At 31.3% G+C, this 122,555-nt stretch overlaps 5 protein-coding genes across 5 annotated transcripts in view; 4 read left to right on the plus strand and 1 right to left on the minus strand.

The window, feature by feature from the left end:
* Window positions 1-20,821, plus strand: part of LOC119831144 (transmembrane protease serine 12) — a 24,409-nt gene extending 3,588 nt beyond the window's left edge. Inside the window, exons 2-13 of the mRNA XM_038354406.1 lie at window positions 5,010-5,104; window positions 5,949-6,061; window positions 6,294-6,354; window positions 6,468-6,597; window positions 7,162-7,237; window positions 8,536-8,645; window positions 9,005-9,123; window positions 10,648-10,871; window positions 11,237-11,439; window positions 14,836-14,992; window positions 18,280-18,438; window positions 19,949-20,821. Coding sequence (XP_038210334.1) covers window positions 5,993-6,061; window positions 6,294-6,354; window positions 6,468-6,597; window positions 7,162-7,237; window positions 8,536-8,645; window positions 9,005-9,123; window positions 10,648-10,871; window positions 11,237-11,439; window positions 14,836-14,992; window positions 18,280-18,438; window positions 19,949-20,068 — 1,428 coding nt within the window. The 5' untranslated portion in view covers window positions 5,010-5,104; window positions 5,949-5,992 and the 3' untranslated portion in view covers window positions 20,069-20,821. The remainder of the gene's footprint in view (window positions 1-5,009; window positions 5,105-5,948; window positions 6,062-6,293; window positions 6,355-6,467; window positions 6,598-7,161; window positions 7,238-8,535; window positions 8,646-9,004; window positions 9,124-10,647; window positions 10,872-11,236; window positions 11,440-14,835; window positions 14,993-18,279; window positions 18,439-19,948) is intronic.
* An 8,263-nt stretch (window positions 20,822-29,084) lies between these two features.
* LOC119831417 (glutamine synthetase 2 cytoplasmic-like) lies at window positions 29,085-36,517 on the plus strand. The gene is made up of 7 exons (XM_038354748.1): window positions 29,085-29,250; window positions 30,112-30,273; window positions 31,897-32,110; window positions 33,365-33,437; window positions 34,164-34,348; window positions 34,738-34,877; window positions 36,369-36,517. The coding sequence occupies exons 1-7, from the start codon at window positions 29,085-29,087 to the stop codon at window positions 36,515-36,517; spliced, it is 1,089 nt and encodes a 362-aa protein (XP_038210676.1).
* Window positions 36,518-39,650: 3,133 nt separating this feature from the next.
* LOC119831387 (RYamide receptor-like) lies at window positions 39,651-70,761 on the minus strand. Its single transcript, XM_038354705.1, has 11 exons — window positions 70,322-70,761; window positions 55,520-55,614; window positions 50,402-50,604; window positions 49,738-49,886; window positions 45,212-45,333; window positions 44,594-44,688; window positions 44,011-44,136; window positions 43,240-43,340; window positions 42,610-42,700; window positions 40,569-40,646; window positions 39,651-40,028 (listed from the first exon to the last, which is right to left on the minus strand). The coding sequence occupies exons 1-11, from the start codon at window positions 70,330-70,332 to the stop codon at window positions 39,651-39,653; spliced, it is 1,449 nt and encodes a 482-aa protein (XP_038210633.1). The 5' UTR covers window positions 70,333-70,761.
* An 8,098-nt stretch (window positions 70,762-78,859) lies between these two features.
* On the plus strand, window positions 78,860-88,418 carry LOC119831294 (carboxypeptidase N subunit 2-like). The gene is made up of 8 exons (XM_038354595.1): window positions 78,860-78,970; window positions 81,519-81,674; window positions 83,811-83,961; window positions 85,315-85,458; window positions 85,697-86,153; window positions 87,097-87,356; window positions 87,641-87,766; window positions 88,175-88,418. Exons 1-8 carry the CDS (start codon window positions 78,922-78,924, stop codon window positions 88,416-88,418), a joined length of 1,587 nt encoding a protein of 528 aa, XP_038210523.1. The 5' UTR covers window positions 78,860-78,921.
* Window positions 88,419-90,951: 2,533 nt separating this feature from the next.
* On the plus strand, window positions 90,952-115,806 carry LOC119831295. The gene is made up of 17 exons (XM_038354596.1): window positions 90,952-91,033; window positions 93,694-93,798; window positions 94,274-94,461; window positions 94,963-95,271; window positions 95,629-95,836; window positions 97,012-97,182; window positions 98,204-98,329; window positions 99,415-99,567; window positions 99,641-99,766; window positions 100,110-100,262; window positions 101,507-101,650; window positions 108,003-108,133; window positions 109,330-109,869; window positions 112,995-113,183; window positions 114,454-114,758; window positions 114,863-115,069; window positions 115,215-115,806. Exons 1-17 carry the CDS (start codon window positions 90,952-90,954, stop codon window positions 115,786-115,788), a joined length of 3,711 nt encoding a protein of 1,236 aa, XP_038210524.1. The 3' UTR covers window positions 115,789-115,806.
* The last annotated feature ends 6,749 nt before the right edge of the window (window positions 115,807-122,555 follow it).

Consider the following 122,555-nt stretch of genomic DNA (forward strand, 5'->3'; position numbering starts at 1 on the left):
CAACTGGAATAACATATAGGCAACTTTTTATCCCGATATTCCTACGGGATACGGACTTACGCGAGTGAAACCGCGAGGCGCAGCTAGTCCCTTCTAATACTGAACGGGAATTATAATCAAATAAACAGTTAACACTGAAATATTTGTAGCTAACAACTCACTATATTATAATGGATATATATTACTATATTATAAGATGTTGCGTCATTACAAACTGAAACAGACAGCCATTTTAATAAGCAAACAATTATGATATTCAATTACCGATGACACTGGAAATAATTTTCATATAAAATTACGTATACCTACGTCAAAAAGTGTTAAATCATCATTATGGTGATAAAGCTTTTGCGTTCAGCGAATTCTTACATTTAATGTCAATTAAATTAATGTATGAGTAATTTATGCACGGATCCACGACAAGTCGTTTATACAAGGCCTCTAGTCGCTGGGTAGGGCGGCGATGGGAAAATTTATGGATGTCTATCGGCCCGAAACGTTGGCTAATATTTTTAAGGACATACAATAGCTTCCGCAACGAAACAATATTATATCGAAGATATGCTATTACGAATAGATAACATAATATTAGTAGTAATTCGTATGCAAAATAGACGCTCATTTTCTTTCTTTTATTTGTATAGGAAATGACGTTTTTTGTTTGGCTAAAATAGTAGTATATATGGTGTATTTGTTTTTTTATGATGGATCGGCAACTCATTTACAGAGGTAGAGCCTAAGCAAATGTGTAACCCGGTTTTAACGGAAAAAGCTTATCCTTTATCCGTCAAAAGTATTGAAGCCGGTAATGAAAGAATGGGCTAAGAAGGGTGAAGAAAAGGAAACGGGGTTCGGGCTACCCCTCTCATCATAATTTACGAATCACAGTAGTATTTGCATGCTACTGTTTTACGGCTTTCTGTGCCGAACTCAATTCATGCCGAAGGGTACGCAACTGCCACATGATAAAATGAATTTATTTGCAATATATAATCTGTTATGACTCCTAATATAGGTAGTTTTATATTTATAGTATTATAAATATTTCCTTCTACATTTTTAAATTTAAAAGTGATGTAGACTATTGACTTTTACCATTTTAATAATAATTTTATAAAAATGAAAGGGTTATCAACCATAGAGTGAACTTTTTTATCCGGGTACAGTACAGATAATTTCTTATTATTCGTCTGAATATATTACGAATATTTTTATAAATTAATGGAGCTTCCTACTTGTATACAGCTGCATTGGTTTACCAACTAAATACGGATTATCTTCTGTGAAAAACATGTCAGTGCGCACGGTGATGTGAACGTTGAGGTCAATGTTACAATAATCGTCGCATGTCGAATTTACATATAAGATAAATGAAATTTGTCAAGGGCTTTAAATTGTAATCACAGGTGCCGAGATGAAAGGAATCAACGGTATTCGGTAATCATTACGATATAATCATAGACACGTACGTCTTTTGTTTGTGTATTTAACGTGGAAATATTTAGGCTTTTGAGTAATAACATATCGTTTGAACGTTTTTATCTTATGACTCAGTGCTTTGAGTATAAATAAAACGGTTTATAACATTTGTTTGTTTAAAATTATTGTCTTATTTCTACATGTTATATTTTTTCGAGGCAGTGATGAGAATGAGATTTTTACATGTATTTTAATGTATCTAAATAAATGAAGTATGAAATTACACATAAGAGGACTACACCACTTAAAAGTGTGTTTTACAATACATTAAATATATATTTATTTACTGCATAAAAAAACAGAAAAATGTATATGCTTCAAGTGTGCTAAAAATTAATCCTACAAATTTAATGCAATAGAGAAAAATCTAAATGATACCTATAAATCTCTAATTCCGTTCACATTTCTTAAGTATCATGACATAAATAATCCAATATGCTCCTGAACCTTGACAACGTTTTATTTTTTTTAGTTGCGTAAAAAGCGTCATAGTGTTATTATATCAAATTAGTTGGACTACCGAAAAGATTTTGAATAGAATTTTCATGTTTTTAGTTAGATGGGCAGAATGTATGGTAGAACGATGTTGTTTCCTATTTTAAATAACAACAAGCTACGCCCCACAGTTTCACCCGCGTAGGTCCGTATCCCTAAAAAAGTGACCTATATGTTATTCCAGTTGTCCAGCTGTCTACGTTCCAAATTTCATTACAATCGGTTCAGTATTCTTTGCGTAAAAAACCAACAAACACACACATCCTTACAAACTTTCGCATTTACAATATTAGTAGGATAGGATGTTTTATGTAGTTATTAACTTTATACAACTAACATTCTTTAAACTATTTTTCTTTACCCAAGTTACTTAAATGACATAATTATTATAGTGTCAATCTAGATATTGTCAAACAACATTTAAATATGCATATTTGATTATTAATTTCCAATAGTTAACGTGTAAATTGATTTGATTCCTGTTCAAAATAATCTTTGTACTACTAACATTAATTAAGCTATGTTTTTATACCCAAATTACTTATGTAGTTTTTATAATGGCGTAGTTTTTATAGTGTAAAGCTAGATAATAGCATGGCTTACTCAAAAACAACATTTAAACATGCATCCTAAGTCGTTAGCTAACACGTTTTCTTAGAATGCGTAAGAATAATAAAGATTCACAGCTCCTCCCCCGAAGGTGATAGCATCATAATATGTATATACTATTATCACCCGACCTCTCAGTAATATTCATGCAAAATTTGAAGTAAATCCATGCAGTACTTTCTGAGATTATCCCGAAGTAATAAATCGAATGATGAATTTAATTAAATATTTGATATGGCAAATTCACGAAGAAATTTGTCGATACGAAATTTAGCTTAAGCATGTGGTGTCACTGAAGAGTACTTGGAAATGTGAACTATTACTTCATTATTCTGTAATGAGGACACAAACATTCTTTAAAATGTTCTCATTTCTATTATTTATATGAAGTCTTCGTAATCACTTCAAAAGTAGAATAATTCCTAATGACTTTAACATGTGCCTCAAGTCTATGATTCACATCACTACTAAGCAATTAGGCATTTAGAAATTTGAGATTTAGCACAGATTTATAAGGCGCTTGCTTCATTTATAATCGATGCTAATAATATCTATCTTTATTGCTAAATAAATACATTTTAATACAAATTGGACTGATTGTGCATATTTGGAAAATTGTTTCATAAAACCGGATTAGACCTCGACCTCTTCAACAAAATCCAATAAAACGCTAGAATGAAACTCATGACTTATAGTTTTATTACAGGTTCCTCAAACACTGAAGTCTTATTTATAAGTTCCCTTTAGTCAACATCTTCCTTTGCTCTATTTCATTCGAACTAAATTGAAGTTGTGAAATTATTTAACTTCTTACCTCCACACTCCACTAACTTTATTAGAACGCACTTTGTAACTTCTCTATTGTACACAATATACTTTTTTTATGTTCAAACGTGTAATATATAAATTACGGTTATATTTCTTCTTTCAATTCCTTGCCTTGTATAGAGTAGATGCTATTTGCAGAGGATTTAGTCAACAAGTGAGGTAAATAAGTGAAATAGATCCTTTGGAAATTGAAATTCATGTCTTCAATTCTGTTTCAATTCAAATTGATACGCTGCAGTTTGAAGTTTTATCTGACATGACTAACATAATATATATTAGTATTTTTATTGGATAGGTAAGGAGTTGTGAAACTTAGATTTGCATGGTAAACATGTAACTTTCAAATAAGTATTATATTAATATAATATTAATTCAAAATCATAAAAAATTAGATACATAGGTACTAAGTATGCACTCCATACACGAGTATAGTATTAATAATCTATATATACATATATAATGATAAATAAATAAATCCCTATTTCCCTTGGTCACGCCATCACGCGTAAACGGCTGGACCGCTTTCAAAAATTCTTTCACCATTAGAAAGCTGCAATTACACTGAGTGACATAGGCTATATATGTACCACGGGTGAAACCGGGGCGAACAGCTATTAATTATTATTACGTTATAGTAGTATTTAACAACTGAACTCTAATTACGTTCTTTATGTGTATATGTATAATATAAAAAATAATAATTATAAAACAGAACGCATTTGCTTTTCTAATCTAAGAAGAGATTTAAATGCCTTTGTGGTAGGTATATTTTAATATAATCAAAATTGTTCTAGTAAAACAATTTTGTATTTCTTATAGACATTCCAGTTTAAAGCAAAATAAACGTTTGAATAATTTAAATGTATACTTTAATTATCGAGAGGAGTGCGTGGGTATAGTTGTAGTGTAGTTGCAATATGGCCATTCACTCGTAAATTTTAACTTTAATATTATTTATCGCATTTTCCCGCGATTACGTTCTTGTATATTTAAAACACTGTTCACCTAAATACAATATCAGATATAGACTGATGACAACAGACTTTAGTCCTTCCAAATTTTTCTATTTTCTTATAAATACCTAATTTGCCGTTTATATTAAACATGAACGACAGAAAATATATGACGTAGGATCACTAATAACGATTCATTTTTACTTATCTTTAACAAATTCAATAGAAGTATACTCGTAACGCTGAATTAATATAAAGATCGAGAAATTTTTATTCATAATAACAATTGAAGCAAAAATTCGTATAGTGTATATGTCATATTTATGCACGTCTTGAAGATGTGCATAATATTACTTACTTATTAAAAGTATACAGTTAAAAGACGCATTACCTACTATAATTATAATAATCACTTTTTGGATACAAAGAAAAGTTGTAATTTCTAAACTTCTTAAATATATTCATAGCCAAATATAGAAAGCTAGGAGCAAGCTCATAGCAAGGATCGACTCGAACTCTATTAAGCCACATTAAAAAGTTTTTATCTTGTATTCTCCGAATACAGCAATAAAAGACGAATATAAAAGTCTTTTTGTAAATCCTTCTTGAAACAAGCAACAAGATTTATCTTTCAATTCTTTTCAGGTCTCTCCAGATAAGCTTTTAATGATGGACAATATTAGAAGACATAAATTGTTACACTAAGAAATATTCATGTGGACAATCATAGAGCATTTATGGTGAGTATAATTTTAGTCGCTGTTATATTCTTGACCTAAATAACCATATTCGTTGGTGGGTTGTCTATGTGTAATGGTTTTCTTAAAACCAAGACTAGTGTTGCATTCGTCATAAAAGGCGGTGGTTGAGGTGTCAAACAAATGACTAGCGGGTACTAATTGCATTGTTCTTGATCTACTGTTTATTTATCATTTCAATTTTAGAATAAGTTATATATAGTCATATGTTTATGTATGTGACGTACACATGTTAAATATTGCTAAACAATTGGTGTTAGCTTTAAAGAAAGCGTTCATTTACATATGAGGTACAAATATACAAGACAACGGTACATGTAACATTATATAAATTGTCTAGAGTCTAGACACTTGATTGTATAAAATTTCCATTTAAGTATTTCTATTTATATTTTTACGTAATGTTACGTATACTATAATGTTGTTCAATATAAGTTTCGTAGAACAACTTGTAGTCAAAATATTTTTATTTAACATATTAAATGAAAATATGTTTTATTTATTAATAATTTAAGTTAGTATAAGAACTCAAATATATACCTAATACCAGAGCCCATGAACATTTGTTGAAGTAAGCCTGCAAATTACAAAATTAATAAAAATTATTAGATTGCTAATGGTTATTAATCAATCAAAAATATGAGGTTTCACAACATTTTACAAATACTTGAAACGGATACTTTAATAAAACAGCACGAACCACCTGCATTCGATTACTAACATATGTAACATTTACTTTTATTTCATACAACATTCGATAATAATTAAGTAATGATGGTGTATTGGCGCTCAGTAACATCTCAATATAACTATATTTTTTCAATAGATGCCAGTTCCTGGGGAATACTTTCGAAACTGGGTCGTGCAAAAATGACGCAGTTTTACCGTTTATCATTAATTTTGTTCATAATAGACCTAGAAATGTTTCAAGGACACACCGTAAGTATGAAAATAATAACATGTTCGATATATTCAAACTGCATCCGCAAATGCAACTTTATTACATTTCAATGATCTATTGAACTGTTTAGTTAAATAAAATTGGGTGCAACTATTTTATGATCACCGGAGTTTTTGAAAAGATTTGACCTAGATATTTGAACATTCAATTTATCAGTGCTATTGTATTTCATTGGTTATTATTTGTCTAGGCATATGATTTGGCTTTCAGACTAACCAGTCGGAGTTCAGTGGCATAGAAGAATATAAGAATAAGCGAATCAATTTATATGGTAAGCTATATTAGCTGATACTCTCATATGCTTCATAGTCGTCTTCAATTTCAATTCTAATGACATTTTACGTTTTAGTTTTAATTTAATACATTCGTTTTAATTCGCTTTAGGTGATAAAAAGACACCCTCATATTCCGAATGGGAAAGGTGGAGTGCATGCCAAGACGGTCGTAAAACTAGGCGGCGACATTGCTTACGTCGGCAAGTGTGCGGGGACTCCTTGCGAATTGAAGTAGCTCGGTAGGTATGCTTTTCTTATTTTCTTCAAGACATTTCAACTGGCTTAGTAATTTTCAATTCATGAGTCTAAAGTGCACGAGAATACAATTTATTTGCTGACGTTTTTATTGATCATGCTACCTATTTAACGCGATTCCTACGGTGCAGCGATGTGAAAATTTAGACTACACATTAAAATAGGTCAATATTTATTGACTTGTGACCCGGTATTTTTTTAAATAAACTCGTATCCAATATTTGCGCAAACCCATACAATATTTTTATTGTTAAAATAAGTATTGTGTTAACGTGCAAGTTTTCAGCCGTAGGTAGTGGTTGAAAATTCAATATTGAGTTTCCGAATGCATGGGCGTAGCTGTTTGAGGGGTATAACCTCCCATTCCCCCGAAAAATTAAAATTATAAAATTTTATGCAACCGGCCTGTCTCATATAATATGTTTCGTATAATATCGGTTGGTTTTGGGCATTAATTGCTAGAATTAATAAAATAGACATGAGCACGGCATTCGGCGTTTGTTTATAAATTCGTACGCGGAAACATTAGTTGTTGAATTTGTTTACAGTTGCAGTGCGACTAAACGGCGGGAGCAGAGCACAGACTCTGAAGGACATCGTTATAATTATATACCGATAAATTTGGTAATTACTTATATATATTATTTTAAATCTTTGCTAAAAGCATAGAAGGTGGCTTTTGCTGTGTTCCGTTCGGTAAGTCGAGGAGCCGAAGGCCCATATCCTTTTCCTTACCCTTTCAGTCCTTTCCTTCATTTATCTCGTCAATCCTTTCCTAAGCTTTTTCCAATCAGGCGACCCACCAGCTCCTTTGCCGATGATGACTTAAAAAAATGGGGTAATACGCATTCGCCGAGGCACTACCTCTCCGAATGTTCATGGGCGGTAGTGATCGTTTACCATTAGGCGAATCACAAGCTCGAATGTCCGTTATGGTATAAAAAAAGTAGAAAACGATAATTAAAACAGATGAAGGATAAAATATGGCATGTCTAATTTATTGCATACTAGTTTTTTTTTGTATTTCGTAATGTGTGTGAATGTGGTAGATTTTTTTGTAATAATTTTAAGAAAGGTATCCTTGTAAATACCCTTGTAAGGGAATAGTGAGAAAACTAAATAATTATAATGGCTTCGTTTTAAGTTTTATAAAACTTTTGTCTCTCACAATGATTTTGTAATACAATCTGAGAATAAAATATAAATTCATTAGTCGAACTATGTCTTTGCGAAACTTTAATTGAAAATCGCTTTGGTATTTCGAAATAGAATTTACTTCGTAGCTGCTAAGAACAACTAATATTTTGTAAGTAAAAGTTAATTAAATTATCTTCAACTTAATGTTTCCAATTATCAATAACACGAAACTAGATATTTTACTCGAAATACAATTAAAAACTGTTCTTTTGTAGACAATAGAAAAAGCAATACCTGTATATTGTTATAGGGTAAATCGACCTATTCCCGTTTTTCTGGGAAAGCGCTTGACCACGATACTCTTACTGGTAGAATCGTAAATGTTTTTTTAGAAATAACACTTTTAGGAGCTTGCTTCCAGTACGAAGCACTTATAGGCGTACCTAAGTATCAAATGAAATTCATAGCTGTCGCATAAAAAATTACATTAAAAAGGTCAGATTAACATAATCGTATAAGTTCATTAATATACTTGAGGTAGTTCCTATGAAAATATTACAGGGTAGGAAAAAAACGTATTTTTTTAAAGTGATCAGCGCGACACACGTTTTGTTTTAAATAATATATCCGACGGTTAGTAATTTAGTCGACTGGTAACTATCACTAAATCCGTGATATAAACAGTACGAATTAGATACAAGTACGAATTAAGTGGGTTTATCTTAGTATTACCTCTTTATCTTATTTATTGTGTTTGGGCTAATATAAACATTATAAAATTTTAGGTGGGTCTGAAGCAATTAGATGACAGTGACGTACAGAAAAGATTTACAGGATTTTCACCGTGGAGCAGTTGGACTACTTGTTCAAAAAAATGTATGACTGTTAGAAAAAGGTGAGTTTAACGTATTTATCTACCATCATAAGAACATTTTAATATATTTGATCTGTTAAAACGAGAACGTTTAACTCTTTAAGCACTTTTATAGATATAATAATTTTTACTGCACAATACAGATGTGTTATGTTTTAAAATGTTTATGTTATATTTAGTCTATTTAAATGTATTCACAACAAGCATATTAGAATGCAACTGACATTAAAATAAAACGTAACCTTCGAGTGTTTTGTTCAACTGGAAGGGAAATTATTTCTGTATCTATCTCCCTATCAACATCAAACAGAATATAAACTATTTAAACTCCTTCAATGCTTCAAATGTCATACAATGATCCTATGATAAAACTCCCACAGGCACTGCCAAAAATGGACAATTTGTGGCCGAAAAGTCATAAAGCAATCAGCTTATTGCTATCTCGAAGGTAGCTACTGCCACCTCTGGATTCGAGGTAAAATGCACCGAAAGGACCAAGGTAATTAGTTTTGTAATCTTTAAAAAATATATTGTTTTTTTTTTTTATATCCCGCTGAACTTATAGATACAACTTACGGTTTTTTTTTAAATATAATGTTTAATTATAAATGTAGATAACTCTATCAAGTTGGAATAACTATCATGGTAGGGTGTATTACATGTGTTAAAAGAAATAAATTAAATTAAATTCGACCTTGAAATTAATAAAGTTGCAGAAAAAGTTTACGACTTGCTATCATTTACAACGACATTCGGCCGTGTAATTGCTAGGGGAATAGCTGATTAGTGACAACATCTCCTATATTTTTTGCGCGTTAACAATAAATCACATGAATTGTAGCAAGCAGTTGTTTGGAATTAATGAATAGCGAGTAGAAATGAACAGTCAAGGCCGTAGACAGGAATTAATTTGGTATGGGCAAAATTAGAAAATGCCTGGAATAATACTCTAGCTCCGGATATAATTCGAGAAGGTTCTAGAGCTTCCTCTAAAAGACATCGTATAGCTACAAGTAGACACTTTTTGTTCCGTTAATCTTTCCATACTCTCTCATCACTACCATAGTATTCAACAATGCCTTTAACGTTTTGAATCTATATCATCATTTTTATTTATTTAATTTAAAAAAAATGCGGTTTTGCATGTGTCGCATGTCGTCGATCTTTTAATTCTTTGCCATGCCAGTTTCTTCACGATGTATATCTAATACAGAAAAGAAATAACAAAATTAATAAGAGCAAATACAGTTTATACATGTTAGCAAATTTTATCAACCTATACTTGTCTTAATTGTCTTATTGCCCATATATATCAATCGCTAAATCAAAACTGAATTTCACAGAAATTATAGGTAACTTTTATTTAGTTCGATTTATAAAATGTACATTGAAATTGTTAGAAGATTGTTCGAAGAAATATTTTGTTATAATATACTCATATCTTGAGCTTAGGCATATTGATAAATAATAAGGTGTTTATGAAAATCGTGTACCGTAATTTCAAACCCTTAAATTAAAAACGCTTTATATTAATGATTCAATGACAAGTTGACAATCGAAAATGATTACCTAACACCAAATTGAATTAGGAGTTGGCTAAACTTCTTTGATTAAAGCAGCAAAGACCTTGCGAACTCTTTAACTTTAAAATTGAGATTTTACGCAAACAACTGAAGTTTTGCAATCTAAAAATTTATGGGGATGTTAATTTTTAGCTTTAGGTACAGCATTATAATGCTTATGCATATTCAAAAAAATTAACGATAAAAATACCTACTATGAGGTGGGATTCGAATCTGCGTATTTCGCTTTCCTTGGCTACTCCCACTTGGCTACCTATTATCTCACCTCTGATTTCGAATTTCTTCTAACACCACCACACTTTCTTTTTAAAATAGTGAAAAGGCAACAAAAGGATTCCTCCCGGTTTCAATGCCACCTGAAGAGGGCATTCTTTCTATTCTTCAAAATCTTTTGATTGTGTCAAATTCTGCGCGATTAATTAATAGTAATATATTTGTAGGGTATACCGTAGTGGAATCGTTACCGGCTCCAGTTCCCGCTTTACATCCAGAAGATTCTAGGTCTTCTTCTACAAGTGTGCTGCTGTGTGGAAGACTAGGGAGGTACCGTGGTCCCGGGGGAAGACTACGATCTCGAATGCAAGACATGGTCCGTATCATTGGCGGTAGGCCAGCACCGCCTGGTAAATGGATTTGGCAAGTCGCTGTTCTCAATCGCTATAAGGTAATTAGATTGGAAAAGTCAATAGAGCTAAGATTTCTTTATATTTGATCCACATTTATAATTTTAATCAAATACTCCGATAATAAATTTCTACTATTTCTTAACCAAAGACATAAGAATTTTAATAATTCAGAAATAAATAATAAAATATCTAATATAATATTAAAATTAAGTTTCATTGACGTTAACAATATTTATCTTACTTTCAATAAATAAAAACGTTTTACACAATATTAAATTCGAATCGAGTACTAAATATTATTCGATTGTGTTGAACAACTTAAGATATTACATCTTTTACACCTCTTGCATGTTTAGGTATTATAAATTGTTCACATAATTAAGACGCCGTTTATTCTTCTCAGGAAGCGTTCTGCGGTGGAACATTAATATCGCTTCGATGGGTCGTAACCGCGGCGCACTGTGTCAGGAAACGCCTTTACGTGCGGTTGGGTGAACATGACCTGCTAATCCGGAGCTATGGCGAAGTTGAGATGAGGGTCACCGAAGCTGTCATTCATCCGCAGTACGATCCCGATACGGTCGTCAATGACGTTGCCATGTTGCGGTAAGAGTACGTACACGAGCCGCTAACATAAACAGAGAGGAGAATTTGTTATTATTAATAATACTCATCAGCTCATATATGTTCCCACTGCTGCGACACAGGCTCCCAAATAGGGTAAATATGGCCTATTAATAAAACATTATACCTATATTGTAAACACTTAATGTAACAAGATAAAAAAGCTTTAGCGCTAAGAAGTTAACATAACAGTAGGTACTAGCGTACATAACCTCACGGAAATTGGAATGACACCACGTTGGTAGCAAATTTACTATACACTGTCATCCTTACTATTCTGTCTTTCTCATTTTTCTATTAAGGCTGTGACTTATTCACCCATACGGACTTCGTCTTACACTAATTAAATCTTGATGTCTCAAAACACACTGATTGAATATCCACATGATAAGTACACTTGTTAGCTTCGGGGTTGAGATTGGAACGAAGCCCAAGTGCATCTTCAATAGTTCTTTTAATTATAGCAGCAGCAGAATTCATTCATTTTTAACTGTATGAATTCATTCTGGACTTCTTTATATATTGCTCCAAAACGAAAAAGGTTTGTTTTTATGTTTAGGAAAACTATTTGTTTATTTGATTCCTAAAGATTTAAAAGCATTTATTTCTTATTTAATTTCATAAAGAGAATATCGCGCCCGAAAACTGCATAGAGGAGGATTTTTTTTTTTTGCAAATTAATTAAAAATGTGATTGTTTACCATTTAATCGTTACTCATTATATTTTACTGTATCACATATTATAGATTTTATGAACCACTGCATGAGTAATTTATTGCTAAATTAATTCAGAGTTTCAGATATGTGGTACAAGGAATTATGCATGTTTGAATATTGCATAATGCAACGTAGCAAGTTTGAATCAGTAGGCAAACCTGTGTTACCTTGGCCTTATCCCCTTAGGTAACCTGCAGCTCCCAGACCACCCGACTTTAGTTTATTGAATTTAACTAAAGCAAAGCGGCGCTTCTAAAACATTAAGAAAAATGGAAAAGGTTTTATTTAACATCTATTAATGAAAAATGGTAGTAATAAAGTGAAAACAAATATTTCTCCAAAAACCTATCTTGTTTTCACCTTTCAGTGCCATCATTTTTGTTAATATAAGTAGGGGCTTATTACTGGAAAACGTTAACGTCCTTACGATTTATAGTGACATATTTTTTGGGTTTCATTACTATACCCAAACCGTACAAATGTCACACCAATGTTGTATTTTGAGGTTATGATACATTTTATGCACTTCCGACAATTTTTTATAACGTATTTTTCTAGAAGGTTCATTCTTATTGACATTGGTATTACAAATTTTACATGCGAACTTGTTGCTTGACTCTTATCTACACCGAAATATGAATGATAAAATGATGGTGTATTGAAATGAACGACTAATGTCCTCTTATAATTAATAGAAGATATTTTTAACGTAAGTTGCCGAAATCGAAGGCGGTTGGTTCTTAATTCGACTCTTATTAATGTTTTTTCTTCATGTATTTGATAGGAATAATTTCCTATTATTATTGCTATATTTCCTGTTATTTGGTCCCATTTTAGAACTTGTGCCCCCGTCGAGGAAATTTTTTTTTGAAAAAGAAACTCAATTTGAAAATTAATTCATAAATGTTTCTCTTTATTGTGCAGATCTTTTACAGTAGGTACAAAATATATTTGCACCAACTTTATCAAGGCCGAAGAAAGGTATTACTTACAGATGTATTAAACTGGAAAATTGCCCAATATCCTGTAATATATTTTAGCTTTCTCGGGACCTAAAGCTAGGTATAAATTTGGCCAATCTATTTTCCCCACGATCGCACATTCCTAAACGCCTCTTTAGGAAATAAATACATCACGTAGTATTCAAAATGAATACTTTGATTTGTTTCATAGTCACAATCAGATTCCTTACAAAGTGAACAAAATGTGTTGGGATGTAATTGGCAACTCGAAATCTATCTTATTACGTATAATCTATCTTATGACTTTGCAGAGGGTAATCCCTGGATCTACTACTTAAAAATTATTTCACCAATGGAAAGTCAGACTATCTGTCAGTGTCATAGATTATTTTTCATTTTGTGTATATCCCGGCTCGATCCTATATAGCGAGAGCAGCACTATTCATAGAGCTTACATACAGGTGTCTTTGTTTCTAATATCCCCATGTTAAGAACTTTTACTTCGCTTTTCCCACACTAACCCGATTTTACTTTTCCTTGGAGGTTTGTATGGAATAATAAAAGATTACGATTTACGACGACAATAAATGTAATTACGTTGAATGTGGGTGCGAAAGGCCCCTTTCCTTTTTAGCTAAGTAGTTGTTACTTCTCTTTTATGATAACCATAACAATTCAGTTACTCACAAAGTACTATTAATACGTAATCATTAAAATTAAATTCCAGACTTGATATTATTTTTAAGTACCAGTAGTTCCTGAGATTAGTGCGTTCAAACAAACAAACAAACTCTTCAGCTTTATAGTATTACTATAGATAAGTAGATTGAACTCTCATTACTCTTACGAATCCGAAAATGTTCTTACAGTTCTGTGCCTGGACATAGACAGACTAAAGTAACGGCTAGTTTACCGCCATGAAGAGTCTCATTCCATTCCATTCGTCATAAGAATTTCGTTTAATCGCACGTCCAAAACCGCGGGCAGAAAGCTAGTAATAAATAAACCTTACTCAATATCTAGTTCACGATGTAATGTACCTATTTTTGGTGAAGTTATAATTTATTTGTTATATTATTGTACTACTATAACTACTTAGAACATACTCCAAGTTACGGTCTTCAAAGATTTGGAGGCTAGTTAACCAGTAAGTAGTAAGTGAAAGTACCCTAATACCTATATTAGTATGTAATACTACTATAATAAATAAGGTACCCTATATCTCTACCGTGAAGATTTGATCGGTATTAAGCACTCACAATAATTAACGCTCGGAGAGTTTCATTGATCTTTAACTCTTGAGACAAGTGGGCATTCTACGTCCTATTAATGAACATTTCTGGTGAAATTCCTCTCTTGTTTAACTAACTAAAAGATCAAGATCGTCGATTGTCAATGAGAAAGTGGTTTTCAATTGAAAATAGTTAATAGTGGACATTTATGTTCACAATGAAGATAAAATTCCAAGTTAACATCTTATCATTTTATTCCATCCTTATACCACGGTACAAGTAAATCATGCAATGTAAACTATTTTTTATCTTAGGAATTAAAAAAATAGGTATGTTCTTTTATAATTATTTAATTTTCAATACAGCCTGGTACAACATGATAAATATAAAATGTTCGTTTTCTCGATATGTATTGTAAAATATAAAAGCCCGAGGTGTGATCTTATAATGACAGTTTTTTATTACAGGCTTCCTGCACCAGCGAGGCCGGATTTAGGCCACGGAATAGCATGTCTGCCTAATCCTCACCAAATTCTGGCTCCCCACACATCTTGTGTAATTTTGGGGTGGGGAAAAAGACGACCAAGTGACGTCCATGGTACAAGGATCCTTCATGAAGCACAGGTATTATTTTCTATACACATGTGAAAAATGTACTGTAAAGTGTCTGTCTTAGGAATGGTTGAAGAGGGATATTTGTATATTGTGTATAAAGACCACAAATCTCGGCTTTAACTGTTATTTGAATTAAGAGGGTTCCTTACGGTTGAGTGACAATCGGGACAACCTACATTTAAGTTAGTTCTAGTTCTCTACAAACAAACAACAAATAAAAACAAAAGTCATTGTAGTGCGTGCCGGGCTCAGAATTGGAAATGAAGCCAGTTAGTTATATGAACTTATCAAGTACTGCAATTGATAAGTTCCTTTTTGTTCAACCTAAACCTATTTCAATGAAAATATTTAACTCAATTAACTAGTTCACTAGTTAATATACAAATTTAAATGGAGACTAAGAATGTATTAACAAAAAATGTAATGTATAAAGTAGGTTTTGAAATTTTACTTTACTGAAGATACTCCAGTGTGCCACGCTCGCTGAAAAGTGGATAATTTGAAAATCTTCTTTACCGAAGAAAATCATTTTAAAACTATCATGTTTAAAATGGAATACTTTATCGTCTCCATAATCTCTCGTTTGCCCAATTCGAGTAAAGTTAACAATAACAATTGATATCATTTTTATAATGTGATTCCTTAATGTAATTTTCTTGATTGCTTCGGAATTTTCGAGGCGTTTACCAAATTGAATTTCATTGAATTTTTTATTGGCCTATTAACATAAACCTAGATATTTTATATTTTACGCAGGGGAGTGTGTATGCAGTATAGATAATGTAAATAATGATGGAACTTACATTATCAATAAAAATATAATAATATTATCGTATACTTTGTATATTATGTCTTTTAATCAAGGCTTTTAACTTCGAAATTCGCCAAAGCTCGTGCTTTGATTCGTACAAACCTAAGCAATTATAAAAATGTTCTCTTACGCAAAATACGTAGGAAATTTTAATATGATTATATTCATAAAAACAATTTTTCATGAACGCAAAAAAGTCAAGAAAATGTGAGAAATGCGAGAAAATCTCGACGCTATTATACTGAAAGTGGTCTTTATCATCTCCTCAGGGTTCGATGAACAACTGAAAGCCATCCTTGTCACCTTAAAATGCTACATAGTTGACAAAAATTTATCACTTTAGGTTTCTCTATTACCGTCATACATAAGTACATAGTAATATGTAAGGGAATCTTAGTCTATCTAAATTGCTGTTAGAAATTACCTTTACCATCATTAGTGCAACCTAAAACAAATTTGAATAGGTATATTAAATGGATTTAAATACAAAATATTGAAACTGGGAAAAGTGTGTGTAAAAAGTTTACGATGTCATAAATTTGAGGAATCGTTAAACGGATTTCAACAAATGCGGATAATAATTGAATCTACGAATGTTGTACTTCTTGTACAATAGATGTCATTTATTGATTTTAGCAAATAACATAGGAAATTTAAAACTCTACTTTATTTTAAAAGCGAATGACACGTCATTTAAAGTTATTTTTACTAAACATTGTTTTGGGGTTTATTTCACATATATAATGAATGAAAGAAAAAGTGTCATTTTAAGATTAAATTATATAAATATTGCAGAGCAATCACCCTTTAAAGAAATTTTTAATGTAAAGAAATGGTCTAGTCACTGTTTCATTGTATTTTTATTATATTAAGTATAGATTTAAAACCAACCCATGTGGATTTTTATACACAATATTTTCCTTACAATGTATCTCAAAGCATGTGAACGTGAGGATTAATGTTTGAATAAAGTAATCCGTTGACAGAGACTATGTTTTTTTTTGTTTGTGGTTTAGATTTAGATGGGCTCTGCACACGCGAATAATCTACTAAGGCATCATTGCTTAAGCTCGAGGAACGACTGGCTTGTACAAATTTATCGAAATTGTACACGTAACCCTGTGGTTTCGTCGAGCAATTCGCAATTGCTTTTAAGTCTACCTCAAAATATATATATAAAAGTAATTACCAGGAATCTAATACAATCTTTAGGATGCTAAGACCGTCCAAAGGCAAAATAATTAAAATAATGTTAAAATAATTAATAAATTTAGGCATATTTAAAATTATGCGAGAACTGTAACGTGATCAATGTTTCTATACCCTGGTACATAAACAGATAAAACCTCTATTATAAGTCTGTTAGTATTATGCAGAGCCAAAAAAATCGTTACCTATTTTCAGAATGGTGATGAATAATAGTTATTTTATGAGTAAAATAATAGAAAATATTAAAAAATTTATCAATATAATATATTATAATAAAAGTGTCATTCCTTTATATATTTAGTTAATAAGAAAACATGGCTTATCTTACGATCACTTGCTTATGCGAGAGGGTCGTTTTGGAGTGCCTTTATCTGTGCTGTATTTTTATAATTTAATAACACGTGTAAAGTGATTTATATTGTATGTTTAATTTCAAGCGAACGCATTTATTTAAGAAACACCGTATTTAATGACAACTGTATTAATTTTATCTATAACGATAAAAGTCTAACTTCTATTTACATTCCTGCCCATGTCACAGAGTAACAAAAAAATAAATAGTGGTAAAGCTTCACACAACCACGAATATCGATCGATCAATATGTACATATAGCTAAAACAACATCAATGATGGTGAATTTTCTATTTTTTAATATTACAAATTTTCTATTGAGTGAAATTAATAGTAAATCGTAAAGTATTACGTAAAGTATTCTACGGTATCACTTATTTTGAGCGCATTTGAAATTAGTATTCTTAGAAATAACGCAAGATGTAATTTTTCTTAAATATAAGTTTATTTAAACAATCTCAAAGTATGATCCTGTAACTTTAGGTCATGTGTGTCGTTGAAATATGATATAAATATCTGAAGTTGTCGTTTCAAGTACATTTTTGCGAGATATAAGTTAAAGAATAATAATAGGATTTCTTTTCCACTCTTGGGAGTCATTATGGTTTGAATTATGACGAAAGTAAGCTCAAAAGTCCATCAAAAGAATTTCACTGACAAAAGAACGTGAAGTTAAAGTTTTAAATATTATCCATTATTGGTAAGCGCTAGAGAGTTTTCATTGAATATGATAGATTCGTTTACACAAGTTTTATCTATTCCTTTATCTATCGTCTGTAATTCTATAATTCTCTGTACAAATTCTTAAGCTACTTAAATATATTTATACGTTTTATGTTAGACAGTATTGCCCTTTGATATACATTGCACATGGTACAATGAATTTGTGTAAGGAAATTTGTTTAATAAGTTTGTTTATTATAGGTATCTACTATACAGCAAGGCGTCTGCCGTCGCTCCTATTGGCAGTACGCCATAACAGATAATATGGTGTGTGCAGGACGCGGCCGACGCGACTCATGCGCAGGCGATTCCGGAGGCCCTCTACTGTGTAGAGATCGATCAATGCGTTATTATTTACAGGTTTGTTTTTGTCAAATGCCTAGTTAATGCTTGAGGTTTTGAAATTAATACCAGATTGAGCAATATTATATTGTAAGTAATTTTAATTTTAAATCTCCAGTAGACACTAGTCTGATGTTTAGAAAGCTTGTAGCAATTGGTTTAAACAAAAAGTGATGATATAAAAGTTACAATTATATAAAATGCTTTTAAGAGTCACAATATCATGAATTATTAATAAACTGTTAAAGCAGGGTTCTTAACCATGCGCCGTATACATTTGTGGCCGTATGCGATTGTAATAATTTATGTAACAGCTTCTGTGTGGCTTGGTATGCATCGAAATACCTAGTTAAATATAAAAGCTTGTCTCATTCGCACGGCTAAGGTCCAAAATTCCAAGCAGCTTTAGACGGCAAAATACTAAGCTCTCAAATTTATTACTAAATGCAAGGCAGGAGTTGTAAGTTTGAGAATGTTATGAGGAGATTATTCCCACGATTTATATAAGAATAGGTAAACGTGAAAAGCGAGCCTAATGATAAAAAGTACACATTTCAAGGGAACGTTTCTCTCTTATCGAACACAACAGAACCATAATATTACTAGTTAATGCTGTTTGTACTTTCGGTTGACTTTTCGAGGAAATGAAATACTCCGTAGCGTTGCTTACTACATTGGCTGGCACAGCGGAAATTTAATGCGCAATTGTTTCAGATTGATAATATTAAATTACTCGGCAATAAATATGCCACAATACAAATTTTATTTCAGTTGTTGGTTTGTGAAAATAAAAGGAAAAGATTAATCTATTCTTCTAAAATGGTGAATAAAAACACATTTCACTTAGTTTATTTAGTTATTTTACTTAATCTGCGAAAAGAATAATCCGATATTTTAGATTAGATAGTTGTATACTCGTATTTATATTTGTAATTTGTGATAAGCGATTTTAGTTAATTATATTTTTGAGTCATGTGACCAGGTACTTCGCCTTCCACTAAGATAATTAAATATACACATTAAAATCCGAGATAATTTTACGGTATAGTGTTATATGTTTAACACTAAACCGTTGATTTTATTTAAATGTAATATATAAAATTCTCGTGTCACAGTTTTCGTTGCTTTTCCGATTTTGATGAAATTTTTTGTGCTTATACGGTATCTATGAGAATCGGCCCACATCTATTTTTCATACTCCTAAATTATAAAAGTAAAGTTTAAATATATACGCTATGTCCTAGATACACATTTATTTATAGTAGATATCCCATATAATATTGCAGGCGAAAATAAAAGTAACAGCTTTTAATCAAAGCACTATTTGTATAAAAAAATATCAAACAACTCTCGAATCCCTAATAATCTTTGCATTGTATGTATAATATATTAAGCTATTATAGTATAAGTAATAATGTTTTGTTAATGTTTAAAAAAAATACCAAACAACCCTCGAATCCCTTATAATCTTTGCATTGTATGTATAACATAAGTGGCTATTATAGTATTCATGTAATGTTTCTTCTAGGGAATAACCAGCTTTGGCGATGGGTGTGGCAAGCGTGGAAAATATGGCATCTACACAAGAACGGCAGGCTACGTCCCGTGGATGCGTGCTATTATGAACAACAAATACTTCGATGATTAACAAATAATTTCTGGAAATTTAAGGCAGGCCCAGTCTTGCTTTATGACAAAGATTTGAAGGAAATCTGGTCTCCATTGCATGCATGTTAGACAATGTATCATGCACTATTATAGTCCAGTCTAGCATAATAGTGCAGTTAAATTCGAATAATTAGGAGGTCGATTTATACATATACCTAATGTATTAGATATCTCTCATTTCTATAGAGTTAGAATTTGAGGCTATGATAACATTAATCGTATAATTGGTTTTTAGGCAATTTAATTTTTACGAAACAAATTTATTCTAACATCCCAAATTTTGATAATACCTTGTACTCATTGGAGGATAGCTATCACCTATAAAGAAATTTATATATTTAAATTGGCAAAAAATATAAATATAAAAGTCGTATCTCTATGAGTTTTGGGCGTCAGTCGGTTTCACACGGACTCCAGAGCATTTTTTGATTTGCTTTCTTTACTACGAACACAAATAATGTTATTCGCTTTTAAGTATTACGAAATAGTCACTTGCATTCTGATATTAATACGCTACTAAGATTATTTGAAATAAGGATTGACTCTCTAATTATTATTGTTATATGTACAGTATTATATAATTATATAACTTGCCCACATTCCAAGGAATTTTTCGTTGGCAGAGAAATCATGGTTGTAATGTTTTCGATCATTTTTAATTCAATCTAATTTAGGCAAATTTGCTATCGGCTGAAAATGTATAAAATATTCAATAAATTTATAATAAAGTTTTCAGAACTGCATTCTGACTTTATTTGTGTATTTGATTACGGATAGGCCTAATATAGTTGAGGTTTAAAAAAACGCATTTATTTTTTTCAGCATTTATACATATATTTTAAAATACTTATATTTCAAAAACTAAAAAAATAAAAATCGATCACAAGGTCGACACACGAAAATAACAGCAACATAACTATGCATTGACTCAAACAACAAATACAATTAAAAGTAACAACTTAAAGTTTTTAACCAATAATTTATAGTATGAAACAAACCTCTCAGCACATACTTTCACAGTGGATTGAATTGAAGAAAATTGCAAAAAACCTTTTATTGATTCCAATTTTCACTTTATCAAAAGTCTAGAGAAAATGTAACAAATTCCTCGGGTTCCCTCGCTATATCCAGTAACCATGGAATGTGACGCCACACTCCAGTGTAGTGCGCTGATTGCTCTCCCGAGGGACGACGTTCCTCCTTTATAGTGAAAGAAAAACGCGATACAATCCTTTGCCCCGACGGATAACACTTGTCAAGTACATTAAGCGTGAAAATATAATCGTAGCCGAGGTCGATGCATAGTGTATAGTGAAATACCAAATTGTAATAGTATTAAGAAAATGGTGTTGTATTTTATAGACAATTTTACAATTTTACAATTGCTTGATTTAATAGTAGCAAAGATATGAAAGGAATTATGTATTTATTTATATATTATACTTTATTGCGCAAGCTTAGACAGAAACAAAACAAAGAAGGCATCGTTTTTACAAACTATTTGTTGCTAAACAGCTATCTCTGCCAGACAACCTGGTAGGAAAGGAAATGTACGAAGTTCTGTAATAGTACAGAAACAAAAGAAAAATTATTATTGCGAATTCAATATTTGGCAGTTGGTATATAAGAGCTGCGTATGTAGACTCTACGCACATTGAGCCTATAAAATAAACCAGAGCGTGTCGAGAGCATAATATTATACAGTCCGTTAAATTGAAGGAAAATTAGAAGTTGTCCTAGCAACTTCATATTTCCTTCACTGGGTTGAAGTGAACTGCTCCAACAGAAGTATAATGAATTCATTCAATATTCATAACTCTGTAGATTTTTATTAAGAAATCCTACGGAGTTATTCAAAAGCATAAAATTCATCCGTTATAATAATGTATCTTTTTATTTGTTTGTTTTTTATGCCGTCCAGAAAACAAACAAAAGAAAAGATACATTAAACGAACAACAAACAAACGTTATATCAATTATTAAAACATTTCTTAAAAAATAAAATGTCGGAGACGTTTATTCTAACACAGAACGTCTGATATTCTTACATCTGTTACAATAAATAATCAAAAGGATCACTTCAACGCCCGACTGGTAAATGTTTACATTACACCTACAAGTATTTATTAAACATCGGTATACAATCTCCGGTATTTCGAGCATCAAACGTTCCGTTTATACCATACCTGTAAATACAGTGCAATTAGCTTCCCACCAATCAACAGCAGTGCGCCGTGAACTTTATCATCATTTTCCCGAGAGTAATTGGGTAATGACAGACAATACAGGTCGTTAATTTTATTGGAACCTTGCATTTGACTGAAAAAAAAAATTAATTAACAATGTCACTGAATAAATTGAAAGCATTCATGAAATGAGTTTAAAGTTAAATTTCTTGAGATGCATATATTGCAACACCTTTAATACCTCAATATTTATTTTTAAATAACAGCTGAAAATTAGTCATTATTTGTCACATGTCTTTCTTTTTTTCGTTACAAGGCAAACAGAATTCTATATTAGATTAATTAAAGACTAATCTTGAATTGTATTTCAACAAAATAAATGATGCATTTATTTAAAACACGCGCTGAAAATGAAAGACGTCGGTTTATATTTCTATTTCACGGGTCAGCTCTGCTCTTATACGTCAGTCTAGACTTAAGAAAATAAGTCGTATTGTGATTGCCGCTTGTTCTGTTGCGTCCGTGTATATTATTTTCGAAAAATTCCTTGCTCTAGTGAATATATAATATTATTGCAGTGACTCTGATCCAGATCTCTTACAACAACATACATATATTGATTACTTCTGCTGCAATAATGCATTTTAAAAACTCTCAAATAACTACATACATTGTAAAATAATCTTGTTTGTAAAACACCCAGAGTATAGAATGGAAATTCGGACAGATGATTAAAAATTGTAATTGTGTTAAAACATCAACTGAAATATGCAATTACAAATATTATATTATGTAGAATGATACCTGATATAATTATCACCAGGGCAGGATTCCGAATACACTAAATTTTCATACAGCATCAGTGGATGTTTAACGTTGATAGGCTGGCTGGCATGATATCTACAATATGAGATCTTAGTTACACTTAGCACGTGACAACAGTACTTAGATAAGGTTATAATTACATACATTATGCTAGACAAGACATATTAATGCTGCTTTAGGGTTTCGAGACAGTGGTAAGCTGGTTTATATTGGAATATGAATTCACATATTTGTAGATAACAATAACGATTTAACTTTAATAATAAAGGAGCATGTATCCTCGACATGGTTTGTTGAATGTCATGAAACACTCATGCCTTTAAGAAGTGTTTCATGACATTCAAAACCCATTTTAAGTAGTATATTGACAAGTAATATAATATAGGTTCGTGAAAAGATCGTATTCGTTTAGATGTCTTTTTAACCACGTTAAAAGAAATAAGGAGGTTATCAAATCGACTGGTTTTTATGTTTATTACGTAATATTTTGTTTACTGGGTGAACTGATTTTAATTATTATTATTATAGTCAAGAGTTGTTACTTGTCATGTGGTCCTATTTACATTTGGTCTAGTTCTGACAATTTGAGGGCGTTTTTGTTTTTTATGTAAAAAATAATAACTTACCTATCTAATCCCCAACCAATAGCTACACCAAGCGACCCAGGAGTTGCATCAAATTGATGGGATATCAGAGTTATCGGAGCCCACCCATTGCACGTTTCAGCCATGGAATTGACTATTTGGAGAACTCCTAGCGTATCATATAAAAGTTAATGTCATCGATTTGTTTGGTTATTGTGATTGAAATTTTAAAAGTAGTGTTAATATTTAAAAAAAAGTCAGCGGCATCATATAATATTATGTGATCCCGAAATGGTTAAAGCATTTATAAATTGTGCGGTTACATATTGCTTTTGGCGCTTTGTTTGTTTGTTTTTATATACTTTAACAATTCATTTACGTAATAGGTTTGGTTTCTCAATCACACTAATATTATAAATGTGAAAGTTTGTTTGTTTTGATGTTTATCCGTCAATCACGGTGAACTTCTGAACGGATTTTGATGAAATTTGGTATACAGACGGGGTGTGCGCTCCCTTGCGATAAAACAGGAATAAATGATCAGTGCGGAGTCGGGGCCTAGCGTCTAGTACTACATAACAATGGTGATTAAATTATATACAAAGTCGATGTCTAGTTCAATATTACCATAAAATACAACACGACTTCAGCAATGAATCATATTAATATAAAATACCTATATTGTAAAGGTGCCGTCTTGCGAAATCTCTGTCGTCAAATCTTGGATGAATAAAGCTCCGCTTAACGTACGAGATCCTTTCAGGATTCCTCCAGTTGTCAGTGCAATAAGCTACGTACGCCGACTGACCGTCTACGTAATATGTGTCTTTGTTTCGTCTAGATAAACACGAGGCAGCTGCCAGCAACCAATGTGGACTTATTGCTGCCGCATCACAACGCACCTTAAATAGAAATAGTTCATCACATTACATTCAGTGAATACTATATACTTTGCACTCAATGAATAGTTGCCGTTTTTTGAGGTTTGACGAAACGCAAAACATACTTAACCAGCTTTTGCTTGCGGCTTTGTATGCGTTAAATTCCGTGTGGTCTAATAGATGTTATTATACCCATAAATCTTTCTCTTGAATCACTATAGATATAGTATATAGATGGGATATTTTTAAATATCTACTTACTAAATAGATATTTAAAAATATCCCATCAAATCCGTTGTGTAGTTTTAAAGATATAAGCATACATCGGTACAGACGCGGGAAGCAACTTTACTTTATACTTTGTAGTAAATAGCGATATTTGCTTTACTAGTATATTTGATTTATACTTAGCTATTACTTTAGGAAAATGAGAAGAATGAAGAAAATGCATATCATTCATAACATTAATCGAATTATACTTATAAGGGCTATCCGTACAACCCGAGTCAGCGCTTTACACGATCATTATTTCATTACAGCAAAAATCCATCGTTACAACGTTAGTTTCATCAGCAGATAGTGTTATGTGTAAGCCGTTTTGGGTGTATAACAATTGTCTTTATTACATACATCATTGTCGATTAGTTTCAACAATAATATAATTTATATTGATCAATTTAGGTATCCATCACTAATCGTTTTTCCTAAATTAATAAAGTATTTATAAAGTACTACTTTATGAATACTTTATTAATTTCTCCTCTGATTCGTTTAAAGCATCTATCATCACTTTAAAAATACCATAAACAGAGTCTACGAGTAACTGTATCAGCGAACCATGCAATACTAAGATTTAAATTTTAAAGCCTTTATGAAATGTGTGATTTGAATTTCTCAAAACCTTTCATAGAGCATTACGGAAAAGCTTTTTACACAGACTATTGCGAAATTGCGTTCTCTTTTTTAATGATTTGTGTAACATAGATCAGTAATGAAACTTATTTTGTGTATAAACAAGAAATACAATATTTTCAATAAGAAAGTTAAAATTTACCTAAATTACCTTTTGTACCTACACCTTTTGTAAAATTGAAGCATTAAATAACCTTCGCAAATGATATTAAATAACCCAAGATCGAAGATGATGGCGGCGCACTGTGGACGTCCTCTGCCCCACATAGCGGCCATATGACATTAAGTTTAGTAAGTCAAATGATATTAAAACTGCTTTTTCGTTCAGTAGACCGATGTAAATTTATATGAAAATATATCTTGAGTACTAGCGTCTATATGTCATATACATTTTGAATTTGAAACCTATATATAATAATATCTTTATAGCTCTTTTCTTTTTTTGGTGATGCTCAAAAAAAAAAAGTTACAGATTTGAAATTTGAGTCCTGTCTCTCTCTTATATACTGGACATTGACGGAGTTCCTATTTACTGGGTGGAGCAATTAATTAAAAGAAGAAAAAGAAGAAGATAATTAAATTTTCATTATAGTCGTCCTACGTACTCTGTGGTTTTATTCAGTGCTGCCATGACAATTAATTGAATAATTATTGTATTACAAAAAAAACCATAAATCGTAATCTGTAGATTTTTATGTCTAAAATTGAATCCAGCCGTAAAGAAGCCTTAGAAATAGAATTAATATTATAGTATATTGGCTACACTTGAATAATGCCAACTGATCATAAAAGCCATTTGATATTTGCAAAGACTTAAAGCTTTATTCTGTGGCTTTAATTGAAATACATTTTCATTTCATTCAAAAAATGTTCATGGACGTTGATAATTAATCGGTTACCATCAGGCGAACCACCATCTCAGTCCGCAATGACTTTAAAAAAAAAACTTATTCTGCCATTGTTTTTAGGCCATTACATTATTTTTTTTAAATACCCTATAAGAACGTACCTGCAATGGTTCATAAACATAGACAGCAACAAAAGGAAAGTCAGACCAGGCTGCTGGTCGGCTTATATAGGAATCTGTATCATCATCTATCTGTGTAGTTGTTTTTACCGCTTCTGAAGATAACTGCTTCGACGATTGCTTGTTAAATTCGTTTATGTATTCAGCAGAAATAATTGTATCGATATGCTTTTTAACAAATCTTGTTTTGTTGAATTGCATACTCGTTTTAATATCAACGTCATCGAAGAATCCTTTTTGATCGTAATATAGATTTTGTGAGTGTGATATTTGAGGGGTATCACTGTCATATATTTCGAAGAACTTTATTTTGTCGTATACAGTTGTAGCTTTTGAGTCAATTTCATTGTTATTTTTATAGCCTTTCACAGAATTATCTGAACTATTCACAGTATTAGTCGGCAAAGTTGTTAATGGGCAAGTTTCCATGTCAATGTTGTTTGCCGTATTATCTTTCGCATTTTGTACATTGCTGGGAAAGGTTGTTAAATAAGCGAGAAATAAATTTCTTAAAGTAGTGTTCATTTGGAAAGTTGGAGTTTGTGTAGACTTGCATGTTTCATATTGAAGGTGAAATACAAAAAATGGTGAATTCACTACTACTTGATTTTCATTGTACTTAGGAGTATTATCGCTTCCGTTTATTGTATGTTTCTTTTCTTCGTTGCTAAGATCCAAATATTGAAATTCTATAAAACTTGGTGTTGACGATGATCTTCTTAAATAAGGTAAAGCAAAGTTTAGTTTTTGCGTTTCTTGAGTTGTCGAATATCCGTGGTCTCGCTTTCTTTTAGGGACATTCTTTACATTAGGATTATGTGTAACGCTTTGAACGTCACCAAATATCTTCGTCTTTCTCCATAGCAGGTTGACTATTTCGTATCGTTTGTGAGTCAATCGGCTTACTTGCCATTTCTTTCCGGGAGTTACTCTTAAAGCGTTTAACGTTTGATCGATACTCGTGATATTTTTAACTTTGTTGTCCTTTCGTTTTTCAGAAGTGCTCGGCATACAGGCTATGTTTAAAACAAGCGCAAAAATTATGAACATGATGTCACTGAATATTAACATTATGAATTTCCTTTAAAAAATACACTTATATAAAAAAATTGTCCAACACATTACTGCAAATTTAACATTGCATGATTGTACATTATTTTTGTACTTAAATATGACAATGTCACAAATCTTTATTAATCTGTCCCCTACTTATGCAGGCAAATAAATTTATTGAATTCACATTACTTTGGTTGGGTATATCATGAAATATTTGCAAAAAATTTAATCTATATATTATTAGAAAAAATTAAGAAATATTTTACAAATGCTGTAATATACATGCTGCTCCAAAATAATTAAAAATATATATAAGTGACAAAGATTGTCCATGATCTTGTCAAAATATTCAGTGACGTTTTATTTTATTCGGAATATTTGTAATTTCCAAAATACATAAATAAGGGAAAATTATTTAATTGCGCTTACAAATTCCTGTAAAGGTAAGATGATTAATTAATATTAATAATCAGAAAAGATAATAGATAAAATTAATTTATGCATATACGGTGAGACATGGATGGATTACTCATGAATATAAGGCGCAACTCAATCACTGAAAATGAAATTTCGTCATAAAACACGTCGTAATACGTCATAATAAAGTTGAGTATTCTTCAAAATCGTACAATACCCAAGTTCTATTCGTCATGCGTCATTCATATTTCTTGTGTGAAAAGAAAATACATAATGTATCGACCTCCTATTTAGTTAACTAATGTTTAAGTTTTCCGATTACTGCGTGCGATGATTGCGTGGAGCATTTCTGCTCTAATTATTTCTATTTTTATGGCTATTTATCTAGTTTTGTCAGAACTATCCACACCACATTGTCTCAAGAATAGTTCAAATAATTTCAGATTAATATCAGACGGTAATTTTATGACATAATTAAATATCATAAAACTTTCGTCCACATATTACAATATAAACAATTATAAAAGTAATAAATTTTTACACAGGTTTTTATGTATTCAACTGTAATTAAAACGCTTTATAACTAATACTTGTAAAATAAAATACAACTTAAATTAAACAATAAAAAAAAATAATTTTATACATATTATATCTGAAAACATATTGCAGTAAGTATAAATAAATTAGTACAGTGCAAATGGGATTTTTAGATCTTTTATATGAAAATTTAAAACCTGTATGAATAGAGAAGCTATTTTTCATTGCTTTTAGTTTCTAAAGCATATGTTTATCATTGAACTGAAATCTTGTGTAACGTTCAGAGAAAAAAGGGTTTATTTCTGAATTCATAATTTCCTTTTTACACTCGCAAATTTCCTGATTCAAGGCAATAATAAAATATCCGTTATTTCGAGCTCATTGTTGGAACCTTCACAATTCTATCAGTCTAATACATCAAAGCTCGATATGTTTCAATGTGATATAGGCTCTATTATATGAAGAATTCACTACAATGATATGCATATTTTAAATAATAATATATTTTAAATGTTAATACAAGGAAATTGCATCTAAATTATATCTTATAGATTGCAACAAGAACTCCAAGATGAATTCTGTTCCGATTGCATTGAACAAAGCCGCTATGCGAAAGTACGAGGACTTGGAAGTGCCGTGCGAAGACATTCTCGCTGCATACGTGTGGGTCGACGGCACAGGGATAAATTTGCGATCAAAAGACAGAACGTTAAATTTCGTCCCCAAGACACATAAAGGTACTAATGGACCGTTCCAAATGTATAAAAGATAAAATATTAGTGCCGATTGCCAATTTGCTGGCACGAGAGACCTTTAACCGTTTTGTGGGTTATTTAAAGCATATTTGATTGTTTTTTTAGCTAATACAAAGGTTACATAGTCAATTGATTGTAGTACAAAACAATTCAATTAAATGACATTTTCTTTATTTTAAGTGACAATCTTTATATATCAACGTGTAAAATAATGATTTCTCTCATATTGCTGCTAATAACGTTTGCCTGATAAAAAAACCGATATATTAAAAAAAACGCCGCAGTTAAAATGTCGCTTCAAACTTTAAATCAACTTTACAACGCAAATTGAGCCTCCGCTTATAATGGTGTAACTTGAGTGCTTAGAACTAATTGATGCCATGTTGTGACTTCCTAACAACCAATTTAATTGGTAACCAAGTCAGTAGGTGTCACGTCGGGTAATATGAGCTATATGACTTGCGTAATAGAAAGGTTTTCTAAGGGTTTGGTAAATAAATTGGACAAGCTTTTATACGACCAAAATGAATAAAGAGACTCATTGTTCGTGCCTATGTGATCTTAAAATAAATGTAATACATGTATTTGTACGACGTTTCAGTGTTGTGTATTGTGTTCGAAAACTAAAAGGATAAGTTGATATTATATAATTTATACAATGCTTATTTAAGTTTCAGGTGTGTTTAACAATATTTCCATGACACTAATTACTCAATAAAAAAATAAGACAATAGTAAATTAGAAATTAAATATAATAAAGCTATAAAATGTTACAAAACCAACTCCAACTTTCCACAACGCATTTGCATTATCTACCCGATAAAATTTCTACAATTATTTCAGACCTACCCATTTGGTATTTCGATGGAAGCAACACGGCACAAGCAAGCGCCGATAACTCGGACACGTTTATCTTCCCCGAAGTTATTTACCACGATCCGTTTCGCCGAGGAAGCCATATACTGGTCTTAGCGGATACTTACCAGCATAATTATCAGCCGACTGGTAAGTAAGTCTCGGGTTATTTAACGTCTTATTAAGACCCTCGTAGTAATAGGTACGTTTTAACCGCAAATTATGTGCCAGAATAAGGAAAGTAAGAAACCTAATTATCATTATGAACGTTTTTATTTTAAATAGAATGATATTTTACGTGTCGTGTTACGCTATATGAAAACCAGGGCTATTCATAAACATTGTAGGTACATAATATATCAAATCCTGTCTCATTCGTTGCGATATAAAAATAAGTAATAAGAGTTATTCGAAATAGGCTGCATCGATTTCCCATTAGCGACTGTTCTCGACATTGGCACGTACTTGGTATAGCTTGATAACTCTTACTTCTTGTTATTTCCGAACCGTCGCTCATGGGTGGCGTATGAATATGAATAATTAACTTTCATTGTAGTATACAGGAGACACGAGAACTTTTGCCGCTTCTCTGAACACACACCGCTGTATTAAATATAATTCAGTTTTCCACATATTTGCAGCGCAATAGAAGCATTTTACATTTGGTTGGTCAGGAATTCTTTATGATAAGAATATAGGTACATTTTATTGCATCGATATTGGTAAATTTACTCAATATTAAGCTAGGAAATGTTATTTCCATTAGGTTAGATCGTTAATCCGGGTTTAGCACCTAATACGTAATTTTGGAGTTAATTGAGTGCCATTAATTCAAGAGCAGATTAACAGAGAATGTATCGAATTAGCAATGATTTATATTATTTTATTATCGCGTTTATTGATTTCGTAAGTGATTTTGCGTACGGTATTTATTTAGAAGCGATTTTCAAAAGAGGAGGAAACTGTATGTTCATTAGTATGTTTCTATGTATATATAGATTCATAAGCAGCAAAACAGATGTGAAAGCGAAAGTCTGATGAACTCATTAGCTCAACATGACTTTTCATATGTTTCAAACAACTTCGTTTACTGAGTAAGGCGACCTTTTTAATCTTTTGTATATGGCAACCATTTAAGGCTGACTCGTTAAACTAAACAAAGGCAGCGTCGGCCGGACAACATACCTACTCGACGAACGTCCTCTTATTCGGACCAGAGAGTATTATTAATCAAAAGATGTTATATTCTACGTTCATAAATAACTCATTAATTTTATGAATATGAAATATACGTACATTCATTATTATAACTAAGTAAAAGCTCGTCCCGGCTCCGCACGTATAACAAGATTCCTGTTTTATCCAAAGGCAGTATTTAATCGGGATTAAAAGTATCCTATATAATTTTTCTTTGTTTAAGTTACTTATTTTGTAATTGTCGTGTATTTAATGTTTTTTAATAATTTGTTCAACTTTCAATCTATCTATATATTTATCTATCTATCTATCACTCAAGTTAACTCCTACTAAAATCCGTTCAGTAGGTTGAGTGTGATTGACGGATAAACATACAAACAAACAAAACTTTCACATTTATAATATTAGTGTGATATCTATCATATATATCACACTAATATTATAAATTTCAGTTTCATGTTACAAGACTTATTTTTGCACATAGCAAGTACGAAATCTAATATTATTTAATATATATAATAGTTATAATAATAATTTGTTATTAATAGTAATAATTTGGGAATAATTTGTTTACAGCAACAAACTTTCGTAAAGGCTGTGTGATATTGACTGAAAAAGCGGACGTCGAAGAGCCTTGGTTCGGTTTTAATCAAGAGTTTTTCCTTACTACTACGGATGGTCGGCCTCTGGGCTGGCCGCCCGGTGGCTTCCCGGCCCCTCCTGGTCCATATTATTGTGCTATAGGTGCTAATAAAATTGTGGCCAGGGATCTTATGGAAGCATTTTATAGGTAAATGCACAAATAAAAACAAATTAATGTATGTACACGGTGGTTGTTTCGATTCAAACTGCTGCAGCTGAAAAAATGTTGAAGCATTAGCATTGTTTATCTGGTGTCTAGGTGTCGCATGCAGGAAATAACAAAAACTTTATAAGTATGTTTATCATATGAAGTAAATTAGATTTTTGTTCTGTATCATATTTGCATTCCTTACATGTGGATTACCATTAAAATGTTATCTTAAAGTATTTACATTAAAATATCATAACATATCTTTTTTGGTTCAGAGTTCTTTTGCACCTAATAATATCCCGGTCATAAACGTTTCGGTAGCTTAACGTATGCAAAAGCTTTCAACAAGGAAATAAATGACGTTATTATACGTCAAACCTTCGGTGTTTCAGTCCCCACGGACACCCGAGGCCAAGACAGCACAGTGTGGAGATAATAGCGGACATTTTGTTTTTATAGCCTATTTTTCTAACAGAGCATAATCTTATGTAGATCCATAAATTAAATGGAAATTCGCTGTTTTGTTTCGATTTATTCCAAGGGATCGTACAATAAATGTAGCAATATATTGCTTTTCCCTTACAAAGACAGAATAACAAGTGTAATAAGATAGATGAATATATATAGGCAGTTGTATATCGTAACGCTTGTAATTTATTATCAATACTAGATGTAATAAATCTTAGTTAGCTCGTTTAAAGTTTGATAATTTGTTGATTATGGATGGATGGAAATCTCGGTTGGTGCGAGGTGCTCAAAAATTCTCGTGAGATTTGATACGGGCTCAACTTATGAATATTTATAATTATACACATTTTTAAGTCACGTAAAATACGACTTTCAGAAAGGAAGTTTAGTATCAATAAATTCTTAAAATCAATGATAGCCAACTTTCACATTGTTAGTAATTAGTTTTTCGTGGCCGAAAATATATCATGCTATCCTGTCCTATTATCCTACTTCCTATTAATATTATAATTACCTATTATATTACCTACTAATATTATTGAACCGATTGCAATTAAATTTGGCACGCAGATAGCTGGACAAGTGGAATAACATATAGGCAACTTTTTATCCCGATATTCCTACGGGTTACGGACTTACGCGGGTGAAACCGCGGGGCGCAGCTAGTAAATTATAAAAACGAAATTTGAAATGCTATAGTCACTCCGTATATTAGTCTTTTCTTAGTCTGATTTCGTTGTTTATCTCGAAAGAGGCGAGCAATAAAATGTTTTATTTCACCAGATGTTGTCTCTACGCCGGAGTGCATATAAACGGTATAAACCCTGGCACTACGCCATCACAATGGAATTTTCAGGTAATTATTAAATATTAAATTTAAAAATATTTGCCTTGTATTATATATAATTTAAGATATTTGTGAAGATTTTTCTAACGTACAGAAAAAAGAAATATAAGAAAGTATGCAAACAACTTTTCTGAAACATTATCTTATTTGATTAAAATAATTTAATGAATTTATATCGGTAGTCATTCGCTGTTTTTACACTGATTAACAAATATTTCATAATGCAGAAGATAAACAACGCTGTAGTTCAAAAGAAAAAATATCAGAAAAATAAGATCCAATCCGAATAAACGAAATTATTAAGCTTGAAAACTGATATAATAAACTAAATATAATAACCTAAAATATTAATAATCGAAGAGTGTCAAAATATATTGCCGTGTTCTGAAAAAGCGTATTTCTTGTTTTGTTTTTTAAATTGTAATTGTTTGTCTCGCTGCCTTAAGACTTATGTGCCCTTTGGGACAAAAGCCTCAACAATAAATGGATTACAACGTAACAATAATGTGTCAAAGATTTGTCTAAAGCGAAATAACAATTTGTATTTTCGATTTGTACGGTAATTTAATAACTTTTTACTTGTGTTTAGACATCATGAGAAACCTACAAATGCTTTTCGAATGTTTAATATCGGAAAAGTCGGATTATTACCTCATTTCTGTACCAAGATTCTGTACTTTGTTTAAGATTTTCTCGGCATATCTCACAATAGACTTCAATAAATATTATCATTAGGTCGGACCTAGTCCCGGATTAAGAGCTGCCGATGACCTTTGGATGGCTAGATATATACTCGCTCGGCTTGCGGAGGAATATGGCACCGTCGCCACATTCGAGCCCCAGCCCATTGAAGATTGGCCTGGCAATGGCACTTTCGTATATTTCTCATCCAAGGATATGAGAGAAGAGGACGGGATTTTGTAAATAAAGCACTACGTATTCAGATTTAGTAGTGTTGTATAACCTCGTATCTCTGTCAATTTATTTAGCTTTTGTGTTCAAGAATGTTGATATTAGATCGTAATTCATGATATTATGTTAATACAAATAGTAGTTGTGTAAATATCTTGGTTTATAGGTGAAAGTGAGACAGAGTATCAGTTGCAGTTGTAGGCAAAAACGTTAAATCTACTCCATTTCTACAGATTATTATTAGGTACAATGGTTATTGAAGTCACGTTCTCAAATAAGAAAATTTTCTTATTCACATAGCCCTTGATTAAAAAGCCTCATTTCCGCAGAGTTAATTTGCTCACCTCACCACAGTGAAAGCATTAAGATATTAATTTTATGTAATGGCTCCCTGTAGGGTTATAGAGAGGGCGATTGACAAGCTGGCTCGGCGTCACGGTGCCCACATCAATGAGTATGACGCTAGCAATGGGGCCGACAACGCGAGGCGTCTCACCGGAAAGAATGGCATGCCTAATATTCGAGACTTTACAGCAGGTTAGTGTAATAACGGGTCATTGAGATATTTATGAAATAGCAAACATAAGTAATGAACATTCCCTGTTCATTTACGTGATCTAGACAAATAAATGACGGGAGGAAGAAAATAAATATGGGGTATGTAATAGGGTATAAGGTCTGTGTAATAATAATGGCATAGCTTTGTATTCTGCTTTTTTGTGAAACTTTAAGCGCTGTAAAATATTGTTGCTTTAATAAATAATGTTTCAAGCAAGCGGTTTCTTTCAGCATTAGGGTAAGCGTAACGAACGGCAACTGCAATTTTGTTTGCGCTACAAAGTGAAAGTTCTTGTAATGAGTTCTTTTAGGAATTATTTCCAAGGAACTTTTGTGATTTTAGTTCAGTTCAGTTTCTGGTTGTTCGTTGTCGTAGCTATCCGTCATATAGTTACTATAATTTTAACGATTTAAGATGCACATACAACAGATAAATAAAAAAAGTCTTACCATTGTTTTGGGGTCTATAAAGATCCATATTGGATAACAATTACCTACTCCTACAAAAAAATATAAATGTACTTTAATGATCTGGTTTTCGATACAAAGAATACATTTGTATTATTTAAAACTAAATCTTTTAAAAAGGAAATACGGCGTTCTCGAATTGTTGTGTGGGAAAATTAATAACAATTGAACGGGTGGTTTATGTGGTTTTTATTATCCTTTCACCTCATAATGTAAAGGAGTGGTAAGGAAATGACGCATTTAATGCTCTGACCGTATAGGTCTCTTTAAAGTTACTCACTTTTTCATTCATCATCAGCCCCACTGCTGGGACACAGGTATGAAGGTTCGGGCCATAAACCACCACGCTTGCCAAGTGCGGGTTGGGAGATATCACCCGCTGTCGAATTTTTGATTATTGGATTCGCACTTTTTTCTTTACTGTTCTGATCAGTAGTGATTCATATGTGCAAATAAGTTGAAAAAGTCTATTTCTTGCACGCTCGCCTGGTTTCGATTTTAAGTCCGAGGTCCACGGCTACTGATTACTAAGCTACCCACTGCATTTTTACAAATTTTCAATACGTTTCTACTTGAACAAAATTGAAAATTAACAAGAGGTTTTTCATTTTCCTTTACCTTTAAACGAAGCCCCATCTTATATATTGTATATTTTTATATAAAGAATTAAAAATCTAAAGTGCCTAAATTCTTACTGTCACTCATTATTTTTTATTTATAACATAATTGTGGCAGGCATCTGGCGCAAGGGTAGTCATAAAATTAAAGAACTCGAGCTCATAAAAAATATTAAAAATAAAAAGCTTTATTACCCGAAAACGAAAACCAAGTATAAATTTAATAAACTTCAATTATTCAGTGAAAACATTTAATACTTGTCGTATCCCTCAAATCCATTTTAATTGTATTTTTTGTTTTTCGAAGAGAAAATGAACTCAAATTTACCTAAAATCTTTCTCTTCAATAAAAAATAAATGTAAATATATATTCCTCTATACAAAGGTGTAGCAAATCGTAGTTGCTGCGTAAGGATTCCTCGCCAAGTGTCTGAAGATAAGAGGGGCTACTTGGAGGATCGTCGTCCCGCAGCTAATGCTGACCCCTACCGTATCATCTCTATTATGCTCCGTACGTGTATATTTGATGAATAAATATTGTTCCGGTCATCTTTTTATTGCTTTGTGTTTTTGATACTTGTGTATTAAATAAATTTGTTACGAAAACACGTATTGTTTTTATTCTACTTATGAGCATTGTGAAAATATAAAGCAATTAATTGAAGAATCTTAGACGTTCATCAATTCAAAAGACTAAGCAATGAATTATAGATTACAGATTAGAGAAACAACCAGTTATAAACGATAATAGTGAGTAATTGGAGATCTATTGTCCCGTTTCAACTCTTGTTTGTCCGTCATGAAATAATTGTACGAGTTCTAATGACAAATTCAAGTTGTAAGGGAAATTCTTCATTGACATCTTATCTGAAGAAAAGATAGAATTTCCCAAATTCATTAAATACCTTTTTCAATAAAAATAATAATTTAACACGAAGATCGGATTATGCTTTGGTATAATATATTGGTTAAATAAACTATTTCTGACATCAAGACAGTTGTTTAACAGTATATTCCCACAGAGCATGATTATACATATTCTAAAGACGTTATTTTTGTCATATTTCATACTGAATAGTTTATGAATTCATGTGAAATTTCAAACTTCTATAAAACTAATCGAAGTGTATATTCAGAGCAGCGTTCAGTTTAAAACTTCGTACTGTGGCCTTTAACCACATGTGACTCGAAACGTGAACTTGTACAAACAACTGCAGTTCAGACCCACGTGTGAGTGCCAGTTTACACAATAAATGGTATGAAACTTTTCTGAATCACATTTATTGTTTTGGGTACTCTACAGATTTAGCAAACCCACTTTTCAACAAAAAGAAACGAACTTTCATTTCGCCTTTTGTGTGCTTTGGAATTGTTCGGATAGCTGATAGAATAAGGTTGGTTATTTTCAAGGAAATTTAATTTGTTATATTGCAATATAAATAAGCACCTAATCTATTGACTTTATTTAATGTTTGATGACTATAATTATTTAGGAATTGAAGACTTTTCAACTATTTTAAAACGCGATTTATTCATTATATTATTAACCCGACGGACTCACACGACGGACAGTCTCCCCGTGATCACGCTCTCTGTAAAGTGTTCGAAACGTCGGTTTAATAATATAATGAATAAATCGTGTTTAAAATCCGTTAAAAAATCTTTAATTCCTAAATGTATAATAGTCGCGTAAAATCAAACACAAAAAATACGACTATAACTGTTATATATAAATTCTGCTTTTTTTTTTCTGTCTACAACAGTCTGATTATTACTTCACGATATATTAGCCTAAATGAAAACTATTGCCGAGAATATTTACCTTTTTCCAATATACACCATGGTAAATATCTGTTTATAAGCACTAGCGTGTGAGTCCTCCAGTCAACATGTATCGCTTTATAATCATTAAAAAGAAATGAAAAACATTTGTTATAACATCCAGAAAACATAGACACCTTAAAGTCAGCAAACTCCAGTTCAGTCCATTAGCGTCTATCACATTATGACAACCTCTACTTTTATTTAGCACGCTAGAATATTATAAGTTACTTTCATCCGATTTTGATGGTTCGAATGCTGGTGCCTCCTGCGTGGTTCCATTTTAATTTGGTAATATTTGAGACCCGTTTATCCTTTGAACATGTATATATTTGTTAATTAATAAGCAAATTTAAATTGATTCTGTAGAAATGACATCTTAGAAGCGTTTTAAAACAATTATAAAATGCTTTTTAAACACATACTTGAGTATTAAGTATTTATAACAAATGAGGGAACGCTGAAATCTAATGAAACAATTTAAGATTTGCTAATGAAATTGAATTGTTTTTCAGAGGTCTTTTGACTTTAGCTTTCTTTAAGATTCTTAAGGCTCAATTTGATGATTGTTTCTGGCTCGCATAATCTGTTTTGGTTTACGATCAAGACACCGCTCACTTTTTTGATGTGATTACAGATAATTTTTATGACGCAAAATTTGTAGACTGGAAAAGCGAAATGGTAAATCATAATCTTTGGTATCGTTGTTTACTTTTAAAACGTAGATTTGATTTATGCTTAGTAGTCCTTCATCCAGTCGCTAAGGAGCGATATTATGGCATGATTTGTATCGATGGACGATAAAATAATAAACGTTTTCGCAAAATTTATTGTTAGTGAAACCCAACATACGTTGGGTTACTTATTAAAAACGTGATAGGGACCATGCCTGGGGCGAAGAATCGTTATGCCGTTCATTTTGTATGTTTGTAAGATTTTTATGTACCAAAAAAACTGTTTGAACGGAAACATAATATTATCAGAATGAATTAAATTTTAGGTGTATTAATCTCTTATTTTGTCATAGATGCTTGTCTATAAAAATTATAACATTATTTATTTTTCGTGTATAAATCTAATTAACAAGTTTTCACTTGGATTTGTATTTATTTAAGCATTTTAAGTGTTTTATCTCTTTTGTGAACATCAAATACATAAAAAAAAATTTTTAAGGAAACCATATATATGGTTTCAGTAATGACTGTAAATCAGTGCTACCCTGTGTTCTTGTTCACATGGGTTGAGCCCATCTTGTTATAGATATTATTAATTCATATTCTGTTTAGTATATGTGACTTTGTGTATATGGAGCTTTAAAATTAACCAGCTCCATACTCTATGTAAATAAACAAATTTATGCCACACGAGCGTATGCTAATTTTCATATCCACGTGGTAAACTATATGTTTCTTAGATAAATCTATATATTCAAGTCCTCTTTACCCATTCTCTTTGTCTTGATCATATAATCTAAAACGAAACGGTCACTGATTTAACTTTATCAATCATATTTAATAATTCAGAGGTAGGTAGAATTAATTTTTAAAAACCTCGAACTTTTTTATATAAATAATTACTCGTTTAATGGATAGATTAATATTATAGTGAATTAGTCTTACAATATTATTAGTATTCGTATATAAATACATCATTAAATATCACAGAATCCTACAAGTGAGAATTATGCGTCGTTTTCTCAGTTATGTTTAAAATAACTCAAATATGAAAGGTTAAAAATAAAACACGACATTCGTCAATATTTTATATTTAAATCTAGAGCATCCTACATTCTCTTTATAATCTATATTTTTAAATATATGTACATTTTGTTATATTTACTATGCATCTAAACTTTATTATCACATACAATGTCTGTAAACTCAACAATATTACTATTAGGAAATATGTACAATTCACTGACTCTTTCATCACCGATTGGTATTTCGTCATCACTGGAAATCCTTTTCGAAGTTTTTCTTTTAGGCGTTGGGGATATATTATATCTGTTGCCGTTTCTATACGATTCAAACTCGGAGTTAGCTTTCAGTCGAAAGTTGTTTTCGATATTCGCCTGTTTATTTTGATTCCGTGAGCAGTTACAAGAGTTTCTTGAAACTTTCATGGAGTCAATCGGTGTTACATTAATAGACTTACGCATCGAATAAACACTTCTCTCATTTGATGAACGGATTGATAACACTCGAGTTCTATACGATTGTCCATCCTAAAAATAATAATTCATTTAATTCTGTTCTCAGCCGTGTATATTAAAACATAGTTGAATATTATTATAAATAAGGGATAGATTAATGCATTGAAGATTGAAATATTGCTTATGTGACGTTCCGTGTCCTCCTTTGGGGCATGGGCAGATGCATTATATCTTCATTTCACTAATAGATTTTCTTTAGATAAAAGTAGGCTCCTGTCCTCCCAGGGAATTGTACCGACGATTCTATTTTTATGGTTACAAAATGTTTCCACATTTTTATAAATCTTTATAATAAAAACTTAAACCTTAATTTGAACACGTAATACTTGATGAAAACATTTGTAGTGCAAATGTGATAGTAATATAAATTGTATCGTGACCTCATTGGTGTGACATTCATTCGTGGTGTATAAAATTGACCCCAATATGGACCGTAAAAATGGTACTTTCCCGGCCCCACCTGCTGCGGACTTATCGAAAGTAGTATCGCAAAAGCACTACAAGAATTTTATTAAAGATAGAACACGACTTCATAAAGGAATAAAGATATACCTCGTAGCTGTCGTTATTGAATCTGTTCCGTTTCTGTCCAAATGTGAAGCGCTGCTTAAATTCCTTTTTGAATTTTTCCTAAAACATAAAAAACGATAATTATACAAGCATTGTCTGGTTCCAATTATAATAAATTCTGTCTCGTATCAACACGCCTGAATTTTTATTGTTTTTAGGTCGTATTTAAAGTTGATTGGTAAATAATTGTGAATTAGTGCTAGGACAGTAAATAGATATATATTTACAAACAATTTCCTAGCCATTACGCTCATATATTTTCCATTACAGATGTCAATTGTTATAAAATGAGACAAAATGTTTATGCTCGTATTCTAAAGCTCCATTTCATCAAAGTTTAATTACTTACGAGCCGAACCCAGAGCAATTTTTCCACTACTCTAAACAATCACATTAGAACGCTTTTATTTAACATCTCATCTCAACAGTTTACGTATCGTTCAGGGAATGCCTTCATATAAGTATCAATTCTCTAATCGAACTACTATTTATTTTAAATCTTTACTTGTTATCATCAGTTTTGCGTTTTAATATAATATGTGTCGTAAGAAAATTATGGGATTTTCTCGTTTACAAACGACGTCGTATGTTTACAAACACTCGCAGTTGTGTATAATAATACATTATATTAAACTAGTTGACCCCTCTGTTCCTCCTTACTCATATAGGGCCATGAAAAATACGCATAAAAAATTTCATAAGAATGGATCCAGCCGTTTCAGAGGAGTATGGTAACTGTGTTAGTACTATAGTATAAAACTTAACATGCGTCATACAAGCCTCCATACATATAACTACTAACGGAACCTAATTGAAGGCAAAAAATGTATATAGTTATCCTACCAAACAATTGTATTGAAGTCCCGTGTGCGATACCTCGGTACTACGGTCACGCTTTAACCACTGTACCAAGTAGGCGATCCTACCAAATAATGGTAAACTTAAAATCTTAAATATTTCATATTGTAGCAATACTGCATTTCCAATACCTATGCAAGCTTTAGTTAAATATCAGTGATGCCATGATATTGTATTCCAAAAAGTTTTCTATCTAATTTCCCAAGAGACTTTTACAATAAGTTAAGTTTCTGATATGGTTCCTGAATACTTGCGTTTTATATAACATAGTTTTCGATGGCGATAATTTATTATGAATTATCTACATTAATTTGTTAATTTAATGTAAGATTTTACCATTCTTTATTAATTTACAGAGAAGTACACATAACATTACGTCTTTTAGACTCTGAAATCTAGGTCTATACAGGAGACGGAGTGTTGGTACATTTTTTATACTGAGTTAATAGGGCAGAATCCTTGTACCTTCGATTACGAAAACATAATACTCAATCAAAACCATAAGCCATTAAAATTATGTAATGTATTAAACTTAGTTGTTTCATTGTACCTTTGAATACATTTCTACATTTTTGAAAGTGTAGATACAGTATAGCAAAAACAATAGACACCTATTACCTATATAAAAACAATACACTGCAATAAATTTAAACAATCTGAACATAATGTACACTACTATTAAAATTTCTGGGCTTATTATTTATTATAGGCTTGGTCGATACATCATATCAGATAACTAGTAAATTTCTAATCCATTAATTTTACTCTGTCTGGTTTCTCTGAAGTGTCTGGACATACAGATAAGAATATTCCAATCGGATTTAAATCCTCGTATGTCATTCTGGGTCGCCATAAAATTCAATCAAGATATCGTCCTCGTCAGCTCCAGTAGGCAGAAAAATTGTATTAGTTATTGCAAATTCGTTGATTTAATAAATCTGCTTTACATTTACCCATTTACTTATTTAAACTAAAAATAAATTTTTCCTTAAGGTTATTTTCACGTTTGAATCAGGGTCACAAAATGAACAGAACAAAAAATGTTTACGTTTATAATATTTTATCATATGAGTAAATAGAAATATTAAATAATTTTGTATAATATAGTACAATTTATAGACTAATCATTTCTTTATATATTGTGATTTTCCTAAGCGATACTTACATTGTATATAGCGTAGATAAATGGATTGTAACATGAATTACTCATTGCGAGCCAGTCAAAGCAGAAGAAAATTACATTTATATATCTGTACCTAAAAACAAAAAAGTAATTAATTAGTTAGGATTTCAAGCGCGTTTTCTTTATCAAATTATTAGGCGTTTTATGCCAACTATGGTCAAAGTGTGTTTTATCGGATTAAAAATTTGAAATCCAAAACGATATAATAGTCACTTAAAATTTTTCGTTTGTAATATAAAAAAAAAATGTTTGTAATGAAAATCTTCGGTTACATAATATATGTGTATTATGAAACTGGCCTGTTTATTAAAATGATTACAGGGAAATCTTTATTTTCACGTTATTTTAATGATTGATTAATGCTGTCGTATCGTGTTGCGCACTACACGACTTTCATTTATTCGGCTTAAGTACTTCTAAGACAAGGGTGTGACATAATACAAATTTGTACATTATTTTCTTGGAATTGGAAAAAAATTGAGAAGTTTTTTATCCATTCGTCTTATTTTTATTCATCATTAATTTATTTGATTTGATTTTGCAATACAGTACTATATTAAGTAGTCGAAAATTATTAAACGAAACGATATTTATCTCATACAAATAACTTACTCGTTAATGGATGGAAAAAATGTTTGCAGTAATAAGTAACTTTGTAAAGGGAGCCAACAGATCGCAAACAATGCCACCACTAAAACCAACATTTTTATAACCTAAAACGAAAATGAATGTTAATAAAATATGCAAAGACGAACAAACAAACAGAGCTGTTTATTTTAAGTAAAATGTTTTTTGAACTTAAATTGTGTTTTAATTCAAAGTTATGTTTTTTATAAATGGTATTAAAACTGCATAAAACAGTGAAGGAAAACATCGTGAGGAAACCGGCATGACTGAGAATCGAAAGTTCGACGACAAGGGCTGATGATGATGATTACTATAGCTATTAATATTACAAATGCAAAAATAGAGTTACATTGTAACTGTAGTACTGAGTCTGCCTCCGGTTTTTTATCCCTGGATACCTATCCCAAGTACCCTGCAAGTACCTTGGGTCTGTCTTTTCCTTTGACTACGAGTACGAAGAAGCCGTGGATGGAAAGCTAGTCAAGCATGTGATAGGATTTATTTTATTGCTTTAATATGCATAATGTAGATTTAATAAAGCTCTCGAAATGGTCAAATCTATCAAAACGTTTCAGTAGACTGCCGAAAGAGAAGTATAACTTTTCGTCTTTGAAGTTATTGTTAGTGTTATCTTACTCTGTAATTAATGTTATAATTTATGAATGTTTACTTTAGAGATAGAATTTTCTAATAATAGCTTATTGGAAAGATAAACAAACATACTCCAAACATACTCTGTTTATAAATGATACGCACCCTTTTCTTATTTTTCATATGATTGGCATCTCTCGTCTCTTGAGCGTTTCCAGGCGCCCTAGCACCCCATAATTTCATAGCCATATGTGCGTATGCGAATGTAATAACGCATAGGGGTATGACGTACTAAACGGGCAAAAAATAAGTTAAATAATAGACGTAGCTCTGTTCTTACCACATTCAATGTAACCATATTAATAGAGCAGAAATACATCTAAATGTTTAAATATTAAACATCGATTTGTTAAATCGGGAGTATTAATTAAAATTCATAGTGAAAAGTTAGAAGCTATAAAAATCGGATTACCCTAAAAGAAGGAAGGCGCCATGGTCTCATTATTTTTTTAAGAATTTATGTGATAAGGAAATGAATGTCGAAATTTCAATAGATTCTAGCCAAGTCATAAGACATCGATAAAAGCTTTTAATGTTGTAGACATAGCTTTTTTTGCAATGAAAACGAAAGCACCCCTTGTATTTGTGAAATAAATCTAAATAATGTGTTTTAAAAAACAGTAATATAAAAAATGACAATATTTTTAACTTCATATATGTATAGACAAAAATTAAAACTCATACTTACTTGAAATACATACAGTAAAAGGCGATATATCGCCAATGAATTGGAGCCAAATTCGCTAGCAGTACAAAACGGCTTTTCATAAAAAACTTTTGAAACTGTAATTAAAAATTGGGTGAAGATAAATGTTGACTGACATCTTAAACTAAGATCAATGGTTTTCACTAACTTCGAACAAATTAAAAAACTTTTTCTCAGAAGGCGAAAATGGGCATTGTGGAATTTATTAAAATTCAACGATCAAAACTTTTTAACCAAAATGGACATGGATTTCCTTTTGCAAATATATTTAAAGTATTGTTATTTTCCTCGTTTACCATTTACTTACTACAGAAAATCGAGTATTTGCTGTTTTAAAATTTGATCGAACTATGTTTCTAACATTTGGTGCGCTTGATATTCCGAATTTACGTCCGTGTACATGCTTTTGTATGTTAAAATGTAACACCAATAGTCTTTGATTTAAAAATAAGATCGTAACAAAACATCGAACGTGATGTTAAAGCGTGATTCAATTAAAATTAAAAACGACAAGTACCAATAGCACTCTTAGAAATATAAACATTGGGTACATGCGATCGTTTATATCGAAGCTTAATTAAATAAAGGCTGATATATCACCTGGGTCCTGTTCCTCCTCCATCACGACTTCCCAAGACATCGCCATGGGTGCAGCGAGCGATAGCGCCAGGATCCAAATAAACACAACTATCACTTTAGCTATTCGCTTTGAGGTGTGTGCACTAGAAGAGAACAATTCTTATTTTGTTTATTCTGTGGAATGAAATTTTAAAACAATTTATGAAGTATTGCTGTAACTTTTTTATAACTATGCGTAGGGTGAGTGAGTGATTAGATTAAATGCATTCTTAAATAAGACGTTAGTTTTATTATTTCATATTTATACCTACTGTATTTGCGAATATTAATTATAGATAATTTATATTAAGTTTTTTGATCTTTTGTTACGCCTTAAAAGTGAAATCCCGTGTCCCCTAGTGGGGTATGGGGCAGATGATGTACATCTGTTACACTGATCGATTTTCTTTACGGACAAGTAGGTATTATATCAATAGATCAGCCTTCTGTGTCCGGCCAGACCGAGACATTTTTTTTTTTTGTGCGTCCCCACCGGGAATTGAACCCTCGGTTCTACGCTCACGCGTTAACCACTGTACCAAGGCGGCGGTCAACGTTTGTTATGCCTTACAGTTATATAATTATGATTTTTTTATACCACAAATAATACTGAGATAATTGTTTAAATACAAAAACGCCTATATGTACCGCCATTTTATTGTTGATACTTTATGTCGAAAATTGTGGCTTCTGCACGTTTTTTTACGACGAAAATCCTCTTAAATTTGTTGTATTACAGGGTTTTGTTTTTCAAACTCGAGCTTAAATCGAATTTGTTATTCAATTACAGAAAATTTTCTTGTTCGAGAAACGATACCGAAATAAGTTGATTTTTAAGAGATAAGTGTATAGGAATACGTTTTCGTTTCAAGTAAATGGCACTCGGAAATTGATTGGAGATTTAAAAAAATCTTTGAAAATAACAGTCTAAGCTTTAAAGTCAGCCAATCTACAGTTAAATTCGGCGTATATTTTTATCAAATAGATGGACAAGAACATTAAAATAAGGAAAGAGGAATGAGAAATTTTGAAAGAATAGAAAAAATTTGATCACGAGGCAGGATATGAACCTGCGTATCTTGCTAACCGTAGCAAAGCCTAGCCTCTCGACCACCCGTGATCCTGCCACTAATCGAATTTCTTCTACTCTTTCGGTTTCATGTGCCTAATGGTGCTCAAATTTTTTCTATTCTTTCAAAATTTCTCATTTATAAAGCATTTCAATGCTATAAAAAAAACTAAAAATTAAAGGAAAGAGGAAGTTTTACCGACAGCAAACATTACTAACCTATTATATGTACAGAAACTTGACTAATAACTGTAGTTAGTATACCTTGCAAAATGTATTCCTGTGGATATTTAAAACGAATAGAATGGCTTGGTACAATCGTTTTAAAATGGAATATGTCTAGTGTCTGTACATATGATATACATATATAAGAAATCACTTACAAATAGCAATATATAAAACATTTTTTTTTCTTTGTCTGTCAAGAAGATATAAAAACATCTGTCGTTTATGCATCAATCTAGATTAATTACCAAGAAACGCCATTATAAATCAATTTATGTAAATATTAGGCACAATAAACTTCAATACGAATAGGAAACGAGAATAGGAAGAGGAAAGTCATAAAATTTTCCGCTCTGGTTATTTAAATTTCTTTCACCGTATTGGTTCTATGATTGACTGTTGTGCTCATTTGTCTATAGATTTCACACAGTATTTCATGAATAAAAAGCTATTTCATTTAGTTCCTAAACCATTTTCTAATAATATCTGGCTGGTTCTATAAATTTAAGTCTTGGTTTATGTTAACCCAGCTTGGTTTAGCTGTTCTAAATAACTTTAATTAGTGTAATAAAACCAAGGTGTTCCTTGTATGCTACTTAGTAGTATATTATTTTAAGAGCTTCACTTGAAGTGTACAATAAAGAGGTACGGTACAAACTAAATTAACCTGGCTAGGTTTATTAGTGCCGTAATTTATTTGCGCAGTTGTGGGTTTCTTGAAATATATTTCAAATTATACATACTCCTTACTCCGGTAATGGACTTTTTAAAATTATATCGAATATGGAAGGGAGATCGTAATCTTTTTATTGCATTGCATTTGCAAAAGTCGCATTGAATTGCGTTATGCTAGATGGAAATAGCCTTTATTGTCTCTGTTAATTTGGTTTGGGTTAATAGTCGCTTTTCGTGTGATGTGGAAGATTAATCACGTGGATCTTGTGATGTTAACTCACCGAAATAAATCTTCAAGAGTTTAAATATGGGGTTACTGCAAGAAGGTTAAATTACAGGAAAAAGTTTTTATTGAATTTATTTGACTCATTGGATTTAAATTGTTTTTGATTTTACTATGGTTACTGTAGTAGGTACAGGATCTCAAATAGGGTCGATCATCACCAGTTCCCACGCAAATGTGTATCGCATGAAAGTTTTATTTTATCAAATATAAATTGATTTTGAACATCTCTGATCATATACTTATAGTACTTATGGCTAGCCATAACAAATATTGTCAAGGCAAATAACAAGATCATAAATAAGTTATGATAAAAACATGTTTTGTACAAAATTGTACTGAGTTATTTGACGAAATTACGGACTTTCGATAATAAGCAATGTGCACACTACATGGATCGATAACAGCTGTTCCTGGTAAATGCATGTAAGCTACTTCTACTCTAAGCTTAAAGGAGATGAGTTTAACTATAAGAGTATCTAGTAGTAGTATATTTAGAAATTAAAAACTTTTCAACGGATTTTAAACGCGATTTATTCATTATAGAGTCTCCCCGTGACCACGCTCGCTATAAAGTGTTCGAAACGTCGGGTTAATAATATAATGAATAAATCGCGTTTAAAATCCGTTGAAAAGTTTTTAATTTCTAAATGTATAATACTCGCGTGAAACCAAACACAAGAAAATACTAGTAGTAGTATAATTTTATTTTATAGAGGACTCATTTTCGTAGCTGTAGTTGGTATAAAATGTATGGTATATAAAACGAGTTATACGCTACCCGAAGTAGAAAATGTAACTTGCAAAGTTTTACAAAGATGTTGAAATCCTACAGGTTTTAAATGAAAGGAAACAGTCTCCTAGGTACATTTTGTCTTGATTGAAGTAAAATTACACTAGTCTAGATTGTTTGTCATCATACGTATAACCGTGAAACGCAGTTATTTAGGAACATAATGAAAAAAAGCTACATTATTAACTCAAAACAAATCCTTGTCATCTTAATACATACAAAAATATAAATATTGACAAAAGAAAAATTTGATCTTTATCGTTCAGTTTGTGTATTAAGACAAAAAGTCATTCAAAACTATAAAAGTATTATCAGAAAAGCTGTGGTAGTATAATACTTTTATTTTTTACAAGCTCTAACAAAACTTTTTACAGCATAAACTTTCCTTTAACGCTGCAGGAGAAAATATGCTGGAGACTGGAAAAAAGATATTTTAATTTTGCATTCTTATAACCTTTACCTTATACACAATAGATACTCAATGCCTACTGCGACGTGAAATATGCAAAAATACATAAACAATTGCTATTCACATTGTCTTTTATTCAAAATTAATACGCTAAGTTTTAGTTTTTTGTATCGTGATTAGGAAGTCTTTCCTATTTCATAATAGCATTTAAACTAAATTTATAAATTACGTATGAAAAACGTCGTCTTCTTAATTTAGCAGAAATCATATTTAAATAAGTCTCCAAAAGAATTGCAAAGTTTGAGAATAGACTACACATAATAATAATGAAGTAGAAACGGTGCTGTCTTTCCTTATTAAGCCTTACCATTAATCTTTTCCTCTCGAGGGGAAAATTGTTCGAGAAGGGGTTTGTCACGACTTGTGAGAGCTTATTCAATTTTTTGTCGGATATAATTACCTTCTATTAATTTCTAAAGAATTAATGAATAATGAATATATTCATGTTACATATACAAATAAGTGTCTCTTTCCTTCTTTCTTTTATTTCTAATAACAGTTCCCGTAAAAATTATAGCACAATTCGGTTCCAATTGAACAAATATGCCAAGCATATGGAGATCTATACAAAGAAGATCGAATTTCATGATAATTTCATATTAATAAATGTTGTTTGAAGTGAAATTGCTACGCCCAAAAACCGAAACTGCTCATTCAGCGAAAAACAGCGAGCATGTCGCTGCAGTAATTGGCATAATCGACTTTTTTACATGAATTTTAAATTGTTTCAAGTAATAAAAGTCTGTCCGTCGTGCTATATGTTACCAATTAATGTTCAGAACGCGTCATGGAATTCTTGATTATTTTTCAGGATTTTTCGCTTAATGAATGTTTTCGGTATTTGAGCGTTCAAAATATAAGTGTCAAATTTAAAAAATTACAGATCATTTCATCGCCTCATGCTGTATAAGATTTCCTCAGTGTTTGTTAAAATGAAACACATATATTATATAGGTTTAGCGGATTATTGAATCAAAACAATTGCCCTATGTACCTGAGAGGTGTTATTATAGCTCGGTGCCTGTCGACGGCTATCGCCGTAAGAGTAAAAACACTGACATTCACACTCAGCGCTTGCACGAAAGGGCAAAATGCACACATAAAGTGTGGGAGCAGCCATCGTTGTAACAACGCTGCTTGGAACTGCAAAAATTCACATCTGGCAATGAAATGTCAGGCATTACCGACCTGACGCTATTAACAAACCTTACCATGCGTAAAATTGTACATACAAAGCATTACATCTCCTCACTAACTTACTTCACAATTTATGAACTACATATGTATAAATTTACCAAATTGTTAATCAAATAATAATATGAAAACTTCTTCGTTATTTTATAGAATACCTATTAGCTTTCCGCCCACAGCTTTGCCCGCGTCACCAAAATAAAAGATAGACATGCCCGGGGTTTATCCCGCATCGTTCCCGTTCCCGTGGGATTTCCAAGATTACAACCATCCTTTGTACTTTCTCAAATTTGAAATTATCTCTGTACTAAAATTAATCCAAATCCGCCCAGTAAATTCTGAGTTTAGCGCTTCAAACAAACAATCAATCAAACTTTTCACTTTCATATAATAAGTATAAATAACCTTAAACATTTATAGTATGTTAAAATTTATGTCAACGTAAAACAAAATTTCATCATACTTACTTGGAATGGTATGGCAAATAATCCTATAACAATATCAGCTAGAGCCAAATTAGCTATATAACAATTTGTGACGCTTTGCATACGTCGGGACGTAGCAACTACCCACATCACCAAAAAGTTTCCAATCACAGCCAATACCGATATCGATCCGTAAAGAAATGATAGCAACACTATCATACCGGTTGGTACATCGTACAGCGTATCTGAAACAATTATTTTATTCTTTAGTCTGACACGACCTCAGCCGTAAGTAAAGTCGTATGTTTGTTATAACCAGGTATCAGCATCAAATGACGCATTTCCAAAAAAATAATGTTTGTATTATGTTTTGCTGTCCCATTATACCAAAAATATTGAATTGCCAATAAAGAGATCCTTTCTGGAGAGGTTATTAAAACTGGACACATTTCATTTCAATTTAAAATAACATATACATATTATTATGTAGATTACAATTACTTGAATTTAGCTACGTAAAATAGTCTGCTTAATTAAATAATAAAAATATATTTTTATATTCTTTAAGCCTTGCTCCATTAATAAGCAATATTGCATGAGTTGTCGTATAATTTTAAAAACTGTTAGATTGTAATCTAACTTGAGAGATTGTAAGCTGTCGAAATACAGTGAGTCGTAACATTTACTTGTAATTAAACACAATATCTTCACCAACACCCAAGTGCACAGGCACTTGGGTGAAACAGAAACAGTTCTGTGCACTTTTTAAATAAATCAAACCTAACCCAACTCATCATATCGATAAATTCTATCTATAATCTGCCGAAAAAAAGCATTAAATTGTAAGCAGTACGTTACGGATTACAATTTTTCGCCAGATTACAATCTAGCGAGAATCAATCCGGCGAGATTGTAATCTAACGTTGTTTACCATTTTACGGTGACTTAAACAAAGATCATAAGTACTCATACAAAATGAAACGTTCAAATACCCTAAACAGAATCATTAATTAAGGTTTCTTTTTAATTAAAAGACAATTATGTGAAGGTATCATTAAAATAGTTCACTTCGCCTAGCAATGTTCTTAGTCTTAGATATAGGAATCTCAATGACAGTAGTTTTATAGAGGGCGAATCATCATCAGTCTTAATTTGTGAAGTCTCATTTGTGCCCGTAGGCTAAAACTTTATATATTAGGTAAATTTAAAAATATTATATTAAGGTTAAAACTAAAAATATGTTGTAGAGTATTGCTACGTTAATCATTTATGTGTGTTTGCATATATATATATATATAGTTATGCAAATTTTCATATATTGTGTTAAGAATATAATGAAATTGTGATAAAAGAATCATTTTATTTTATGCGATATTAACAATTGCTTCTATTAAAAATTTAAATATGTCGGTCTGCGTGCTTTAAACAGAGTTTGTATTCCAATAATAGCCCAGATAAACGCGTTTATTAACTCGTAAATTGTTTGGTGCGTTAGTCTTAAGGATAAATATTGAATCAGTTGCATTGTTCTATGTTCAATATCTACGTACACATTATTACAACATATTTAATTTCGGAAAATCTAGGAATTCATTTTTGATAGCTGAAAACGTTCTTTTTTCATTTACATTAAACATATAATGAGGATCAAACTATAAATCTTCACCAATAGTAATTCTCGCTAATGTCGTAGCATCCAACCGCTATTTCGGCTTGGTCTACATTATTGTTGGTGCTGAAACCCGGAATTTTCGGGTATTAATAATTATCATATTCATGAGCTTGTGGTATTACTAATCATAGATACGTTATTCGTAATCTAAATGTTCTCGATTTTACAAGCCAGAAAAATTATACTATTCTTATTAAACAATCTTATTTTATTTGTCGTTTATTATTCGTCATTCTGATAATTGGCTATATATATGGCTTGTTAAATGCAGTTTTTGAGAGCTTGTAATTTAAAGTGAACTGACAATAAAAATTATGAATGATGGTCACTGATTTTTATTGCATTATATCCAATAAGAAAAGTCATTGAGTTTGATATATAAGCAGTCTCAATTGTAATGGTATAAAAAAGTATAAATCGAATAATAGTTTAGTTTATAACTTTTTATTTTTCTTCTTCTTAGGCAACCAAAACAAACCTTTTTTTGCTCTATAATCAGAGTCGTCAAACTTATAGCTCTCGAATAATTTATTTCCTTAACTGCAAACAAAATCAGGTTTGTTAGCTAGGCCAGAAAAGTATTAGGGGGCAAACTTACTAGAGATTTTTCCAGATGCTATTTTTTTCTACAATCTGTAATCTCTTCATATATATAAATTACGTGTCACTTTGTTAGTCCACATCGGACAACTAAACTGCTGAACCGTTTATAATTAAATTTGCTTAGCATGTGCAAAGGAACTACCTTAAAAGGTAGTGCCTTAAACGTGCTACTAGTATGTATATATAACAGAATGCTACTTCTGCTTAGTTTATCATTAAACGTTTTAAATTAAAAGTTTTATTTGATATATATCTATCTGTTTAAATGAACGTAGTATCTTAAAAAATCTGATAAATGCACAATAAGTGAACACAGGCGTATCTGGGGCGTGCGGTTTTTTTATATTTGAATTATGAGTGCATTCTCTGACAGCTTTTTGTCATCTCAAAATCATCAACTGCAACATCATTATATTGTAAACAAAAGCGTCAATAATCAAACAAACATATACATGCATTGATTGGTGGTTGAATAGCGATTTATTTATATTATTTTGAATATTACTTATCATCAAATCATACAAAACATCGATTATCTATTCAAAATATAAGAACTTCCGTAATCGCAAACCGCAATCAAACTGTCAACACTTATAGATTCACCCAACTGAAATTTCCGTGGTAACAAACACAAAAAATACAGTTCAATTAAAGACTTCCTCCTATTTTCGAAGACGGTTGAAAATAAAAAGCAAAAGCTTTCATTTTCTGTTTCTATCGTAACTCCGATAAAAATACCTACAGCCAAATTAACATCAAGAAAACTTTGTGCTCCTGACATCAATATTGACTGAGGACTCTACAGATCGAGCACGTATCACATAAGTATTTTATATATGAATTTTATGTACACTATCCATGTTTTCAACCAACTTTGAAAAAGAGGAGGTTGTAAATTCGACTGTTTTTGTGTTTGTTATCTCATGTCTTTTTGCAGGCGACTTAGTTTTTTTTTTTTAAATAATTATTATAGCATACTAGCGGTTCGCCCTGGCTTCGCCCGTGGTACATATATAGCCTAAAGCTTTCCACTAAATGAGCTATATAAAACTGAAAGAATTTTTCGAAACCGACCAGTAAGTAGTTCCTGAGAAAAGCGCCTTCAAACAAAGAAACTCTTCAGCTTTATAATATTAGTATAGATTACATAAGGCCTTAATAAACGAACAAGTTTCTGAAATTAATTTTATCTTTCTATTTCCCATTATCTGGTAGGTGTGTATACAGGTAAATGATTATTGTGTTCATTATATAGATATCAATTAATATAACCATTAACCAAATCGTATACTGGAATTCTTACCATGCCGTCGAACTTTTAATTTTTGGACATGCCGATTTACTCTCGAGGTTCTCCTTCACCGTTTCGAGCAATGGTGATATTAAAAATCAACTAATTTATTGCATTTCTGTCTATTTACTCGCCTGATCTCGAACCTGAACTTTTCAGTTAAAGTCCGAGGTCCTACCTACAGAGCCAGCACTGTTTACAATTTATGTATAAGTATAAACGAATTTAACAAACTACTACATCCTACTAATCCTACTATCCTACTAATATTATAAATACAAAAGTTTGTAAGGATGTGTGATCCGATATTCCTACGGGATACGGACGTACGCGGGTGAAACCGCGGGGCGCAGCTAGTTAATTCATATGTCTGTCATTATGATTCTTCATATTCAAGATAAAGCAAGAGAAGTAGTACAAGACTATTCTTGCTATCCAGCTGATACTCGCAACTTCGCTCTCAAAAGTAATATTTTGCAATATATTCGATTGTAGCAATCGAATATATCCGCTCCTACCAGTCGATGTTAGATAGCTTATTACTCTCAATAAATGTACTATCCAACACACAATTAATTTTGAAATTCGAACTAGAAGATTCTGAGATCAACGCGTCTAACCAATCAAAAAATCTCATCAGCTTTATAATTAAGTATCATATTTCAACGACAGAAACCGTAAGATGGAACGGGTCCCTTAACTGTTATTTCTAAAATGATTAATTGTTATATTTTATTCGGTGTTACATTTTAAGACACAAAATTGAATGTTGAGAAGTGATTGTGAACGTATTTTATTAGGAAAGTTTTTAAATTAGAAGATGATGATGATTGAATGCAATTTACATCTGAATAAAATAATAAAAAATGTTATACCAGAGGACCGTCATATTAAAACGAACTTAAGAATAGTGTTGATTTCCCACCAAAACCTTCCTTTACATAAGATATTCTTATTGTCAGAATATACTCCAATATACCTCGATTTAATCATGACTGTATTTTGATCATTCAGCTAAGTATACTGTTTGTTATAGGTATTATCTGTCTAGTATAGTTAACATTACAATTAATATTGCATGAAAATTCAAAAAGTGTCAATTCGACCGCTTTCCGATTCTGTATGTCAGACATATTTTTATCAGCAAGCGTTGACACCGGCGCTCAAATTCTTATGCGGTAAAATCAAATGTTTTTTATCGTAACAATAGTGTATTACTATTACTTTATATTGTATTTAATACTAATGATTAAACTGTTTGGAAATACACCGATTAGAAAAATTGTTTCAGTGTTAGATAGTACATTTATGGAGGGAGGTCATATGTTTTGAACATATATAACATTATGTTTTTTGTTAATGAACCTATCATTAAAACATGTCTAGATTTATTTACTACTACTATTTTTATATTCCACTAATTAGTTCGACTTATCACGGCGTTTGTTTCTGAAAAGATCGCAAAGAGCTTTGTAGAATTACTAATACATTTAATGGTGCTAATGGCGGAATGGCTTTTAAATATTCTATTAAATAAGAGTATTTTTTCAGCTTGAGTATACAAAATGAATAAGAAATGGACATTTATACGTACCAAAAACTTCTTGTGTGGAGTTTTGGCCTAAATAATCTTCTATCGTCGCATTTCTTGACCAGTCCGTGTCGTCGTCTTGGGCTGAGGCAGTCGTACTGCAACAAATAAGATAATATAAAGTTGTATGATTACAATTTTCATACTACCCTACTCATCCTACTAATATTATAAATGCGAAAGTTTGTAAGGATGTGTGTGTGTTTGTTGCTCTTTCACGCAAAAAGTACTGAACCGATTGCAATTAAATTTGGAACGTATACAGCTGGACAACTAGAATAACATAATATAGGCAACTTTTTATCCCGATATTCCTACGGGATACGGACTTACGCGGGTGAAACCGCGGGGCGCAGCTAGTAGTATACTAATTTTCAGGACACCCGATATTCATTAAAAATATTAAAATTGATCTGTTTCTAAATCTATCTCAATAATATTTTTATTTCAGTCGAATATCCCGACAAAATTATTGTTTTGTTATGTCTTTTGCCTTTATATCAATGTTTTTTCGTAGTATCCTAGAATTATTTTATGTCACATTTTATAAATTAAATTATATAACACATTATTAATTAACTTAAACATTATTAAAAAACTAAAAAAAAAATATAACTAAATAAAAATATATTATTAATAATATGCAAGTATTGATTTTGAAGATATGAGTAATGTAATACCACGTAAAACTAAATATCATAGAAAAAGAAAAGCAAATAGCTTTTCTTTCGGATTTATCTTCATTTTATAAAATCGTATTTTAGCCTAATACCCGTCACATACATTCGTACGAATACGCACATTTACAAATGTGGGAGGATATTTGCGAATGCTTTTTATCCATGCATGAGCGCAAATTTTCGTACATGGTAAAAATATTTGCATTTGAGTGACCCGGGTATATGTAACCCGGCTTGTAGCATCAGCTAAATAGCTTCAATCATAATGTTATAATTAAAAGTCGTTATAAAAACTAGTAATTGAAAATAAAGAAACCATGCTAAGCTAAGCTATAATACAGAAAATGTTTTAAATTGAATACGAAAAATATTCTCCATTCAATTATAATAAGGAATGACTTGCCAAAGCATTAATTAAAACAGGGACACTGGACCTTTCGTTATATAGGATTTGGTCACAAAAATGATTATATTATTATATTCCATATATTCAATACACGAACATATAAATATATAATACGACAGATTAGATGACGAAATCCTCAAAATCTATGCACATGTCTGTTTATAATATAAATTGGATGAAACGTACAGAAAACTGATTCTACATCCATCGATAGAATAGAAATCCGATCATATTAAATCTGAGAAAATAATAATAAATAATAATATAAAAGGTATAGCAAAAACAATTAAAATTAAACTGACAAATGGTAACAATTTGTTTAGATTTATAGAAAGCCTTCGAGTAAAAGTTATTATACAGACTGTAAATTTTAAGAATCGAAGAAAATTTTAATTGATTGAATTTGCTAGACAAAATTGTAGAGACTGTTTTTGAAATAATATTGTTGAACACATAATTAATGTATACAGCCCATTTTTTTACACGCTTTTTATTAGCTTCACCTGTATGTTTGTTTGTTTGTATGTTTGTTTGTTTGTATGTTTGTTTGTTTGTAACTGACTTCTTTGGGCGCGATTTTGACCCACTTTAAACGGCCAGATTCAAACTTTGTAGATTTATTGAGGACCGATGACAATACACTAATTTGATAAAATTATTCCAGTTTTCAATTTGCAAAATATGATTTTTGTTAAAGCGTGTTTTATAGTTTTTTTAAACTATTATATTATTATTATATAAACCCATTTATCCAATGTAATTAAAAAGTAAAAACAAAGATGTCAATTATAACAAATAAAATACAGAAGATACATTCTGATTACATTAATTGGAAAAGTCTTAACTTTACATACCTACATTTAACATGCGTTTGGCCTGGTCAAAATCTTTTTTTTTTATTTGAAATACATAGATTTTTATAATTTTTTCGGTGTCATTTACTTTTAGCACATGCGTACATTTTTCATATTATAGTCTACGTTCTTAATAATAAACACCTTCAAATTTAAGAAATGCATCGCTAAAAAAAATAATCTTTCTCTCAAGATAATAGGTTTTAAATAGTTGTACTTCATTGTAAGATATCGAAGTATTCTCTTCAGTTCCACCCCAACGGCCTATTTGATCTTTTGCCAAGACGACTTTAAATGTAAAAGAAAATGAGACTAAGTATTCCTTTGTTTAAGGAATACTTAATTCTTCACTTGTTTACTTCGAAAATTTATCAATAGGTATATGTATTGATATTTCAGTGGCTGATTACTATTTCAGTCGTTGATTATTTGATGTGGCTCGTTTCGCAGTATTATGGTTAATTTGATGTTCATTAAAGTTTTAGTATTGATGTATAAATTCGTGCAAGAGAAAATTAAATTAATGTAACAGTTGATTTTAAATTTACGCTATTATATTACACATATATATTTACATGTTATCCATGGGTTTTGAAAAAGTGGCAAATCATAAGATACGCTTATTTGCAAATAAATTCACACAATAGAGCACAATTGTCACATTGCTCATGAATAAGGATAGTGGTATAAATACAACATAACCATATCTAATTTATGTATTGGTAAATCTGAGGTAAAACTATACTATTATAACAGCTCTTTAGTGTTATTACTGTTTATCACTATTTATGTTGTAATGTGTAACTATTGCATAAAGTTTGTTAGCATTGAGTTTATGTATAGAACTAGATATAGTGTGACGCGGTGCCTTTGAGATCTGCATGTAAAGCGGTGTTAAGCGTCCTGAAGCTTTAATAGTTAAATTTTCCATCCACATTCAAGTATCGATCCGTCTAATTCTCCTAAATATTCATCAATATCACTATGTCACTGGTAGCTATTTCGTATACTAATTAGTTACATAATAATAAGACCGAATATATTATAGCCGTGCTTTATTAGGTCTGTGGTTAATTTATGATACACACATCATTTGGTTAAACTGCTTTATCATCAATTGATGAAAAGCATGCACGTAAATCATGGAAAATTCAGAGTAGGTAATATAGTGCTTATAATGGGCACCTCGTGAAATACTTAATGAATAAAGTAAAAAGTATACTTTAAAGGGTTTAGGTAAGAAGATTGTCGAAGACTATTATTTGTTGAGAAAATTTGCAATGTACAGGAAAATTATAGATCAGATCACGCGGATATCAGAGTAGAACGTAAGGTCTAGTGATGAATTGCTCTAGATTAAAATAATACAGAGTTTATATTAAAAGCGTATTGATGCATAAAATTAATAAAGGAAATATACACTTAAAGGATTTTATAAGCTAAGATCTTTTGTGTTTTACACTATATAGGGTGTCTGTGGGTGTCTGTTTAAACTAGACCCATAAGCCTAGCCGTTCTTTGCCTAGCCTTGAAATTGAAACTATAATCAGTTGAAAAATATCGAACTCAAACACCCTGAACTAAAATTTTGGGTCCAATTTAAAGCATTGATTGCGTGTTGTATTAAAGATTATGCGATCTAAAATTTTATGAACCTTTTGATTTCTAATCTACGATAAAGTAAGGCGAGTATAAATGAAACCATCTAAGCTTCTGATCGTTGAGGAGATTGCGGTCAAAGCTGACACTTAGTAATAAACTATCCCTCTTTATGGCAAGAGTAATTCCTACCTAACGAGCGGATAAAGCACACGCGGTGGGACTTATTGGGAAGTAGGAGGCTATTTTATACCAAAATCTCAATATAATATGGTTAATATTATTACCAAGTTCAATGAATTTGTTATGCTCGAGTAGGCCCATCGCGTGTGAGGCTCGATGTTTCACGCTTGGTTATTCATAGACAATCGCAGCAATTATTTGTGGAGATGTATTTTAGTCAATGGCTTGAAACATATGAATTCTTCTTAGGAGGTCATTGGCTTTATTTGCAGACGTGATAGGTTAGTACACAATATTTTAATTTATGCATTCTGTATAATGGAAGCGTCTCGAAGCGAATCTCTATTGTCTGCATATAAACAAAACAATAATAAACATGTTATTTCATACTTATTAAGCATATAATTATTAATTAACACATAAAATAATCATTATTAACAGACACTATCACATAGAAAAATCAGATATTCAATACGCTTGTAACAAATAATTATAATATTTATTATTCCAAACATTCATTCGAGTAAATACAGAATTAATATTTGGTATATTAACTTGTTATTATTATAAGCTTGTACGCGGGTAGATCGATATTATATAGAGATTAATAGATTTATTATAAAGAGATAAGATAGAATTTATGGTATATTCGACTGGTAGTAACTTGATTTAATTTTTTCCTTTTAATATATAATCGGTTCTCCTTCTACGGCGGTCTGCTGTAAACTGTCAAAGTGTGTTCGTGTTGTTTCAACCTTCCTTCAAAAAGGTACTGTTACTATACTGTAAACATATTTATATTTATTTATTGTATACATAAACAATCCAAAAAAGACATATACTTCTAAACTAAGTACATAATAGTGAGTAATAGGTAGGTAGGTACTAGAATCTACAAACATTTAATCTGTAGTGGGTTATCATAATATCGAGGGTTCTACATAAACCGTCATAATTTAATGAACCACCGGCATGTTCAACCAATAAACAAAAATTACTGTAATTTTATTAGGATACGTAATTTGCCTTTTTTGAACTGAATAGTCGTAGAACGTAGAACGTAAAAAATATAGCATGCGATCTAATCTATACTAATACATATAAAGCTGAAGTTTGTTTGAACGCGCTAATCTCCGGAGCTGCTGGTCTGATTTCCGATTGTCGTTTATAAATTTTTTAAAATTCACGAGAAAGCTTTGCGTAACTTATCTATTGAATTGGTAATATTAAAACTGACACTATCACTATGGCGCTAAGTCCATCCTATTCTTAGTTTGATCGCATATTTCAGAATTCGTTATTAAAGATTAAATATTGAAAACGTTATAGCACTGAAAATACGTTAATTTTCATAGAGTAAAACGTTTAAAAAAATAGCGCACAGGTAAATAAATAAAAATCATTGTTACAATATTTTCATTCGACTGTCATAACATCGACGACGAGCGATAATGTAAATAATAAATAACATGTGATTTATAAAAACTGGATTCATATAGAATCGGGTGGATTTTTAAAAATATTGCATTCTCGATGTGTTTGGTCAACACGATATTTCTCCTTAGAATCTATAATATACACACATTATAAAGACTTTGGGAATTATATGCGTTATCTATTTTTTAGAAATGCATAATATAAATCCGTATCAGTATCTTAACTTTATACAATGTAAGGCGTAGTTTAATATAAATAACTGGCATTAATTAACCATGGAATCCAAATTTAAATTAAGTTCGATATTAGTAGCCTAATCTATATTTTTTTTTTTGTGACAGCGAGTTATTTTGTCAATTAATAATTACATCATAATTTAAAAGGTTTTGAGTGATTTTCAATTCACATATCTTTACAATACAGTGATATTCACATTCCTTCAAAAATACTTGCTACACAAAATGGACGAATTGCAAAAGGCTGAGAGAAGTATGAAAGTCGTACATATTTTCGAGCTTTTAGAGCTCTAAGAATACCCTAATGTTGTATTAAAAAGCGATATGTAAAGTTATTTAATACTGCTCTAAACCTTAAAATAAATTCATGTAGTTGGGTTTTTCCTTTCAAAGGGTAACGAACTATATGTAGATATGAAATCTGATACAGCAAAAAACCATGCTTTTCATCGCAATAAATTGCTTTTACACGAAAAACGCTTTACCACGTGTGCGTCATTGAAAAACAGTTGTATCGTGGGCGCAATGCAAATAATATTTGGGTTATATTGAGTACTACCATTATCATTAATACTGCTGTATTCTGCTTTGTAAATAAATTCATTTTCGTATCCACTCATAGGAAAAAATTTATTTTAAACTCAAGCTATTTCAGAACAGAACAATACAGGAGATGTGTTATTTTGAGCGCACGGTAAATATTATTTTCAGTTTTATTTCACTGCAATTTATAAGCCCATATTTTTTTATTTTACTTTAAAAAAACAACCGCTCGTCATATTTGTTTTGTCCATTAAACCTCAATGAAATTTAATAGATTGTTTTGCTAGAGAAAGGACATGAAACTACTTAATCTATTTTTACATCAATTGATATTTAAATTGAACGCATGAAATGAACTTGTGTCTCTTTCAATGGTAAATGACAGTATTCTCGAATGTTCTAGAATCTAGATGTGTCTATTCTTCTACTGAATTGGGGTGTAGCTGTTGTAATAAACTGTTAAAAGTATTAATATTAATGCTTCTAAAGAGATACTGAATGCGTCTATAATATAATTTGGCGTTTAGCCATTTTCTCAATTTTAGCGTGATTATCACTTAAAAAAGAAAACTTACTTACTTCAAATTGAATTGGTATTTTTACATTTTCATGCTATCATTAAAATTTCTATTGCAACAATGCAACTAAAGTATATGATTAAAGCATAAGTAATATTTTTGTCTGCCTTCCCATATTCCTGTTCCGGAAAGGGTGTGTCCTTAATTGTTCCGCGTTGTTAAACTTCTTATAAATGTCACATTTTAATTTATTTGACGAGGATATCAGCTTATCCCTGACCTTTGTGGGCAGAGCTCATTAAGGTTATAACAAAAGTTCAACCGCAAACTGGGAAGAATAGGCACAAGGAAAAAAATACATTAATTGCAATTGTGAGAAATGTAAACTGTAAATTGGACAGTTTTTATATCACTATAGTCTCCCCGTGAAGTGAATGTTAGTAGAATTAGGCTGTTATATTGTAAGAAATATAGTCGATTAACAATCAACCTATTATTTAGAATATCATTATTGAACTTGATATCACGATTTTGACAATATGCCTGCGACATATACATAGGTATACGAAATAATACACTAGTATGACCTTATGGCATCAATACGAATATTTCCATGCATAATAAAAGTGCTACTTCACAATGTAAAAGGACTAATATAAATATTTATGTTTGACATTAGATGGTTTATCTAAGAATCGTACGATCTCGATGACGTAATCTTAAAAACATGTACTTACATAGTTTACATTGTTTGACAATGTAATATGGTGGAACCAAAAGAGTAGAAGAAATTCGATTGCTGAGGCGGAATCAAAATCCTGAACATGTACTTGATAGAACATTTAATTACAATTTTGTGAAACCTAACCTCAAAAAATTTAATTTTGTGAAACCTAACCTCAAAAAATTTCAGCTTATCGGCGAACTGGCTACTAGCTTTTGCAATAAATTTTAAGATCATAATTCAAAAAAGAGCCGCTATCACTCTCGCAACACTCGGCATGTGGAGTACATGCATGATCGAATTGCCTCTTAGCGACTAGTCCCGCGGGTAATAAAAAAATGATGATTTTATACAGAGTTACGTCCCCCTCACTCACTTTCAGCACTTTACTAAATATTCAATCTCAACACTTTAAATACTACCTCATCGAAGAATATTCCAGAATACATCTTGTTTTCCTTCGACTCATATCTATGTAAAAGATAACTTAATGAAAAAAATATCCACGAATATTCTAAGTGTTATTGAAGTTTATTGTGAAAACAGGAAAAGCAATAGTATAAAATACATAATTGGTGCATTTATTTTTGTGTCTTAATACAACTAAATGTATTATCATTGTATAATATACGACATTGTGTCAGTACGAGTTCGAGTACTGAGTTTACTTTAATTAAAAGCGTCGTTTTACCGATCGCTACCAACAATGAGAGCATCTATAATCAAGTTAAACGTACAAAGTTAATTTAATGCAATCATTTAGTAAGCGCGTTCGTGCTTCACAAACGAAGTTTTGTGAATTATGGTAAGTTCCAACCACAATGTATCACGTATAATAATTATTCATTTCATAATTTATTATTATTAGATTAATCAGCACAATTAAAACGATTGATGAAAATTGGTACAAAAACCCCACACATTTAATCAGAATAGAGATTAGAATAAAAAGTTTGCAATGCATATTGTCTGTTTTGCTTTTTTATATCGGACATATTATCTGTATCAGAAGAGAGTAATAAATATGTACTAACGAAAAATTCACTTCGCTATAAACACAGCTATAACTGCTTTCTGTCTTCATTTCGCATGCCTGTACAGTGTAACGTCGTAGTTCAAGTTTATACCTTATCAATGCAATCAAGTTTTATCATCTCAGTAGTTAGTAGCTAACTAGAACAAGTTTCATCTAATTTAATTCATGGTATAAAATTTGTCGTGTGTAGGAGTACCGCCCAGATCAGCTCACAGCTGCTGCTGTGAGGCAAAAATCAATCTTTGCAGCAAAATTAAATAATCTTAGAGGTCGTTCTTATAATTCCAGTTCTAATAAAAAGACAATGTGTTACAGGCTTTAATCTATCTTTTTGCCAATTTTCAACAAATTACTATCAGCGTGAAACAGCAACGAACACACATCAACACTCAAACTCTCGCGTTACATAATAGTACCTAAAGGATTCCGTTAAAAAAGATCTCATAAAATATACGTTAAATATATTCCTTTATCTGAAAATGGAGGGCCCAATTGAATTTTATTATATTATAACAAAAAAAAAGTTATGTAAAATATACATAATAGTGCTTACATAAAATTATTACCCGGCCGTCAAATGCATCAGCTACATCAGCTACATCAGCTCAATAAGCTGATGTAGCAATTTTATTTTAATCGAAAGAAAATATTGTACATATAATTTAATTACATCACAGATCTCTAATGATGCTTCATCTCTTTAAAGTGATTTCTTACGAGTACCTAACTGCACCTAATGAATGTCATATTTAGGGAGCAGGCGTCCAAGTAAAAAAAGAACATTTAAAAGATCGTTATTTTACCACTTTGGTAAAAAAAATTGTTGTTTCGTTTATTTCGTCCTCAAATTGCATCAAAAATCGGCCTAAAACACCAATTTCTTTATTCATTTAATAATATTTATTATGATGCGTATGTGGCGTGAGGTCATCAACTTGATGCTTTTATTATACTGCTTTTTGTGTAAAAATTGCCTTTATTGTTTGACCTTGACCCAAACTTTTCATAAGTAGTTATAGTCCCTGAATATGTTAAACTTAAATCATAGCAAACTCATGTAGCAGTAACGTAGCGCAGCCGCCTGCTACAATCTATACAAGATTGGGTTGATTTATACGCATTCCACTTTAGTAACAATTACGGTAAATGACGTTCGATTGTTTTTTGTGATTGTTATTATTATTTGCATTATTTTGTTTAGATTGAAAAAGCTGTATTGTTTTACAAAATGAAACAATATTGTATTTATTTAAAATGGTATGTAATTTTAGATATTTTACCCATAATGGCTTTTTTAGGTTTTATTAATATTGCATGTGTATTAGTAAAACCTAAAATAGATGTTTATCCTCGTAATCAAAGTAATGTGGTAAACTGTCTCAAGATCAATCTCAATAACGTTTTTTGCATTTTGAAGTCTGTAATCTCATTTCATGACAAGCTCACAAATAGATGAGACAAATATAATATCGTTCTTTATACGTTTGAAAATATATTAATCCAGTAGTTACAATAAAATTGTGGATATAGACAGTAATGTCGGACTTTAATATTTTCTATTTGTCGTAATATATTCGAGCAAATTCCAATCACGGCTAGACTCTAATACAATACGCGATATATGCGCTGTAGCTTTGAGCTCTAGTTGAATATGCATGGATACGGGCACAAAATTACCTCTAGTTGTATAAACGCATTCGTGATTAATTTTCAATTATACATATTTTTGTTATATGCCATAGCGGGCAACTGAGCTGGTGGTTCACCTGGTGGTAAGCGATCACCACCGCCTATTAACATTCGCAGAAGTAGTGCCTCTGCGGATGCGCTGTTCGCTTCTAAGGGGTAAGGAAAGGATGGACGACTGGTAAGAAGGAATCGAATAATATACACCGCGAACGTAATTGAAGACAATGTTTATGCCATGACACATTATAATTATCATATTCGCAAGTAATTTTAAGATCACCAATTATCAATAGATTACAATTAGTGAATTTCAATCTCAACACATTTTTATTTGAACCATTTCATACGGAAAATCTTTTGAAAATGAAATGATGATCAATGTTTATCGTTGTTTTGTGGAGGCCTCGGTATAATAGAGTGGCATTTGTATAAAAGAACGTTGGGGCCTTATATTGTGAAAATCGCTTCTTTATAAAAATAGTGCGCTTAATATTGTCATTTTACACAATAACACCAATTCTTGTATTATAAAGACGTTAAATGGAGAACCTTTCCTTGAGATTTTAGAGCGTTGCATCTAAATAAAATTTAAACGAAGAAGAAATAACAAAGCAATCGTTTCGAGGTTGAAAAGTTTCTTAGTAGCCAGCGCCCAACACTCTTGCCAAAAATTCTGATTGAAAATGTATGAAAGCACTTTTAGACAACTTAAATAATCAACAACAAACATTAAAGAGCTTAAACATTGCCAGATTTGTTGTTGTACAGGAAGCATCAAAAAAAAAAATTTACAACAGAAAATATTGAAGGAAGGAACTATATGCAGATAAATTTTTGATAAGGAAATTGCGAAGTTATAAACAAAATTATTATCCGTCCGATATTATATTTGAATGATGACTTAAAATAAAATGAATTTTAAATATTAAGACAAATACAATTTTATTCTGGTAAAACTAAAAGTATTAACGAAGCAGTAAATGGTGAAATGGTCTTGAACCACTCAGCAATAGTCAATAAATTTCACAAACAAAGTTACCTAACCCAAATATCAAAAACGTATTAAACATTGTCTCTGATATAAAGGCCAAAGGAGATTTTAGTTTCGCCGGAACTGGGTATGGGTAACATTTAATCTCGATTACATGCCTCAGTGGGCTTTTCTGTACAGACAAGGACCATTATCAGCTTACTTAGATTGGTAGGTATAGCTTTTATTTGCGGGACAAATGCAAACAACTAAAACAACCCGTATTTAGTGGGTTACAGTCCAGGAAAAGCATACTATGCGTGAGTCCTTCCTTGTGTATTCCATTAATTCTAGCTTTTTACAGCGACGTATGAAAGAAATATGCCAAACCTTTATTAGCCTTTCAAGATTTTCACCCGTGGTAGGATACATTTTCAATATGTTTAAACAGAATTTATGGTTGCCGCAAAGGTGACACTAATCGTACAGGCGCTAGCTGCCATAATGTATGGATTTTTAACGACTTGGTGATATATAATGTAATAGGTATAGTTATTTGTCATATTTAGGTTAGGTTAGGCTATTTACATTTTTTGTAAAAAGGTTTATTCATAATAATAATAATCATTTTTGGTCAACATACAGAATTGAAATATGAATATTAATAGGAAGGCTTTTCATCTAGTTATCTTATAAATAATATGTTGACAAAGAATCGAATATTTGTAATAATATGATAGTGACACACATCTTCAATTTTTGAAAATGATATCTGTAACGTATATATACGTTAGAGATATACAATATTTGCCTCCAGACATAATCTAAATAAAAATAACCTTTTCGATGGACGATTCATATTTCTTTATTTGTCATTGATCATTATTCAGTATTTATGATTGAACGCGTGTCTTTTATCATGCTTATTCATACGGTAATCAAATACTACGTGATGGTTTTCACGTGATAAAAGCGTAAACAAATAATAATGCGCGATACATTAACATAAACAGACATTTGTCTGTGCTACACTTATGGTTGCTGTTAGCAAAATAAATACGTACACCTACTAAAGCTGTTATCTAAAATGAAACTTATTAGATCTACATGGGGTTTCGCATAAAATTGCAGTAAATTTTAAAAACAATTTCATGTGTGGTCAGAATTGAATTGCGTTTCAAAAAGTCAAAACTTTGTAAAAATAAAGATGTAGATAGGAAATAACATTGTTTATGATATTACGTTACGCGTTTTTTAACAAGAGTAGGGTTTTTACAAAAAGACATTTACTCGTCATTAGGTTTACCTAAATTTTAACCTAAAATGAAGAAAAATAAGATACCTACAAATTTGTAGTGAAATATGTCCATAGTAATACAAAGCGTTTTTCATAAATTAAACAAAATATCAAATTATTTTCGAGGTTAATAACTTACTTTAAATAAAACACTTTTTAGGGATACCTCAAAGTGTTTTTAAAATAGATTTGCTCAGCCACGCTAACTAGTGAAAAGTAGCAACGTTTGTGGCTGTTAGTCATAAATTTAATGTATGAAGCTTCGAAAAGGTTTGATGAATTTAAATTTATAAATGTATAATAAATACAAAATATTATCAAATAACATTTATTAAATTTTCTGAGAAGTATGGTAGTATAGAGTTGTATTTTCATTTGTGTATTTTAATTTATATTTAAGCTTACCTATATTTTATATTAATAAAATTCTCATAACCATAATAAAATCATTTTGTGCGTTCATATAATATGTTGCATAATATGTACATGAATTTAGAATATGTATTGCTGATTGTCTACACGGATGGTTATCAAAACTAAATCGTAATTAGACGTAAACATTATTAAACAAACATAATATTTATACGATTAAATTTTTTATTGAATATATATGAACTTCAAGGTAAACTTACTCACAAAAAATATTAAAAAGTAACGATTTAATCATTGTAATTATGTATGCAAGTAACTTATTTCCTAATAAACTTTATTTTCTAATAAATATTTTTTCCCTCAAATAAAATTTAATAATTTCGTAAGCACAGGTTATTAAGAGTATTTAAATATGCAGCGGTACAATGAAAGATGGATCCTAATTCATTGATCCGAAAGTGTGCTCATTTAACATCGCTGTCCGATATAATTATCACAAAACAATCATAATAATGTGATTGCAGTGGTACTTCATTTGCATAAGATAACATAATTATCTGGAATTATAAGAAAGTATATAGAGAGTGCATCTGACATATTATGCATCTGACTATTAATTATATATTTAACACAACTTTAGTTTTAGAACTTAACTGTGTAATGTAGAAAGCAAACATCTGAATAATCTTGAATTCATAATTGACGACTAATATTTCAATATTTTCAAATGTGATACGTAACATATATGTATGTACCGAAAATGTAAGAAACCTAGAAATTATACCTGTTGCTGGAAGATTATAAAAATTTAAAGATTTAAAAATACCAAAACCCCTTTTATTCCTTTTTTTACAGTGCAGAATGGTTTTTGGCATACCCGAGCCCTCAGGAAAAGGGACACTGGCTTATGTCGGACTCCGACTTTTGCACAGTGGATAGTCCACTAAGATTATAGTCGTACAGCCGCTTTAATGACGGGGGCTACGGTTGTTTAATAGAATTCGTCCGTGACCTTCTCGGCTACAACCACAAACCAGGGGAGGCTAGGCATTGTACACCAGTTTTTTCGTTAGGAACACATTTTACGCCGAAATATCTGAACTTAAGCTTGCTTATCATGTTGAATGCCTACATCATAATCTAACGCTTTCACATTGATAGTCTTGAATATACCAAAAATACTGCATTAAATTGATAATAGTATGTTACGGATCACAATTTTTATAGAGATTGCAATCTCTTGAAATTTTTTCGGCGAGATCGTAATCTAACGGTGTTTTCAATTTCAGAACTATTTACAAAATATCGAAAATTTTTATATAATACGCACGTATCCTGGAAGATGTATAGATTTCCTAGAAATTGTATAAAATTCCGAAATAATTCTTAAACTGAGAAGCAATCACCAAAATTCAAAAAGATTATTGTTAAGGAGCACCTTAAAGTCGATTCTGCCACTCAACTGCTGCTGCCGCGGAACGCTCGCTTCGCTCGTGCGATAAACTAAAGTCAATCTAACACACATGTCGTTTTGCTCCTCGTTATTGTTGCCCAAAAAATGTATAGATTATAGATTCTTTTAAGGAAATGCGTTTATTATGATTTATGTCACGTACTTCTGGACGATTTAAGGAATTACATATCCCATACATTTTATACAATGACGTCTAACATACATTTCCTTTGACACATGGCTTGTTCCAAAGTTTTATACTTTGGAACAAGCCTCACCAAAGCGCTCATCAATTTCAATTCATCTATATTTATTTGTATGGCTAAAAACATTCGAAACAGGGGATAAATTACAGTACAGAGAATTTAAGAAACGATGATCGCAATAATTAAACAAACTATGTTTTTGTAATATGGAATAGAAACAATGATTACATAAACAATATACAAACTGTGATCTTTAGGATTTGAACAATGAAACGGCACGTGCCTATTATTTTTCGTACTTTACTTCATTTTGTTTGTGTTTTTTTTTACTATAATTAAATGTATGTGCAATATATTATTTTTATTTAACATGTCGTCATTGTGACGTTCTTATTGAAATTTCAAACACTTTAAATTTCGATAAAATAGTACTGAAAAAACGTTACCAAACGGATGAATAAAATTGCTTGTGACATAGCAACGAAATTCATTTATTTTATATAAATCATCAAGTTTCATACAGATGTTTACATTAAAATTTATAAACATATGTTTTCAAAGAAGGATTAATGATGAAATAAATGCATGCACTTTTTACATACCTTGTGTCCATTTTTGGTTTATTGTAGTCTAATGTGGTGGCGGTCGATAACGTTGTATCTTTGTTCTTTATCAGGTAAGGCCTTCTTGGTTCACTGTGCTAATAAAAACGGCATACAAGTAGCAAACAGCACGACGGCTGTCTTATGGCTTGTTTGTAAAACGATTAGCACGCGTGTCCCCGCACCCAAAGTTGACATAGCGCATTAAACAATTTTTCAACCTTGCAGACCAGGAATTTCAGAAAACTTGACTATATTGATTCGCATCACTACACTAAAAGTATTTATAATCACACCTTATGCATCACTATATCACTATGAATTGTCACCATATAAATCTTGACTTAATTTTCACAGTTTTGGTTTTGTAGATACTTTATATAAAAATAGTTCGAAACACAGTTTAAAAGTTTGAAAGGAACATGGATGTTTTTGTGTTGTTTTTTGCGTCACGAACGTAAAAAGCGGCCCGTGATTTCCGCGGTTGGAAAACTTGTGAAAGTTTCAGCGAGGGATATTATGAGAGGCGTTACGCTGCGCCGGTAGGCGGGAGGCGAATGCGCGTTCAATGTATACCAACCCTAACACAACACGAAGACTTACGTCTTTGTCAACAGCACTATTCATGCATATTTAATTAACTAGTATTAAAATAGTGTTAACAAGCACTGATAGCAAGATTAGTTGTAACGATGCGATGTTATTTAAACTCGTTTACACCAGAATTGCCGGTCTTATAGGCTTATATATAAAGATTGAATATTAAAGAAATAAAGCTATTCGTTTTATTTTTCATGTGTAGAATATCTACACTTAAGCTTAAGCATAAAATAATAAAAACGGGCGAATTAAAACTGGAGAGAAAAGAAGCCAAGTGGAATATCAAATAAATAGGATTATTTTATGCGGGGAACGGAATTTCTTTTGAGTAATTGTTTTAATATTGTAGTGTGAGAATTTTGAGTAAAATGAATACTAGTTTCCATTTTGTATATCTTTTCGTGATATAATTTTTATCAATGTATAAGATATCTTTTTGTTCGTTCGTTCGTTTCGTTTTTTTTTCGTTTCATTTCGTTTCGTTATAAGAAAATAAATAAGAAGCCATGTAAGTAAGTAAAATAAGTAACTTAAAATACTAAACAAACACACTAAGATTTCATAAAACCCGAATATTTTGAACTACTCCATCAATTTCCATGAAACTTACTGTTCTATGTGCTTAATTAACATCTGGCAAACATTCCAATATCTACAATAGCGTTGTATATTTTTCCGCAAACTCAAACAGAAATTGTTAGGAGAATATTTTGCCATTTGCAGCGAGAAGTTTTGCATAAATTCTATTCATCTGCAATCCTTTGAAAACAACTTTGTTGTATCAGCTACGTCAATTATTTGTAATATTGAAGACAAGTTTAAAACCATATTACATAGTGTGCAGAATGTAGATGCCATATAGAGGCGTTTATGAATAAGTAGGGCAATACAAGTGATAAATAAGATGTATAGATTGTGTATAGATTATTATTTTTTATGTTTGTGTCGCTAATAAAGGTAGTTGGTCGTCTGATGGTTAGCGGTAACAAAACCCGTAAAACAGCTCGTCCGAAATGGATTGCCGACTTTAAAAGATTATGGATAAAGAAAGCATGAGGGGAATAAAGAAAACGACTGTGATGGAAAAGAATATGCAATAAGGCGCGGATCGGGTACTAATTTACTTTATATTCAAAAGCAAGTCACGGGAAGTTTCGGTTGCTTTTAATTGTTTTATAATATATTAGCGGTCCGACTTCGCCCGTGTTACATATATAGCCTATAGCCTTCCTCAATAAATGGGCTGTCTAACACTGAAAGAATTTTTGAAATCGGACCAGTAGTTCATGGGATTAACTCGTTCAAACAAACAAACAAACGAACTCCTCAGCTTTATAATATTAATGTAGATAATAATCATAACCCCGCGTTTGTGTATCGCAAGATTCAGTGCGTTATAAATCTAGTAATGGCGACGTAGTGTGCCTGACTGTGTTGAAGTGGTGACGTACTTAGTTAATTTCTTACTTTTTAATATTATTTTGTTACATCTTGTTACATCTAGTAATCCCCTTATGTATATAGTAATCCTCCCAAAGGGGGCACCATTGCTTTTATACAGCTTTTACCGACCGTCATACCATATGCATGTGCTGTGCAACGTATTATAAGGTATGTACCTAGGGTTTAACATTAACGCTAACGCTTAAGTATTGTTATTTTGGAAAGTGTGTATCAACGGCCACCGATCCGTTCTTTGTGATACAGATAGGTTTAATTCCACCGAAACGGGAAAGGTGCAGGTTATCCTTTGAGTACGGAATTGCGGGCGAAGTCGGGGGCGGAAAGCTGTTAAATAATTACTAAAAATTTTTAAATGTACCTAAGTCTACATTTGTTCCAAAGAAAAGGTACATTGTATGCATATAAGCAGGAAATTTTGTTTTTTTATTATTTAATTCTTTAATTTCGAAATCGGGATGCCTTTCGTTGTTGTGGTGAAGTAATAAATAAAATAAATTACAGTTGTTCCCCAGATGTAAATTTTGCATAAACTGATTTTGTTATTGTAATGTTCAGAATTACATGATTTTCATTCCGAAGTCTAAGAACTACGAAATAGCCCGCAGGAGCTACATCTACATTGTTATTCCAGTTTATATCCCAAGTGTTAATTTGTTTGAATTTACAATAATCGTGCTTTCGAAGGAAATTTTGGCATTGTCTGATAGTATTTTGTTTGAGTAGACTAAGCTTTAATACCGATGCGCTTTATTTAACTATTCTTTATTGATTTACTAGCTTTCCGCCCACGGCTTCGCTCGCGTAGTCGCAGGAAAGATAGACCGGGGGTTTTCGTCGCATGTTCTCGTTCCCGTGGGATTTCCAGGATTTTTATCACGAAAGTTTTTACGTTCCTATGTCCTTCCCGTGGTTCTAAGCTCTGCACAAATTTTCAACCAAATCGGTTAATTCGTTCTTGAGTTATAAATAGTGTCACCACTTTCTTTTACATATACATAGATTTATAAAATTTTAGGAGAAAATGTTCGATTCGAATTCTCGTGCTGTAAACATATACTAGAATGAACATGTATTAGAATTTGCTTAATTTCACTTTTTCAAAAACTTAATGATAAAGTGCAACGAATATTACCATACGTCTAAAAACATATCAGACTACCAACACAACGACACGAATTAAGCTGCGTCGACACGATCTTATGGCATTTGAACACATCCGAGAATTTACAATTTTTTCTTAATCAGAATAAAGTCTTAATGGAGACGGATTTGTATCGCATATCATTATCAGAGATTGTCCATTCATATTTAGGAAACCAAAAATTTTACGTATAAAATTGCCAATATCAAAAATTATAAAGAACAGAGCTAGGTATATAATTAACAATAGATTTTATGACATTGAAAAATCTTCATTAGACCTTTTAGAAAAAACCGTGTTGGAAATAAGGATCTGCTTATTTCTATATACTTAAATAAAAGATAAGGATTCATAGAATCGGAAAGAAGCATAACAAAAATAAAAAAGAAATAGGTCTATAATAACTTTTATCATAAATGGGAAGAAAACTAAAATAATGTTTGACAATAAGAATGTTGTCGTCTCCTCTCAATGTTGCCCTAAAGAAGTAATGGGGATGTGGATATAGTTGTTATCTAAACTTAACACCACATTTTGGTGTACACCATATTGTGCTTTCAATATAAGTTAATAATAATGCTTTCGATATAAATTAATAATAAAATTAAATCATTGGCTAATCGACAAACTGTCATTTACCAACAATTATATATTTCAAATGGGCTTCGTAGATTTCCCAATGTTTTCGTAATTACACTTAGGAATTTTTTCAATTACGCGTACTACGCGTAATTATTTCACAAACACTAATTACACGAATTGTTATTTGTAAGATTGCTTTATGTTCCTCTTTAAGCAGTGTTCTTAACCGACTTCAAAGTTCTCAATTTGTCTGTATTTTTTGTGTTTGTTACCTAATAATACACTTTTCTGGAGTGACCGATTTTGAGGATTGCTATTAATTAAATGCTGGTTAACGTGTGGTTAAAATTAAATTTGGTCTAGTTCTCATGATTTGAAGGAGATTTGGTTTTATGTTTAAAATAATCCAATAGAAAATTACTTACATTTATTTACTACTATTTATTACATATTAACTGCTGCTAACCATAAGTAATCTAGGTTGATTTTTTGTTGTTTGTAATTGGCTCCTTGGTTATATAAATAACTCTAAGAAACCCTGTTTATGCATACACGGGTATTGCAACCCATGAGCGTTAGATGTTTCTAGAAATTAAATTCAGGATTAAACTTGATTTAATAAATTACTGTTTTACCACAATACAAAATGTATTGCCATTACGTTAGTCATTCTCGGTTGGAATCATTTTTGGTTTTGAAAACTCCTTCAGTTTTTAAAACTCTTTCAAAGCAAGCTTCTATTTTCAATGTGGATTTTTTTCGTTGTAATTTAATGTTGTTATAATAAAATATCGTCATGTCACCTGCTGTAAGTCATATTCTTTGCAGGACAAGAAAAATATGTGCATAGCGAATGATCAAATCACGTTAAAAATTGTTTGCATACTAAGTGGCGCAAGTAGGAGAAATAGTTCATTTTTACAGAATAGATTTCATATATAATGTACGTTTTTCAATAGTTTTTATTAACCATTAAGAATAAGCAAGTTTGATTGTCATACAATGATAGACTGAAATATCGTATAAGTTTATCTATTGAAATAATATTTGGAGTACGAAAATCTACAAAGAGTCTAAGGAGGTTCAGCACATATATTTGTTGTTAAAAAAGTTTTGATACCTTTCGTGATTTACAACCCTCCTAACTCCTGCTCATACAATAGTAAACGTTGAAGGTTTTACGATCGAAATGGGTCTTTTTTAAGATTCAGTAGAACAAACGTTTATGAGATATGATCGCTCTTTCCATCTGTTTGTGTTTTCCCTATTTTAGGGCACTGAACCCAAAGGATACAAACGGAACTCTATTACTAAAATACTGCTGTCTTTCTGTACATCTGTCCGTCGTCATGCTGTATCTCATGAACCGTGATAGCTACGCAGCTGGAATATACACTGATTATGTATACTAAATTAAAAATATTGAAGAGGGATTTAACGATAGGGATTTTTTGCCTTTTTTACAGATAGTTGTGCCTTTGTGCACTAGTCCAACTCACACTTAGCCAATTTTTTTGGTTAAGGCTTTCTTAGGAATTTCTTTCAATAATTTCTTTGTAATTTACTTCCTTCTAGGATAATTTTATTGAATTTCCCAAACACTTGTTTGTAATGCAACGTTCTTATAAATGGTACCAGCAAAGCCAGCCCAAGTTACCAAGAGCATTTTCATGTAATGTAACTCGCCATGTTCGGCGCAATGCTCACAGCGATCGAGCATCTCTGATATTATCTGTCATATGACCATCTGATGTGGACCTTTTGCAATAGAAAATAGCATTCATGTCAATCGCGTTTGTGCTTATTCTCCAATAAAATGTTGCACCAATGCACTCGTCGGTTTTAAAATTTGTTTGTGGCAGAACGTCGAATGTAGTCTTCGAGGAGCGGTGTAGTAAAGTAAAAAGGACGAATGCTCCGTCTTACCTTTACCCTCAGTATATCATATGACGTATAAAGTACGCGATTAATACGAAATTGAAAATGTTATTGTTAGGATGGTTTTCGGGCGAATCTCGGTCATACTTTTTTTATATTTATGAATCGTTTTTTAACTATTTAAACTTTATAACTTTCTCTACTAAAAGTCCCTTTTTTTCCTTTTTGAGTAGATCTTACTGAATCATTTTAAATTCACTTCATGAAAACCATTTTATCAGTAGTCAGGGCACAAAACACTGGTCGTTCTATTATTAATTTACCTTATTCAAGGACAATATTGATTGATATTCTATAATTTAAAAAGTTAAAATAACCTTAAAAGTTTGTTAATTGATTAACGTTGTTTATCGCGGAAAGTGTTAATTTCAAATCCAATATGAAAGGGGCCATTCATTAAATACGAAAAGGTCACGAAGGCATATTTTTTTGGGTTAATTATTAAGATTGGGCGCAAAACTCAAAATTGGTCGGAAAATGTTCAGTGTAACAATAAAAATGCATACTGAACGTTTCATATCATATATAAAAGTAAATTTGAGGAGTTTGAAAAATAATTATTTAAAAGAAAACTATTTGTAATTTATGTAATTTAAAAGCTTACGTTTTGTATGGATAATCTGTGTATTAATTAATATTTAGCACATGGTACATATAAATACTGATGATCAGTGGGATTGCTTATTTGTTTTTCTTTTGAATAGAACGTGGCGCCGAATAGTTCGTTTTACTGATACACTCCCTAAATATAACACATTTATAAGGTGATATTATACACTAGAAAATATTTCATTAGTGCTTATGAATTTCAGATATTTTCTCCAAAGGCTATTTCAGTATCTCTGATCATAAATTGTTGATAAAATAAATCGGATTGGTCGCCCTTAAAATTTAATATTCTAACCCAAAATACCCTCGAATAAAAGAGACCCGCATACTAAAAAGTCAAAGGCGAGATGTAACAATGAAATTAGAATATATTTCCTTACTTTTACGACCTATGCTCGCCAGACCCGATTTTCAATTCAAAATGTTGTTCAATTTTTATTGTTATTACTTGACAACATCCTCTTGATAATAGAATTATTTTTGTATTTGATCATAGTAAATATTACTTCATCATTTATTCTTTTAGTCTGATTAAAATCGAGTAGGTATAAATTGGAAAACTAATTGTATTAAAACAATATCTTAGAAACAGGTCCTCAATGGTGGACTCGTTTGGTGTGTGAACAAAACATATATATATATTTTTTTTTGCGAAAATCTCTATAGAAAATAATTTCTCACTTACAAGGTTAACACGAGTTGTCGTAAACACACGAATTGGAGGGTTTCGCGTATCACTAAAACAAATTAAATCAGATTAACAATCATGCCAAGATGTTTGAGTGTTCATTGTCTATTCTAAAACACTATTTGACAGACGGAATAAGAAACAAAGCGTTTACGCACACACTTCGGCTATAAGTTGTGGTCCGAGAGATGCAACCATTATTGTGTAGATAGGTAAGTAAAATCTATTAATTTGATAATCCATTTTTATTGAGATGAATGTAACCTATAGGAAGATATAAAAACAAATAAATTTGTAGACGAGATTTTAAAATCTTATTTTCAGCGCTTGAAATGTGAGCTGGTAGACCGTATAGAGTACCGCTGTGAAGTGAGAAAAATATATGCTTATGTAAGTAGCGGGTGTATAAATTCAATATGCCCGAAACTTTCAATTTATTGGAAGCTTTTCGAAAGAAAAGTGAAAAGCCATAAATATAAATTATACTCGTATCTAAGCCATTGTGTACTGTCATATTGCAATTTGGCGTAAATTTGACTAAATTATAGTTCAGTAATATCGAAGTTTTCTTTTATAATATGCATTATACAAGATTGATAAAAAGTTTTTAATAGAGATTTATTCTTGTAGGCGATATTTAAATAGATTCCTATCGAAACCTCTACAAGCGGACACAATCAATTCAGTTAACTGGTTAATTATACAATTGTAATAAAATCGTAGAGGGGACTAAACAAAAGGCAATCAATTGTATCATTCATACAATATAAATACTAATATACCTTGCGAATATCATTAATGCGAATATAACTCTGCCTGCCTGTATGTCTCTTCTTTACGTCTAAACCATCGATTTAGATGAACATTGGTACGGATATGATTTGTGACCTGAGAACGGGAAACGGAAGCTATGCGGTGTTAACTGCGGGATTTTCTAATAAGCCGCGTGCGCATAGCTGGTTGATAATAATAGTTAATTTTGGCATTTAGAATATTATTATGAGAGTTTCCTTAAAATATATAAATGATTTATTCGAGCGATAAATTTAAATACAGAGTTCACGGAAATTATACCCGAATGCATAATCAATAATCCATTATAAAAGGGAACGTATTGTAAAAATATTGTTTTAAGATATTTGATCAATTTTTGAACGAACAGATCATGACTAAACACAAATTCTGCCACATCACCCTCATTCACGCATGTAATTTGAAATTGTGTAACTAAATTCAAAGTAACTTGAGTACGAAATAAAATTACAAAAATGTTAGAGTAGCAAATAATATGAAATAGTAAAAGGAAATAAGTTTCGAAAAGAAAAACTAAAGCTTGATATCGCCAACGTTTCTACAACGAAACCAAACCAATAAACATTCACCATAACTGTAACTGTTTAGTCATTTCGTAAAATCATTTGAAACGGTGGTTATTTTAGTTATTGTATCTCTTGTCACAATGTTGTATTGCATTTGTCTCATTCAGAAAAGCAATTTCAACTAAACATAATACACAGTAGTATCTCGCGGTCAGTCTTGTTGTGAAGTAAGGACAAATTTAATTTTCTGAAAAGTAAGATGAAAATTTCAAGGTTATTGAACCCGTTACAAATACTGGCTTTATGGGGTACGTATTTTATGATCATATGTCGTTAATATTTGAGAGGGTCTTGTTTAAAAGTATAAGGACCATTTGACACCCAATCTATCAATCAATATAGATCTAATATAAGGTGGATGTTGAATTAAATATACTTTTCGAATCACAGTGCGGTTAAATTTTTATAGGTGTTTTTCCGATGATATTGAACTTCTTTAGGATATAATAGAAAGAAATAGACAATTCATTCATAAATAAGGGCATTTATTAGAAGGTCTATATATAACATATAATAATATAAAATTGAAGACTTTGTTTGTTTTTTTGAATGCGTTAATTTCAGTACTATTTAACCGATTTCAAAATTACTCACCGTTTGATATGATTCCTGAATTCTGTAGACTATTTATGTACCACGGGCGAAGCCGGGGCAGACCGCTAGTACTAATGTAATAAAATTATCGTCAACGAAAACTTAGCGCGTAGTTAATAGTAGTACCACGCAAATGTAAACGAAATGTATTTTTTTTAATTCTTTTGAGAATCTAGTAAAAGAGCGTTGAGATGAGAGATAAAGTGCTTTGGAATTACCCCTTTTCAATGTTCTTCATATCAATGTTTATGAATAAAGAGTTTCTATATAAAGTAAAATATGTTTATTTAAATTTGATTAAAGATACGGTTATTTGTCTGTGGAATAATCTATGCAAATATTATAAAGAAGTATGATTTCTATGGAAGTATGGTTGTATTTTTATAATATTATACGTATTAAAAAACACAGATTAATGAAACTCAGGTACAACTACAAGCACACTTACACTTACAAATAAGTCTTGAAAACCTTATTTGTTAGATTAGCCATGTATAAGGATGTATTTTGTTGTAACATTTCCTTTGAAAGCAATGAAAAGTGAGCTCCGTTTAGGGCCATTACAAAAGAAACGTTAGAGTTAAGAAACGTTAGAGAACGAAAACTGTTATCTGAGTCGCATTCTCCATTTATCTGTTTTTGGACCTTATTTTTTGGCTTGATAATTAAACGAGTTTTCTTTCTGTACATAATATCATATTTTTTCATTATCACATAATATTTATTGAATACCTTTTAAGAAACAATTTAATAAAAAGCCAAACCTTTATACCTTCTACCTTTTATATAAATATACAAGAAGGTATGCATTCTAGCCTTATCAATCAAGTTAAAGAATGGACCCATTAAATTGTAGGCCATCAATCAACTTTTCATGGTACAGGAATGCATACCGGTGAATAAATATTCATTAATAAATTAATAAATATTAAATACTTAATCTATGTGAAATACATAAATGTATTTAAACTTGCATTAATTATATACCGTTGCGAAGAAGAGCAATTAATGTTCTTTCAATAAAAACTTACCACTTTACTTCTTTTAGAATTCATTTTATATTTAAAGCATAATTTCTACAAATAACTCTTCGTATTCGCAGTTGCTCTTTTTGGAATTTCGCTTTAAGTTATAAATTTCTATCTCAACTTTCGCGAGACTTTGTGGTTCAAACAATGTATTCGTAAATAAAATACTGTTATTCAAAAATATTCTGTGTTTTTTATTATTCGTATCAATATTCTCCCAAAAAATTAGTTCGTATTTTATACTGTTTCATGACACTTAAAATAGTTTCTGAATGTGTTAAGAAAATGTTACAATAAACTTTGTGACGATATACATAGATACTAGTAGAAGTAAACATCGGGTAAATGGAAGCAAACATTAAGATTTAATTAAGAGTATTATTAATAATAATAAAGTCAATTTTATTGAGAGGAAGATCTATCATAATATTTTATTTTCCTATAAAACCAAGTTACTTTGGTTTAACTTTGTCGATATTCGATATTTCAGCATATGTAGTATACCAGGAATCAATAATTATTAATTTGAATGTTGTGGTGTGTACGAACTGAAATAGTTTCCTGAATATTTCGCAAAATTAAGTAAAATTTCCATTTAGAGCGATATTACATAAGTTCATGCAATTATGATTTGACATTAAGTTGTTCTTAATTACAAAATTAGTATTTATAACAATAATACGGCAGAAATATGAACTTATTAATTGAGTTTTAGTAGTAAGCGGCAAGCAAAAAAAAATTTATATAAAATCTCCAGCTTCATTAAATTCGGCTACAAAACCACTCAAGGCGATTATTTTTTCTTTCACGAAACCGTAATGCATACACTTATAAATATATATAAACAAGACGTAATTTTAAAGAAATTATAAGTTTACATAATATTACGTCTTTATTATAAACAAAAAAAAAATATACAATGTGTAAGTGATATATTAAAATGGTGACATACAATATTATATCTGAATTAACTTTCAATATAAATTCTCACACTAAATAAATTCTTGAGATCTTAAATTTTGAATCTTAATACAGATATTCCTCAGCACTCCATTTCAAACCAACGATATTATTAAAACATATAAAAATATAAACCCTCCATTGTGAGTAGGTTAAAGAAAACAGGTTTCATTCGATGTTGCATCAGCGAAGTTATAACAAATCGTTCAATCAGTGTTGCAGATAGAAGCACAATGCTCTCTCACTCCCTGTGAGGTGCTGCAAATATTAACAAGTAAAACTAAACCTGGAGAAGGGGGAAATGAAGCTTGCGCTGAAGATTTGAAGTGGCGGCAATTGGATCGACGTCTGCGAGCTATTGAACAACCCGGTTTGTTGTTTACATTAATAAATCCTTTGTAATATTCAAGCTATAGGATAAAGAAAAATTTACAACACAAACAGTCGGAGGAGACTGTTCTTTCTTACTCTTCGAATATAGCTGATAATAAATATTAGTTGTAACTTATGAATATAATGTTTCATATAAAATTATATTTACAAGTTAAATGTTATATTTATAACCAGAGAAACCCAGTCTTTTTCCTACAAATTTTTTGCTAAAAATGCTCTGGTGGTAGCTGTGTAATTTAATAGTAAAATGCTTTGAATGTAATAGAGCATGTATAGCATATAATAGCACTCCATATAGAATTGGGAATCAGCTAATTCCTTGATAACGAGTCACAGAACACAATCAAGCGCTACAAAGCCGTTATTACGTGACGGAAGTTTGAAATCGGCGTAATATTACAACTTTTCAACAATATAATCCGGTACGTATATGGCTCCGAGAAATGCGTATTTGAAGGAATAACAGAGTGATTTTGTAACCCCATTATTTGTTTTTTGAACCCTTACAATCGGCAGATTGAATAATTTGTTTTCAGGATGCAACTTTTAATTTAAATATTGTTGTTTAATTAACTAATTAATTCACATCTTTATGAAAAAGGATCATTCGATTACGACGCTCTAATTTGAACTTAAAATAATTTCGAATGTAATATACGTCCCTCATTGAAAATACTCGTAACAAATACAACCTCATTTCTATTTCGTACATATTACAGTTTCCTCGGCGCCAAAAACAATAGCGCCGTTTTATATTGTGAAGTAATCTTGTGTTAATGCCAAATTGCCGCAACTGATGTTAAAATCAGACAGATACAAAATTATATTTCTCAAAATCCATTAACATAAATAAAATCATAAATAAAAAATTATACAAAGAATTTTGAACACGATTTATACTACAATAATATAAAGTCTCGAAGCACGGTCATTGTATTCAAAACTTCGAAACAACAGGTACAATAAATGAGCTGCTCTGTAAGGTGTATCTTTCTATCGCCAAATAAATGTTTAGGTAAATCCTTAACTTAAAAGGTAAGAGATATTTAGATACTGACATAATAACCGCGTAAAGAAAAACAGTCAATTCATAATGATATAATTCATAATAGTTCATAAAGAGTGGGTATGTATAACCGGCGTAGTAGATAACTTTGAAACTTTGTTGCTGTGTTTGTGTTTATCTTCACGCTTCCTATGTAAAGTAATAAATCATTTAACTGCAACTCATGGGATTTAAGACACCACATTATGTCATAGAAGCTAACCGAACCAACTTTGATTAGCGTGAAATTAGGGATTGATTTTGATTTATGATACAAATATTTCAATATTAAATGTTCTATTTCTACAGCAAGGAATCTTATAATAATATAATGAACATATGAAAGAAACCAACTTTAAATTCAAAGTAAGTAACATAGTGGAAAATTTGTTATTTTCAAAAACATGTTAGCATGATAAGGCATTTCTGAAGAATGGCAGCATAATTTTCACAAATAGCATGCCACAAACTTAACCTTGACTATAATGTTACTTAGTAATAAATTGACCTTATAATAAGAACTCCTATAGGGTCCATACATTACCGTGGAATTCTGTCACTTCTCTGAGTGACATAAAAGAAAATAAATTTGTATGTAATAAATGTGTACGTTTTTCTTTTGTGGGTTTAATTAAGCTTACTGACGAATAAATTGTTTTTTATTCTAAATGTTATGTTGAAACGTAATCAAGTCCAAAGTCACTTCTGAGTATAAGATACAAAATAAATATATATTTCTATACGTACCTATTAATTTTCTCCACAAGAAATAAAATTGATAGATTAGATTTGGTACAGAGATAGTTTGAGACCCAAAAAGGACATAGGATAGTTTTCATCTCGGAAATCACCTTGAGATTAGAACTATGCGAGGAAATCCTTAGGAGGTCTGAAGTTTTAGAAAATTTCAAAGAGTCTGTCTATCATATTATCCTTTGAATATGTGGGCAAAGTCGCGGCAAAAAGTTAGCCAATAATAAAAGTATAATCTCTTCTATAAAGAAAACAGATGAAAAACGTGATTTTCCCTTTATTTCTATAAACATTTGTGATCGCTTTTACTTACAGCGTGGACAATAAGCTTATCGCAATCCCGTTGGCGTCAATGCTCTAAAAGTGTTTGCAGATGTGACGCGACTCATCGATCTTTGAACTGCTGGCGAGCGGGGCTCACCTCCTTGAATTCGGATCTGATCGTCCCAGTGGATATTTACACTATGTAGGTTATTAAACATATTAATGCTAACAGCCATGGAACAGTTAAACGAGCCTAAAGGTGAGACAGATTCGCCGGTTGATAATGATACATAACTTGCAATGGATGGTCACCATCCTGTACTAAGAAGGCGAACGGAACTTCATAGTGCGAAAGGAAAACAGCGAACATTGGAAGGGGCGACGCGCGTTCTAATGCAAACAATTTCTTTATAACCACTTTTATCTGTTCTGTGCTTACACTTCACACTGGATACTATTAGAGAAATACACATTCGAAATTACACATATACAACCACAAAAGCTTTGTTTATTTACATAATTTACGTTCGGGCAACCTAAGAACGTCAAGGAACGTAGATAATATATTTTATATTGTCATAAGATGAATAACGAAGAATCAAAAAATATCAAACATAATCTCTCTTGTGAATAGACTCGTTGAGTTGAAATACTATAAAGAAATAATTCATTATTTACTGCTAGTCTCATAAGCGTCCTATTTGTTTTTCTTCATTTAATGAATTACTATCAACCCACGTTCACTATCTGGAACTTGAGAGAACTATTGGATTTGCTGTATCGTGATGGCCAATTAGGCTATCGGTCTTCTGTTTGTTTGGAAATGCCTTTTCGTTAGATCAAATGAATGAGATTGTATCCGATAACTCCTACAGAATATCTGCTTAAGTAGTCAGTATCGTTTATTTAATTATAAATACAAATTGAAAGCAAATATAGATAAGCATTTATAGATACCGTCTGTTTAATAATGAAGCCTAGTGGGGTATGGAGTAGATGATATTCATTTGTTTCACTGATTGATTTTCTTTATGGACAAGTAGATGATCAGACTTCTGTGTCCGGCCAGAACGAGACATTTTTTGTGAGTAACTGAAGGACCATCTCAAACCCAACCTGCGCCAACCGTCTGTATTTTCCTTATTACCTTTCAAATGTTCATACTGATTCAATACGAGAGGTTCAATCGAGAGAATATGTGAGTTATGAAACAAATATAAGAGCCCTTTGTAACAGACCTTCCACAACCAGCCCCTTCTAATAGTACAAGGGGCTGGATGTATAGACTTTACAACCATTACTCCTCAGGGTCAGGTAATGGGTCTCCCATTGCTCGTGTGAAAATTTTGCTGCCCAAAGCAAAGCAGACTTGCTAGAATAAGCTTGTTTTTTCTTAAAAACAAGCTTATTAGATATTATTATAGAATCTTTTATATCATCATATTCCTGTAATTTGACATATTTACTGTTTCACTATTAATATTGTGTTAAATGATTATAGTAAAATTTATAATAGAAAGGAAAATAAATTTTCTCATCCTATAAACGTTTTCAGCGATCTTGGAACAAATAAATTACGGACGTTACATAAGTCAAGCTTCAAAGGCATGCGATCGCTGACAGAGCTAGATATGTTTGACAATCATGTGGAATACCTGCCTTCTGGAATTTTCGATTCACTTCACAATTTAAGGATTTTGTGAGTACAGTGCAAATTGCTAACGAATTGAATTTTATTCTTACAAAAATACAAATGACTATAATCGGTGTTATTGCTGATTATTAGTTTTTTTTTATTATTTGAACGAAAACATATAAATATCTTTCATTAAAATTTAATAAAGGTTGACTCTTTCATTAGTAAATTGAACGCTTAATCCGTTAAAAATAAAGACGGAAAATTACTGATTATACTCACAAAAACATTTTGTTTTCAGGCGTTTACAGCGAAATTACCTTGAAGAGATTGACAGTGAGGCTTTCCGACATACAAAAAAGCTCTTTCACGTTGATTTATCAAACAATTTTTTATACACGCTACCAGAACGATTATTCGCCAACAATACGTACTTAGAAACTGTGGATATATCAAATAATCAAATTGTTTACATACCATCCGACACGTTCCTTGGATTACGTTCCCTATTAATTCTCGATTTATCGAATAACAAAATTCAACAGATACAAAATGGAACGTTCCATTTGATTAATTTGCAAATATTGAAATTGTCAAACAACCAGATAAGTAACATCACAGACACAGCGTTCGAAAGCCTTTTGTCATTGGAAACCCTGTTAATGGACAAAAATGACTTACGAATGATACCGTCAAATTTATTCTGTAATCTCTTCTGTTTAATGTTTTTGGATTTATCGAACAATAATTTAATGAGCGTAAGTAAATTTGAACTCATGAATTAGCGAAATATTTGATGTATGACAGTTTATTATTATATATCATAATTCTGTTTGCTATTGAGCTACTTTCAAAAGAAAGCAATTGTGTACCTAATTAACATTTTTTAGAGCTTTATTCGTACCAACCTTTTTTCCGATGGCCAAATTCAGTTCAATTTTACAATATGTACCGTCATTCGTTCTAATTTGTAAAAAGATAATGTAGACCAAACAGTGAGGTGGTCGAAATTAAATGCATTAATTTCTGTTTTCGGGCGTAAGTAGATAAGGGTCGTTCACGTAAGGGTCTTATCTATGCATATTCTCTGCCTGCCTGTTTCTCCGTTTTATTTGACCCAGATTTAGTGAACGTTTAATTAAAAAAAATAAATAAAAAACAAAGGCTTATACGGGATGAATGGTGTCTGGAATAGGCTTTGATCTGAAAGAGACACTCGATTGTATCATCATCATATGAACCACTGGTGAAGCCGGGGCGAATAGCTAGTATGTTATATTTGCAAGCATCACTCTAGAATTTGAATATTTCACTAGTCACGCTGGATAGAAAAGTCAGTGAAATTTGAACCGCTGCCGAAAAAATATATCCACACTTTTTCGCCTCATGGTGTGTCTAATTTATTATATCGATTACATACTCGATAGGTCAGACAACTTTCAAAGAAAATGCTGGTAACTAGCAAAGAGCAAGGAGAATATCCAATCTACTTACCAACTAACCAACTATTGGTATTGGATCGGTATGGAAATTACTAGTGCACACTATGCGCCTTTGTTTTTCTTCAGCTGTGTAGTGTATTGTGTAGAAAAATCGTTAATATTAAAAATCAGTCCTATCACGTAGTATGTTTATCACGTAAAGTACTCAAATACTTAAAAGTAGTTAGTAAGTAGTATTTGAATGGCACTTTTTTTTCAGTTGACTGGTCTTGAATTCAGGCACCTTAGGTCATTGAGATTTTTGAATTTAAAAGAGAATCTTCTGCAAGAGCTGCCGGACGACGCATTTGTGAATTGTTCCAGCCTTGAAAAACTCGATCTGTCTAAAAATAAGTTGAAATTCCTGAACGTTACCACTTTCCGGGGATTGGAAAATTTAACTTCATTGATTTTATCCGACAATCAGATTTACGAAGTTCATTTCAAAACATTCGCAACATTTAAAAATCTTACAACGTTGTAAGTTATATTTACGCTGAATTATCTTTTTAATTAGACAGGATTATTTATTATATTTATTACAATGGACGTGTCTCCTATTCATAACGATATAAAAGGTAAAAAACGTTTTATTACTCAAACTTTGTGATATAATAAGCTTTTTATGAAATATATTAATAACGTCAACACATATCTAACATGCATTCGAAAATGCTTTGACATAAAACAAAGACAAATCAAAGTTTTAATTGGCGTTTTACACATTTTTATTTAACGAAATGCTTTATTCCGTATGTTGGCAGATACTTGGACAACAACATGTTTCCCTCACTCCCGTCGCGAACTCTCGACTACATGCCGAAACTCGCTAATGTCAAATTGTCAAATAACCCTTGGCATTGCGATTGTCATGCTCTTTATATTTCAGCGTATGTTAATATTTACTAACTTTATCCCTTCATGTTTGGAAGTCTTTTGTGGAAGTTTAAATCGAATGCTAAAAAGTGTTCCTAAAATGTATGAAGTGTAATTTCATCCTATGTATGTGGTCCTTTACAATGTTGGTCTACAATCTTATGTTATAATTATTGACATATTATTACAGATTTTAATGATACTGTAAAATTTTATTGATCCATAGTATTGCCATAACAAGATTTAAATAGTTATATGCATGTTATAAGGTAACTACGAGTACAATTTATATTAAAATTTACTTGAGTAATACTTCGTGTTTTCTTAAAATATAAATGTTGTCAAGGAAAATTTATAGTTCCTCATTTATTTAAGAGGCATTCATTTATTTCGATCAATCTTAATGTGTTTATATTTCTCAGGTGGGTGCGGTTAAATGAAATGAAAATATGGGATTATTCGCCTACGTGCGTATCACCGTGGTATTTGGAAGGTCACTTTTTAAAGAAATTAAAATTTCCTGAACTGTGTACTGGGCAATGGGCCAGCATGGTAAATTTATCGCCCCGATTACCAATGCAACAGCTTTTAGCCCTTAATGTCACTGTTAACAGAAAACCTCAAGAAAGCATGGAAGAAATTCACGATATGGACAACTGGAAATAAATAAAAATTAATAAATTGATAGTCTTTTTGTACTTAAATGGATTATAATACTATCCTTTTGATATAATAGGAAAACGAAGAATAGACGACATCATAATGGAATATTCTTAATTTTTTAGGTTTCATCTAATTACCTATAATCCGCTATCTGTTATATTCGGTCGCGTCTTTTATTACATTCCATTACTTTATAAATGTATTCAACTTCCCTGATAATGGTAGGTATTTTTGGTGTTTACCTTATACCGTTTCTCTTTACTAATACTAATTAATCACAGTCTTGTAATATAAGCAAACTGTCACGCCTTAGAATTTCCATAAACGTACTTTACTAACTTTAGAGTCAACAAGCCCAGTAATGTTATGTATTTTAGATTTTCAGATACCCTAAATGTATAATTACGTTATAATTAAACTTACATACTATGTTATAGACCAAACTCAAAACTACTTCGTGCAAAACCACTTTTGACTGATTTTTGAAGTCAAAAATTGTTTTGATTGGTTATGAGTTACTGTAACACATGCATTAAAATGGGTTGTTCATTTTTTACAGTTTCTGAAGTAATTCATAACTAATACTTTAAGGCAACAAATACATTAAATCAAGTTGTAGTACAGATCGTGTCTACGTGATCTTCACCAGCATGGTAATATCTGTGACTAAGCTTACAAACAATATCCTATTACCAACAATATACATCCATACCTAAGATGCAGCTACGTAGTTCGTCCAAACAATAGATGCTGTCAGTAGATATTATAAGATATTTAACAATTTCTCCCTCTTGTATAGGAAGGTTTTAGAATTATGTATGCTACATGTTTCTAGAAAAAAAAACAGTATTAAAATAGGTAAAGAATAAAAAAAAATCCAATATAAAAAAAGATCATAAAATAGAATCCTCCACTTTTATGATTTTACTTTGATTGAAATATGGATAGAGCGTTAATATTTTACAACTAATCGATTAGAAAGTGGCACGTCGCTTAAGTTTTCCATCCATATGTAAGGAAACTATGTAAGAATCAGTTTGAACAGTAACTTGCTATAATAATAATTCATCTACGCAAGTCTACTGTGATATAAAAATTGAAATGATAATAATGCGACAACTTTAATTAAACTAACAAAAAAGCTTTTAAAGTTTTAATTATATTGTTATATTGTTAATGTAGAATTTTTCCATTTCATTTCTTCCAAAAAGAACTAGACCCAATGAAAATGGAACCACATAGAAGGCGCCAACTTTCAAATTGGCGCCTTCTATGTGGACGCTAAATTTTCAACGCCTTTCAAAAATTTATGAAAATCGATTCGCCCATTCGTTGTCAAAGTTCTCAGATGAGAAACACAAAAATTTATAAAATTGAGTATCTTAAAAGGCCGGCAACACCTTCACAGGGACTCTTGTGAGGGCTCATGGGAAGTGGTGATCGCTCGATAATGGGCGCACCACTTGTTCGTTTGTCCGCTTTCTTTTATAAAAAAAAATCTCCTTTTTTAAAGGCGGATGAAAATCGAAAATTTTCATGGCTTTATATAAAACAGCTTGTAGCCACTTCCCCACATGTCTGAAAGAATTAGTTTCTTTATTATGCTTTAGTTATTATAATTTTGAGAACTATAAAGTAGACATATTAAGAAACAGCAAAGAGCATTTTTGAATACCTCAATAACATATATACGAGTTGGCATAAAACTACTACAAAGGCATTTTTCGCAATCAGACTCTCACGAGCTTCAATGCAGTTTAACCTTACCCTCATGAAATACGTGTAGATAGTGCGAACTATATAATGTATGATGTCAGTAAGCTTATAGACAACTAAATAGGTTTATAACATATAAAATGAATCCCCGTTTTGAAGACTTCCAAAAGAAAGAGGACGGGAATTGTTTTGGCCTTGAATTACTTTGGAAATACAAAAAATAAGTGACGGCTACTTTACATCAAAGCCAATTAAAGCCAAGCTTGTATTATATAAGGATGGTATAAGGATTGTATACTATATATTTTATTCCTTGGTCACATTAAAAGTTAAGAACGACTTTACCGATTGTATCGAAACAAATCATCCAGTTTATTCTATAATATAATATACAAAATTACAATGCCTAAGATACAAAATCCATCGTATTAATCTTTTTGTTATCTGGTAATAAATTAAAAACAATGGAAGCAATGTGTATATTGCCCGCAGTTTGTTCTACTTATTTCATTTATTCCTTTGAAACGTGACATGCCATAATTAAGTACCTATATAATGTTTATGAAAATTTTGTACACTTCTTCACAAATCCAAACAGTGATCATATTGTTCAAGCTTAAACTATTTCCAAAAAAAATACTTAAAAGTAAGGTACCATTTACGGGAGCTCCAACAGCTGTGTTTTATTAAATTCCTTGTAGGACTTAATGAGAAAAATACTAAATAAAATACTGCGAAGGTTGAGAGGTCACTTTCATAAAGCCAATTATGAAACCCATCGTAATTTTGAAGGATTTAAAACGCACAATGGTATCTCAAAATGATTTTCAGTGATGGCCCAAATGTAATTTCAACAGAAAGGGAATTTAACATGAATCTGGGCTTATTGAGGCACGAGGGTCGTTAGAATATAGTCATGTGTGATAATCCTTTGTTTACGAAAATTTAATAGAACAAATACAAATTTATTATTATTAAAGTTTATGGAATATTAGGATACTCTTATAACAAGTAGGTACCTTTTCATATAAATATGTCATAATATATATTATATAGGTATATATTGTATTATGTGTTCTAAACCTTGATTTCCTTTCTTATAAAAACCTATATTTGAATGGTATAGTATTTAAATACATTTTTAGAGATAATGAAAAAAAAAAAATTGTTTGATATATACATTAATTTTAATATTCGAATAGAAACATTTATCATAATAACAAGCTTGCCGCCACTCGCGGCTTCGCCTGCATAGTCAAAGAAGATAGACTTCGAGTCTTGCGAGTTTTTGCTGCGTAATTTCCGTAACCGTGGGATTTCTGGGAAAAAGCTATTTTGTGTCTCTTCTCCGATCATTAAGTATATGTTTATCAAAAAATTCTTTAAATTCTTATTCGCTATCAAAACATATAATTAAATTTCATCGACTGTAAACTGAAACGTGTTAAATCCTGAACCTGAGATTTTCTGCGTTCAACAAGTTCATTCGCGTTTAAAGAGCCTCCTTCACTGTTAGTTTATTTTTAATAATAATGTGAAAATTTATATCACCTATAAATTAAATAATAAATAATTATCATGATATACAGACAGTTAAATTTAGTTTTTGAAGAAAGTTTTGAGGAATGTAAGATTCTAGTTCCACAGATGTTCTGTTAATACTTTAACCGTGACATATTAACACTATTTTCCTAGTGAAATGGAAATCTTGCGCTAGGAGTTGCTTGATCTGCCATCACTTGATTGCTCAAAGGAGCATCGGCTTACTAGTCGACCCAAGTTTGCCGTATATACTCCCTGGTCCTCCTACATTGTTTTATCATAGCGGGGCCAGCGCGAACAAATTTGCTTTTCCGATTATTGATTCGGCTACAAGCTCTTCTAATTACCCGTTCGTGTGCATTTTTACTTTCTTTAATATTGTACATGCAAAAAGGTGTTTGCTTGCTTGATCTTCGTTTCACATCACAACGGAACGGTACTATGATATGATTTTTGTATCTGGAGATATTTAGGAGCCTAAAGAGTAACATAAGCTACTCTTTGTCAAGAGGAAACATTTCATTCCCTAGGGAAGATCCATTAAGATGTGCATTTGAATCCACTACATTTAAAATTATAAATTCCGCTAGATGGAGCTTTATTAGAAATGTGACATGTGATAATTGATTTTTTTCTCTCTACGAATACCGGGTAACAGTTAGTAGACTATATAGTCTAAAAAAAATAAGAATTAATTCTTTAAATTATATAATTTAAAGAATTAATTCTTATTTTTTTTATTTAAATTCTCTCTTCCATATCATCATATTCACATTTGCTACGTAAAAATCGAAGGCGTCATTTTTTGTGACGCTTATTTGAAAATAAAAAACAAACAAATATACCTATTTCTCGATCTCTTCAAATAGATAATTACCGGGTAGAATATACCTTACATACTTTCGTAATCAATTTTCCACGTTATTTGATATTTAATTGAAGTTATCGCATTACTTCCTCGCAAAGATAACAATCGATAGATTAGTAGGCAATGACCGTCATAATATATCGGTACAAATGATAAAAAATACATATATTTAGTATTCCTTTATACTTTAACAAGCACTGGCGCATTTATCACAAGTGATTTATTGAAATTATTGATAATATCCAATATCATATCTGTGTACAAGTGGTGTTATTGAGTTGTGTGACGGTGTACATTTTTGTGATGAAAATCTTAAGATTTGGACTCCAAGATGGTTCCAAAAACCTCACTTTTAATATATTTGGCAATATCCCTACAGTTTGTTTATTTAAGTAGTGGTTAGTAAATTGGTCTATCTCAAACAAAAATAACGTCGAACTAAATATGATGTGGGAGTACTCAAATAAATTCATGCCCAACATAATCCTTAGCACAATCCTAAATAAACATTATATAAAGGATTAATTATTAGCTCCAAAAGCCTTCAATACGTTTGATCTCTACGCATAATCGGTTGTCTTATCAATAAATGATACAAAATAATAAACAGTACGAAATAACTTGTTGTACCTACACAAGAACATTTTAAGAATACATAAAAGTTCATAAAAAAAATTAAAACATGTCGTAAGGACTTGGATTATAGATTTAGGTAAAACTCTGAACTATATGGTGAACTGCATATTCGGCTGCTGAGGTACAAATGAAATAAATCGTTAGTCCCGCCTTTATTTATCCTGCATAGTTGGCATATTACTGGGAATAGGAAGATTTTAGAGGATGGATATCATATCATAAATGAAAACAAACTTAAGCATTTAGAAAAAAAATATACAGAGGAATGGTATTTCATATTGTTAAATTATTTTAGCTTAATTAGTTCAGTTAATCAGTTCTAACCACTATGCTATGTATTGATTTTATATATAGATAATATGTTTAATAATTCAATAGAGGCGATTTTTTTAACGAATGCGTTCTCTTGAAAAAACGTCAGTTTTCGTTGTTTTGTTGTTAGAATCTAAAACAAGTTTAAGTATTTATTACAAACGAGGCGTTTATTAATTAAATTGTTAATTTTAATTTTTGTAGGATGCCAAATTGAGGGTATCACTAACTGGTTGATACAAGTCGAAGAAAGTGTTATAGATACTCAAATCGGCGCATTTTTCGATAGAAGTACAAGTAACATTCAAAGTAAGTCTATAAATAATTACTTACCATATTTTTCCTTTGTTACTCAATTATTAAAGCTGTATTACTATTTAATTAACTTTAATTGGTTTTTTTACTATTGTAATCTATTGATCATCACTATAATAATCATACACGTTATATGGGACTTTCCTGTGTATTAAATTTGTTTCTTTTACTAAACTCGATTTAAATTGGCATCACATCTTATAGTTCTGTTCGACTTTCCTATAGGCTCGTATATCCCACTTCCTACTAATATTATATATGGGAGAGTTAGTAAGGATGTGTGTGTGTGTATGCTGCTCTTTCACGCAATAACTGCTGAACCGATTGCAATGAAATTTGGTACGCAGATAGTTGAACAAATGAAGTAATACATAGGCAACTTTTTATCACGATATTCCTGCGGGATACGGACTTACGCGGGTGAAACCGCTAGGCGCAGCTAGTAGTTTAATATATTCATAATACACAGGTATAACCAACGTATTATACCGCGATGGACTCAACCGGGGTCCTTATATTGATGTGGAGCTTCGGGATTCACGTCTTATAGTCAGCACTAATGATAATTTCAAAGAGTATGAGGAATATGAAACCTTGCGTAGTATGGGCGTTACCGTCTCCTTTAGTTGTACTGGATCATCACCATCAGTATCTCTGGTAAGTGTACTTTTTTTAATACTGCATATATCTCGCATACAATCTCTAAAGATAAAAAATGATTATCATATTTAATAATCCTGATTTTTTTAATTGAATGCACAATGATAAACATGCATGCAACGCACAAATAATTGACGGCGAAACTAACTATACTATCTCGGAACCCGTGACCAAAGAGTAAATCCTTAAACTAAGATCTCCCTGTCTGTTTGTGTATCCGTCCGTCCGTCTGTTTGTCTATCGGTCCGACTGTCTATCCGTCGCTCTGTCTGTTTGTCTGTCCGTCCGCCACTAGGGTGTATCTCGTAAACTGTGAGAATTAGACAGTTCAGAGTTGATGTATTTATGTAGTGGCCGCTATAAAAACAAATAAAAAATAGAAGTTAGGCAACGGTTGGAACAACGAAAATATCTGAAGTAATTAAGTAATTATAATTAATATAAGTATATTGCACTAAAAACATAGACATATGTATTTTAACGAAAGGTTTGTTGCAGGTTATGATTATACATATCATTGACACGAATAACAATGCTCCAAGATTCATACCGACGGACAATTACGAATTTTTTGTGATACCGCCCTTGCCACCAGGCTTCACTGTAACGGGATGCGATGACCTAATAACAGCTCGAGACATAGATCTCACAACACAAAGGGTCGACTTTGCGATCGAAGATAATCCATACTTCGAAATATTTTATGATACAACTTCATCAACTCCGAAAGAATTTAACGCGGTTTTGAGAGCGAAAGCGTTGATACGAACAATACCGGAATCTCTTAATTTTACTATTACTGCAACGGTATGTTAACGTGTCGTTGAAGTTTTTATTCTATAATAATATGAAATTATTTTAATCTATCTATATATATAAGAAAGTGGTGTAGATGGTGTTACACTATTTATAGCTCAAGAACAGATGATCCGATTTGGCTGAAAATTTGTGCAGAGGTAGCTTCGAACCGGGGAGAGACATAGAACATAAAAAACAATTTTATCCCGGAAATACCTTGGGAACGGGAACATGCGAGGAAAACAGGTCTATCTTTCCTGCGACTACTACTTTGTTTATATTTTAACAAAGAAATTCTATGTACGCAAGTTCCACTCATTAATAAAAAAAAGTCTAAATTAAACTATATTATTGTATAAACTTCAGGATGTTGATGAGACCGGCGATCCACCGCTAAGCCAAACAGCAACAGTTCGAATCACAGCCAATGAACAATTCCTTTTGCCTGATGAATTAATATTTTCAAGAACATTTTATATCATTCATTACACGTCTGAGCATACGTTAAAAAGCGAAGATAGAATTTATTTAACGCAAGGATATGACGATGAAGTGAAATTTACTTTTGACGGACGTAAGTACATTTTTAGCTGCTGTTTATATTGTAAGTCATACTAACGATTTATTAATAAATCATTCTTCACAATATTTATGAGGGATTCGAGTTGGTTCGGCATGAATCGGGCTAGCTCGTACCGTGGAAGATACCACACTCTCAAAGAGCGTTGCCATGAAATAGTTATATGGGAATGCGGTCCTACCTGCCAATTGTCATGATTGCCTACCATCAGGCTAACAACAAGCTCAGTTGCCCGCTATTACTTAAAAAAATTCAATTCTTTCCTTATTCTTTACTCCTTAAAAGCGGGGAACACATTTGCAGAAGTCCTAATTGTGCAAATGATCATGGGCAGTGGTGATCGCTTCCTATTTGCGAAACACCAGTGGGGCTGCCCGCTGTAACTGTAAAAAAAGACCGAGTTTTTAGCTGCGTTGAATGAATGACCTATTTCGTCATTTTATATTCTCTAGAGTTTGTTCAAAGTTTTAAAAAAAGCACATCAGAAAGTTTTGATGAACGTAATTTCTTTGTTTCTTTCAAGCGCCGTGACGATGTATGCCATGACGAATGAATGTACAATTGTTGCCTACGTAGTCCACATACGAACACTTCTAACCTTAAGCTATTTCATTATCCTTACTAGTATACGTCGCAATGATTTCATGATATGAGTTTCATCATTGTCACGAGAATTTCTTTTGACGAAGCGGGCGAAACCGCGGCAATATCTAATAAATGAATAAAGATCACCCATCACCACATATATAACGCTAATATTATAAATGTGAAAGTTTGTTTTTTTGGATGTTTGTCCGTCAATCACGCTGAAACCATCGAACGTATTTTAATGAAATTAGGTACATAGACAGGGTATGAACTGACTCGGGGATCGGATACTTTTTATCCCGATTAAATGCTCTCTTGGGATAAACCAAGAGTAATATATATTTCAAATAAATTAATTATTATAAAACTAATAGCTGACCCGGCAAACGCTGTTCTGCCTTACACTTAGCATTTAGAGGTATGAAAAATCACGAGAATTATTATATATATAATATATATATAGGGATATTGTTTATTTGGAATAATAGTTCCAGTCTAAACTAACGATGAACTGGTATAACTCCGTCAAACAAAAACACACCGTTGTGACACCATCATTTAATTTTCAATAATTATTTCAGAGCACTCAAACTATTTCAACTTGAAGAACACTGGAAATGAAATAACGTTTGAAGTTAAGTCACAACTGCCGGCAGACATTTTACGAGAGAACCAAATATATCTTATTGTTAGAGGGGATAGAGAACATACAACCGGAACTTCTGCTACTGTTATAATACAGCTTCCAACCGGTAAACATTTTTATACATTTACCTTCCGTACCTTACGTAAAAATACCATAATCTTCCCTCATTCAACACTCGCATTCTAAATGTATTTAATCGCAAACTTATAATTACCTTTGTGTCTATACGTTTTTCCTAGTTACACCTAAAACGAATAACTTTTCTTGATAAGAACAATCATACATATATATATATGATTGTATATGTTAGAGATCTCCTGTTGAATGGTGAAGTAGGCGAACAAAAAAAAATATCTACACAAATACGACAAATGATTGTGGATATGTGGATTTTATGTGATGGTTGATAAGAAACCGGTAGGTTCTTTGAGCTTTGACTTTTGACTAGTCCTTTTCTATAAATAGGTACGCATCTATGTCTAGTAGGACTAGACGAAATACAATTGAATAACAATGTATATTTAAATAATATTTCACACTTTAATGAAAGCCAATCTCAGAACTAAAATATACGCCGTTGACCGTTGTTTGTAACTTCTATTTATATAAAACTAGCTGCGCCCCGCGGTTTCACCCGCGTAAGTCCGTATCCCGTAGGAATATCGGGATAAAAAATAGATGTTGGCCGATTCTCAGACCTACCCAATATGCTTACCAAATTTCAGAGGAATCGGTCAAGCCGTTTCGGAGGAGTATGGCAACGAAAACTGTGACACGAGAATTTTTTATATATAGAAGATGTCACAATTTATACATACAGATGGTAATATAAACTGTAGATAATAATATTTATTTATCTTAAAAATTTCAAGCTTATCCTCGCTATTTATTCTAATATTTCCGTATATATTTATATCAGAACTAAAATATGTATTCATGTTTTTTTTTTATATCTTATCATAACATCGATAACCCAGAACCAACGCTAATTTATTCCAAGTTTACACCTATATTGTTTCATTATCATTTACATCTAGATATTATAAAAATATACAGAATTAAAACGATTGATTAAGGGCATTTCTTTGTAATCTTACAGAGCCATGTATTTCCAATTGATTTTTCAGATACACCAATTGAACAGGATGCGACTTTCGATAAGTTATTGTATATGGGACGTTTAGAAGAAAATGTGGTTACTCACGAGGCTATAACGATACATGAATATAGTGGAGATATATCAGTGTCCGGAGGTATGTTTTGCCGACTTATTTCGTGCTCATATAAATTACTACAAAACAAAATCATTAGCAATGGCTAGTGTTTAATATCATTGCATGGCACTCTAAAGATAAAAATGGTTATGCCAAGGTTATAACTCCTACTGGCTAAAACCTCACGTTGGCTTATTCAGAAGGGTAAGAATTTTAATGATGGCGTCCATAGATCTACGTTAGCGACGCTTACGGTAAACCCCAAGAGCTCTTGCTGCCACTGCCCATGCCGAAACAATAACAAAATCACCAAATGCTGCCATTGACCATAAACATAACAATCTGCCGAAATATTCTATTCGTGTTGCTTACTGAGCGTGTACAATGATGTATACACTTAGCAACTACAAAATCAAGAGCTCATCTGATATTTTAACACACCTGACCTCCTACATGAATATCTGATGTACTAGCTACGACGCATGGGATTCCTGCGCTACCGGTCGCGCTCAGTGGCAGCATTTGGTTGTTTTTTCATTCGTCAAGGATACTTTCCGAGCCCTCATGACCCGGCCAAAAACTGTGCCGTACAGAAAGAAAGGGAACCGTGCCGCCATCACATTTCTAAAGTAACCCAACTCAAAACTTATCCGTTATTCGATAAAAAATAGTTGATTAAGCTTTCTTTTCAAATCTATTGTTATCCTTGTTTTATCATCGCTCTATTTTACCAACTCACGATAAATAAAACAACTTCCTATTTTTCCACTGATCATAATAACCTCTCAAATTTTAAGATAGCAACTTCAGATGTTAATTTCCATTTAAGGTGACCGTTTAACTGATAAGTCAATATTTACTAATCGTTACTGGTAAAACATTACTGGTAAAGCTCCGAAAAAATTGTCCCTTTTTATTAATCATTTAGCCACTCATTTCAGTAAAGAGTTTTATAGCTAAAAGTTATGATTTACTTTTAAACAGGCTATTACAGTAACATAATTTACAAGTACGCAGAAATTTAAGAATGTACAAAAACATATATATCGTAATATATCTCAATTTCGTTAAATATTTATAAATTCCCTAAAACATTGAGTGATGTGTTTCAATTTATCTTTAAGAATATGGAGACTACTTCACCGCATCTATATCCAATGGAGCAGTGTTAGTTCAGATAAAATCCACTATTCCAACTACCAATGTAAACTACATTGCCTTAAAGCTCATCGCATCTCATGCTAGCGCCGTACTTATTTTGGATATTGCCAAGCCAGGTAAGAACATTTTAAAACCATAAAAAATTGTGGTATAAGATTTTCAATATTAACACATTGGCCAATTTTTCAGACACACCAATAGAACCAGATACAGCTTTTGATAAAGTATTGTACATGGGACGTGTAGAACAGAATGTAGTAACTCACGAGGCAATAATGATAAATGAATATAGTGGAGACATAACAGTGTCAGGAGGTATGTTGTACCGACTTTTTCACTTACATAATACAAATACACAAAATTATCGTAATACAAAATATATATAGGCACATATACTTTAAAGTTAAACATGTCTTTCATCGTACTACATAGTAGAAACTCCGAGAACAATAAAATTCAATATCTATAAATAACATTTAATTTACCTATGCCATAGCGCCGAATGATAACATTATATTATATCAATATTACACCTACCTATATATTGCAAATTAACATATAATTAAAAATTAATGATAATCTCACATTAAATTGTTTAAGCATCTGTTAGTCGAGTTTTTTCCAAAAACTTAAGCATATGATTGACTTTCCTATAAAGATTATGCAGACTTCTTCATCGCATCTCTATCAAATGGAGCAGTCACAGTTCAGGCAACAACTACGATTCCAACCACCAATCAAAACTACATCGCCCTAACGCTCGTAGCATCGCGTTCTACAGCTGTACTTATTTTGGATATTATTCAATCTGGTGAGTAGGACAATGCATTTAACAAGACTTTAAAGAAACGAGATAGAAATATGTTTTTACTCGTACACATATTTTTGTCATCTTATTGATTTGATAGAAAATCTCATAGCAACTGAACCTGCTCCTAAAAAATATCCATTAGAATCACTTAAAATGTGAAAGGGAAGACTAAAGAGTGATTGTTATTTATTTATGAGATACACTTGTTTCTTATTGAGTTTATGACCCTTGTGCTAAAACTGACTTTGACTAAAACAGCTTACAGACCGTATTAGAGTGAGTATGAAGAATTAGCTAAAGAATATGCTAACCCAAGCTTTATCAAAACGTAGACGAAAAAAGTTATATTTATTCATAAAGTGCGTAAATTCTCGTCTCGGTATTATTTGATTATCTTATACGTACAAAATAATTTTGTGACAAAATAACCCAAATTACGAAAACAAGATTATGCTTCTTGGAAAAATATATTCTCGCATCGTATTTCTCTGTAAACTGAAACTTTCTTTATCAGGATGCAAATTTCCAAGTATTAATCTCTTAGATTTGTTTATCCAAGCTTTCTCTTCGTATTGTATTAGCCAATCGTATTTAGTTAATTTATTCAACCATACTATTTTTTTAAAGATTTCTATTAAAATGTATTCTCTGAAATGTATCATACATCAGTTAATAATTTTCTATCAGTCTAAATTAGTTCCTACAGTAGGATGTATGTACATACATACTCATATATATGATAATAAATAAACTATTGTAAATCAATTAACTTTTTGACTTTATTAAATATTTTTATTCTGAATTTTTCGAACAAGCTCATCAAAGCTGACACTCGTTTGAAAAATTACATATTTATGCAAAACATACGTTTTAAATAATTATACAGATGACCTAATTTACTTTATCGTTTTAAAACGAGCTAGAATATAAAATTAGCCTGTGCGTTCGTCTTCAAAATTCCAGAGACGCAAGAGATTTGAAAGTTCTTGAAACGTTACGTAAATGGATACATTTCAAGTTTAGGTGCTTTTAAAATCTTTGAATTTGGTCTTGGACACGATTTCAGCATGGTTAATTTTACAACTCAAACATCTCCCAACTTTTTCAAAATTGAAATATACCAAAAACATTTGACCTTTCTTAAAATTTTCTTTATTATATTATTCTCTTTTTTTAATTTAAAAATTACAATGACATCGTCACTGTAATGGTTCCTTAATGAATTTATTTTGTTTTCCATTCAGAGTCCCCTGTTCCGCCATCGGTGTCCTTTAGCTCACCCTCGTATATTGTGCGGACAGACGAAGCTCATACAGGATTAATAGGTCGAGTGGCTGCCACTGCTGACAATGGGGAAGCTGTCACATATTCACTGGAGATACAGAATGGTAAATATTTATTAAAAAATACATAATGAGAAAGGAATGATAAATGTAGCTACAATTAATTAATCTTCTGAATTTAAAAATAATTTGCATTTTCAATTAAAATGCATACTACATATAAGCTCGTATATAATATATTAAAGCTCGTTTTGGTAATTATGTCGACATTTTTGAGGATGAGTCATTTGTTTGGTATGCAAGCATTCTAAGGTATATTTTCAGGTTATGCAATTTCTGTTTTAGTGGAATTCTTTGTATTTATTATAAATATATCAGAAAGCGAAATATTTATAATAATAAAAAACAAACGTGTGAACCATAATAAAAATAATAATAGAACTTGTTATAACTAAAGTTTATCAGACAATTGCCAACATATGCGTGTACGGGCTGATGATGATGATGTGTGTACTGAATGATTTATTAAAAATAGAAAATACAATTTATGTCATATTACGAAAGTGACAAGTTATACTTATTTCATAAGATGCTTTTATGTGGGAGATTTATAGAAAAGTTCAATATATTTATGTATCATTTTTAAATTATTTTATAATTTAATGTCATAGTCACCAATGCAAGACAACTTACGTTGATATTGTCGTGCAATTATTTATCATGCGCTTCATATTCTACTTCAAAATATGGCATTTAATTTATGAAAATTTTAACATTTTGAAATGAGTGAAATACGAGAATACACTTTTTTTATTGATCTATCGCAATGCAAAGCAACACCGCTGCTATTTCATAAAATTGTTATTTTCAGTATATATTTACTGTATTGATTTATAATTTTTTTTTGTGTCAAAAACGTATTTTTTATGCATATGGAAAAAAAATCAAATATCAGTCTGTGACATTGAAATTACTGCTTTGCGGAGCATACGTCCCGGGTAAACTTTAAAATGCTGTATCGATTTTAACGGGACATCAATTGAAGTTCGTAGGCATTTTATTATTGACGTTTTATAGCTTATAATGGATGAAGTCGCGATTATAACTTTGTTTATAATTTAACATAATAAAGCTGAGCGATATATTTTACTATTATTATTTGAGGTTAAAGGTAAACATGTCCCGGATACGTCAATGTATCTAATATGTGAATCTTTATATATTCATGAGTCATAATTAATGGTTATGAGATTAGCGCATATGAAGTTATTTCTGTATCGCAAATTCTTATTACAATATGAGCAATCATTCTCAAAATTGTAAGTGTACATCGAAATTATTTATCGCTGATGCAAATTAAACATAATATATTATCATGACGATTAAACTATGCTAATACTAGCTGCACTCCGCGGTTTCACCCTCGTAAGTCCGTATCCCATAGGAATATCGGGATAAAACGTTGCCTATATGTTATTCCAGTTGTCCAGCTATCTATGTCCAAATTTTATTACAATTGGTTCAGTACTTTTTCGGTGAAAGAGCCACAAACACACACACACATCCTTACAACTTATAACATTAGGATATTCGGATTATAGATTAAGTTTGTGAGATTGTGGCGTTGTAGGCGCTAATTTCTAAAACTAGAACGCTAGAATCTAGATCTCAAAAAATCTTTTACATAACATTATCATAGGCGATAATTTATTTTGTTTTAACCGGGGTCAACCCGAGGACCCAGGATGAGTGGCTAGATTATGATAAAAGTGATTAGCTTTATTTCATCTTATATAATGATAAATGTGGAAAGAGTCCATGTGAATGTGCTGTGTGTTATTTTGAAAACGAAGACATATTAAGTGGTTAATACGGAATGACGCATGTTCATTAGAATTACTATTGTTCCTCTTAAATTAACAAGTTACGCGACAAAACAATATATTTATGTATGCAAGCGCTATTTTGTGTACACACAGACGTCGCTCGTTACAATCCTTTGGTAGTTGGCTCAATTCAACGCCCAAGGGATGAGGAAGTTTCCAATCCTGTAGCAATTAATAGCTGTGCGCAATTCATTCATTTGTTAGAGTGTTCTATTAATAATTTGTAATTGATGTGCCATTGAAGTTCGTGAAATTATGTTTTATCTCTTGAGAAATATGGGTATATGGATAATGTCGTATAATATCGTAACCAATCGAATAAAAGTCTTATTATTATGGGTATTAAGACTACTTTACAGTAGCTCAGTATCAAGTAGCACAGATAACATAATACTATACTAGTAGTAGTAGTTGAGAAGTTCTTGTTATTTAATCCGACTTCTCTTACAATTGTTTGATTTCCAAACTAATATTTCTTGCTTAAATTAAACTCAAGGCCCTGAAAACAGATCTCTAAATTTCCATGTTTTATATAATAAATAAATAAGTCGAAGTTACAGCACTTAAGTGTACATTACACATTCATATTTAATGTATTAAAATAACATGAACATAAAAAATGTTTGAACGTGCTAATATCAGTAACTGCTGATTCAAATAAAAAAAATATTTCTGTCTTAAATCGTCCATTTATTGAAGAAGGCTGTTAAAGGCTATATTATAATATTAAGTTGTTGGTAAAGCCGCGGTAACCAACTAGTTTATTTATAAATATTTAATGCGTTTTCATAAGCTCAAAGCCTGTGTGTGATAAGAAACAATATTGAATATAAAATAATTTTTCAATAAGCTTCCACGGACCCAATAAAATAGCACTAACGTAGCACTTTAAGGCCTTTTCCTTAAAATTTTAATATTTGCTTTGATTTTGTTACAAACGAAATTGGCACTTATTCCCCAAACTTAACAGTCATATCGGATAAATCAATTTGTATACTTTTATCCCTCAAAAATGTATGTTATATTGTTACCTTCATCCATCTTCATACCATAACTTTTTATTTGTTGAATTATATCAGTGATGTCATCGACATTCCTTATCTTGACAGCTGATAAATATTCATTAAACAATTGATAACACAAATAAGATAAATAATTTATGTGTTTAAATTTTAATGTTATATTTATAATGGTAATCCTTACAAATTATACTATCTCTTCTTCTTATAATACTTCTGTGTCTTACAATACTTCATTACAATTTGGGCTACACTCCCGAAAAGAAGATTATCACTCTTACTTGACTCTTATTAGCTCATAAATAGACATTTTTCTCGCTATATATTATAAGAAAATTTACCAATTTTTGTTAAAATGACCCTCATTAACAAAATCCCTAAGTATAATATATATTAATAATTGATATTTTTAAAATCAAAATGTTAAAATCTAAAAGTTTTGTTTTTAAAATTTACATTGTCTATTTTGTCTATCTGTCATCAAGTGAAAATTGATGCTATTCTAGAACATTCAAAATTGCATTGCAACATCTTCATCTATAGGTTAACGTATGCATAAGCAAATTGAACGCTAAGCGGCAAATTCATTCCACGGCAATTTCTACACATGCATCCAGCATCTAAATGCATCATTCGGATGACATATTACATTTCCATTTACATTCGACGTATATTACCTTTTATCGAACAATCTCGACTGAGTTGATCGATTGATAATAGTGTTCAAGGGCTTTATAACAGACATAACTACTGGCCACAGGGCACAGTCAATAAAAATCAATTGAAAGCATTAAATTATTTTTTAAGTAAAACCCTTCTTCGAATGGTAATTGCGAAGTCTAGCGTATATCAAAAAATAAATATTAGACCACTTAAATATACCAAAGGTTAACCTACCTAACTGTCTGATAAAAAAATTGTCAATTATATTTTTTACTTGTCCTTTATTTTAGTTATTATTCTCTATTCGTGTTAAAGTTTAGCACACTTGACACAATACAACCACAAATTCAGTTCAATATCAATAAACCTACATCAACTATTAAAATAGATGTCTCATATGGCCATACAATGATAGCGATGCATACATGAAAGATTGAAAGCTCAACCCAATATTGGTATAAATTATGTATTTTCAAGGAATCTATGACTGTCTTTTTACAGTAAAAAGTTTCATAACTTTATCGGTGAGTTATCTTTTATTTACTGCAATACGTAGTTATCGAAGTTAGAAATAAATTTTATATAATAAATAGTCAGAAATATATTTTATTAATTCTATTTCAAAATGCATTTAATTTTTTTTTTAAACAACCCCTTTATATTAGATTTCATCAATAGCATCATCTGTAGAAAAAACAGATTTTGGGTTATTATAAATGACGTTCCGACTTTTCATACATAAAATATAAAAGCGACAATCAACCTGAAGTACGAGAATGTAACTGCTGTATCATTAATCTCGAAACCTACGCAATGACAACTGTGATCTGCAAACACTTTTAAACTTGCAATATAAATGCTACCCGTCACTTTACTGTTTTTGCAAGATCATAATTTTTAAAATATCACATTACGAATACGCGCTTTCAAGATAATAAGGATTGTAAATTCCTGTACTGATAATCTCTTCATATGTTTATTTTATACTAGACATTACCTATCAGCACCCTCGAATAACAAAGTTCTAACTCCATTTAAGGAAGATAAGCAAGGCAAATGCACACGCGGATCTGATTATAGCATTATATTTAATACCATAAGTAATCTACGTTTATTTTTGGGTAAACACATAAAATAGAATATATGAAGGCTTGGCTCGGCTCATGAAACTTATATCGATAAGTTGTAAAAACAAACGCTAGGAATTCTAAAATGGTAAATTATTCAATACTTCCTGTTTTTGAATACCTTCTGCTAGTGCTTTTTAATTTTATGGCAATTTATTATGCAACTAGCTTTCCTGCTGCGGCTTCGCTTAAGGAAAAGTCGCTTTGCGTAGCTTACGTAGGAGAAGGAGTTTTACTCGCATAGTTCTTAGTTACGACATAAAGAAAAGAGAGACAGGCCCATAGATTTAGGTACTTCATCGACTTATAAGTACATATTAATAGAAAAGGTACCAACTTTTGTATTTATAATGTTGGTAGGATTGCATCATTAAATTTTATTCTCGCTCGTTGTAATTTTTTATTTTTTTTATACACGTATGTCATGTATTCTACAAATTATCGCACGTCGGAATCGTGAATTTAATACATATATCAAAGGCATGATACTCGATTATTATAAAATAAGCACGTCTCATAGTTCAAATGCATTATTGCATGTCAATAACAAGAGATCGAAAGATTTATAAAATGTATAGACTCAATGACATACGATATGATATGAAAGGATTCAAATGCCAGATTTTAGAATAGCATTCCTTGATGCTATTGAGTCACGTTATTTTGACGGAATCAATTTATTATCAAGTGATATCGAAAAAAGCCAATAAGATACATAAAAGGTCGCGTATAGACTTTACTTGTAGCAATGCATATACAGATATCCATAGACTTTTGTTAAAATAAAAACAATTTTAATTAATATTTTAAATTTGCATCATCTTTGTTTACCAGTGATAGCATTTATACACAGTTACGAAATTAAAATGTTGGCAAGTACGATATTACAAAGACATGCGAGTGCAACTTAGTAGTTTTCAGTTATGTTAGATTAAGCTTTTAACTTTTAAATAAGTGCTAAAATTTTGTACCGAGTCTAAGTATTTAAATAATATCACTTTGAAATAGCAACATCAAATTTATTGTGTGTTTATAAGAAATGTCGTAACATATTTTTCTTTTTACTCCGTAGTTATAATAGTAATTAGCTACAGCTATTGATTATTTAACGACAATCGAGAAATTCAAAATCTAATTACTTCGATCGTTTTCGTAAATAAAATATAATCCCTTAACAGATATTACCAATGATATTTTAATAAATCCGTCTGAAAAATTAATTGGCTTGGAATGAAAAAAATAATATAGGTAATTAACGAACGTTTGATAGAGGAAAAAAAATGAAAATATGGATAAACTCGTTTATCCTATTAGGCTTAATAACTTCATTGAAATATAATGATCAAGCAAAAAAGAACGCTTTGTAAAAGAAGCCGAATAATTATATTTTTAACATTTTATTAAGTTTTATACGACGTCTGTTAATTTAGATAAACGGCGCTAACGTTCCATTTGCTTTAATATATTGCTATATTTTAAATGATTTATTTAAATTGTTCATAATTCTATATTTATGGATTTGTTTATATATGAGTTAAGGTATTTCTTTATACATTTTTTTGCATTAGAAGTCTATTATGACTAAATGTTGAAGATTTCTTAAACTTGTCTTATCATACTTCAAGGAATACGGGTGAAAACATCTATTTGAACGAATTATTTAAATGGATTTACGAAGAATTATTGCATGAAAAGTGTGACACAGTAAAGAAAAATTTATACAATGGTTTCTTATGAAATGAAATTGCTTTCTTTTTTTCAGCACATTTACAGGAGCGTCTCTTTATCAATGACAATGGTGAGATCCATTCTTCGGCGCCAGTAGATGTCGGAACCTATTCGTTCCTCGCTGTAGCAACTACAGTCATAACCCGGATTTCTGCTACTGCAATAGTAAGAATTAATTTAATTACAAGTAGAATTAATGTAAATTAAAACTAGCGCAGATTCGCTACGTTTATAAACTTGAAAGCTTTCAAAGGCTACAACGAGCGGTGAACTGATATATCGTGGATTTGATTCCCGATGGAATCGTAAAAGTTTCGGTCTTTGCGAGCTTAGAAGACTGATCACTTACTCGTAAAACATAATACATGTGAAATCTGTTTATCATTTCCCCTATACAGCTTTGCATTTTTCTATCTAAGCTATATATAGCATAAGTATTGATAAATTCATATCTTTAAGAAAATGTATCAAATGCATTTTCAAAAATAAAAACACAATTTGCCAAACGACCCAGACTTAAATACAATAAAAACAGACATGTTGAAAAATCGAGGTAAATCTCATAATATCAAGGCAAGGGAGGGACGAAACAATCCTTAAAAGCGCCTGACGAAATTTATGGACTCTCCATAAGGAAATATGACAAGATATAACCACCCAATTGTATACGGAGGAGGCTATTAAAGTAAAAGCTGTTAAAGTTTTCACAAAAGGTTCACCTGGCAAAGTTTGCTCACATTCTTGAACACTGTTTGTACAAATGTAAGGTGTTTACTTTTAAATAAACTGAAATTGTTCACAAGTAAAAAACGAACCAAAGTGAATTTTGTCGTCTCAAATAATTAGGCGTCATTCACCATGCAAATACATGGGAATTTATGATGCTTTACTAAAAAGGACAATATGTTAAATATTAGAGGGTTTTTATGCAGGTGTAAATTCAATAAAAAAGACTTTCGATTTCGATCCTATATTAAGATTAATATATATTTTATGTAGTGCGCTACATGTTTTAAACCTAATGTTATTTCAGTTTCCTTATTTTTATGAATTTAGACATCCTGAGAGGAATTTGATATGAATATTAACCGAAAAGTTTTTAAATAAAAATTAATTGCCATCGACCGAATGGATATATTTTTAACATTTAACATGTAAGGTTCGTATGGAGACCGAACGGAACCGGAACCCGGCGGACCGCTAGTAATTGACAGATATTTCTTTGTTATTATCTGCTAGATACTCACTTCAATATTAATTGAATCAATCATCTTAAATCTTTTCGAAAACTACGAGGATTTGTAGTTTATTTATTAGTATTTTGTTTTTAATAAAAAACTATAAAAATACATTTGTTTCAGATTCAGTTAACAGTCGAAGCCTCAGTCGTGTGTAACGATACAATAACCTTACCCCCATTGCTAATTATCGAACGTTACGAAGAAGAGCCTCACTCGAACTTGGTGCCCCTCGAAGCGTATCCCAACTGCCAGTATCAACTCGCAAACAAATGGCCAATAGACCAAACATGGATATACGTTGACCAAAATGGTTTACACACCCGTTCCATAGACAGGGAACATGAATCAATTGCCTTTATGCACTTATCGCAAGTTCAAGTTGAATTAAATTTACACTGTGACAACGAACTGAGGAGTAAACGGTCGTTAAGCACAGATGTCGAAAATGACCCCAAATCTTACGACTTCGGACCAAATAATTGGATATTAACTGAGAGTATCCAGTATAATCCGAGGCGATCATTGGTGAACCTTATAGTTCTGGATATCAATGACAATGCTCCAATATTTGTAGGGAAGGAAAATGAGCCGATAACAGTTGGGTATCCTCGGGGAAGTATAGAAGAAGTCATTCTCCCTAGAGCACTCGCTGAATTAAAAGTAAGTTGAGCATTAAATTGCTTTCTTTTCAGACAACTACGTTTTCTAAGTAGGTACAAGAGTCTAACTTATGTAACGACTAGCTGTAATCCTCGGCGTGATTCGTGTGATACCTGGGTAAAAAGTAGCCTAGGTACTAATCCAGAATATATTCTATCTCTATACCTAATTTCATATAGATACGATAAGCTGTTTTCGCGTGAAAGAGTAACACACAGCCATACATCCTTCATACTTACAAACTTTTGCGTTTATAATATTTAGGATCTGTAACTACAAATAAAGCTATCTTATAGTATTTTCAGAAAAAAATGTAAATATCATTCGACCAAAGTTTCAAAAGAATTCTTTCAATCTAAATCTAGATGAGAAAAAAAACCTTGTAATTATCAGGCAAAGTGATCCATGATTAAAACCGAAGACAATGTCACTTTAAATTTAGCATTTGTTATTCAAAGAACGTTCAGAGCCGCTAAAATTGCGATTCAGCTCAGAATCTCTCGCGACCGAAATAAGAAGAAACAAATAAAAACATCTAACCGGAACAATATTCAATGTTACCTCATCTGAATGATGCCTACTGTTCTATTTAATCTTTTACAATCATTTTTATGTATTATGTATGTAAGCCCCTAGATGCAAGTAGCATCTAGGGGCGTTTGCACACGCCACAAACTAGTCCAGTCAATGAACGACATTTCTGTAACTTTAAAGAAAATACGTCTTAAAATAACATACATAGATGCATGTGAATAATACAGCTTTTTCCAAATTGGAAGAGTTAAGGTTTTAAATGTATATGAATCTATGGAAAACAATTTGAAACTATTCTAGAAAAAATATTTTATAAGCCACCATGCTCTAACACTTTTTAGAGCTCGCAAAATTATAGGAAAAAAGACTATGAAGACTAATCCATTTAAAGTGATTCTTGTTAAAAGTTACAGTCAATAGAAAATAAATGAATCTACAGACTTCAGCACTACGACTGCAACTATATATAACGATAAATGGAAAATAAATCATTACGGAATCTCTATAAGAACGATATTTGTATTAAAATTTTAAAGCATCAACATGCAAAAATTAACGCGACGACTGATCATTAACAGCATATTTTTATAAAAAAACAAATGATGACTCATGCCATTGCATTGTAGAAAAAATATTCGTGCTCACGTATTTATCCAATATCCTTATAGTTTTTTATTGATTAGGTCAACACCAATTGTCAATTACACTCTAAAAATATTTTATTGTCGCTTGCTGCATAAGGTTTTAACATATTCACGTACAATGCAAATATTGATACACCTTTTTAGGCAACGTTACCTCACTCTACTCTAACATATTATGAAAAATTATATATCCAACATCGTTTATTATTTATGCTATATACTATATTTACTATATGACATTCATGTGACATTCAAGTATATGTAACCAAACACTCAGATTGTATTTAAATAAAAAAATAAGACATAATGTTCTTCCCATACTCCGAAATTCGGCTGGAGCAATTCTCATGTTATTATGTACACGTATCGGGTAAAGCTGAGAATTCAATTTTTGAACAACATGTTTGGTTGCAAACTATACTGCAAAAAAGTGTACTTTTATTAATATACATTTTAATTCAATGTATAATGTGTAACCACTAACCAAATAATTAATCTAAACACAAAATATAAATTAAATGTACATGAAATCAGTAAATCAGTAGTCTATAAAATTAAGTGACCAAATTCTGTATTTCGTACTTCGTTTAAAAGAAATACATATAAAAGAATAAATAGAATTTAATAAACTATCCAAGCAAATCTAGTCTCTGACAGCAAAACCTCAAGATTGGGGTGGGATTATGAAACTATATTGAGCTTAGCACCTTATTCAATCAGTGAAGGTGACTCGGTCAGTAGGTGAATGCGTTATATGGTCTGAAATACTTTCTAATGTCTATTGTTTATTGCAAATTACAAATTTGGTATACTGTAAAACCAGTAAATAAATTGATTTTTACTCTTAATTGTTACACTAGCTGTTCATACCTAAACCTTTCAGGTAAACATGCCAAGGTCCCAAAAATTACTCATCCAGATTATGTAATTTTGATTAGAGCTTTTAAACAGTTGTCTTGGTTTTATGAGGCGGAAATGTAGATATAACTTTCACACTTTGAGTAATTCATTAATAATCATTTTTGTTTTTGATCATTAAAAGATTAAATAGAGAAAGGGATTACGAATTACAGAGACGATTTAGCTTTAAAGATGACAGTATATGAAGATCGATGAACATATGTGATTGAGCAACAATCAAATCGACTTGAGAAATAACCTTACTTATGGAAAATGTTAAACAAAAATAATAAATTTAACACTCAGTTATTGACAGCATTGACAGACATAACACTATTAATAAGCAAAACCTCACAGAAACCGTCTTTGAACAAATAAATTGGCTTCATCTTAACAATGTCCAAATAAATCTAAATGTAATGTGTAAATAAAGACAGAGTTTTTGTAAAGATTGTCGCTTTTGTAACTTGGACAATGCTAGACAAGTATATAATAATATTGATGCATGTTTAATATCTTATTTGTAAGAAATAATACGTGGATTATACAGCTTGTATACCTCTCCTTTAGCACGGCATTACAAAAACCAAACTCTAATTACCTTACGCTCACACAAACAAAAGTGCTTCCGAATAATGTATCAATAATTTAATGTAAATAAATAATTGTTAATAGAAATTTATATAAAAGCCAATAGTTATGCCGACGACAGGACCCGACATTGTCAGCTGTTTTCGTTTCGCCTGTCTAAGTAGAAAATGGAATTTCAGTAGTGGCCGCGTTTGTTAACGAGACTTTGTATAATTGGATCACAATTATAGAACATTATTAAAAAGAAATATCAATACATTTTTATTGCTTCTTTAAAGATTTAATTCCTAAGAATTTATCTCTTTTTATAATTAATGTCTATTAATTATACATAAAAGTTGCGAAACATCAAACAAAACAAAAGTACTTGCACGAATTTTATTTTCTTCACTATACAATAAAAAATTTTAATTATACACACACATTTCTTCAAATAACCGTTTTCTTTATTACCAGGCAACCGACGCAGACATAGGCGAAAATGCCGAGTTGCGATACTGGAGTTCAGATAACAATATAGCTGTGGCTCCAACAACCGGCTCTGTACACGTACGAAACCTTGCAGCCCTTGGTGACAACACACGTATCGTTGTTAAAGCTACCGATAGAAACGGTAGCGGACTTACTGGCTCTATTGAACTTTCGGTAACTAGCTTGATAATACCATTACTAGCCATTAGTAATTACTAATGTTTATATCGTTAAAAGGAATCCATATCGTATGTTCTACCGTCGTATCTAACGTTTTATATCTTTACAAAAAAATTATTTATGGTATGCAAAATTTGAAACGTGCAGTTTCTATTGCGAGCCCGTTCGTATCGGATTAAATCTACAAAATAAAGTATTATTAATAAAATACCCTACTTTCATGTGCTTCTTGTAATTAGCAATTTATTATTTAAAGAATTTAATTAGCTACTCAAGAGAAGAAAATATTCCACTTGGTTTTTGCTTTGCTTTTACTTTTATCACATCAAAGGTTCTATCCCAATTAATTGTTATAATATTTTCTTATCTTTCTCTTTTCATCAAACGAATGCCGCTATGTTTATTAAAATTTCTGTGTTTTCATGTATTATATGAAGTCTAAGCAAGAAAAATAAGAACGAATTAATAAAAAATAGCGACTGCAGCAAACAAGTCTCACAGGTTTTGACTGGGAGTGTTCGGTGACACTTTTGTTATATCCTGTTTGTTTACTCTTAAAATATGTATTTACTGTTAGGCTTATCAAAAAGCACCAAAAACAAGCGGCACGTACAAATGATACCATCTGTTATTGTCATAGACACAAAACTGTGTTTTTCCACATATTTGTCGGCATTCAAATTAGGAATGGCTCGACATCAGTCGTAAAATTTCCGCGGGTTAAAGAACGAGCTCCTTCTCTCTAACACAGAATTAAATTAAATCATCCGTTAACATGCTACAAGAAAATATTAAACAGTAATCCGTGACTAATACCAAAAGTGGTCAAACGAGACTTTAGACTTAATTCCATACATCTGCGTCGGTAGTTCAATAAATCCACTAAGGATATTAATTTACATAACTCAAAAAAATAACAATTGCTCTAGTATTTAATATTAATTTTAAGCTTAAAACACTTTTAATGAAAGAAGATTTTGATAACCATGTTTATCAAAAAATAATTTAAAATTCATCCGTAAAAGCAACGGTACTCGACCTCAAAATGTAAAGAAGTTGAAATCTTTATTTAAAAATAACTAAAGTACATTGTTTACTGAGGTTTAAGCAGTTGACCTTAACCGTTTACATAATATAGTAATAATATTTATTTACTGCCGTTAAACAACGCCTTTGGCATATATTTGTAGACTGCACATAAGCTTTTGTTCAAAAATATAAATATGTCATTAACAGTTTTTAATATTTATCTTAATTATTACAGGTGAAATTATTAGATACAAATCACATAGCAGTTGTATCTGTTCGGAATGCTTTTGTTAATGATGAGAAGAAAATATTAGATGATTTGAGTTCTGCTGTAGGATATGAAATTAAAGCTCTCAAATCAACTGTTGTATCTGAAAGAACTGAGGGGAGCACTAGATATATTGGTTATGAGCGTATATCGCAAGTGATCAAAGAAACATCGAGAAAACGACGTGAAATTGATGCAACGGGAGCTCTACTCAGTCTTTATATTTATGGTCTAAGGAACAGTCAACTTATTGATGTCACGCAATTAACTAGGCAAGACAAAATAAAACTAATTATTCTGTTCTCGTTGAATTTGCTTCGAAATCATATTTTAGAAATAATCGTATAATATTATTATATAATGTTATAATGATTAAATATGTGTATAATTGCAGAGATCTCAATAACAATAATGTGGTAACGGTCAGCCTAGCGCAAGTATTATCGCTCGAAGATTATCTTGAAGGTCTCCAGATATGTCCTGTACCTGAACGTGAGACAGGCTTGTTGGCGGCCACCATAGTACTCGCCGTCGCACTGTTTATCATCATAGTCGCTATTGCTGTATTGGGTTACCTGAAATGGTAAAGACATTCTTATTTCATAATAACTTATTCTATTTCATTTCACATACAAGCGCATAAAATTCAAATAAATTCATTTAGAATAATAATAATAATAATAACGAGAAAAATATATTGTTTTTTACTCAAATTGTCTTGATTTCAGGAGAAAGATTCCAACTTATGACCACTTTAGCGATCAAAGTAGTTTGGCTTCTCGACATGAGTCTATTGCAGTTGAGAAACCGGATTTTATTAAAATACCGGACGACAATATTCAAGTTGAAAAACCTGATTTTATTACAATACCGGAAGACAATATTCAAGTAGAGAAACCTGATTTTATTACAATATCGCAAAACAATATAGATGAAATGAAACGAACGGAGAGAAGCCTGGAAGAGCTACTTGATACACCCCAAAAAGAAATTAATGAAGTCATTGTGGAACCAGTGCCCGCAGAAGAGAAGGAGTCTCCTAAAATGGTTTCTTATGAACTTCCAAACGACACAATTGTAAATATATCTACGACGAATCCTACAGGTCCCATTGTCATCCAATCTATTGATAAATTAAAAGATAATGTTGATGAATCAGAAGATGATGATGAGTTTGGAGAAAAGCAGCGTGCAAGACGTAAATCCGTAGTAACTTTTAATGAAAACGTGGAAAAAATTATTCATTTAGAAGACCGAACCGATGACGAATCGGAATCCGAAATGGAAGTGTATGAATTTTAACGAGTAGGTGTACTTGTATATTATATTTTTCTATGAATTTTTTTATTTTTATTTATTGAATATTCTTAATATTTGTTACTTTTCTTATTCTTTATCTTTAAATGATTAAAAATACTGGTCATTCAATACACGTTGATTCTGTATAATGGAAGGCAGGTTTAAGGTGGGCGCAATTTTTCGTTATATCTCGTGCAATTTGTTTTGTCTTATTCATCAACATACTTATTACTACTACCATCCGAAGAAACTGTAATTCTGTAAACTGTAAATTTTGCATAAAATATAACTGAACAACTATTAATTTCCAATTGTCATTTGAGGCAAATGTTCCTTGTGTCTTAACATAACGCTTGTATGCTGAATAAAATCTATGAGTATAAAAAATCCTGAGCAACATAAAGTGCTGACTGTAAATTACATAATACCAGTTTTTGCGCCTTTGCATGCGTTAAATTCGGAGTATTTTAATGGATGTTATGAAACATATAAATCTTCCTTTTGAATCACTCCATCTTTGAAAAAAAACCCCATCAAAATCTTCGTCGTTTTAAAGACCTAATCATACATACAAACATACGTAGATACAGACGCGGGAAGTGACAACTTTATACTATATTATCCCAAGAGAGCATTTAATCCGGGTAAAAACGTATCCTATCCTCCAAGTCAGCTCATACCCTGTCTGTATACCAAATTTCATCAAAGCCCGTTCAGTATTTTCAGCGTGATTGATGGACAAACATCCAAACAAACAAATTAGTGTGACAAACCTATCGTGTTTAAATAATCCTGAGCAACATTAAGTGCTGACTGAAAATTATATAACATTAAACTCTGCCGCATAATTCTACCTAATTACTTGGCTTTTACATGTTTGTAAATAATTACACCTTAACAATATTTCTCCGAAAGCAATTAGTTAACCGCATATGTCCAAATCCAAACCATTATTTACTTCATCTTGCCAAAACTCAAACTTGTGGATGACTGTTTATGGGCATTGTCCTCTTTATGGTTGTCCCTAAGATATAATCGGACAAGCGAATAAAATTATGTGATTTAGCTAACATTCGACCAAGTAGGTGGCAAAGGTGATGTAGAATATTTCGCATATACACACACGAAACGGGATCGGCGGTCTGGCTGGTTTCAATATTAACGGTTCCATTATAAGAAAAACTAATTCTGTCTTATTTATGATTATCTTGTAAAGGATATCGGATAATTTGCATTTTAAATCTCCTGTCCCGTTGGCCACTCGCGATGGTGATAGCGACTAATTTAAATTTGGCGATAATTTCAGATTTGGAAAGAACATTAATATTAAAAACTTATAGGACAATCTTCAACAATATTGGTTAGAATTGAAATGGGTATCAATTTAGCATAATTGATAATGAATAAGAAAAAAAAAATGATAATTTACAGTAACCTCACATCCGTACCAATAAATAAAATAGGTGTCTTATCCTAATATTTAAATAACTGTTCTTTACTAAATACGTATAGTTATAGACACGATACATGAACCTTACATTTTTTTTACATTTTTTGTCAGTCTGTTTATCTGTTCCGGAATCTCTGGCTGGACCAATCGACTTTCTCTGGCAGACAGCTGATTTTATAAGGAAAAACTGCTACTTTTAATTTCAGTTTCTCATTGGGATTTCTAAAAAAACTCATTTGTGCGGGTGAAACCGCGTAACGCAGCTAGTATATAATAAAGAAAAGATAAATAAGGGATCATTCTTAAGTAAATAACAGATTATCTGTTTTTTAAATTACGATATGCGACAAAAAAATTCAATATTGTTTTTAAATATTACTTATTTATTGATTGTTCACACAACTTCACAGTTGTGTGATTACTCACACAACTCCAAATTATTTAATTATAACATTAGAATAAAAAATACAACAAGCTGCAAATATGAAAAGGAAATAGCTCATAAACACTGTTTTCTTTGTAAACACTCACATAAGTAACACCATTTCCTCATAAATGTACCGTAGTAAAGATCGAGATTATTCACAACATCTGCCTAGAATGCGAAAATCGGCAACTATATAATATTAACATTATCATTTATGGCCATAGAACATCAATCTGATATTTGAGATTCCTATGTCCATTTATTTACAGAATTTTTTTCCATAAAATTCGTCACAAAGTACTTTAACTAAACACCTACTGGGTTGGTGAATAAGATGTGATGGTATGTTTTATGATATGATAAAACACCTTAATCTTTATAGGCGCGGTCGGCACAGGGGGGACCACAGGGGACATGACCTCCCCCCCCCCCGTCCTCGCCCCGCAAATACTCATCAAATTGATCTTGCGTTTAAAAATGTGATTCTCGCTTGTATCCTCACTTCGTTACTAATATTTTAAATGCGGAAATATGTTTATTTGTTCTTTCAGGTCGCAACGAAATTATTTTAGGGCATGATTTTTGTGGCAGGAGATAGTTAAGCGTCTAGAGAGTGACATAGGCTACTTTTTATCGAAACATTATTATATCGATTCATTTAGATATTTCTCATCCCTATAAAATTCGGAGACAATGTATGATTCGTGTTTAATCTTTCCAAAAATTCTGATGAATGGCGCTATGGTTGTTTGATTACCTGTGAAAGTACGGAGGAAGTCGCGGACAAGAGAAGTTCTTTATAAAATAACATTCATTAAATATCTCGAACCATTAACCCCGATTATATATTAAGTATGCCGTACATACAACAAAATGTAACAATTAACACAAGAAAATATATATTGAACTAGTATATTTTGCTTTCACTTTAAGCTGTAGATTCCCAAATTATTTACGTCATATTTTTGATCGTAAGTTGGTATTGATCCGTCCTAATGTTACCGCAGATATAAGAAAAAGCCTATAACGTCAGTTTTATGACCGATAACATACACAAGTAACTTTACAACATCGCTAAGCCATTGTCAAGCACCTTTACTATTCGGGGCTGAGGCGAACCCGTTTTACAGTTACATTTTGGTAAGCATTTTTAATAATATCTTTATAACGACAGTGTTTCACTAACAGGCGCTGAGAAAGATAAAATCAAAGGTGTGCTAAAACAGAAATGATGGATTAAAAAAGCCATGCCTCTTATTGAACGTGACTTTTTTACTCGATGTCTCTTTGAAATATTAAAAGGAAACATGATATATTATTTGTAATAACAACAAAACAATACAATGTTTAATTTTTTATAATATTTTAAGTTCTATTTTCTATTTGTAAAATTTAATCGTATGGATCGATCGCAAGCAGCTTAACTCACAGTTAACGATTACTACATAAATAACATCTATTTACGATTGAAATACGTCAAAGCCTGATAAGTAGAAAAAATCTACCGCCACTGTATTTGTTTCAGTTGAAATGCTTAAAGAACGTTTATCTTGCATTAAGATTGTGTTTCAAAGAAAACCTGTAGAAAACAAATAAAGACGTTTCTATTTCAACAATAGTAATGATATAACCATTACATATAGCTACGCCTCCGCATTTTGTGTCTCATTGTATTAAGATCGATATTATAAACCTGCTAAAATCGATCCCTATTAATAAAAATAGCAATACTATTATGTATGTTTATACTATGAATAAAACATTTAAGAGTTAGCCTATTTTTTTTTTTTTTTTTGTTAGAACACACTAATCTCAGGAACTGCTGGACTGACTTCAAAATCCTTTCACCGTTGGATAGGTACGTGATCCCCGAGTACTACGATCGTACCACGGGTGAAACCAGAGTGGACAGCTAGTTTTGAATATGTATTTTTATACTACAATAAGTTTTAATTGACCTTTTTACATTTACAATCTGAACCCAAATTAAAGCTAAGCGAAATCCAAACACAACTTTTGATTATAATAATTATCGTCAATAAAGCTATTAAAATAAACCTTAATTACCTCTGAGTAAACACTAAATATTTTAAACCTAAGTCTAATTAAAAAAAAATACAGTGTTATTTAAATTTGAAACATGGATGCAATGCAAAATTGTAAAGCACGTACCGTGATAAAAAGTTGAAAAATAAATAATAAATACCACTGTGCGAATAGTATTTGCTTACTACTATTCTAGTACTTTATCATTTTTCACAATACGACTAATAAGATAAAATAAAGCTTGTGTTACATATATATTCCCAGTTCAGGATAACAACCGTTAGACACTTTCATCGAGTCATCATTATAGTCCATATTTCTTTGCATACTTGTCTACATACAAATAAAAGAAACATATAAAGTGAATACGACCAAAATCAACTACAAACGCTCCACTAAACAGTCATAACATCTTGTTAAAGTATTTTATTGGCAAATATACATAAAATCAGATGAGACGTCTGTACATAAAAAATAATTTACAACCATATTTAACAACCAATAAAAAACACGGTTATATTAATAAAAAAAATATTTAATTTCAGCGCAGATTGTTATTGTATATTGTAACAACACATATCATATCTTATGAGTACCTGAATGAAACATTACCATTAAAACAGTATTAATCCATATGAATAACATAATTTGAAGAGTTTGTTTTCTATTTCGATAATCTCAGGAGCTACGCGACTGATATTAAAAACTTTTTCACACTTTCATGTACGTAATCTTTGAGTGTTATTTATATGTACCAGGCTTTATATATGTACCAGGGCACAATAGTAAATGATAAAATGAAATAGGTATACTCACATAATTATAGAGTATTTATAACCAGCCTTTGGGATGTTGAAATAGCTGTACTCCATGATATTACAACTTAATACCCGTTTACTTAAATAACTTAGGTACTTATAAAGCTAAACATTATAATATGACCTTATAATAATACAATAAATACCTGAGTTTATAGTATTGCGTTTTTGTTAATATGGTGTTGACCCATACTTTAAAGTCTCTGCAATTGTTTCAATAAACGTTACGTTCATATTCTACTTTATAATTTGTTACATTTTGCTCGAAATATAAGCATCGTATATGTATCTTTACGTTAGCATAATTGTGGTCAACATGAAAGTTCAATGTCGTTTAAATCGCTCTATGATTCAACAAAGTCGAAACACTAATAAAGACACAGACGTAGGTATCAAAGACTCATGGGGCAAGAACCAGTCCACTTTTTTGTCACAAGTGCACTAACCTCAACAAAACAATTGATATAAATATCAAGTTTTAACATAAAAGAAGTAGAAATATTTGATTTTCGATCTTCTAAATGAATCAGATGCAATTGCGTTTTAACTCTTTTTAGCGTTTTATATGTAGTATTTTTTAGTCTATTGAGTTAATATTTATGATATAAATATAACAAAGAGAACCGTTCTAGCAACGACGTAATAAACAGTTTTTATTTTATGACAATCATTTGGCCCTCGGTTTTGTCCGCACCACGGGAAATTTCCGTGGGAATGAGATGTTTCACCGCGAATAGCCTATATCACTCTCGAACCTCCTATCTCCAGACACAAAATTTATAAAATAATTATAAAATCCTTAGTCCGTTGTGCCGCGAAAGAAAGACAAACAACACACGATTACTGTCATAATATTATTTATTGTCTAAGTAAAGAGTAATGGCTTAAGCATGCTTATTGTATATTGTATAATATTAAGATAATTTTGAATAGAATTCAAGTATTCAAACAATCTCGTACCAATAATATCTCGTATATAATTAATCAATCGTGGACCTGCAAGTAATTGGACATAAATTGATCGGTTCCAATGTAAAAGTTTTCCTTTCACTAACTTGTGCTTTGATTACTCTACTACGTCAACTGATTGGAAATGCAATCCCTGAGTATTTATTTATTCTGTCTTTTCGGCAAGCTTTCAATGTATTTTGTTACAATACGAATTTAAATTTCAAGCGATTTTAGTTTAGTTTCATTGTAACAATTGGTGCTGATATTTTATTTGTTTTCGTGATTTAATTACTTTTAAAAAATTATGAGTTTGATAGCTATCTTTCTTATACATTACTATATACCTTTACAGAGTACGTAATTGCTTTGTCGTATAAATAATATAAGTTATTTGAAACTTACAAATACGTAGATTAATATGAATAGTTATATTACAACAAACAATGAACTTAATCTACTACATGCAATAAGATATCAAAAGAGAATATAAAATTATACAATACAATCTCTACAAACTTGGGCATGCCTTACAATTAATTCTAAGTACTATTCGGGCGTTATTATATACATTTTATTGAATTATTTTGTATAAAAAGGGTATTTTGGATCATTATTATGTCACAAAGGCAAAAAAGACGATACAAATTAACTGCTATTTTCTATTATCTCGAGAATTTTTCCTTAATTCAATCAATTTCATACTATCCTAATTATTAAAATCTTTTAAACCATTTTTATTATTTTTGTAAAATCCGTGTAACAATGCATTTTATAAGTCATTGTATTCTTTCGTTGTTTTAAAAGAAAGATGAGAAAATTGAAATATAATAAGACATAAATCATGTTCCTATACACGTTTCGTACTGAAATATCAATTACTCACGAACATTAGGGGAAATACATTTACGATCCGGCTAGTAGCACATAAGTACGAATAACATAAGCGTGCTGTGAATATGTAAAACAAATACCTACAAAATGATTTCCCTGAATATACGAATAGCCACAAACATGAATTTACGTTGGCATTTAACTAATCATAACCGTCATCTTTCGGAGACATATTTCGTAGGCACGT

Source organism: Zerene cesonia, chromosome 13 (genome assembly GCF_012273895.1).
Source record: "Zerene cesonia ecotype Mississippi chromosome 13, Zerene_cesonia_1.1, whole genome shotgun sequence".
Taxonomy (NCBI): Eukaryota; Metazoa; Arthropoda; class Insecta; order Lepidoptera; family Pieridae; genus Zerene; species Zerene cesonia.

Coding starts and splice junctions, on each gene's coding strand:
- LOC119831417 (XM_038354748.1), top strand. CDS start 29,085: ATGAATTCTGTTCCGATTGCATTGAACAAAGCCGCTATGCGAAAGTAC. Junction 29,251..30,111: donor CGTCCCCAAGACACATAAAG/GTACTAATGGAC, acceptor CAATTATTTCAG/ACCTACCCATTTGGTATTTC. Junction 30,274..31,896: donor GCATAATTATCAGCCGACTG/GTAAGTAAGTCT, acceptor ATTTGTTTACAG/CAACAAACTTTCGTAAAGGC.
- LOC119831387 (XM_038354705.1), bottom strand. Junction 40,647..42,609: donor TTATCTACGCTATATACAAT/GTAAGTATCGCT, acceptor TTTATGTTTTAG/GAAAAATTCAAAAAGGAATT. Junction 40,029..40,568: donor TCAATAACGACAGCTACGAG/GTATATCTTTAT, acceptor TATTATTTTTAG/GATGGACAATCGTATAGAAC.
- LOC119831294 (XM_038354595.1), top strand. CDS start 78,922: ATGAAAATTTCAAGGTTATTGAACCCGTTACAAATACTGGCTTTATGG. Junction 87,357..87,640: donor TTTAAAAATCTTACAACGTT/GTAAGTTATATT, acceptor GTATGTTGGCAG/ATACTTGGACAACAACATGT. Junction 87,767..88,174: donor CATGCTCTTTATATTTCAGC/GTATGTTAATAT, acceptor TATATTTCTCAG/GTGGGTGCGGTTAAATGAAA.
- LOC119831295 (XM_038354596.1), top strand. CDS start 90,952: ATGATTTTCAGTGATGGCCCAAATGTAATTTCAACAGAAAGGGAATTT. Junction 95,272..95,628: donor ATTTTACTATTACTGCAACG/GTATGTTAACGT, acceptor TATAAACTTCAG/GATGTTGATGAGACCGGCGA. Junction 100,263..101,506: donor TTTGGATATTATTCAATCTG/GTGAGTAGGACA, acceptor TTTTCCATTCAG/AGTCCCCTGTTCCGCCATCG.